Raw genomic sequence first — 104,590 nt, 5'->3', positions numbered from 1 at the left:
TGGGGCTAACGGAGCTCTTCTTTCCCACACCTGTCACAAATGCAGTTATAGCCTTTGATATACAAAAAAGACAACATTGGAGTGAGATTATATGGGTATGTTTTAAGAAGGGATGCAGATGGTTTTTGCTTTGGACAGGTTGTTGTGGATGTGGAGGTAGGGTGTGAAGATGATTGCGACGTGTCGTGGATCTGGCAAGTGACCACCCTCGGTAACGGGGACATCACCAGAATTTAACTGAAATACTACTACTAGTACTATAAATGCTTCCCAACATATACTGTGCAGAGGAGATTGAACAAAGTTACGATAGTTAATACAAAAATCTTTACAAAATGTATAAAGCAAAAGTGAAAAAAAACTAGTACATAGTTTATAATCATGAACAATGGCACAAGGTATTCAGGGTAATAGTATCACATCAAGATCGAGGAATAAACATACTGAATATACAAAAAAATATCCTTGTGACACATGCAACTTGTGCATGCAAAAATCCTAATAAAATGGTGCTGTGCGCTACAAATCAATTAAAGCTTTGGTAGAGAGTTTGCTTTGTTGGAGCCTACCATATAGGTACAGTAGGCTACCAAGTTGAATAACTTTTAAAAACAAATTTCAGAAAAAAATATGTATTCCTAAACAAGACGTTACATAAATACATACCACATTGTCTTCTCTTCTAATTGCTATAACAGGTTTTATTGTTGAGCTTGCTCTTCTCGACAACAACCATAAACTTACATTTTTAAGTTTATGACTTACATGGGGTTTGGATAGTAACATCATTGACAAGTTTTTTTCAAGTTATAACAAAAACTGCAAATATGAAATCATTGTACTACAAAATCATTTTTAATGGAATAACACAGAGAAACATATTGGATTGGTTTTTTTTAAGTAAACTGAACAGCTATTGTACAGTAACATTGCAGAATCATTATTCCAAGACAAGTGGAAATAGCATTGTTGCTTCAAAAGTTAGTTTTTTTGGCTAAAATTTACAAAAGAGTCAGCAGAAAAGCTATCTAATCAGTGTAGCAAGAAAACTTGGAGCTGGTATACAAGTCCCCCCTTGGTAACTCATGACAAAGACAGGACTCAGCCAAACATATAGGGTGAAACTACTTTACCTTTGCTTTACTGTTCACACACTTCAATCCACATGTTTTGGTCAATTCCTCTTTGTCATGAGTTGTTGCCAAGGGGGGGGGGGAATTGTATACCAGCTTCGAAAACTTATAACAAAGGGTTATTTCACAATCAACCATGCAAAGATGATGATAAAAAAGAGTTACTCTGAGAGTAACATGTTGTGTATATGTAAGCCGGAGCATTTTTCTAAAAAAGTTGAAAAAAGTTTTTTCTCATTTAATGTCATGAACTCTTAAATATTTATTAAATGTATCACGTTATATTCTGTAGTGCAAATCCATTTGTAGTAAGTGCGTTTGCCCTAATGTAACTCAATTTGTTTGCCGTCTTGTTGTGTTTTTTTCATTGTTCATTCAGCTAGCTAGTTGGTTAGTATGGTTACGTTTAAGAAGTTGAAACTCATTGCATTTTATAAATATTTTTAGATTCCAGATGGGACTAAGTTAAGCTGAAAACGTTTGATTGTTAAAGGGGCAGACAACCCCATTTTCAAATGCAAATTGAGAGTTGAAATACATAAAGGGGATATTCAAAAACACGTTGCACTTGTTTTTATGAAAAAATACTCATTTGTTCTCACGCAATCTTAAAACAAAGTTTTGGTTTTGTAATTCGAACACACACTGCACGAACTGTTGTCGAAATAAAAAAATTTCTCGGGTGACGTCGTGAGAGTACTGCTGGACAAATATTTTGCTTGTTTTAGGTGTGGCATGCGTTTGCAGCAGTGGATAAGATTATTCCAAGTTACAATTGAAGTTCAGATTTAGTTTATTGTAGCCTTGGTGCTAGCTTACATCATTTTAAAGACTACACTAAACTTTTTATTGGACGTTTAACCTAAACATTTTGGGCTAGACCTTGCAGTGTTTGCATAGTTTTGATGGTATTTAACAGCAGGAGATTTAGACAGTCAAGGGTTACAGAGATTTGCATTTATTTTTTACTTCATGATTAGTCAGTGCTGTTTCCTGTGCTGTGTGCACGATAGGCGTACCTACCAGTCTCAGTATTTACTCATGTATTTCAATTTGTGATTGTATATTGGCTAGACAAGTAGACCTATATCTCAATATGCATTCTTCCCCAGTGCTGTGTGAGTAAACTAAGCTAAACCTGTTACAATTTGGTACTCATCATGCCAAATCGGTGTGTTGTGCCGTTTATAACTGTTCATCTGGCAGTTCTTCTAGGCTACTGATAAAATTTCTCTGTTCCATTTTCCAAAAAATCGTACCATAAAAAAGAAATGGAACAAGTCTGTAAACACCACAAGAGTGTGGCCAGGATCAACAGAGTCCAGCACCATATCCCTGGTCCAGCACAATATGGCGACTCGATTTCAAGGAAACAGATTTTCAAAATCTTTTTCAATTTGACATGGGTCAATTGGGTCATGTCACACGTCTCAATTTAAACCTTAATGCATGCCCTTCAATTTTTCCCAACAAAAACATTTCAACAACTTTGCAACCGTTGGATTCAAAGTCCAGTGGAGAGACAACTCCACAACAAAGTTTCACTTTATCCATGCGACCGGCTGCTAGGAAGCGGCAAGTTCTTGAGGTAATTTTAAGCTAACAATTATATTGCTACATGTTTGTTGTAAAGTACCGTACATAAGTAGCGAAGTAACATCCTTGAGAAATTGTTTTCCATAAGTTTACAATATGTATGCTGCCTGCTGGTATAGTGATTCCCAGCTACATGCGCTTTTAGAATGTCCCATGTATAATTCACCAAGTGCATTAAGAAAAAATGTTCCTTCATATATACATTGTTGTTTTCTTTTTCAGTTACTGGCTAGGGATGCACCCAAATTCGTACCCTGAACAATTCCTACCCTCAATTCGTACCCTGAAAAGATCGAGAGAAATTTTTTAAAAAAAGCCGAAGTCATGCCAAACAGAAATGGTTACTTGTGATGCTGTAACACAATATAACGTGTTAGATTTCCGTGCTTGTTCATCAAAAGAATGCCAAGCTGCCTTGAAGCCAATGCGTGCGGCGAAAGGTAAGAAACTTTGACTCTATAATATGACATATTATGAAATAACAGTAGTGTACATTTTAATAGCTTTGGAAAGAGAAGTGATGCCAAATAATACTGTAAAAGTTGCTTTGCTTGATTTGGAATATGTTTATTGCAGCAACTCAGGCTAATGCCCTGGTATTAACACAATCTGTAGGTGTGACCTGCAACTTGCAAGAAAGAAAATGAATTCCACCAGATTACCTTACTTCCACTCCCAAAAAAGCAAGAATGGCTTTGCAAGACATATCTTTTGAAGATAATGAAATGCACTATCCAAATTTCTCTATAAATACATTTTCGGAGGTGTCTACCAATGAACGTAGTGAAAAGCCGGGGTAAGTTTGTAAAATTCCATAACAAAACTTCGTTCCTAAACTTTTCATCAAATTTTCCTATAATCTAACTGATGATCCACTGGGATGCACGGTTTGACAAAACATTTTAAATAAAGTAAACAATATCACACCAAATCAGAAGAATCGGTTTATTTAAATACAGAGCTTTCGCCACACAAGTGTGGCTTCATCAGTATAAACTTATTCAAATAGAAGTTTTTAAACAATGATATATCTGTTATAGATATTTTATGAATGCTTCCTGATGTATGGAAACACACACATACTGTAAACGGAAGTGCTCAATCTTTTCTTTAAAATAGTGTCATTGATAAGAATTTTTAATATGTCATTGAGCAGAACACTGTACTTCAACAATTGGAAGGTGATGGTATTGACCTCATGTTAGCAGGAGATGGAAGGGTAGATTCTCCTGGACATTGTGGGAAGCACAGCACATACACGATCATGGACACAAGATTGAATAAAATAGTGGATTTGCAACTTCTTCAGGTATGGACTTCAGCCAGTACATTTTATACTTTAGCTAGCAAATCCAGCTTCTTTTACATGACTCATTGAAAAGCCAGTGTGTCTTATAACAAATTTACGTTCATTTTACGTATGTTTGTATTATACATTATAGTTTCTCTGCTCGGCGCGCTTTTCATTGATTGTTTTCTCTGCAAGCCCATTTTCATAAGAGCTTTTCTTGCTGTGTTCAGTAAAAGGGACTTTTGTTACTTTAAGTTCTGATCGTGTGAGACTGATTTAATTGGTTCGTTTTATATTGTTGGCTTGTGTTTTGCAGATGTACTTCGTTTCTTACTTCATTTAAACCTAATAAATGGTCGTTTCAGTGTGAACATACCCAGATAACAAATCAGTCGCTTTTTACATTGATTCAACGTCTGCAGACGTTGAATCAATGTAAAAAAGCGACTGATTTGCTATTATGTGTACTTTTCTCAAAACTGCTCGTAAACAGGCCAACCTCGCCCAGAAAGCAACAACGTAATGATGATTTATTGATGCTAAGCTATTTCACTGAAAACAATTTCACTGAAACAATACAAGTTGTATTTGGCTGTACAGTGTACAATGTACATGCTTCCCATTGCCAAGTCAAGAAAAATTTGCGGCCATGGTCGTCTCCCATCGAATCGGCACATACAACACTCGCGGCCATTTAAAAAGTTGTTTTGAATTTGAAGGAGTTACCGTAACAAGAGTAAATGTAACCAAAAGTTGTTTTTACAGACGTTATAGGCACATTGCCTATAGACAGTTTGTTCGCTGGATCTGGGGTTACCTTGGACGTTCAATCCGTGTGCCTCTGCCGTCATGCGTCGTTTCGGCAATTAGGTCGAAATTTTCAAATCAAGATAGCGGCGAATATGTTGGATTTAAATATCCTGATTTGAAATAAAAAGTCAGAATTCAAAGTCTGCTTTGAAAAAAGCTTTTCCGTGTGCACAGAGAGAGTGAATTTTGTACATGTACAGACAGTACAGTAAGCTATACTAGAGGTCTTAAGAATCTTCTTGACCTAGTTCTTTACAAACTAATATGGTACTTGTCGAAAGGTAGTTACTTTCAGTGTTCATTTTATCAACTACTAAGCCGCTTACAATTGACATAAATACATGTAGTTCATTGTATTTGTTGGAAACGACACTACGAACACTTGCTTACAATGCATCTTGCGAGAACATAAGATCGGCTAGTACTCTTATGACGTCACACGTAATTATCGCACGGTTCAGTGAGCACGCGTCGCTCTGAAACTAAGGGCTAACTAAAACGGCCCTACAAAGGAAACGCAATGAAATTAAGGGAAAATTTCAACGACAACTACTTATTATACATGTCTAGAGCACTTACAAACAAAAAAATCGAAAAGTATGGTTTGGGGTTTACTGCCCCTTTAAAACTGTAACGGACATGGCGTACAGCATGATGAGACGCATGCTCATACCCAGCCGTGGTTAGGACAACACCTCTGAGCAAGATGGTGGCGTGAGCTGATCAGGACACCATAGTCTTCAGTGGTACATTTATTCTAAATCTAGGTATGGAAACAGAGGTGTAAGAAAGCATAACGAAATTCAAAAACTAGGCAGCAGTGGCCGAGTGGTTAGCGCGTTGGGCTTGCAGTCGAGAGCCTGCATGTTCGACTCCAGCCACACGCACTTGCTGTTGTTTCTCTGGGCAAGAAACTTTACGATAATTGCCTCTACCCAGTGATCGATTTCGAGTACTGGGTAGTACCAAATTTAAGTCATAAGTAGAGTAGACAACCGGAAACAGACATTGCAGTCGCTGCAGCGTGGGTCAGGTGTACGTCAGAAGGCGTACATCGATGCATAGCGCTCAAGTCCGCTTTCCCGCAATGCAGGATAAAGATAATAAAACAAACAAAACATTGAGCAGAAAACACCAGAAATAAAGGTTAACAGCCCCGAAACCATAAACTAATAACGACGCTATGCAGCTGCACTACTTTACTGAGGGTGGCGACGATGTCGTCCCCTGCCGATGTCGTACCCCCGATGTCGTACCCTCATACATCGGGACGCGCAACAATTTAAGCCGCCAAAAAAAGCTTCACATGCGGCACGCTGTTGGATTTCAGCTCGAGCGTCAATGCCCATGTCGTCCCCGGTGAGTGATCATGAATCACGCTGCCGAACAGACTTCATAATGCGGCGGGCTGTTGCATTTCAGCTCGAGCGTCAATGCCCATGTCGTTTCCGGTGAGTGATCATGAATCACGCTGCCGAACAGACTTCATAATGCGGCGGGCTTTCTTTCAGTTTGGTACAACTTGTGGGATTAGTTGATGACCAAACAATTTTTTGTTTGTTTGTTCAGATTAAAAAGGAACCCCAGTTTTGATTGGAAATGTACCGTACCGGTACTGCTGGGGGCAATGCAATCACTGTTCATGAACACACAATGTAGGCATATAAACTGCAACACTTTGTATGTGTGACGCAACTGCCAGGGTGCAATTAAGCATTCTTAAAAATATAGTGCTTTGAATTTTACTGCAAGATGCGAAAGTGCACTCTACGCCAACAGTGTTGCACAGATTACATAGATTCCAGAATTCTGAAGCGAAACAAGAGTGGGTGTTGTCAGAGAAAGCTTGCGGGAGCTACAAAACTATTTGTAAATAAGTAATAAATATTTTTATACAAAGTGGCTATTTTTACACACTTTTTGGCATGGTTACAATCAGGTGTTGTCAGAGTTAGGATTAAAATTAGGAAGGGTTTAGGTAAGGGTTAGAGTTAGGAATAAGGTTAAGGTTTTGATCTTTGCCCAGGACTAAAACAAATTTCCAAAATACGAGTTTTTGTTTTTAACAGCTTTAAACTTTTCTCAAATTAAGGCAGAATTCCTTATCTGGCAACACTATTGAAGCTATATTTACACTATGTAACCCTGTTGTATTGTTGTGCCTTGCCTGTCTTCCGATACAAAGAAGTAAACTCTCTCCCAAAACTTTATAAAAAATGATGACCCACAGTCCGCCCCGTTAGCTTCAGTGGTTGCGTGCCTGGCTCAAAATCAAACAGTGCTGGTTCGGTAACATACTCAAGGCTTTGTCGGCTACGTAGCGAGTAGTGAGAATGTCTGCGCGACGTTCGAAAGGACGTAGGTTCGACACCGCTTAAGAGCACGCGGCTGTGTCTCGGCAAAAACACTTAATAGCATGCCAAAATAAAGGGAGCAGCTGACTCGAAGACTATATGTCACTTTGCTGCTTCCTGTAGTTTGTTGTATCGCATCTGTGATAGCAGTGTACTGTATGTTATCACAATGGGCGCAAATAAAAACACCATTATTTGATTATTATTATTTTGTCAGTCCGAGAATAAAGATTCAAAACCAACCAACCAAATGTCAAGTGAAAGTGAACAAGCAAAACAAAAGCAAAGCAACTGTTGCAAACGTGGTTGGGTATTCCCCAGCAACAAAACCACAAATATATAAATGTAATGCTTAAATTAAGGGTCTGTCACATCTCCAAAAAAAAAAGAAACCATCGGATTATAAATTAGACCATGTGCCAGCTTGCTGAAAAATAGCAAAAAAATCATGTTCCGTTCCTTTGTTTCTGGCACCAAAACTAACCCTATCAGCCTTTCTTTGCCAAAACAGGTGTGGATGAGTCGCAAACAAACAAACAAACAAACCCTCTTTCAAAGAAGTTATTCCTTACGAATAAATTCTACAAGTTCAACAAAAAGCTCACTCTGGCACATAATAAGTAAAGTAACGACAATCCAATCAAAATAAGTAACAAGGATTTTTCTCATTTTTCTCTTGGGAGAGAAAAGTCTTTTATTTCGTCTGTTGCGAGAATAGTATACGCCAGTACAAATATAACATAAGGAGCAATCTTCCTGGCGGCAGCAGTCAGCACTGCTTGTTCACGACTTCTATCAGAAAAAAATTGTGGCCCATCTGCACGGTTGTTGTCACCGGTAGCAGTGGAATAGGTTGGGAAGCAATCAGTGGCGCACCCAAGGGGGAGTTTTAGGGGTTACAACCCCCCCTTTGGCACGCGTGTGACGTCACGATATTGAGAATGACGCTTTCAGTCTAAAAAAAATTGCCTAACTTTAAACAAAATTGCAATAAAAGAGCGAGTTTTGCGAATACCAAACATTCAAACATCTCAGCCAGGAATTAGCAACAAGAAAACACAGAGACTTAGCTTTATTTCCGAAAAATGCCCAAGAAAACATGATCTTATCCTTTTGCTATGCTACCGGGCAGCACCACTTTACAGGAATATTCGTACCCACATTTTTGTTGAAAATGCTCTCAGAATGCACCAAATTCAAAGTAATTTTTCAAAATTTTCTGGGGGAGGCCCCCAGATCCCCGCCGCTGGGTGGTCAAAACCCCTCCCTTTCAAAATTACTGGCTACGCTACTGAAAGCAATAGGAGTGAGAACGGAAGCAATTGAGAAATTAGCTGCGCCGTGGTTCGTTTGCATGCAATGGCAGCTCTTAGTTTCTCTCCGCCAATCGCGAGCCGCACATTTTTGCTGTGTCAAACTGTCAATACATCAAGATTTGCATGCGAATTGTCACGTAGGCTAAGCTGAACTTCTCTGTGTAAAACTTTTACAGAGCGAAACGTTTGTGCTGAAGTAAAAATAGAAGTTGGAATGAAATTAAACAAACCTTAAATGATGCAGCTGCCAACATGTTACCATCAAAGAGGAAAAACATTAAACAGCCTTGGATTACTGAGAAGATACTTGAATTAATGCAACAGAGAAAGAAAAACAAATTCAATAATCACAAGAAATATAAAGCTTTAAATAAGGAAATATCTCAATTATGCAATGATGCTAAACAAAGGTGGTGGGAAAATCAATGCAGTGAAATAGAACATCTAGAAGCATCTCATAAGTCACTTGAATTACACAATAAAGTTAAACAGCTAACATGTTTGAAGAAAGTTGAACAAGCAAACAGCTGCATCATGGATAGTGGAGGAAAAATGTTATTTCAGGAAAAGGATATAAAGAGTAGATGGGAAGAGTATGTAACAGAATTATATGATGATGATAGAACATGTATGCCTAAAATTACCAACAATGAAGGAGAAGAAATATTGATATCTGAAGTTGAGAAGGCCATTCAAGATCTGAAATGTAATAAAGCTGCAGGAAAGGATAACATTTATCCAGAAATGCTAAAAGCACTCAATGGCATAAGTTTAAAACGCATACACAAATTATGTAATGAAATATATATGACTGGATTTATACCTAAAGAAATGAATGAAACTGTTTTTGTCAGACTACCAAAGAAATCCAAAGCAAAGAACTGCAGTGACTTTAGAACATTAAGTTTGATCAGTCATGTACTGAAAATTTTGTTGAGAATAATTTTATTAAGAAATCGAAAATCTATTGAGAATGAGGTTAGCATGACTCAAAGTGGATTTATAACTGGTAAAGGAACACGAGAGGGTATACTTAACTTCAGAACATATTGTGAGAGTTACAATGCAGTAAATAAAGATGTGTATATGCATGTTTTATTGATTATGAGAAAGCATTTGATAGAGTTAACCATGAGAAACTGATTCATTGTTGTCCAATATTGGTATGAATGGCAAAGACTTACGTTTTATTATCAATTTGTACTGGAATCAAAAAGCATTTATTCGCACGGAAAAAGATTTGTCTAAAGGAATTGATATCAAGCGTGGAGTACGCCAAGGATGTGTACTTTCTCCATGTCTTTTTAATTTATGTACAGAAATGATTTTTCGACCCATTGATGATATGAAAGGAGTAAAAGTTGGCGGCTTGAATTTAACAAATTTACGCTATGCTGATGATACTGTTCTGTTGGCTGAATCACAAGAAGATCTTCAAGAAATATTGGACAATGTTAACTCAATTGGTAAAGAATTTAATATGAAAATTAACGCTAAAAAGACCAAATCAATGATAATCTCAAAATCACCAGACACTCCAGTACTCCAAATTATAATTGACAATGAAATTATACAAAAAGTAAAATATTTTTCCTATCTTGGTCATTTAATAACTGAAGATGGGAGGTGTGACCATGAAATTCTTAGACGGATAGAAATTGCAAGAACTATATTTGGAAAAATGAAAAATATTTTAACCAATCAACGTTTAAATTTATCAATTCGTCTCAGGATCTTAAAATGCTGTATCTGGTCGACTCTATTATACGATTCTGAAACTTGGACAATGTCACAAAAAATGGAGAAACGGATTGATGCCTTCGAGCTCTGGACATACAGGCAAATGTTAAAAATTTCATGGAAACAAAAGATCACTAACGATGAAGTACTCTCCAAATTCAATTCAAGCCCAATGCTCTCACAAACTGTCAAAAGAAGAAAATTGAAGTATTTCGGACACACAATAAGGCAAAATTCATTACAAAGATCATTAATAGAAGGGAAGATAAACGGTAAAAGAAATAAAGGCAGACCAAGAATGATTTGGACAACAAACATCACAAAATGGACAAAATTAACTTATGAATGTGCAGTACGTACAGCTCATGGTCGAGAACAATGGCGCATTGTATCCAACCCTCCATACGAGGAAGGAACAAAATGATGATGATGATGAAAAATTCAGTACAGTCTAATAAAATCAGTACTTGGCGTCTGTCTTGTATTGAAGGCATTTTGCAGCAATCACTTGTATGTAGCCTATACCAGGTATAATAGCCTATTCAAGGTAATGGCTTGATAACAGATATGTTTGCTAAAATGGTAACTTTGCACAATGTTAGGTAGAAAAAAGACTATCTTGGTGGTTTACCACCAACATAACTGTTTGTATTTATTTATTATTTTTTGCACTTAAGCAAAATCGAATTTTTTCCCCCTTGGTGAATTTATATATCACAGGCTTCTTTCTCAACCTTGTTGCATCTCAAAAAATACAGCAAACAAAACTATCTCCTGGGCCTGATAAGGAACCTTGTTTGATGCAATCTGTGGCAATGGATTTTAGTGCTTAAAAATGTAGTTTGCATGAAGATTGAAGAGCAGTGGTGTTCAGGTGAATCTAGTTAAAGATGCCACAGATATGCATGATAAGTAAAAGCACTGTTCCTTTATCTTTTGATGTAAACCTAATTATTAATCTTTTAGATGTGAACTGAATACAAACCATCCTGTAAAATAAGCCTACAAAAGTTGTATGTGGCATGATGTATTGGTAACAGATAGTCATCTAAGCTATGTCATGTAGATATAATTAGATTTGATAACCTAATGGATATTTCCAAACAAATTCAATCAGAACCGTTTTCTCGTGTCTTGTGACAGTTTGTCTTAAACTACTAGGAATATTCCAGATGTCACCACACTAGTATATGAGCAGCAGTGGATTGAGGTGGTGGAATGGGAGCGATCGTCCCTCCCAAAACATAAAAATCCTTTATTCATGGTGTATTTGCAAGGTCGGATAAATGTAGACTTGTATTTCATTGTGTTTTGTTGGAATTCTCCCCCTAAAGCTAATTGCTGGATCCACCCCTGCATATGATACACAATTATTGTATGTGGCGTGTTTATAAGTATGGTATCAATGCTTTAATGTTAAAATTGTAAAATTGGAAAAGTGTTATAAATTCAATGGCGTGCAAGTTTTTTAAGATATTAGTTTTAAGGCTTTACTTGTTTTTAAAATTAGTTACCATAAAATTTTTGTTTGAAATCATGTATATACTTGTCTATTTGGTTAGACACATTTCAGGATAGCCTTGGCAGACTCATGTATCCAAATTAATAATATGTATGTATTACATTGGCTCAATTTCAGCTCAATGTATCTGAGGTATTAGAATTTGGCTTGGTAAATCAGTTGTAATTAAGTAGGTTTCAAGATGTTTGTCGAAGAAAGCAGCTTGTACAGAAGGTAAGTGAGAATTTTATAGCTTTAGTGTGACAGTCATGTGTAGAGACAAATTGTGTGAGCTTGATGCGACAACATTGGTGGTCAACTTAATAAGAGAGTTATTTTTGATAAAGAAAAGATTTATTTACACAATAACAATTTTTTACTTTTTTTTATAAATTACAATTTGTGTTATTATGAATGTTTGTTATTTTTGTGAATCATAATTTCTAGTAAAGAGTAGTTGAGTTATATTTTTGCTCCTGTGGAAACTTAGTATAATGTGAACTTTGTTTGCCGTGATTATATTAACTTGACATTCCCAGTCAAGCTTATTGTGATACCGGTACCTTATAAATTATGTAAAGTTGTATTGTTTACCGATTTTCACTGAGCTTATGAGTAATGAGTATGTTTCTCAGGCAACCTAGCTTGATCTAACATTTACTTGATTTTTGCAGGTTGACAAGAGTTTGGCATGTACTTGCCGGTGGTGCTGCTCTTGCCATAGCATATAACATATCCTCACGCAGCACCACTGATGGATCTCCTGTTTTCAAGTCTTGTTTTTATGGCAATATGGCATTCCTAGCTTCTTGGGGCATCAACTTGGGAATGACAATTTGGGTAACTTTTGTTGCAGGTAAATTAATAAAATACCGGTAACAAAATTAACAGAAATGGTGTGGAGTGGATGCAATTTTATTTGCTGTTTATTTTGTTTGTTGCTTTTCAGCCTCTAAAAAAATGGTTGGTAACTTGTATTATACTGTATTAGATAGTAGTAGCATTCATTACCATAAATGCATCTTAATTGCTAGCCTACTATTTCAAATACTCTCAACATACTTGTGCTAACGCAATTTTTTGTGATTAGAAGTAAAATTAAAAAATATATTCAATCCAGACAATCAATATTTTATGCTTTTTTTCTAGCATTAATTTACTAAAATGGACAAAAGTTTGAACCAGCAGAAAAGTCACTGAGTTTTTGTAAAATTGTAAACTGCAGACGTTGGCAATCATGGCCCTTCAAACCTTTTTGTCACATCACATTGATATTAAATTATTGATTTTGACTGTTGTGCTTGAACGTTTGTTTATACAGTAGAACTCGGTTAATCCGGATCTTCGCCTAATCCGGATGAAACTGGAAGTACAAATGAGTCAGGTTTGATAGAACCGTCATCGGTTAATCCGGATCTTTGCCTAATCCGGATGGAATCGCCGGTCAAATCGAATCCGGATTAACCGAGTTCTACTGATACTATTATTTCAACACTTTTTTGTTCTATTGGATGATATCACCCTCACCTTTAAGATTTTTTAGTCAACATATTTATTTCATCTCTGCAAATTGTTCAAAAAGTCGGTTAGTTGTTACATCAATCACAAGGATGCATAGAATAAGAGCACCAGTGTTGAAGGATGCATGAGTAAACAAAAGATTGAAGAATACTGCACTCAGGGATGATTTTTCACTGGGGGGGGGGGAGGCAGGATTATGAAAAAAGGGCATTTTTATTTCTGAAAGGCCTTTTTTCAGTTTTTAAGATATAGCGATAATCGATAATGCTCATTATCGAGTAATGATACAAGTGTCCGCCTGTCCGGCATACAAAGAACAATGGCACGGAAGGGCATCATACTATGTTATGATGATGTAGGCCTAACCTACTGTGATGCAGAATTTTGTGTCGTGAATATTATTGTGAGTCAAAAAACAAAGATTATAGTTAAGCTGAAAGCGAATAGCAGAAATTGTTATATTGCGAAATATGCAGTAGCTTACATGACCTTAAAAGGGCATCATTGCCCCCCAATCCACACAAAAATTGAAGGCAGGGGGGCGTTTGCCCCCCGCTTCCGGCGCCCCTGACTGCACTGCAAAAGAAAAGAATATTAGAATTTGTAGCTCACTGCGCTAGAATTTCGCTAAAACCCTGATGGCTTCTAGTTCGATACAGGCATCATTCTACTTTAGCTATGGCACCTACTGTAAGAAATGGAGCCCAACTTTTTTTCATCATATGTTTTATCCCGGTGCTTTATACAAAAAAGGATATATCGTACAATAGGATAATAGGATAGGATATATCGTACTGATAACTTCAACAACAAATGATGAACAAAATAGAATAAAGAAACAACTTTACGCATGTTTTTCTGTCCCGTCGGTTTTGTCGTCCACTATGCAGATTTTTTCATTTGCACCAGCTTTAAAACCACTAATCTAGATGTCTTTACTTTTTTATACATTTTTTATTTAAAAGGTTGTTTGTCTGTTGTGTGGTAGACCTAGTTGAAATCATTTTTTTATTGTGAAAGTGTTTTTGCCACAGTCCGAAGGTTAATCCAGAATACGGATACTCAGAACTACAAATGTAAATAGTGACTCAATCACACCTTGAACGCAAACTTTGTTGCAAACACGCAAAGTTCATTGTAAAACTCTTCAAAGAGCGATTGAAACTTTCCGCATCTGCTAACAGTTAAACGGACAGGAATTAACGCCCAATTGAAACAAAGTCATCGAATCGCTGTTGATTAGAGTGGTCTGTTAAAAACAATTTCTTTAAAAAAAATTATTTCAGAAGTTTGTTCAGCAGGGTTTTAATAAATAGACCTAGTAAATATATATATAAGCAATTCAATACCTACTCTATAAGTGTGGGGTGTTATGGTGATTGTTTGAGATGTAAATAAAGGAAAGGCTTTAAACCTTGACCAACTAATATGTGTCCTTAAATTTGCGTCATGTTCATGGGAAGACAAAGAGATCCAATCCATGCTTGCTTTCCAACATCTTGTGTAAATACGTCAAGTTTGAATGACGCCTTTTCTTTTGTTTATAATGTTCATTTTTATTTCAGGTCTCGTTATGCTGAAGAACTTGGACAGGCATACATTCTTTGGAATACAAAGCAAATTGTTTCCGATCTACTTCACTGTGCAGGGTCTCACTTCATTTGTTGGCATTATATTCCTCTTGACTGCAAAGGATCATATCATGGACCTTTCACTACGAGACGCCTTATTGGTTAGTCAACGGTTGTGGCGTGTGGCCAATATATGTTATTGTGTTTTTTTTTTTATTGACTGATCACCCAACTATACTACATTCTCAGACTGAGAAAGCCTTAAACAAAAAGCTTGATCTTGGCAGTTTTGCATACTTGCAGAGGCTTTAAACCTCTCACACAGACCCAGTCACCGAGATTGACAGAGGAAAGTTTCCGCTTGTTGTTGAAGTGTTGTTTGTAAATCTATTTATCTACTAGGTGCCGCTGAATAGAGAGATGTCCTCAGCATGTGTCAAATCGAGAGCTTCACTAACTGGGCTAATACGGCTTGTTACTTATCGGCAATAGTACTGTCACTTAAGTACTGGTATAGCAGCGTTTCTTATACTGTAGTAATCAGCACATTGAAAATTTTATCGATTTTCCAGTTAAATTGCAGTAGCAAAGCTTAGATGTTCATTGAAAGCAGCTGCATTCTATGATTTTGAAACAAGGTAAACTTTTTGCTTCTGTTCAGCTCTTGTCCGTTTTTGCCGGGTTTATGTGTGGCGTCTTGAATGGTCTTTGGCTTGGTCCGGCAATGACGCATGTAGGATGCAAGAAGATTGCCATGGAGAAAGAAGAGGGGGTTATTGCACCAAATATTGGATCAAAACTTGGTGAAGACAAAACATATCGGGGACTTTCAAAGAAGTTTGGAATGTACCACGGCATCACCGCTTTGTTGAATTTGTTGTCTCTGGCTGGAAGCATGTATGTCTTGTACTATGTTTCCTTGGAACTTTTGCAAACTGCGAGAATGACAGGAAATCCTTGAAGCGATTTCAGTTGAACGGGTTTGCTTGTCACAGAGTTGTTTTACTGTTTTATTTTCGTTGCCGTGAAGAGCTGTCGTGTTTCGGTATGTTTTTTTTTTATCTTGCTTACAAACCTTTAAAAAATTCATAAACATAACGTCAAGAGTTACACTTAACATAGCGTCACCGTACCTGCTACTAGCGTTACCGCACTTTCCACTTGCAATAAAATCCTGATTATGTTTGTGTATAAAATTGACTCTAATCCAATTAGCAGTCAGGTATTGTTTTCTTCTAAAATGTTAAAAAACTGCGACATCAGTGGACATGAACATCTGAAGTCCACTGTGGTAGGCGGATGGCATTTGTTTCTGCATTTATGTTATCACTATCAACCTTGTGACGTTGCTTAAATAAGCCCACTGGCTACGTGTTGATGCGTATGCTATGCTGTGTTTTTGACCGAAGATATCAACAAAGAAAGTTTCTGTTTATGTGTTGAGCAGGCTGTGTTGTTGTTTTTTGCTCCTGCCGGTTAGGCTATATCTACTTGCGTCGACGAACGGTAACCGCAAGTTATAATTGCAGTGATCGGGATGCTTTTATTTGCGTAGGCTAAACCACGAGTATTGGCTGCAGCCAAGATAGCAATGCAGAGAAGGCTTGTCGTTCTTTTCTCAACTTGGGGTGTTAAACATGTAGCCAAACTTTGCAGGTCTTTTTCGTTTTTTTTTGTTTTTTTTTCTGGAACTGGTTATAAATACAGGTAGGCTATATATATTTTAATGTACAGTGCCTTGTTGCTTTTGTGTGCAGTAGGCCCTAGACTTACCACTGGTTCGTAAAACAGCAGGCCTATCTGTTCTTGTACAGTGCGTCATTATCTCTTTGGAGGTGGAATTGGCCAAAATTGTGCAAATATATATCTTGTGTTCAATGAGCATTGTTCAAGTACGGTACAGCAGGAGCAACCTAGTCCAGTTTCAATTAAGTGTTATCCAAAGTGGCCAGATTTACACCAACGCCTTTATCGATTTACATCAAAACCCAATCGTCCTTGCAGCCCCGTCTACCAGAGATGTACGATTGTACGTATACGCCGCAAATTCTACGCCGTAAACTTGCGTCGTATACTTTTTGTTTACGCTAACGCTTACGGCCACATTTTTTTGGATAGTTGTCACTTGAGGCTACGCCGTAAAGTTTTCGCGTTTTTTTAGCGCATAGCGTCAACGCATACTTTTTAATGTCTTTTTTTCGCTACAACACGCCAATACCTTCCAGCGCTGCAGTTGAAAGAATGTTTTCAATGGGCAAAGACATATTGAAACCAAAACGCAGCAAAATGTTAGATGAGCACTTTTAGATGCTTGTGTCTCTTCGTGGAAATTTAAAATAAAACTTGTTTGTTTCGAGTGGTTTATATCGTGTGAATGTTTGGCACCTAGCAAACAAAATGAGTTTATGCTAGTGTATGCGCTTACGCAGCCAACTTTTTTTACAAGTTGCGTTGACACATACGGCGTATGGTTTTTCGAACGTTTACGCTGACGGCGTCAATATTTTTTGTATGCGCGTAGGCTACATCACTGCCGTTTACACATCGGCCTGTCTGGAGCGTCCTCTCTTGTCAAGCCAACTTTGTTGCTTTCCTCCTCAAGTTGCCTTTTTATGGGTTTTTTGTCTTGGCTGTTTTTTACTTGCAACGACAGCGCTTTTTTCAAAACAAACTAAAAACATGCCCATACGACCTTACTCCATTTGCTTTCATATCGTTGTGGACAAGTTAGCCTACCCTTCTCTCGTATCGCCATCATCCCCCGTACTTTATTCTTCTGGCATATTTTGTAGAAGTCGACAGCCACCGATTTGTGTTGAAGCTCGGATGATAACACATCACCTTCACATCGTTTTATTTTTACAGCACACCAATACAAAGTCATAGCCTACATATCAGTTTCATTCCCACTTGAGCTAGGAATCACTTTATTTCTTTTTTTTAAACCACGTGCGTGACGTACCGTATTCAGGCTTCCAACACACAGGTTTTTGTATTGCAAAACTAATGTAGTCATGTTCCGTCAAGATTTGTGATTGCTATGGGCATTGGGCATCTTTAAACCCATCGATTTGATTAGGCCTACCAACATGAACACTGAAGCCTACGAGACCTAGCAGGCTTACGATTTCCTCATAACTTTATGCACTTCATTTGGGGGCTATTTCGTATTTAAAATCTTATTTGTATTAGATCTGGTGCTCACGCATGCTAGCAACCTCAACTTTTTCAGGAAAGGTGACACATCCAGAGGGGGCTCTGAGTGGCCTCATCCAGGCCAGAAAAACCTTAAAATTGCGTACCTTATTCTGAAAATACTTTCGGCTTGAATTAACACTGAAATTCTGTCAAATGTTGTTGTTCCGGAAGATAAAAAGTTTATTTAAAATTAGGCTGCATACCTAAAACCAGAACAGCTGCTGTAACAGTAAGTAGAGTAGGCTAGGCCAATAACTTCATGGTTGGTGCGAAGATGAACTTGATCAAAGAAGTCGCCCACATCTTCTTTCAATAAAATTTTGAATAACTTACAATTTGTTTGCATGGGCCTAAAAGATATATTTTGCCTTCCCCCCTGAGCGTAAGCATAGCCTATGTGTGGCAGAGGTGTAGGCTACGGTGTCAAGCTTTCGCGACTCCTACACCAAAGTCTGTATCTCCATTCATACTCATTCAAACGCAAACCACAATCAAGATTTTTTTTATAGCATTACTGACTACTACCTTCCTCTGCCATTGAAAAGAAAAGTATATTTTTAAATGATAAAATAAGTGTTGGGAAAACATAACCACAGAAATTCACAAAAATAACAACTGCACCAAGTAGGCTACAGCCAGTGCTTCCACTTTGAAGGATTTTATCCCGAAGTCGGGATTTTTCAACGCTTTGAAGGATAAAAAAAGGAAATGAAGATTGGAAGGATTTTTATCAATTTTACAAGGAATTTTTGTCTTAAAAAGGGAATTGTTATTTTTAGCAATTTTAAAGAAAATTTTAATAATATTTCCTTTCAAAAGTTCTAAAAACGACTGGAATGAGGGTGATCAGCTGGTTTCCGTCGCCAATCATCATCCGGAACCCCCTCTCACTCACTTTCCCATTCTCGCCTTTCCGTAGCTTGACTTCTGCCATTTTGGGCATTGGACATGAGTGCAGGGAAGCAGTTAGTTCTCAATTCTTTTAGTTGAAATTAGGTAATTCGTTGATTTACAGTTGAACTTGAGTACAGTAGCAATGACAAAGTTCACTGAGCTTCGACGTTCAGTTGGTAATTGTAAGCTTACGCTAGTGGCATCCTTCCGGTTTAGAAAAGTTAATTATAGCAATATAGCCTATGCTAACCTATTATGGTCATAATAATAGAGCTAGCCAAGCTGTGTATACGACATGTATAGTGTACTGTACACAGTCAGACTGATCGAGTGAGTATCATGAATAGACCTGGTATCCTGAAGTTTTTCATCAGTCTCAGATGATTGTGAAGACGTTACTAACAAGGAGAAAAAAGAGATAGCCTAGCTTAGTTGAACAAATTAGCGCATCAAGGAAAACCAAACTAATCACAAAAATAAATTTGTTAATGAATGGATAATTCGTCACCTACTGGACATTTACCCCCTGTATATTTTCTGTATTGGGATAGGTTAGGAGTCCGGGTGGGAAAGATGAGAGTGGTAATTGGTAAATGATGTCCAGGACTCCAGATGGTAAATGTCCGAACCGACTAATTGACAAGCAGTTTTTTGACTGGACAGGGAACAGAGGAAGTAAATCATGTTATTGTAAAAGGATGCAACCTAGTTCGTACCCTGAACAGTTCGTACCCTCAGTTCGTACCCTGAACAATTCGTACCCTCAGTTCGTACCCTGAACAGTTCGTACCCTCAGTTCGTACCCTGAACAGTTTGTACCCTCAGTTCGCACCCTGAACAGTTCGTACCCTCAGTTCGTACCCTGAAAAGATCGAGAGAAAACATTAAAAAAAGCGGAAGTCGCTGATCGCACTTTCCCCAAACATTTTAAAATTTTCCCCCTGAAAAGATTGAGGGAAAGATAGCACAAAGCCGAAGTCGCTGATCGCAATTTCCGCTAACCCTAACCGTAACCCTATCCTAACGCTAACCCTCGCTCATCACAGTTTCCGCAAACATTTTTCTGCAGTTTCCGCTAACCCTAACCATAGACTAATCTTGCTCTAACCCTAACCTTCGCTGATCGCAGTTTCCGCAAACATTTTTCCGTAGTTTCCGCTAGCCCTTACTCTAAGTCTCTAACCATAGAGTAATCTAACCCTAATCCTCGCTGATCGCAGTTTCCACAAACATTGTTTCGCAATTTCCGCTAACTGCAGTTTCCGCTAACCTTTACCTTAACCATAAAGTAATCTATGCTCTAACCCTAACCCTCGCTGATCGCAGTTTCCGCAAACATTTTTTCGTAGTTTCGCAGTTTCCGCAAACATTTTTTCGTGGTTTCGCAGTTTCCATTAACTGCAGTTCCCGGTAACCTTTACCCTAACCATAGAGTAATCTATGCTCTAACCCTCGCTGATCGCAGTTTCCGCAAATATTATTCCGCGGTTTCATTTTTCCGCAGTTTCCGCTAACCCTCGAGTTTGTTTGCGGAAGCTCCGATCAGCGAGTTCGGCTTTGTGCTATTAAACTGCGATCAGCGACTTCGACTTTTTTAAATTTTTTCTCTCGATCTTTTCAGGGTACGAACTGAGGGTACAAACTGTTCAGGGTACGAACTAGGTTGCACCATAGATATCTTACATATAGATATGCAACTCAACAATCGTGGAATTATCGTCACGCTCGACTGACTTTATGGACACAATCAACAATCAAGGTTGCCAGCTTGGCTAGCGTATCTATGGTAGGCTATTATTGTACGGTTTGGGCTTGGCGAGTGGTGGCTTTTGAGCTCCTTTGGAATATTTTTGATGGCGTATATTTCAAGTTTTCACAGAATAGCCTACTATGAAAAATCAAGACAATAATCTTTCTTCACGTAGGTTATGCAACTTCTGTTTCATGATCGTTGGAACTATCATTTAAGCTTTGTTTGTTTGTTTGTTTATCTTTATCCTGCATTGCGGGAAAGCGGACTTGAGCGCTATGCATCGGTGTACGCCTTCCGACATACACCTGACCCACGCTGCAGCCGACGGCAATGTCTGTTTCCGGTTGTCTACTTTACTTATGACTTAAATTTGGTACTACCCATTACTCGAAATCGATCACTAGGTAGAGGCAATTATCGTTAAGTTTCTTGCCCAGAGAAACAACAGCAAGTGCGGGTGGCTGGAATTATTTCCAGTGACTCATTAAAGCTTGTTGTAGGCAGTTTACAAACCTGAGATAGAGGGGCGCCGGAACGATTTTAGGGTGAGATATACGGTAACGATAATTGTCAAATATTTTCAGGGGTTGTCGAGGATTTTCAGGGGTTGTCAGGCATTGTAGAGTAGCTACTTTCAGGTATTGTTGGGAATTTCCAGGCATTGTCGATCAATATCAGTGGTTGACAGGTTTGGTAGTCATTATGGAACATTTTCAGGCATTGTCGAACATTTTCAGGAATTGTCGAACATTTTCAGGGGTTGTCGAGCATTTTCAGGGGTTGTCAGGCATTGTAGAGTAGCTACTTTCAGGCATTGTCGGTAATTTCGAGGCATTGTCTAAGATTTCCAGGCATTGTCGATCAATATCAATGGTTGACAGGCTTGTCAACCATTATCAGTCATTGTCGGAAATTTTCAAGAATAATTGTCCAATATTTTTAGGTGTCAGGGGCTCTCAGGCATTATAAAGTACTTTAGATTCTTTCTGGCAGGCATTGTCGGCAGTGGCGTAGCTAGGGAATGTGCCGCCCGGGGTGGATTCAGATTTTGCCGCCCCTTCAAGAAAAAGCATGTGAAAACAGGCCCGGATTTAGGGGGGGCAGAGGGTGCAGGTACCCCGGACCCCCAACTTTTAAAGGGCCCCCTACGTGAAAAAAATGTGTTTTTTTTACTATTAGCTTTTGTGGTTTCTGCAAAATGCTGTGCAGTGCTGGATTGATGCTACTGTAGACGTCGAGGGGGTGTTTCGCGCCGTAGGCGAATTTTTTTGCACGGGGGCCCCTGATCTAAAAGTGCCCGGGCCCCCCATTAGCTAAATCCGGCCCTGTGTGAAAATGAAATGCGTTTTTTATCAGATTATAATCAAAATCAAAAATCGTAGTCTGAAAGTGCCGCCCCCAGACGTGCCGCCCGGGGCGGTCCTCCCCTCCTTCCCCCCCCTAGCTACGCCACTGATTGTCGGACATCTTCAGGCATTGTCTAGGATTTCCAGGCATTGTCGAACATATTCAGTGGTTGATAGGTTTGTTAGGCGTTGTCGAACGTTTTCTTGGGTTGTCGATCATTACCAGGTTTTGACAGGTTTGTCAGGCATTGTCGATACTTATGATAGCCAGGTCATTTAAACGCTGCTGTGTTTGTGTATACCGTAAATACGTTTACAACCTACGCAAAATAGAAAGGGATCATTCTGCTGCGCATGCAAAGCTGGGAATAAAAATGCATGAAAATGTTCGACAATGCCTGACAAACGTGTCAAAAACCAATAATGATCGACAATGCCTGGAAATCTTAGACAATGCTAGGAAATGCCCAACAATGCCTGAAAGTAGCTTAATCTAGTATGCCTGACTACCCCTGAAAATGCTAGACAACCCCTGAAAATGTTCGACAATGCCTGACAAACCCGTCAACCACTAATAATGATCAACAATGCCTGGAAATCCTAGACAATGCCTGGAAATTCCCAACAATGCTTGAAAGTAGCTACTCTACAATGCCTGACAACCCCTGAAAATGCTCGACAATCCCTGAAAATGTTCGACAATGCCTGAAAATGTTCCATAATGACTACCAAACCTGTCAAACACTGATATTGATCGACAATGCCTGCAAATCCTAGATAATGCCTAGAAATTCCCAACAATGCCTGAAAGTAGCTACTCTACAATGCCTGACAACCCCTGAAAATGCTCGACAATTCCTGAACATGTTCGACAATGCCTGAAAATGTTCCATAATGACTACCAAACCTGTCAAACACTGATATTGATCGACAATGCCTGGAAATCCTAGACAATGCCTGGAAATTCCCAACAATGCCTGAAAGTAGCTACTCTACAATGCCTGACAACCCCTGAAAATGCTCGACAACCCCTGAGTATGTTCGATAATGCCTGAAAATGTTCGACAATGCCTCACAAGCCTGTCAACCACTGATAATGATCGACAATGCCTGGAAATCCTACACAATGCCTAGAAATTCCCAACAATGCCTGAAAGTAGTTAGCCTACTCTACAATACCTGAAACCCCTGAAAATGTTCGACAACTCCTGAAAATGCTCCACAACCCCCCAAAAAGCCGACAATGCCCGACAATGCCTGACAATGCCCGACAATGCCTACAATGCCTGACAAAGGGTATTTAGAGGTACCCTCTGTGACTGTGATTTGTTTTCAATCGCCAGAATCTCCATAAAGCAGTCCATGCGGAACGAGAATGTGACGTCATCACAAGCAATCCATACGTCAACTTGAAAACGAAGAAAGTTTTATTTAAACAAAAACCAAAAAAAATATATTAAAAATAAAGTTGTTTTGCTGCACATGCCAAGTTTGAAGTCAATGCATACAGCCATAGCTACGCTGTTAGCCTTCAAACATCGTTACGCACCACTGAGTTGCCTATCTATATATATAAGATATCTATGGTTGCACCCATTGTAAAATATGTGCTGCTTTTCTGTAGCCTACTGTTCTATTAGATTGCGTTTGTCAATTAAATCAGCCATGATACTGCCGGCAAGGTGTTGTTTTTTGTAGCGATTTGAATACCGCACCACTTCTTCAATGCACTTATTTTCTGTTCTTTCAGGTTAAACGTAACTTAGGTGAGATTAAAATAACTTTAAAGTTGTATTGGCACCTCTTTTAACTTAAATAACATCAAAAATAACCTTGTCTATGAAGGAAATTTTGAAGGATTTCCGACTGAGAAAAAAAGGATTTTTCAGAACAAAATAGGATACTGAAAAGGATTTATTAATTGTCAGAAGTGGAAGCACTGGCTACAGCATAAATACTTGTAGTTGTAAGTATCAACAGTCAAAAAAACAGACTCTGGCTCAAAGTTTCAGACTTCCGCTTATAAATACACCAACGCTCCAGCCCTATACACCTCTGATGAGTGGTTGACAGAACACTCAAAACTCATTTATTAACCTTGCACAGCCACGCGCTGTTTTTTTGTTGTTGTTTTTTTTAATTATTGCTGCCGCAGATTTTTTTAATGGAACCTCTAAATACCTATTGTCAGTGTTGCCAACAAAAATAGTATTTATTCTACTGTAAAGCACATTGGAATTAAAGGAAATCAAAGGATTGAACGATACAAAACTCCGTAACTGTTAAAAATTTTCCGCAAAGGGGAAGCAAAAGTAGCCCAGGTTTTACAGGCAAAATTTGCGGATTTGCCGACTCTTAAAAGTTGTCAGGCATTGTGGAGAAGTGCCAGAGATTGGCAGACATTTCTGGTCAGGTCTCAAGTTCGTACGCTGTTAAGGTCTAAAAAGCTAAAACCTCAATTGCTAAGGCAACAATGTAACAGAAAATATATTTTGCACTTGCTAGTGCGTCATCATCACCAAGACTAGGTCAGAAAGCGAGGCAGACTCCGACTCAGCTCAGCAGCAGCCTAGAGCAGTTAGCTACAGCTGTTAAAGTCTATGTATATAGATCGCTATGGCATCAGATGAGGTACCATAAATTAGGGTTGGGAAAATTGGGCTCAAGGCCCCAAAAGTAAATGGTACCGTACTAAAGGCCTATATTTCATTGCTTTGTTGCATATTAATTTGTAGCCAGGGCAGCATTTATAGTTAACCAGCTCAGTGGCCCAGTGGTTTTGGCTCTTGTAGATCTGAAATTGATTCCAGGTCGTGTCAAACCAAAGACTTTACAAACGTTAGGCTATCGATTGTGTTTTTTCTTCCATAATGCAATGAGAATATGTCGGGTGATACTGTGATGATATTTTAAACCTGAATATAAAATTAAAAATGATTTCTGTTGCTAAAAGACCTTAGCTTATCTGGCCACCTCCTCTACTCATGAATGTCGGAATGGCCCGTTTCGGTGAGTCCGATTCGGTGAGTCCGATTCGGTGAGTCTGATTCGGTGAGTCCGATCCCTTAACAGGGGATTTTTTCAAATTTTTTTTTAAATCATCGGGTACCGTGGCCTAATTATCATTGCCGTTTTAGGGTTAGGGGCTTGGAGTTAGGGTTAGGGGTTAGAGGTTAGGAACTCACCGAATCAGACTCACCGAATCGGACTCATCGAATAGTAGCAGACCCCATGAATGTGGTGTTGGAACAGGGATGCAACTTATTAATGATTAGGGTTAGAATGCTAACTCTGACCCTAAACCAATAGGTTGAATCCTTAATAAGGGTTAGGGTTATTCCTAACCCTAGGTTACCTAACCCTCAATAAGGATGCAACCTAATGCATCCCCTGACAAGATCGAGAGAAATTTTGAAATGTCTGTGACAACTCCGATCAGTGACTTCAACTCTGTTGTATTTTTTTCTGGATCTTTTTAGGGAATGAAATAGGTTGCACCCCTGGAACAGACAGCAGACCAGATCCTCAATAATTGCACCATCTTCAAGCCATCTAATAAGAAAAGTCTGTGTGTCTTGGAATAATGAAACCAAAGACTGGCTGCTCTCTAGTAGCCTTCCAGCTTAGTCTGGGAACATCGTGAATCTGGTGTGGTAAAAGAATAGGCCCTCGGCTCTAGAAGCTCACACAACAACGCATTATCATTTAAAGCTATCAGTATAAATCAATACATTCAGTCTCTCCATAGTATTACAAATTCCAACCATGACTGCATTTTACAGTCATCTTTGTAAGTCGACTTATGTCATCGCTCTATTGCGTATGGACCTCAAGCCAAGGCAGCATTTAGACCTACCAATTTAAATCAGCATATACTATCACTCCATTGCAATGGGCCTAAAGCTTTAAAGTGGAACTGCGTTTTAAGTTAACCAGACTGTTATTCCCTTAGTTTTTGAGCCCTGAAAGACATTGACGACAGTACATACTCTCATGAAAAGTATTGGATTGCAAATAGGAAAACATCATGATTAAAATTTAAAAAGTTTTTTATGAAGTCGGCAAGGGTCGAAACATCTTAGTTGTTATCAAAACTGCTGCGATGATAATTGCAAATGTATTCGTGGTTAGGAACAAACAAACCATTAGGCTACAATCCTAAAATTGTTTATAATTGTGGTTATGCTTGGGAGAGTTTGTGAGTATAGTGTTAACAACAACACAAGGTGTTGTCTTAAAATTGTCTGCAATCGTCTCAGAGCATGTTGAACAATTACAGCATTTTTGCAAACTGCGGCAATCAGAGTTTTTAGTTTTAATTTTTATTGTTATGAATGACACAACGCAAACTCTGATTGAGTGCCTTTGTTTCAAATCTCTATAGCTGCTTCATGGCTATGTATGTTGGTGAGTGTGAGGATTCTTTTGCCTCAAACACTGTCCAGCTGTGCGAAGACTGGATCTTTGTGGTACGATGTCTTGCGCATGAGATTTCAGCATGGCAGAAGCCAGAAAGTTTATTTTGGTGTGCAAAAAAACATCAATGCAGGCAGATGTACAGCATTTATAGACATGCAAAACAAACACACAAACAAGTGTTTAAGGAGGCCTAAAATATGCAAGGTTATCGAGTTGAGGCTCCCTTTGGCATTCTTTAGTCAGGGGTTCCCAACCTTTTTTACACCGTGGCCCCCTTTAAAAATTTTGAAAAATCAAGCCCCCTTATTTTTTTCAACCTTTGGAAAAAATTAAGAAACGTCATTTTAATTTAAAAACTTGTTTATACAGTAACCAGTAGTTAGAATAATATTATTATTTTTGAAACAACCGGGAATTAAAGACCATTTCATGAAGATTTGGGCAAAATGTAGCCTACCGTAGGCTACTAGTATTTTTATTAAATTTTAATTTATTTCTTTTGTTATATATGATAGTGTTGGAGTGGACTTAGAGATGATAAATTAAAAAGATTACTATTTTTCAAATTTTTCCATGGCCCCCTTGAAAAAGGCTCATGGCCCCCAGGTTGGGAATCCCTGCTTTAGACTAAAGGAACAATATCAGTCATTGCAACCGGCACATAAAATGTGACAAATATAGGCTATGTATATACAGTAGGCCTGTATAGAAAAAAAACACACATGGGGCTACAATCGCTTGTTTTTCTTTTAGTTTTACTGATCTGTCTTGCAACCTTTTTTCTACACTTCCCTTTGAATGTCGCAGATAATTATGTGAAAGAAAAATAGGGCTTTCACATACTAGCGAATATCACGCATTGTAAGTATGTAAGCAAAATGCTAATTCTGATACTTGATTATCTGATTTAACGAGCGTTACTACAATTATGATAAATAAAGTAAATCAATAAGCTTGCAAACGAAAAACAAATGCTGATACAATTATTCAGTTTATTCATTTAAGCGGTATATAATAATAATAAACCAATGTTTTTACTTAACATCATGTAATATTTGGTATCAGATTTCGATTAGCAGTATGATAAGCAATTACTAGAAAATGAAGAAATCGTCCTCTTCGTTTGCTTAATGTTTACTTGCCTGACTCAAGATCAAGTGGAGCTGGTTTGCATTTCAGGACTGCTTTCCATTCACCTTAGTGGATGAAGTTATTCCCCAGCAATTACACTTCAACAACTATCAAAAGCTACACTCTGCCAATCTCGGTGACCGGGCCTGTGTCAGTGATTCCAAGCCTCTACAAGTATGCGAAACTCTCAGAGATTAAGCTCTCAGAGAAGCTTTCCCAGTCCGAGGGTATAGATCAAATTAATTAATCAATCACACGGTAACTTATTGAAATGGTTTTGTGAATTTATTTTGAATCATGGCCCATACTTTAAAAACTTCTGTGTGATATTTACAGCATTATACGCATTAATATATTTTTGTAGGTTTTATTGTACGCAATTACTATAAATAATTTTGATGTAAGTTTTTTCAAAGATATCTTCCAAAGCCATGTCTCAAATGTTGCCAACTTTAGCCCAAAATCCTCAACCACCAAAACAACATTCCCTGAGTGATGACAAAGTCAGATTTCAAGTTGAGCTTGAGTTTGTCCAGTGCTTGGGAAACCCTAATTATCTGAACTTTTTAGCACAACGAGGATATTTCAAGGTGGGTGTGTTGGTCAGGTTTTCAGTCTTTGCTAAACCAGCAACCCAGATGAATTGCTAATTTATGTTTTCTACCTCTGGCACATTTTTTGTATCATATGGTTGCAGTTTTTCTTTTGTTTTTGCGTTCTTATTTTGAAAAGGTAATTAGAAAATCTAAAATGGTTTTTAACTTAAAATTTATAACATCTCGATTTTGCATTTTAGGATTCAAATTTTGTGAATTATCTCAAGTATCTTTTGTATTGGAAGCAGCCCAACTATGTGAAGTATCTTCGTTATCCTCAATGCCTGCACATGTTGGAGCTGTTGCAATATCAGAAGTTTCGAACAGAACTTGTTAACACACCCTGTGCAAAGTTTATTGAGGATCAGATGCTGTTACATTGGCAATATTACACAAGGAAGAGGATACGAATACAACAATCTGTATTAGATTCCATTCGTCAAAGAGAAGAGCCCACTTCGATCCCATCAGGAGAAGCAGCAACATCTAATTCCCATTCGCTTACATCCATCCCTGCCCAAAAAACATGAATACACAACTGATCACAGATTGTTGCATGAACAATGAGATGAAAGATGGCCTTTGCAATTTGCATTATCTGAAAACTGAATGTGCTTAAGGAGCTCCAGTTTTTTGTAAAATAATAGCGAAGATCATTCAGTGAAGAACTCATGAAGGATTACTGCACTTACAAGCCCATTGCCGTTGCAGGCTTCTAAGCTCCCGGCGATCAGGGCCGCCGAGTAGTCGTTCAATGGTTTCCGAAATTACCGCGCCGGTAGGCCATGTTTAGTTGCTGGCTTCCACGAGCCATCATTTCTCCGATCCGTTCGAATTTCAAACTTTCATCTCCGCTCGCGTTTGTACGTGAAACTTCTTTCTGTTACTCGAATTTGCAACTTTTTTTACAAACCAGTCAAAGTCTCCCGTACGCCGACGTGAAATATTGCTGATAAAAGTTTCGCAAAAAGTCTGAGCGTCGACCTATAAAAATTTGTGGACTAGCTGTGCTGTACACTTACTTGGGAAGCAGTGCATTAAATACAACTGCAAAAATATGTTTCGGGGTCTTGTTTGCGTTGTTCATGCTTTAATAAACCCAAAAACACGATAGGCCTACTAATTAACGGATTTTTGAAAACTCGAATTTTTAACAAATTTTTCATTTCACCATGAAAAAGCTCTGGTCGGCCATGCTTGGTCGCCGGAAAAATAAAGGAGCTCAGAGCTGGTTTTTTTTCGCTGAGACTTTTTGGTCATTTGTCCGAAATGACTTGAAAAAATTCGGCCAATTTTATTTTTTTTGGTCATACAGTATATACTCAATAAACTATATATTTTTTCGGACATTTTGCTAAAAATCAGACAATGACCGAAAAAAAAAAAACTCAGGCTCAGAGGCTTGCGTTGGAATCTGCAGCTAGGCTATTGTGTATGAGTCGTACCTTGATGAGCTGCAAAACGTCTTGATCGACATGAACACAAAATTGTACTGTATATAATTATAGTGTTTGTTATATATATTGAGCTATCCGCCCCGATAGCTCAATTGGTTAGCGCGTCACTTCTGGAACGATGAAGCTTCAAGATCAAGCGGCGCTGGTTCGACTCTCGGGTGTGCGCTTGAGCAACGCACGTTAAGGACTGCTCTCCATTCAGCGGCATCCAATGGATGGAATAGTTCCCCGGCAACAAGACTTCAACAATCGGAAACTTCACTCTGTCAATCTCGGTGACGGGGCCTGCGTCAGTGATTCAAAGCCTCTGCAAGTATGCGAAACTGCCAGGATTAAGCTCTGCAAGAAGCTTTCCCAGTCCGAGGATAAAGATTCAATCAATCAATGTTTACCTGCAAAACTACTGTTAAATTTGTTAATTACAAAACATTCGTATTTCTTCCATTTGTTGCATTCGTTTAAATTCCTAATATTGGAAGAGTTGCGTAACGAAACCGTTTCACATTTCTAAAAATGATGGATTGTGTGAGAATTGTTGTCGGAGTGAGAAAGCTGCTTTGAGAGCTTATAAATCCCGATGTTTCGCATACCTGTAGCCTGTAGATTTTGAACCACTCACGCAAGCACGGTCACAAAGTTTAGCAGAGTGAAGTTTCTCCTTGTTGAAGTGTTATTGTATGTGAATTAGTCCGCCCCGTTAGCTCAGTGGTTACGCGCCCGTCTCAAGATCACGCGGCGCTGGTTCGGCTCTCGAGGTGTGCGCTTGAGCAACGCATTTCAGGACTGCTCTCCATTCAGCGGCACCTAAGTTAGTGAAAGGAATAATTTCCTGGCAACAACACTTTAACAATCGGTAACTTCACTCTGTCAATCTCGGTAACCGGCCCTGCGTCAAGAGCCTCGTACAAGTGTGCGAAACTACCAGGAATAACCTATCAAGGCTTTGTCAGTCCGAGGATAAAGATTCAAAAATCAAACCAACATTAAAATCAAGCGGCGCTGGCTCGGCTCTCAGGGTATGCACTTGAACAGCGCATGTCAAGGACAGCTCTCCATTTATCAAAAAGGATTTTTTGATTTTGCATTTATTGCTTGCTGTGAATATGACACATTTATGTCTCTGTTCTGGCTTCTCGATATTAAAAGAATAGCAAGTCACAAATTTTGTTACGATTCCTGTAGGCCAAATTATAAGGATGCAACCAAACGAATAACATCAGTAGCCTAAATAAAACAATCAGGTTTGGTAACTAAACATAGGCTACGTAATTTATTTGCAGATATTTTGCCGCGTAAAGGCTGCTTCATCATTAGGCCACTTTTATTTTAATGGATTCTATTTTCACATTAGCCTACTACTTTCTGTAGTAGCCTAAGCCATGGACGCAGAGCATGCTCAAATGGGATTTGCTGATGCAATCAATGCGTAGCCTAGTTGCCAACCACTGCAACCAAGATTTGGTGCCAGATGGAACACTTTGTCTCCATTTGTTAAAACTTCGGAAATTTTATCCCCAGTGGGGAAATTTCAAAACTCTTGGACACAAAGAGCGCTTGACGCAAGATTATGCTGCGCTGGTTCGGCTCTCGGGGTGTGCTACAAAGCATTTCAAGACTGCTCTCCATTTAGCGGCACTTAGTAGATGAAATAATTCCCCGCCAACAACATTTCTACAATCGGAAACTTCAGTTTGCCAATCGCGGTAACCTGCCCTGCGTCAAAATCCTCCATAAACAGCCCGCATTTAAGGGGGGCAGAGGGTGCAGCTGAGCCGGGTCCCCTTTTGAAAGGCACCCCGACGTGGAAAAATGTGATTTTGTGTTGTTATTATTATTTTCTCTCAGTCTTTGAGGCTTCTGCAAAATGCCTCCTTTTTCTTTCAAGGTTAACGGTAATGAGCTGTTATATTTTGATCAACAGCCCACGAGTAGCCTAGCCTACGAATGAATTGAATCGGCGAGAAGAACACAATAAACATAGCTAGGCCAGAGACTTTAAAGAACCGGCCTGCCACGCCCCGCGGCAACTGATGGGAGCGGCGTGATTATGGGGTAGCGATGCACCCGGAAGGAAAGTCCACCGACCACCAGCTTAGGTCGCGGGGGCCAGGCTGGGGAGTCTAGGTAGGCTACCTGTGGAAGGAAAGTGTGAATCGAAAATTTTGTGCAACTTGTCGGCAAAATTTAGAAAAGAACAGAGAGCAAAAAAATTTGAAATTTAGCCAAGAAACCACAACAGCTTTATCTTGACGAAATTTGTAAACATGCTGACATTTTTTGACTAATTTTTTATCAATTTTTTTTATATCTTTAGTCAATTGAAAATTTTGAGACCCTGTTTTGAGAGTGCGGTCACATCTCTTGCACTCACTGGATTGTGTAAGGTGTGACCTTGTATTGGAGAAATTCATTCGTCGGCATCTAGCTGCTCTGGCAACATTGGTTTGCAGAATGCTTTTTTTTTGCAGAATGCAACAAAACACCACCGTCATTCTGGCAGAATAATTCTGCGCGATCCGCCTAAAAAAATGATCCGTAAAAATTTGCGCGATAAACAATGCGATGAAAGTAGCAACACTCGGAAGCTGATAAAATCACTTCTCGTTACCACATCAAAGCAAATCTTATATTTTTTCCATAGCCAAATGAACAGTGAACACAGAAATTTAAATAAAAAACTCGACTTGTCAAAGATAAAGCAACTGCAATTGCGAAAAGTTAGACAAAAAATCGTATCTATTAAGACTGCTATATGTGATATGGCAAGAAAAGTAAGCATCACAAAAACGACTATAAAAATACTTTCCCGAAATATTTTTCGGAATTTTATTTTTGAATCGTGTTCAGAATTAAATTTCCTTTCCAGGGGTGGCAAGCTCGTGGTGGGGCAGATGAAGGAAACGCGAGCAGAATGGTTTAAAAATGGGGTAAATGTCTTACGTATTTAAAAATAAATAGAGATTTTAACGTTTATAGACGCCTTCAATCAAGCGCCTATAAAAATATTTTCCCGAAATATTTTTCGGAATTTTATTTTTGAATCGTGTTCAGAATTAAATTTCCTTTCCAGGGGTGGCAAGCTCGTGGTGGGGCAGACGAAGGAAACGCGAGCAGAATGGTTTAAATATGGAAGAAATGTCTTACGTATTTAAAAACAAATAGAGATTTTAACGTTTATAGACGCCTTCAATTGACCGTCTATAAAAATATTTTCCCGAAATATTTTTCGGAATTTTATTTTTGAATCGTGTTCAGAATTAAATTTGCTTTCCAGGGATGGCAAGCTCGTGGTGGGGCAGACGAAGGAAACGCGAGCAGAATGGTTTAAAAATGGGGAAATGTCTTACGTATTTAAAAATAAATAGAGTTTTTAACGTATATGCACGCCTTCAATTAAGCGTCTATAAAAATATTTTCCCGATATATTTTTCGGAATTTTATTTTTGAATCGTGTTCAGAATTAAATTTCCTTTCCAGGGGTGGCAAGCTCGTGGTGGGGCAGACGAAGGAAACGCGAGCAGAATGGTTTAAAAATGGAAAAAATGTCTTACGTATTTAAAAATAAATAGAGATTTTAACGTTTATAGACGCCTTCAATCAAGCGCCTATAAAAATATTTTCCCGATATATTTTTCGGAATTTTATTTTTGAATCGTGTTCAGAATTAAATTTGCTTTCCAGGGATGGCAAGCTCGTGGTGGGGCAGACGAAGGAAACGCGAGCAGAATGGTTTAAAAATGGGGGAAATGTCTTACGTATTTAAAAATAAATAGAGTTTTTAACGTATATGCACGCCTTCAATTGATCGTCTATAAAAATATTTTCCCGATATATTTTTCGGAATTTTATTTTTGAATCGTGTTCAGAATTAAATTTCCTTTCCAGGGGTGGCAAGCTCGTGGTGGGGCAGACGAAGGAAACACGAGCAGAATGGTTTAAAAATGGAAGAAATGTCTTACGTATTTAAAAATAAATAGAGATTTTAACGTTTATAGACGCCTTCAATTGACCGTCTATAAAAATATTTTCCCGAAATATTTTTCGGAATTTTATTTTTGAATCGTGTTCAGAATTAAATTTGCTTTCCAGGGATGGCAAGCTCATGGTGGGGCAGACGAAGGAAACGCGAGCAGAATGGTTTAAAAATGGGGAAATGTCTTACGTATTTAAAAATAAATAGAGATTTTAACGTTGATAAACGCCTTCAATTAGGCGCCTATAAAAATATTTTCCCGAAATATTTTTCGGAATTTTATTTTTGAATCGTGTTCAGAATTAAATTTGCTTTCCAGGGGTGGCAAGCTCGTGGTGGGGCAGACGAAGGAAACGCGAGCAGAATGGTTTAAAAATGGAAGAAATGTCTTACGTATTTAAAAATAAATAGAGATTTTAACGTTTATAGACGCCTTCAATCAAGCGCCTATAAAAATATTTTCCCGATATATTTTTCGGAATTTTATTTTTGAATCGTGTTCAGAATTAAATTTCCTTTCCAGGGATGGCAAGCTCGTGGTGGGGCAGACGAAGGAAACGCGAGCAGAATGGTTTAAAAATGGGGGAAATGTCTTACGTATTTAAAAATAAATAGAGTTTTTAACGTATATGCACGCCTTCAATTAAGCGTCTATAAAAGTATTTTCCCGATATATTTTTCGGAATTTTATTTTTGAATCGTGTTCAGAATTAAATTTCCTTTCCAGGGGTGGCAAGCTCGTGGTGGGGCAGACGAAGGAAACGCGAGCAGAATGGTTTAAATATGGAAGAAATGTCTTACGTATTTAAAAACAAATAGAGATTTTAACGTTTATAGACGCCTTCAATTGATCGTCTATAAAAATATTTTCCCGAAATATTTTTCGGAATTTTATTTTTGAATCGTGTTTAGAATTAAATTTCCTTTCCAGGGATGGCAAGCTCGTGGTGGGGCAGACGAAGGAAACGCGAGCAGAATGGTTTAAAAATGGGGAAAATGTCTTACGTATTTAAAAATAAATAGAGATTTTAACGTTTATAGACGCCTTCAATCAAGCGCCTATAAAAATATTTTCCCGAAATATTTTTCGGAATTTTATTTTTGAATCGTGTTCAGAATTATATTTGCTTTCCAGGGATGGCAAGCTCGTGGTGGGGCAGACGAAGGAAACGCGAGCAGAATGGTTTAAAAATGGGGGAAATGTCTTACGTATTTAAAAATAAATAGAGTTTTTAACGTATATGCACGCCTTCAATTAAGCGTCTATAAAAATATTTTCCCGATATATTTTTCGGAATTTTATTTTTGAATCGTGTTCAGAATTAAATTTCCTTTCCAGGGGTGGCAAGCTCGTGGTGGGGCAGACGAAGGAAACGCGAGCAGAATGGTTTAAAAATGGAAGAAATGTCTTACGTATTTAAAAATAAATAGAGATTTTAACGTTTATAGACGCCTTCAATTGACCGTCGATAAAAATATTTTCCCGAAATATTTTTCGGAATTTTATTTTTGAATCGTGTTCAGAATTAAATTTCCTTTCCAGGGATGGCAAGCTCGTGGTGGGGCAGACGAAGGAAACGCGAGCAGAATGGTTTAAAAATGGGGGAAATATCTTACGTATTTAAAAATAAATAGAGATTTTAACGTTGATAAACGCCTTCAACTAGGCGCCTATAAAAATATTTTCCCGATATATTTTTCGGAATTTTATTTTTGAATCGTGTTCAGAATTAAATTTCCTTTCCAGGGGTGGCAAGCTCGTGGTGGGGCAGACGAAGGAAACGCGAGCAGAATGGTTTAAATATGGAAGAAATGTCTTACGTATTTAAAAACAAATAGAGATTTTAACGTTTATAGACGCCTTCAATTGACCGTCTATAAAAATATTTTCCCGAAATATTTTTCGGAATTTTATTTTTGAATCGTGTTCAGAATTAAATTTGCTTTCCAGGGATGGCAAGCTCGTGGTGGGGCAGACGAAGGAAACGCGAGCAGAATGGTTTAAAAATGGGGAAATGTCTTACGTATTTAAAAATAAATAGAGTTTTTAACGTATATGCACGCCTTCAATTAAGCGTCTATAAAAATATTTTCCCGATATATTTTTCGGAATTTTATTTTTGAATCGTGTTCAGAATTAAATTTCCTTTCCAGGGGTGGCAAGCTCGTGGTGGGGCAGACGAAGGAAACGCGAGCAGAATGGTTTAAAAATGGGGTAAATGTCTTACGTATTTAAAAATAAATAGAGTTTTTAACGTTTATAGACGCCTTCAATCAAGCGCCTATAAAAATATTTTCCCGAAATATTTTTCGGAATTTTATTTTTGAATCGTGTTCAGAATTAAATTTGCTTTCCAGGGATGGCAAGCTCGTGGTGGGGCAGACGAAGGAAACGCGAGCAGAATGGTTTAAAAATGGGGGAAATGTCTTACGTATTTAAAAATAAATAGAGTTTTTAACGTATATGCACGCCTTCAATTAAGCGTCTATAAAAATATTTTCCCGATATATTTTTCGGAATTTTATTTTTGAATCGTGTTCAGAATTAAATTTCCTTTCCAGGGGTGGCAAGCTCGTGGTGGGGCAGACGAAGGAAACGCGAGCAGAATGGTTTAAAAATGGAAGAAATGTCTTACGTATTTAAAAATAAATAGAGATTTTAACGTTTATAGACGCCTTCAATTGACCGTCTATAAAAATATTTTCCCGAAATATTTTTCGGAATTTTATTTTTGAATCGTGTTCAGAATTAAATTTCCTTTCCAGGGATGGCAAGCTCGTGGTGGGGCAGACGAAGGAAACGCGAGCAGAATGGTTTAAAAATGGGGGAAATGTCTTACGTATTTAAAAATAAATAGAGTTTTTAACGTATATGCACGCCTTCAATTAAGCGTCTATAAAAATATTTTCCCGATATATTTTTCGGAATTTTATTTTTGAATCGTGTTCAGAATTAAATTTCCTTTCCAGGGGTGGCAAGCTCGTGCATGGCCATTGTAAAATTTTGTATCGCCGCTACTTAGAGATTCAACTGCTGCTGGTTCTACCAAATAATGATTTCTGAAACAAAAAACACATCTGTCATAAATTTTTCTAACTTTTTTGCATATAATATCGCGATATAAACCAGATGAAAATCTATGCGCAGTGCGACTGGGAGTCATTTCTTTCCATTCATCTAACGTGAGGAATAACGACTTACTATCTATGTTAACCAATTCACAACGTCGTTCACGCTTTTGCGATACTGGCTCTTTAAAATCCCCTAACTCCTTCAATGTTTCATCAGAAATCCAAGGTTTCTGATTTTGGGAGTATCCAAAAATGCTACCTTCATTATCATTTACTCCGTTTGGGTCATTATTTTTGTTTTTTACATCAGTAAATATTTTTTGGCGATCAACTTTTAGGCCTACATCATCTTCAGCTTTGCCATCAGGTTTTAGATTATCTATTTCATTTAAGGTTTCATCAACTTTGACTTTTACATCAATAAATTTTTTTTTATTATTATTAACTTTTGCTTTTAGATCATCAATTTCGATTATTTTGTCAGTTTCGGTTTTTAGGTGATTAGTTTCGGTCTTTACGAAATTGTTGTCGCAGTTAGATAGAAGTAAGTTTGATCTATTATCAGACAATTGTAAATCATCGTTAAAATCTCTATTTATTTTTAAATACGTAAGACATTTCCCCCATTTTTAAACCATTCTGCTCGCGTTTCCTTCGTCTGCCCCACCACGAGCTTGCCACCCCTGGAAAGGAAATTTAATTCTGAACACGATTCAAAAATAAAATTCCGAAAAATATATCGGGAAAATATTTTTATAGACGCTTAATTGAAGGCGTGCATATACGTTAAAAACTCTATTTATTTTTAAATACGTAAGACATTTCTTCCATTTTTAAACCATTCTGCTCGCGTTTCCTTCGTCTGCCCCACCACGAGCTTGCCATCCCTGGAAAGGAAATTTAATTCTGAACACGATTCAAAAATAAAATTCCGAAAAATATATCGGGAAAATATTTTTATAGGCGCTTGATTGAAGGCGTCTATAAACGTTAAAATCTCTATTTACTTTTAAATACGTAAGACATTTCTTCCATTTTTAAACCATTCTGCTCGCGTTTCCTTCGTCTGCCCCACCACGAGCTTGCCACCCCTGGAAAGGAAATTTAATTCTGAACACGATTCAAAAATAAAATTCCGAAAAATATATCGGGAAAATATTTTTATAGACGGTCAATTGAAGGCGTCTATAAACGTTAAAATCTCTATTTATTTTTAAATACGTAAGACATTTCCCCCATTTTTAAACCATTCTGCTCGCGTTTCCTTCGTCTGCCCCACCACGAGCTTGCCACCCCTGGAAAGGAAATTTAATTCTGAACACGATTCAAAAATAAAATTCCGAAAAATATATCGGGAAAATATTTTTATAGACGCTTAATTGAAGGCGTGCATATACGTTAAAAACTCTATTTATTTTTAAATACGTAAGACATTTCCCCCATTTTTAAACCATTCTGCTCGCGTTTCCTTCGTCTGCCCCACCACGAGCTTGCCATCCCTGGAAAGCAAATTTAATTCTGAACACGATTCAAAAATAAAATTCCGAAAAATATATCGGGAAAATATTTTTATAGGCGCCTAATTGAAGGCGTTTATCAACGTTAAAATCTCTATTTATTTTTAAATACGTAAGACATTTCCCCCATTTTTAAACCATTCTGCTCGCGTTTCCTTCGTCTGCCCCACCACGAGCTTGCCATCCCTGGAAAGGAAATTTAATTCTGAACACGATTCAAAAATAAAATTCCGAAAAATATTTCGGGAAAATATTTTTATAGACGATCAATTGAAGGCGTCTATAAACGTTAAAATCTCTATTTGTTTTTAAATACGTAAGACATTTCTTCCATATTTAAACCATTCTGCTCGCGTTTCCTTCGTCTGCCCCACCACGAGCTTGCCACCCCTGGAAAGGAAATTTAATTCTGAACACGATTCAAAAATAAAATTCCGAAAAATATATCGGGAAAATATTTTTATAGACGCTTAATTGAAGGCGTGCATATACGTTAAAAACTCTATTTATTTTTAAATACGTAAGACATTTCCCCCATTTTTAAACCATTCTGCTTGCGTTTCCTTCGTCTGCCCCACCACGAGCTTGCCATCCCTGGAAAGCAAATTTAATTCTGAACACGATTCAAAAATAAAATTCCGAAAAATATTTCGGGAAAATATTTTTATAGGCGCTTGATTGAAGGCGTCTATAAACGTTAAAATCTCTATTTATTTTTAAATACGTAAGACATTTACCCCATTTTTAAACCATTCTGCTCGCGTTTCCTTCGTCTGCCCCACCACGAGCTTGCCACCCCTGGAAAGCAAATTTAATTCTGAACACGATTCAAAAATAAAATTCCGAAAAATATATCGGGAAAATATTTTTATAGGCGCCTAATTGAAGGCGTCTATAAACGTTAAAATCTCTATTTGTTTTTAAATACGCAAGACATTTCCCCCATTTTTAAACCATTCTGCTCGCGTTTCCTTCGTCTGCCCCACCACGAGCTTGCCATCCCTGGAAAGGAAATTTAATTCTGAACACGATTCAAAAATAAAATTCCGAAAAATATTTCGGGAAAGTATTTTTATAGTCGTTTTTGTGATGCTTACTTTTCTTGCCATATCACATATAGCAGTCTTAATAGATACGATTTTTTGTCTAACTTTTCGCAATTGCAGTTGCTTTATCTTTGACAAGTCGAGTTTTTTATTTAAATTTCTGTGTTCACTGTTCATTTGGCTATGGAAAAAATATAAGATTTGCTTTGATGTGGTAACGAGAAGTGATTTTATCAGCTTCCGAGTGTTGCTACTTTCATCGCATTGTTTATCGCGCAAATTTTTACGGATCATTTTTTTAGGCGGATCGCGCAGAATTATTCTGCCAGAATGACGGTGGTAAACAGTAGCATGAAAGAAGGCACTCAAGTCTTGAGTAAGTCCTGCAAGAAAGCTGTTCCTGTTGGTGAAGTACCATACGGCGTACCTTCAGTGAGTTAGATCGTAGTGCAGAATTAGCGGGAACTCAGGTCTTAGCCCATTTGATATCATGTACTACTGAGCAGAGATGTACGTATGTGCCGCAAATTCTACGCCGTAGACTTTTTGCTAACGCTTACGGCCACATTTTTTTGGATAGTTGTCGCTTAAGGCTAAGCCGTAAATTTTTCACGGTTTTTTAGCGCATAGCGTCAATGCATACTTTTTAATGTATTTTTTTTTGAGCAACACGCCAATACCTTCCAGCGCTGCAGTTGAAAGAATGTTTTCAATGGGCAAAGACATATTGAAACCAAAATGCAGCAAAATGTCAGATGAACACTTTCAGATGCTTGTGTTTCTTCATGGAAATTTAAAATAAAGCTTGTTTGTTTCGAGTTATTTATATCGTGTGAATGTTTGGCACCTAGCAAACAAAATGAGTTCACGCTATTGTATGCGCTAACACTGACGCCGCCAACTTTTTTTACAAGTTGGTACGTTGACGCATACGTTTACGCTGATGGCGTCAATATTTTTGTATGCGTGTACATCACTGCTACTGAGAGATAGACTGTTACAAGTATGTTCACACTTACATAGTTACCTACGGTACGGTACTGATGCAGGTGTCAGACTTGCATCAATTTGTCTGTAAAGTGGGTCGTGAGGATTTTTATTTCTTGTTTATAAATTTCTTCTTCACACTTTTACCAAAGTGTAGGCGAATGAACAATATAATGTTTAGTTGTAATTTTTATAAGCGAAAAAGATGAATCTGTGATGCTTACATGTAGCCTAAAGTAACAACTTTTTGCTAGCCCAGATTAAACAATATTAGATGACATACAACCTCTGCCTTGTTGCTTGTAGACAGACATGCTGTTTTAGCTACGGTATGTGGCACTTAGAATTTGTGTTGTTGTGTTTGATATATTTAACTGCTGCCAGTAATTCAACTGTTCCAACAGTTTCTTTGACTACTGAAGCACCTCCAACTCATAATGAATGTGTTGACGAATGCCTACCTGCGGTTTGTACTCCATTTTGAACTCTTAGGCTATACCGCTATTTTATAATATTTTATTTTAAATACAAGAAAAGCTTAAGTGATTGTATTTGCTATTTCAGTTTATTTGGTTCTGTTGGTGAAATACTGTACAATCATCATAAACACAATAGAAATGTAGTTTGCACAACCAGAATAGCAGCACAAAACCAAAAGTTTACCAAAGTGTCAACAATACAGTTGGAACACTGCAGTTGGTAGTCAACTGTTGAGAGTGCATAGCGAAACACACACATTGCTTTTGTTTTGTGGTAACTATCTCAAATTCATTACGCTGGCAATGTGTGATATGTATAGTTTCTAATTTTCTAGACAAGGCTATAAACATAGTTCTGCCTCATAATCAACGTGATTTGTTGTTATAGTTGCTTCGTTTAAACCAGCAAGAAGACTACCATCAATGCATGCACAATTGCTTGGGTGAATGGCTACTTTCTTATGAAGGTGAGGTGTGTGAAGTATATTGCTGATATGTCGGCTTGGGTAATGCTTGTGTATTTGCATTAAAATGAAACTGTACTTTCACGGAAAGAGGACTGTTCCTCATTTTCATTGGGGAAGAGGGTTGTGTATCTTACATAATATTTATATGAGAGTGGTGCTCAAGGTTTTAGTTGAAATTCTATAATGCTAAGTTAATTGCACTGTTTATCTACATATTGCTCAAACTATTTTTATAGAAATTATCTGACTAGCACTTGAGTGCTATAATTGTCTCAGATGGGCTACCCATTGAACCATTGCACTCTGTTGCCGTTTTGTTTGCAAGAAAGTCTCAACAACTAACAGCAACTAACATGTTAGTCTCAACAACAACAACTCAACAACCAACATTAAGATAAATTTAATATAATACTCAATGTATTCACATTGTATGACTGGAGTACTTCTTTACAGGTGACTGTATGTTAGGTATGTCGGATACGGATACTAATGGCCTTACTTGTGATCCCAAAAATATTGGAGTGGCGGAGCTAAGCCAAATTGACCCAGCAACAAATGAAACGTTTGGATACCTGGCTATTTCTTGGAATCCTTGCCCTGCTGGTATTGAAGATGCAACAGGATTTCAGGTGAGTTTTGTTTACTACATGTCCAATGTCCATGTGGTGAGCAACAGGTTAGGATCCAAATGCTGGGAGGTGCATAACAGAAGTGAAATACCGGTACTTATGTTATAGCAGTCTTCATCCCCATTACTGCTTGAAACCATGATTATTATGGCTGTTAAAAAACTGTAATATAAACAAAAGTAAGCCATTTCACTCTGACTTTGAAAAACTACTTTTACTTTACTTTGACCACTGACAACTTTACTTTCACCTAAATGATTTGAGGGTTCACAAATTTAGGTTAAAGGTGGCAGAAAAGGCTAGTTACTCAAATTTCAATATGTTCTCATTAACCCTTTGCCCTTAAAAGTTTGATAAATATTTTAATTTAATTGCGCAACAATGCATCACCAGAGGCATCATTTAAATGTGAAAAACATGCACCAACTGAAGTATTTCTAGCTCAATAATAAAGTTTTATTGTGATAATGTATCACTTGTTTAAACTTTCAGATGGGAAGAATTTTAAAGGTAAAAATTATGTGTTATGAAATATTCACCACACACCGGTTGTAAGAAAATAATTCTTTTGTATTTTCAGTAAGATAAGATGTTTGAATATTTTGACTTGTGTCTTGTTTAAAAGAGTCCAAAGCAAACAAAACTAATTTTACTATAAAATTTATGATGTAACAAATCTCTACAAATTAATTTTATTGGTATCAAAAAGCCCTTGCAACTTCCCTCTTTCTAAAGTTAACTTTTTTGCTGTATTATTTGGACAGGTATATTTACAAGCAGTTGCAGCTGGTGCTTTTCCTGAATGCCAGCGTCTTCGTCTCACTCGAAAGCTCACTATAAAAGATATGAACGTGAGTTACTGTTCAAACACGAAACGCCTAGCTGTTATCATATGTATACAGTCTTTGGTATTTGTACTTGAAAATTTTAGAGACATCTCTACTACAGAATTAACGCAAAACTAACTTTAATTCTAATAATGCTGAGTTCATATAATTTCAACCAGAGTCTTAAAATAAATTCATGAGTTCGCATGCTTTGCTGCCCATCATCCGTCATCCAATTGTTCCTTCTTCAGTAGATGAGACCTGGTATTTGTTTTAAAATTTAGAAATTGATTTTAAAATTGAATTTATGCTGTTGTAGACTTGCAACAAGTGCCTGTAGTCAGTGACATTTTTCCAATTGCATTTCATTGTCAAATGCACATTGTCAGAAAAGCAGGAGTTTTGATAACACCTTACCTTTTTACTTTCACAAAAACTCGAATCATCAAGTTATAACAGGTCGTTTGCATCAGTGGTCCCATCCACAAATTTGAAAAAAAACCTAGATTTTATTTAAAAAAAACCCAGATTGTCTAAAAAAAACCCAGATGTTCATAATAGCTAATAGAAAAGCTTTGAGATGTCTACTACACTTTCTGCTATCTTTAAATTTTGTACCACCCATCGACTATTCAAATACATTTCATTCTAAACTTACAAGAGTTATTTTCTGCAAGTCTTTTTGTCCTTGGAGTCGTTTTTCATAACATTGATGGCAAACACCCTCCATTACTTCGCTCACCAATTTTCTTTTAGGTTCCCAGGTATGACAATTTTGCCCCGCTCTTTTTATGACCTGTTTTGCTATCAACAAATCTTTCACAAAACTAGCAATTGAACCAAAACTAGTGATACTCACTCAGCAGAGCAGCCTGGTAAAACTGCAATTGAACTTGACTGAAAGTCATTACCGGTACTCAAACTGGAAACTGAATGCATTACTTGTGATCAAGAGGGGGAACTAGCTTATAGCTTTCAAATCAGACAGAATTTATTTTAGATAGGCTATATTTTGTAGCGAAATAATTACTTAGAATGGTTAATTCAGCTCGCGATTCCTATAATTTGATGCAAAATCAATAGATATTTAAGAAAAGTTAAAAATGCAGAAAAAAACCCAGATATCACGTTTTATATAAAAAAAACTTAAAAACCCAGACGGGTAGCAAAAAACCCAGGAATGGGAGCCCTGGTTTGCATCTATATATGTAAAATAAACAACGATCATGCCGCTAAAAAAAGCGAAAGTCAATCTGCAGCATTATATTACCGTACTTGCCTTTTTAAATTACAATTTTGTTTTTTCTATTAGACCCGATTCACTATCATTGCACTGCCAAAGGCAGTCAATTCTGCTGAGTACGACTTGCAGGTTCGTTCTCTGCCAATGGCTTCGTTAGATGCAAACTTTCTTACTGTGTTCGCTTTATGTAAGTTGACATGATTAAAATAAATTGCTTATGCTGAGGTTTTAGCTTAGTGTTGTTGTTGCTACCGGCTACCAGCCTACCACCCTTATCTTTCTACCAGCCTACCACCGTACCTACCACCGTACCACCCTTATGTGTTGATAGTTTCAATTTTGTTTTTGTGTTCAAAATCCGTTTCTTTACAACATTATTTTATTTGCAATCGTCTACTGAAAATGCGCTCTCAGCTTGTGTTAAACGTGTCCTTTGCACAGCTCTAATGACATTTTAACAAGTAAAGCATTATGAGCGTATGAATAGTTATGCACTTAGCATAAAATGGCCCACGAACTTTGCCGCGGTTTAGAACTTGTATATTATTTACAGCTTTTTCTTTGTGTACCATGCCTGTTCCAGGCTGAGGCGTTCATGCATAATTCTTTCCATTTATCTCGGAATTTGTGATTCTTGAGGTTATTGAGAAAAATGAGGCACTGTTTTTCACGAGCTCGTTTTCCCTTGACCTTTTCGCAAAAAAAAACAGTGTTTTTCTAGTTGTTCCTTCCCCATGACATGGCAAAACAACTTGTTTGTCGTTTAATGATGGTTTTCAAGGGGGTTCCGGTTCTTTATTTACTGCTTACTACACATGCAAGCATTACTATTTCTTTTATTACATTCGAATTTATCAGATGAACGTTGCAGCTACATTAGAAATGTTGCACTGGAAAGGTACCGTAGTCCGTTATTGGTAGTCATAATAAGATGATAAAAGTTTTGCTTACAGTCATATCACATCTACACTTAATCCCAGACTGCAAATCAACTGCTTTTTACATTGATTCAACCTAGCTGTAAAAAACGGTTTATTTGCTGTTTTGGAATATTATCAAGCCTTGAGGCCTGATATGAGGTCCACTCCCGACGTTGTTTCCTCTTGACTTCTTGGAAGCCCAGTTAACTCATAACTGTGAGTACAACGTGGGTAACTTCCCACCATTGCTTCAGTCCATCAGCAGGCGTTAATCTCTGTACAAATGGTCTGATTTTCCGCCCGGTTGTTATATGGCTTTGAAATCAAAAGTCACCCAATCTTGTTTTTGGTTCTCACCACTATGTTGTTGCAGCTTGCAAAGACTTGAATGATGATCACTACTGCTACTGCCGTAAGTCGTTATTACAAATAGTCTTACATTGTAGCAATACGTTTTCCGTAAGGTATATATAGCTGTAGCATTGTCTTCGACCTTTTTACTCCAGTTGAGCCCTTTTTGACTATCTGTATATTAATCAATACTTTTTTGAGAAGATGCCTTCATTTTTTTGTATACTTATTTAGACGTATTGAATTCATCCGTATCTTTTCAGCTTCATAAAAAAGTCATGTTTTTTAAGCTGTAGGTACCCAGGGTTTGGTGAATTAACACGGGTCCGTTGACCATCCATGTTTAATTTTCTGTTGTTACATTTTCAACGGCCTGCTTGAAGTTTCAATTTGTGTATTTTGTACTTGGTAGTCTGTTTGGACAAGGTAAAGAGTCTTGTGTATTTACATTTTTATTGATTCACCTACCCATACCACAAAATTCATCATTTTTACATTGATCTAACGTCTGCACACGTTAGATCAATGTAAAAATGACGGATTTTGCTGTCTGGGTAGTTAGTCACCTGAGAAGCGAATTTGCTGAGTCACTGGCACGTGTGAAGGCTGACGATGACGATGCAACATATGACGCCGAAGCACAAGGGGAATAATGTTTTGTATTTACAATGGAAGTCGTCGATATCCGAAAAGACCTTCGACAAAGTGTCACAATAGCCGAGTTCTACTGTGGTTTTAAAAACGAGACTCTGCAACAGATGCCACTATCGCCGAATTCTATTGTGTACAAGGCAACTAACAATGCTCACCGTGTTGTTTACAATGCTTGCTTCCATGTATCTTTAATATGTCCACGAATTCCCACGTCCACTAATCACATAACTAACACGCAACCTCTTCATCTTAACAATGTTATTTAAAAATTAAAGCCAGCAAAATCCTCGAATCAACAAAACCTGTTTTCCTAACTCCTAACCGGGACACTAGAAACGCTTATGGAAAAGAACGCATTTTCTGTTTGTAAATATCTTATGCTACAATTCACCCATTTAATTTTGTATTTTAGAACCTCCCATCACAGCACCGAAAGTTGTAGTCAGTGGGTACAAGGTGGTGGCAACAACGTATCCTAGGATCGAGTGCCACCCGATAAAGACTTACGAGTTTATGATCTTTTCCACTCAAGCCTCAGAGAGTGTGGATTTCAAATTTGTTAACGCGAACGTAAGTTTAAAATAATAACCTAACGTTCTCAAACTGTATTATCATACAATATTAAACAGTGAGTACTATCTATTCAATACTACTACAAAAAAGTGCTCAATGCCAAGCAAAAAAGCCAGGCAGAGCGAATTATACCAAATGTAGTTGTTATACTATATCTGAATAAGAATATTCTGATTAGCTCAATAAGTTTGAAACAGGCTGTTAAGGTTTTTTAGGTGAATGGTATCTAAGCTTCATATTATACGACATCATGGCTATGTCCAATATAGCCTATGCAATATGCATTTTATGTTATTCTGGGTTTCGGAAATACCAGCGTTGTTATCCAACGCACAATCAGCATACCAGTTTGACATTGATTCAACGTCTTTTGGTTTTGAATCGATGTAAAAGAGAAAGTTATTTGCTGAAGATCACAATTAGGTGTTGACTGTTGGTGTTTTTTTTTTAGTGCCAGTTTGGTAGAGAGGTTGCTTTGTTGTGCTATAAGGAAGCGCAATTGAGCAGCCTCACTAGATTTGTCATGATCATCATCAAGAAAAACTAAATCGAAAATGAAATTTAAAAACTCAGTACACAAGAAAAACTAAAAACACGAACGCTTTCTGTCATACGCATCTCATCATTGTCAGCCATTGTTGTTCCACTGCAGGAAGAAGGCCTTCCCCATATCTTTATAATAATTGTCTGTCTTTGCACGTTTGTGTTCAGTGTTTTTCGAATTGTCAAGCTTTCAAATTGTCAAACTTTTAAAAGAATTTACTTTGTACTACACTAGCTAGAACAAGGGTTTCAAACGCGCGGCCGGCCGCGTGCGTTCTGCGATACATTTTGGACTCCAAATTAGTTAATAACAATTAAAATTTACTTTTATTCACTATTGACTTAATATAAAAAAAAATTCACTCTAAAATTGTCCAAAAGTTTTAAAATGCTCGTCAAATTTTTAAGCACTCGCTTGTTGTCGCGCCATTTTATTGCCTACCATAAATCTGTATTGTTGCATCACAACCACATTACCTATTCACTGGTTGTGCAGTCATCACAATAGCAACCGGACCTTGGTAGCTTTTTCAGCGTCGGTTTCAAGATCTTTGCTCTCCAAGTTCTAAGTCGTTCCGTTTACTTTTTATCTCTTTGTTCTTGCTACTACAGTATTTTTGCGATCTTACGTTCTTACTAGTACCGGTACCTCTTTTATAACGTCCTTGCTGTGTTATTTTGTTTATTGAACGCTGATGAACTGTTTTATCAACATCGACAACGCACGGGTACAAAATAATTGACACTGCAAGAAGAACACATACACAATATAGGCCACATAGCAATGTCAGAGACTTCAAAAAACCGGCCTGTCACACCACGTCGGCGGGGAGTGGCGATAGTTTTGGGGTGGCATTGCACCCGAGGGTAGCTCTACCAGCTTAGGTTGCGGGGGCCAAGCTGTGGAGTCGAGGTGTATGTAGAAGGAGAATGTTAATGGAAATTCGTGGACATGTCGCAAAATTTAGAACGGCAAAACCGGCTAGGGTAATAGGCTTAACTTTCCGCAATGCAACAAGGTATTGCGGCCTTCGGGTTAATTCACTAGTTTTCATTTGGCCCTCAGAGCAGTTTAAGTTTAAGACTCTTTTGGGCTAGAATAAGAAATGCTAGAGAATAAATAACTTAACAAAATGGAATAAATTGTAACTAATTGTGGCTAAATTGTGAAAAATAGAATAAAGACACAGCATGCGGTTTTGCTCAACATGTTCAACAAACAAAAGACACCATTTCTAATAAACATATTGTAAATCAGTATTTCAGTTACTTGACAGGGCGAAATGTTTACAGCTCAAAACGTACGTAGTTTTTCGTTTATATCCTGATAAGCGCCGCGTTATTGCTTTGTTGCGTTTGTTTACGTTTTGTTTTCGCTTTGCAAAAAGCAATCAATCGTTGTAGACGAGGTAACGCAATACAAAAGGAAGTTGTACGTTTTTACCACCGGACTCTGTGCTCGTTCGGTGTATTCGACAACCAACAATTAAGTCTTTTTCACACTGATTCAAACGTCTGCAGACGTTGAATAAATGTAGAAAGAGACTGATTTTTTGACTGGGTAGCAATGCAGACATAGCTAGTATAGAACAGCATGCCCCTGCACTGGTAGTTTCGTTTGGTGTTTTCACACATAAAGCTCGTCGTCTTTCAACCAATTTTAAAATATATTTACGTATTGGTAAACTGAGTTAAAACTATTGGGGTAGTGCAGTCCATGGATAGTTTAACATCAAATGATTAAAAGTTTGCTTGCTTTTTTCGCAATTTGGACAGATTGGTGAGTTTTGATGGCCCCATCGAAGTAGAGCTGTAGCAGTTCGGCCATGACGGGATAAAATTCTATTACAACTGATCCATTTTTTTCTGCTGCATGCCGAGAAACCTGGGAGGAGTAGCGTTGGATCGTTGATCATTTCTTCACCATGTAGTCGATTTTTTGTCCAATATTCTTTCCAGTCATGATTTAGATCATAGTTCTTGGTTGTTTGGTTGTAAAAGTAAGAACCTGATTTTAGTCGGTGGGTGTTTGGTTTTTGTTGAATTGTATTTTGTAATGGTGAGCTACTTCAAGTATTACCAGCTTCTTGAAGTCTTTGATTTAGTTTGGCTGTGATTTCTTTTCTCAGATGTGGTGGGGAACTCCGCTCATCGTGAATAGCCATTGTATCGGAGTCGATTTGAGCGCTCTAGTGATTGCGCGCATTGACTCTCGTAGTTGAACGCCAACTTTTTCAATGCCGCACAACTGTACGCTCAAGTCTGTACTGGTTGCCATGTAGACCTCTAGGCATTTATATTTAAAATATAACTGTTGGCAAAAGATATGCAAAGCATTACCTTTTCAAGAGTATTCTGTAATCAGCGTTTTGTTTTGTGCGTTACCTATTACATCATACTGAAGAATCTTTTTAATTAATTTCTAACCAAATAATCGTTATCGACAACACTTGTTGATGTTTTTATTTTGCTTCGTTTAGGCCGACGAGAAAGAAGTGTCGGCAACTTTCGACAATGTGTACGACAGCCCAGAACCACTGATCGCCTCCGTAAGTATCGTAGCACATGTCGTAACGCTCGCTCCTACTTTGTGCAAAACGCTGCCGTCGCATTGAAACGCTTGTAGCAATGGCACTTGTCATTGTCAATTGTGTCCAGACGATTGAAAATTAAAACACTTCGTAAGTATATGTCCAGTGCAACCAAATTGGCCGATACAATGAAATAATTACCACTCGTGTCTTGTATGTTAAACGTTGAACGACTGACCTTGTTGTGCACTCAGTGGTTTGTAATATATTTAGATTTTGTGCTTTCCAAAGCATTTGCAAATTGCAACTTGCGAAGTTATGTTTAAAACGAGCAATCTGACAAATTTCATGTTTTAACTGATATTACATGAATATGTTGATTACTATCAACATTCCTTTACGTTGAAACAACTGAAAATGAATCGAACGAAGCAGCAGATAGTTTGTACCGTTCAATTTATTTCATGTGTGTGTTGACCTGTCGTCCTTTGCGGTTCCAACCTTTTCATTGCCCAGACAGCGAATCAATCGCTTTTTACATTGATTCAACGTCTGTAAACGTTGAATCAATGTAAAAAACGACTGATTTTCTGTCTGGGTCTGAGCCGATTGTAAAGCTTGTCTTGTTTCTTCAATTTTTTTTTCTGTTAAAACAACAAACCTATCTTTTTGTAGATGACCTTATCGTATAACGACGATGTGTACGAGACCAAATCCACCACCGTTGTTGTAAAAGGTTTGTCATTGATTAGACTGGACTGCAAAAAAGAAAAAAAAAATTCTTCTGCGATTTGGACTTTAAGAACTGGTTTAGGGTAATTATGGGTATGGTGTAAAGGCTTACAGTATATTGCTATTAAAGCTTTAAAAAGTGATTTTGTTGTTAAAAACAAAGTATCCAATAGAATTGAAACTTATTATATAACCAACCCCACAGCCTGGGAACCTCCCCTTTCGAACGTGACAGTCCACAGCCGCAACCACATCGAGGTATCTTTTCCCCTCGCTCCTGGGAACTTCACAGTGCCAATGTACATCCTCCGCTTGTCGCAGCACTTTTCCAACGCATCCAACAGAGGTGGTGGGGTCAATGAAACGCTTGCCATCGAAGTTGTCTCGGATACCCAGCTGTATTCAAAATGGGTGAGTGTGACAATTGACATATTTATCATTTACTTGTTCATCCACACTCTGTTGTGTTTTCCTCTCCCCAGCCAGCAATTTTGTCCTTTTTACACTGATGTAAAAAATGTAGAAAAGACGAGTTGGGGCTGAGGCAGTGACGGATCTAGGGGAATATTCACGGTGTATTTGCAAGGTCGGACTAATGCAGACTTCCACTTCATTGTGTTTTGTTGGGATCGCCTCTCTAAGGCAGCTCGGTTGATTCACCCCTAACCTGGGATGATAAAATGGTCCAAGTAAATGATTCAGACGTTACAATGGGAGACTTTAAAATTTTGCAAGGGTTTCTAGTCTTACAGTTACTAACACAATATGTTTGGGATGCTCAGGCCAAAAGCGGAGTTCTAACAAAAAAGTATCTTCAGCTACAGCCGGGAAAATATAGCGTTCAGGTAATTATCTTTTGCATATGTATCATAACAGCTTTTCTACTTCAATTTTTTTCCAAGCTTGGCTAGGTTTCTCAGCCGTTTGCAAAAACGAATGTCCCGTTTGAGAGTTGAAAATAGGTTTGAGCATTGGCTTCAAAATGAATTTTAGAGCACATTTGTAGCATCAAACAAGGATTCAAGAAGTTTGTTGTTAGGAAGGTTTTGTTGCTCATTTTGGCAGCAGGTATAGAATTACCGCGTTAGTTGGAAAACCACGGCTCATGGGCAATGTTTGTGTATTTACAATTTAGCTCCGGTTATAATAAAAGATAGTAACTTAATGTGATGGGTTGTCTCTAGCGCGTAAAAGGAAATCTCGAGCCCTGGTCTGCCTACTCGTTGTGTTTCACCATTGAGTGCGTAATGAATAGAGTATTTTATGTAAATGCAGATATTTCTATCCGCCTATCAGATGCGTGATTATTCTATGTTGTCCACTCTGCAGAGTTGCTGGACGCGTTTTCTGGTGGAGTTTGGCGCTTGTTGCAAAGTTGCAACACAATTAAGACGTAAATGAATTTATCTTTATTTCAGATTCGCGAATCCAGGCCCAAGTCGCAATATTTCAATTCGCCAAAATGGGGAAAACGACGATATTTTGTGGTCGAGTCTCCACCAAGTGAGTACCATGTGACGTCATATTATTATGACTTTCAAATACACTCGGCTGCGATCTGGTCCATCTATACTGAAGCGACCAAGGCCAGTATGCTCGTTATCATGCTATCTTAGTCGTGCGCTTGGGAGTTGCTACCCTGTGACAACATTTTGAATTTTTATCTCTAGATGATTTCTACAAGTGCGGCACTTCACGGATGTTCAATAAGACAATAACAACTTATAAGTGTGGTTGTGGTGTGATATAAAAATATGCCGAATATGTAACTGAACAATTATTTTACTGTTCTTCCCAGTCAGCAAATCAGTTTTTTTACATTGATTTAACGTCTGCAGACGTTGAATGAATTTGGTGCCTGGGTTTCTTTTGTCAAAACACACCCTCGTCTGTCGCGTTGAACCTGCAAAGTGTTCTTGAAAAAAAAACTGGTAGTTTTACTTCCGTGTTTGAGTATTCATTTAGACGCAGTTAGCGTTACCCCTTTTTTAGCGGCGCTGCACAGGTCTTGCTTTAGCATTGCCGAGCGTCTGCATAAAAACACCGAGAAGCCTGGTTGGTGTGTCAACGCCAATCTACAGTGTTGAGCTTGGCCTACGTTAATTTTATACTTGTTTGAGGTCGTGTGAATCGATGAAACATTTACTTCGCAAGGAAAGTTTGGAATATAGATTTGATGTCGATTATGTGTTGTAGCAAAGCTGTCGGTTTTGCATCTGTTTAACATTTGACAACTTTGAAACGACGTAAAAAGGATAATTCTTGCTACCTGTCGCAGCTCAAAAGACAGGTCAGCACTCAGCTGGCTTTGTGTGTGGTCGTTTCAAAGCAAACTACACTGTCTTCATGTATGGGGTCGTAACGCTTTGTCATGGGTTAACTTCACTCGTTTTGATAGCAGTCCGGCGTTCTGATCAGCATATCTCGTCCCATGAAACAACAAACAGAGGGCTACATGGAATTCAAATATTGGTTTGTCGGTTTATTGACACTGGTCGAAGTTTTACGTCAACCTTTTTGTTTGATGAAAGATAACACATTGAAAAATCAATAGTTTAAAATGGAAGGTCATCACCAGACATCTCTGTGTCTTCATCCATCATGTTCCATCAACGATTTAACGCGTGCTGGTAAATGCGTGTAATGATGAAAGGAAAAATGTAATACAAGCCAGTAAAAATGTTTTAAAAGTGGCTTCAACAAACACTGATTTTCAAAAATAATAATAAGTATGGCATTGCCACTGCGTGGTTCATTGCTCACGTAAGAATTTCATTGAATTGTACTTCGGTTTTGATAAGGAAACAAAATTGTCATTTGATCGCTGGCTTCAAAAGCTAATGTGACTAGCTTCTGTTTGGAAGTTTAGCCTGTCCTCGGCGCAGTCATCTAACCGGTTATTTTTTTACCTTGATCAAACGTCCCTGAGCGTTGAATCAACGTTAAAGGGGCTGATGTATTGCGTGGCTGGGCAAATTTGTTGTTTTGATATTTTTATGATTGCTAGCGAATTTTCAGAGATACGCATTGCAAACGTGTTTGTGGGCGGAAGCGAAGTTGATAATGTTGTGTTAGTTTTTAGTTTATTGCTTTTGTTTGCTTGTTAAAGTCTTCTTGATCAGGGATCTCGTTTTCACTAAAAAGATAAGTTGGGCATGATCTTATTTCACGAAGTTCTAATTTTTATTGACTTGATTGTTTTTACCGCCGCTTCTTGGAAATCATCCATCAAAGCTTCAGCATGCGGATACGTGAAATCGACCAGCAATTGCGTGTTTTGTGTTGAATGTTGTCTTGCGTTACTTTGACATTAAGCCGATGCCGTAAATCCGCCGTTTTTGCAATGATACAACGTCCACTAACGTTCAATCAACAAAAACGGAACATATTTTCTGACTGGAGCGTTGGTGTTGCCTGGAAGTTCCTGGCTGACAACAACCGGCTATTCTTAGAGGAAGTCACTTCACGATGTTACCTCAAGCAACAACGACTTTACATTTTTACATCGTTTCAACGATGTTTTGTGTTAGAACGCTAGCCGGAAAAGGGGGTGTTTTTGAGTCCTGTTAATCTGATTTCAAAGCGATTTCAAGTCAGCAAAACAACAACTTAAACAGAAATTTTTGCATCAATTCAACGTCAGTGAACGTTGATTTCAATGCAAAATGCTGACATTGTGACACTTACCTTGACCAGTTCACTGAAATATTTATTTATTTTATTCAGTCACACTCGCCTTCATCATAGTCCCAGTCATCCTTTGCTTGGTCATCACGGCTGTTGTTGCCCTACTGGTCATGTGGAAGAGAAGTACGTGGCATAATGGATGATGAAATGTTACTACTGTTGATAAAAATTTAAAAAAAGCGACATGTCTATACTGTAACCATATGGGTTGGTGTACTTCCACCGCTGGCAACTCTTTCTCATATTTTTCAACACGTTTCATGTCACAATGGTCAAGTCCGTTATTATTCTTTGGTCGGTTATAACCTTTCTGGTGAAAGTACAAAAGTTTATATTATTTTAATGTATCGTTAAAATTTAATGCAGTTACATATTATTATTTATATTTGTTAAAAATTAATCTAAAACTAATTAATGTATCGTTTAAAACTCATCTCTGTCATCACAGCATAAATGTTCGGTGTTTATATGGATAGGTATCCCTGTTTGTTTAAAAAAAGTTCATTGTTACACTAGTTTTGCTCATTTTTATTTTCCGGTCATCAACGGCACGAAAAAGAATCTGTCTCTTACAACAAACAATACGCCAGTATGCTTACAAATCAGGGAAATAGTGGTAAAACGTTGTAAGCGCATGCCTTGAAACGCGCATGGCCTCCATCATGAGCACAAAATTGTCTGAAAGCAAGTTACATTGAAGCAGTTTGCAAATGCTGCTCATGTTCCGTACAATACGACCTGTCGTCGTTGTTAAAGTTTAACTTCAATGTCATATGACTGCGGCACATCTGAAAAGGAATTCTTTTTTTCAACTTTAGTCTTTTCAAAGTTTTTCAAAGTGTCCTTTCAAAAAATAATTCGGTTACAAACAACTTTGTAAGGTTATAGTCAAGTTATAGTTGAATGTAGTGGGTTTTTCATGTTTTCTCAGTATCACCACAGGTTGTTTTTAATATTATTTTATGTATTAAACTATTGTAGTGTACTTTCTGTAACGATGAAGGATATGTCAGGTCAGCGCTAATTTTGAAAATCACTTCCCCCTCACCAGATAATTGCCAAAGGATCCGCTACTTGATCCCCTCTGGCATTGTGTCGTTGCTAGACACCCAGACGGTTTCCATGACAACCAAGTCCATCTTCCTCGTTTGGCAAGCCGACCTAAGGTCGAGGAAGTTATTCGCCTTGCAAGCCGACGTTGTCAGGTAAAAGCTTTGTCCTTCAATATTTAATGTTTCTTTCCGCTATTTTGATGCGCATGTTGATTGTTCAATTCGGGATCAAAACTTAATTTAGTTGTGATAAGAACGGCATAATTTTTAAATTTAAGTCTCTTATTTTGTTGAGTATAAAACGTAAACTAAAACGTTTTTCATAAAGTTGCTGAACGTTGTCACGAGTTAAAAATCGTTATGGTCTAATCGTATTTTAATGCTTTTATTAAATTTCAACAGTTTTTCGGTTCTAAAATTATTTTGGAAAGTAGTACAACCCTTTGCTTTCAACAAAAACATCATTTGCTCCGAGTATTGAATAAATAGCCTGCTCATACAATTACAAACTAATTGTTCAATTTACTCAACGATTTGTTCAGGCACTTGGCTACTTACTTGGGAAAGGTGTGTAGCCTAGATGTCACAGTGGATATCTTCAGCGAAACTGAGGCCAGTCGTTCTATGTCGGCCTGGACGCGAAACGCTGTCAAAAAATGCGATTTCGTGCTCTTTCTGTGTCCACATTTTGATAACAAGTCAAATCCGAAAGTTGTTCCATCTAAGCTTGGTGACTTCCATGCAATCTTCAGGTAAGCGTATGACAAACAGGTTGTGTGATTTACAATCAAATGTCAGGCAATTCTTTCGAATGGCGTGCAATTCTATCGAATGGCAATTCTTTCGAATGGAGTGCATTGGCTGGTTTAATGTACAACAGCCTAGCTGTGAACTGATCCGTGAAAGCAGAAATACAATCCCAGGTCCCCAGCCACCGATATTTGCTTTTTACATCTGGCCACATTGCAACGATGACAACTTTTGCTGCTCGGAATGCGATCCAAGTCTTCTAGGTTTTTCTAACTTTTTTGATCTACCGGTAACTCTGCATCGTAATGTTTATTGAGGATCATCGGACATGGATATTAAAATCATTGAAATCATCACCTACCCATCGGACATGGATATTCGGTCAATATCTATTTCTTTTCTTTCACACCCGCTGTTGAGCGTATCAGTGACAAAACTGGTAGCAAATAATTAGATTTGAAACACCTGTCTAGTGTCTACTCTATCGGCTTCAACGATTTTGAATAATAAGACGTAGTTTGTGCACAGCTTTTACATGTTCGTTTACTATTGTGCTTTTCTTCGAGGAGAGATTTAAATACAGTAGAAGTTTTTTTTTATTTGTTAATTTATCATTTTTATCTGTGGCCTTTGGTTATTTGAGACTAAGATTTTTTTCCAGTTTGTCTTCATGAAGAAGTCGTGGTACTTTGTTTGCATATTCTCTTGATATTACGGTATCTTGATAGGAAAATCACTTGTAGGCCCTACAATTTGTTGATGAGAAATTTGTGAGAATAGTTGAATAAACTGTCTTTCTTTCCCAGCTATCTTGAAAGTGACTTGACCAACAAGGAAAAATTTATAACCGCTTTTCTTCCATACTCCGACCAGACTTTATCATCATCCGAGATCCTTATCAGGATGAGCACAGTATTTTCTCTCATGGATGACATCAGTGGACTGTTTTTCCACATTCAAGGTGGATTCGATTGTTATATAACATTGATAAATTGAGTTGTTGTAATGCGACCACACTCGAAGCATAGTTTTTATTGGCAAATAAGTTTGATCTAAATTGTTTTAAGTGCCACATTTGAGAAAGAAAATTGTTTACCTAATTGTTAGTAAATTATATTTATCACTCAATAAATTAACTATTTTTAATTGTCAGGTATATCCCGTGCGATGGCGAGCGGGGTCAACAATGCTCAGTTTGTTAATGCAGAGGATTATAAGGAGACAAAAGAAGGTGCTGCGCTCGCAAGAGGAATCAAGATCTTTCAGGAAGCATTATCTTCTTGGACGGAAAATCCTTCATCATTGGATTCTTTGGAAATGAGTGAAGGATCAAAAGATGGATGTAGTGTCTTTTTTTCTACAGATGGAAGTGAAAAATCTCTTGTTAGAAGTGAAAGTCCGAAGACAACCAAGACAAAAGCTCTTCCTTTTGCTCCACTTGTCAATGATGATGATGATAGTGATGATGCACCGCTTATGGTGCGAAGTCTTCAAGGGGTTGTGAGACCCCCATCTCCAAATTCGGTAATTAACCAACGCACCGATCATGTTTACCCCCCATCCGCTTTTGTAGCGGACCCTGATTTTGCAATTCAACAAATTAACAACCACAGTGCGGAGATGAAACTTGGTAAGAAGAATACGAATTCATCGTCGTTTATTCTTCCTGGATCAGATTCCAACTCCTCCCAGCCACGAAGCAGTGCTGAACTCCACTGCTCCTCACAAAGTCAAGAAGTAGTCATGAATCCTCTTGAAAAGAGTGACACCCAGTCACCCGAGTTTATGGGAAGTCTCTCTGCAGATCTGCAGCCAAACAAACCACGATCTGACAACTTGGTCGCCGATAGTGGCTTCGATTCCATTACCGCATGAACTTTTTCTTTTTTACAATTGTTTTGCCTCTGTTATAAAAACCTTCCAATTTTGTGTCGATTTTTTTTATTTTCTCACATCGAATTACCATCCGAGCTTGTACAATCCGTTTATTTTACCTTGATTTAACTTTTTCAGACGTTGAATCAATGTAAAATGAATGGATTTTGCCAGCTATGATTGCTGTAACCCAGATCTTGTGTACTGCATATGCAATATACTATATACCTCATGTAATTTCTCAGCATGTTATCCTAACGTTTGTTGATTGTATTTCACGTGATTGGACAAGCCTTACCTTCGGATCATAGTCAACCCTTGGGTTCTCTCGTCAACCAAATTTGGAAGTTTGGTGTATTTTGCGTTGATTGAACATCATCGTACGTTGCGTTACAGCAACGCAATCTAATTAACGTGTTCTTCGAACGGAGTAGAATGGTTTGACTGCGAGCACGGATTCTGTTTTTGTTTAATTATGAGTCAAAACATTAACCCAAGTGATGCATATAAAGACCATTCCCAAACCCGCAGCCACAGTAACCACCATAGCTTTAGTGTCGTTACAACGTTGTTTGGACGTTTTTCAACGTTTCCAAATCATTTTATCGTATTTCGGTTAACACCCGGTGATTGAAGATTTAAATTTCTAAAAGGGAAATCTTTTCCCAATTGTTAATGCAGCTAAACCAAAATTACATTCGCTAGCGATGGCCATTATCCAAATTCGTTTTTTTTTATATTGTTTTGACGTCTTCGTACGTTGAATCAATGTAAAAGGAAACTGAGTTTGATAGCCGGAATGTTGTGGTAACGATGTTGGCAAACATGTTTTTTGTAGAACACTGTTGCTCCAGTACTGGTTTCTCTGCATGGGAGGGCGTTTCGGATAAGCCTTTAACGGCGCGATTGTGCTATTTGTGGCGTTAGTTTTGCTTTTTCACGACATCGTAATCGTACAGAAGCTGCGTTGCGTATCAAATTTTATCTTTATTCGTTAAAACTATCTTATGTTACGTTAAATCAATGCAATATTATTAAAATCGGTCGGTGATCACGAAAATAGTTTTCAAACACGCTAACATCATTATCTTAATCGCTCTCTTTCTCTATAAAAACACATTATTTCTGACATTATTCTGATGCCTGCTTACGTATATTAAGCGTCAACGATCCTTGTTTTTTTCTAAATGATTCGTCATTCCGCTGGAGGCGATAATGATCTTTACAATTCTGGGAAATTTTTGCGACACATCCGAGCAACACCCGTTTGGTGAAAATGTTTCGGGATTGACTCACTCTCGTATGGACTGGCTTGACCTCTACTACGATGACGTACTTTTCATTTGCTTTGTTTGTTTCACTCAGCTAGAAAAACCACTTTTTCTTTCATCTCAACATCTGCAGAGACGTTAAATAATTGTGAAAAAAGAGTAGCGATTTTTTTCCGGGGCAAAAAGATTGTACAAACCTTGAACTTCACTCTTACGTTGAATCAATTTAAAAGACTGATTTACTGAAAATAACATTTACCGAGTGGGTGCACCGTATCTTTGACATAGATCTGACATATAGCGACCTGAAAATAATGCAGCGGTGATAATTTTCTCATTGCTTGTCATACACTTTATTTTGTTGTTGATTTTTTTCCATGGACAAGGTGCCCACATACTTGTTTAAAATCTTTTCAATGCATTTTATTCACTGAGTTTGGAAATTTAAAAAACAGTTGATGTAGATGTAATGTAAGATATACAGTTTTCACTGCCTTGAAGTTAGATTATATTTTATAGTAATTAACTGAAAACTCTTGTAATGTTACCTGAACTGAAAAACACCATTCATTTGCTGTATAAACGTGACTGTACGACTTGAGCGTTGTCTTTTTTGTAAGTAATATCGTGTACAAAGCTGAGTTGGACACAGTGAGCATTCTGCTTCTTCTGCGTCGTACATTGGCTGATGCATTACTTCGTATATGTCACTTTGCCAATCAAGACGTTTTTCAAATTGCTACTGCGTTTTCATGGCATTTCACATAACCTTGATTTTACCATGAGTTACATTTCAACGACTTTAAAACACCATCTTCGTTAAGTTGAAATCAAACGCTGAACAATTTACTTCCATTATTGTTAGATAATCAGCATTATTGTCGTGAACACAGTCAGGTATACTCTGCCCTGGGAATTCCCAACGTTAGCGCAACATGCAAACACCATAGTACTTCCATACGTTTGATGTAGATCTAACGTAAACGGAATGTTTAAAGACGTTATAATTACTGTAATGTCATTTTTACCTGAAAAATTTTTGTTGAAGACTATAGTGTTGGAAATTCTTTAACCTTCCTCGTATCACACTGCTAGTTTCGACCTCATAGGCTACATGCTTGTAGCATTGAAGCATCGTGCATGGAAGCAGCTTCATTACTTTGGAAGGCATTTGGCAAAGATCACCTTGGTCCACAACCGATGATTGAATGTCACATGTTGATTTATAATTTTTTTTTTGCGAAAATTATTTTGCCTACCAAAAATGTTTAAAAAAAGCTTTTGTTGTATGCATTGTCTTAATTCAACTCGTAGCGAAATTTCTGCAACCGTGATTTGCTTTGCACTAATTTTGGTAAAACTGTGCTGCCGTTTATAAAGCTCCTTCATTTCTACCGTTCTTCATCATTGCTGTTTGCTATATATCTGCAGCATAGCGATCTACGAAGGTTTCCATGATCTGCAGCAGTCTTGATACGCCTATATAGCAAGGCATGTGGATGGATAGATGAGCTGAACTTTTGCTCTCTGTATACTTTTATTCTAGCTTTGCGTTACTTGTGAAAATTCAGCTTTGTATTGCTTGTGAAATTTGTACACCCTGTAGCTGTTTAAAACTTTTGTTGGTATGCTTTAGTCTGCAGGCATTGAATCAATGTAAAATACGATTGATTTGTTGTCTGGATAGTTGCAACGCGTCACGTTTTACTATTTTGCAATTTATCACTTTTTGAAGTCCGATGTGTTTGTCCCTTGTAAATCAGCCTGAAAGAATGCGCTTTGCATCTCTTACAGTGGATTGCGTGAAGATGAAACAACTTAACTGGAATTTGTGTTTCTTGGCAAGTGTTGCATGTTCGAATAGAATGTCACTCATGGCTCGATGCTGCAGGTTTTCGTCCGACTCTCTTCAGGAACTATCGTCAGAATAAACCTAAATGTGGTGAAATATTTATAGAAGAAAAACGAAAATGTAAATTTGACTGATCAGAATAATTCGAATTAACGAGGGAGCTTTAAGGCATAAACGATCTCTTTTTGGATGCATAAAGACTGGATCGCAAAATTTTATAAAGTTGGCTTTCAGTGCTGTTGAAACCTTGCAGCTTCGAGCTATGAGCAACATTCTACTTGCAATTTTCAAGTTTTGTACCATCAATCAACTCTAGTATTTTCACACGTATCTGTAATGGAAAGATGTTTGCAATTAGTTAATGGATATACGATTACCTTTTTGCAACTTAAAACATGATATTTTTTGTGTTATTAGACATTCCATGTCGATGTAACATCAAGTGAAACCTGCTGTGGGGTGAATGTTTTGTCTTACTGGATGAAGTAATTGCTTTCAAAGGTTTCCATGTTTCTACACAGAAAGCTACTTTTAAATGGTGTTTTGTTAATTTTGTTTTGCCGCCAATAATAAAATGTTCCAATCCAGTTTTGTTTAAACCATTTATCTAATGAAATGGGAGCAAAAGTTTCGTACGAATTGTGCCTTACCAGTAACCAGCATATTGCATTATTTTAATCCAACGAGATTATGCATTTGGGTCTGTTAATCAACTCTTAATATTTTTTGAATGGAACAGAAATCCTGTGAATCGGCAAAATTGTAACCGCTCCTCATTATCATGCAATGTCAGTTTGATGCAGGTTTTCGTTGTTTCGACGTCTAAGTTGAAGTGAGCATCCTCTATGCCTAGGTACGCCTTTTGTCGGCTTTTTGTGTTAATTTTGTCTCCTGTATATCAGTTTTAGTTTCCTCGTAAATATACGTTCATTGGTCAATATTTATTTATCATTTGATCAAAGTGCGACAGAACGCTCGAACCATTCAAGATTCGTACATACACTACGATGACGTCATCTTCGTATCATCATCATCATCGCCATCATCATCTACCTATATACTGTACGATGACGTTATCTTCGTATCATCATCATCGCCATCATCATCTACCTACATACAGTACGATGACGTTATCTTCGTATCATCATCATCGCCATCATCATCTACCTATATACTGTACGATGACCGTCATCTTCGTATCATCATCATCATCGCCATCATCATCTACCTACATACAGTACGATGACGTTATCTTTGTATCATCATCATCGCCATCATCATCTACCTATATACTGTACGATGACCGTCATCTTCGTATCATCATCATCATCATCGCCATCATCATCTACCTACATACTGTACGATGACCGTCATCTTCGTATCATCATCATCATCGCCATCATCATCTACCTATATACGATGACCGTCATCTTCAATCACGCAGTTAACGAAGCAGTTTTTGTCTTGAGTTCGTTTTACAGTAGAATTCGCCTATAACGGCACCTCTAGGGGATTGCAAAAACTGACGTTATAGCCGAATTGACGTTATAGACGAACTACCGCAAACTATTCCAAAACTGTCTTTTGATTAAAGAAAGAGGTGTATAATCCAGTCAGGTTTACTGTGTACCACCAAACTGACAGAAGTCACGCAGAAAATACAGTAAACAAAGAAATTGTTAAAAAAAAAACTACAGCGAAAGGTAGGCTACAGAAAGTTAATTCAGTTAATTAGTTTATACAGTAGCCTACTGCACGTACAACTGTTGCTTTGAGTTGTTTAAAGGTCAGCTGCTGTAGAGCTGCTTTTTCCACGTGATAACTTTTCACGCGGGAAAAAAGTTAAATCAGTTAATTAAAGTCCCTGCTGCGAACGACGTAGCAAAATAAAGGGAAGACATTTTGCAAGCAGCAGCGCTAACTGGATTAAAAGACTGACCGTTCGTGGTGAAGGTGAATAGGTGATGGCTTAAAGTGACGTTATAAACGAACAAAAGACGTCTGGGGACCAATAAAGGGTGCTGTTACATGCGAATTGACGTTATAGGCGATGCTGTTGTAGCCGAACTACAATGTAGCCTACATAAAAGATAGGAATTCTGCCGGGACCGAGCGAAATGTGACGTAATAGGCGAATTGACGTTATAAACGAAGCCGTTATAGGCGAATTCTACTGTATTTGTTTTCAGACTTTGAATAGCTCTAGAATTCACTTGGGTAATGGGCAGACGACGAATATCTGGCTGTGTGATGACCTAGTTGGTTTTGAATCTTTATCTGCCAATTGACAAAGCCTCTGATAGGTTATTCCTGGCAGTTTTGCATAATCTACGAGGCTTTTGACGCTAGGCCGGTCACCGAGATTGGCAGAGTGAAGTTTCCTATTATAGTGTTATTGCTGGGGAATTATTTCATCCACTAGGTATCGCTGAATGAAGAGCGGTCCTCGAAATGCGTTGTTCAAGCGCACACCCCTAAGTTGAACCAGCGCCGCGTGATCTTCAGTCGGGCGCCTAGCCACCATAGGCTGATGTCTGGCTGTTACGAAACATCAGGCTGTCAACACTGCAAACAAAAACGCACACATCAAAAATACTTGTTCGCCTTTCGATAATGTAGACACGCGTGTGTTGAGCAACGCATTTAAAAACAGTTGTTGAAACCACGCCACCAACCTCAAACCACTTGTCCAGAGAAACCAGAAAGAAATCTCTGCATATGCCTTAGGCTACTTCAGAGTGCACGCCCCTCTCTATAGACATTAGACATTACCTTCGACTGAAATCAAGGCACTTATTTCTACCAAACCCTGAGCTTACAATTCACAAAGCAGGTGAGCACTGAGCAGTCTCCGAAGCAGGTTGAGCGGAACGTGAATGAAACGCCGGGACTTGGATGAAACGTATGATGCAAATTGAGCACAATTAGAATGAATGCTTTCTCTGACGTCTTCACCTGACCTCACCCTACTTACCAACTATGCCATAGGCGTAGCCAGGGGGGGGGCGAAAGGGGCCATGCCCCCCCCCAAATTTTCCAAGTTTGGATTCTGAACTTGAGACCTTTGTTGAAAATGTAATAAAATTTGTAGAAATTTGTAACGTTTTCCAAGACATCTGGCTATTAACACCTCCAAGGACTTGTTTTAGACACACAGAAAGACACCAATAAATTTTGCAAATCGTAAATCGCGCAAAATTTACGCGATTTACGTTTCTTTGTACTAATTTGTGAAAGCAATTTCAGAAAGGCTTACTCTGTTGGGTTTTTGTGTAGTTATTGAGTTTTTGTGTCGCTGAGTTTTTGGTGTTCTCTAATTTTAGCTGCAGTGTTTGCCCGTTGGTGTGTAAGAGCTACCTTTAATAAGTTAATAGCTGTTTATCTGCTAATAAATTTCATACAAATATTACCCTAAAAGTGTTTCTAGAAAGCGCTATAATCCATTATTTGAGTGTAATTTTTCAAAAAAATTCCGGGGGAGCATGCCCCCGGACCCCCTAGATTACGCGTGCCTTCGGCACGCTCTAACCCCCCACCACTTTCATTGCTTCCCTTGCTCAACCCACCAGGATACGCCACTGCACATCAAGTGGCGATGGCTTAAATCAAACACTTTGTTGTTCTCTTCAGATCATCAAATATTTGGCCCCCCCCAAATTTTTTTCCTGGCTACGCCACTGAACTATGCTATAGTAGCAGCTGCAACGGGCCCCGCGCTTGGTGAGCAAAACATTTTTTTGCAAAAAGCTGTTGAACATAGTTGGTAAGTAATTTTTGGCTTGCAAACTGGAATGGCATGGGAGAATATTATAGTTGTAGGATGAAATTACTTAGTCCTAACGTCTTATCCTTTGCTAATTATTATAAACTTTAAAAACCGGTAATTTCCACTAGAGGCAACTGCCTGATCGAGTGCCACAAGCCCACGATACTAGCTGTTTGAAAGATTATTCGACTGTGAGAAAAGTACACCAGTGAGAAGAGTATCAATCTTGCCGATTTCCTTGGACAGAGTTATTACAACGCGTCCAACATGAGCGGGAAATATAACGGAGTAGGCCTACAGGCACTAGTAAAAAAAAAATGGTGCTGTTGCAGAATATGTTCCATACTATGCTCATTTGTTGAATTTAGTTGGTGTATGCGCTGCACAATCGAGTCCAGAAACCCGCCAGAAACAGTTCAGTCTTTTGACTTCGTTGAAAATATCTATGTAGGCCTATTCTTTGCTGCTTCAACACACCGGTGGTCCTTTCTGGAGTGTTCAGGTGGTGCAGTGCTTAGGGACATTATTTATTTATTATTATTATTTATTTGCAATCAGACTCAAAGTCCATAGAATTCAAATTTTTAACAGTCATCACACAAAATATCAGTGTAGTGCAGTGTATTATGATTATGAAGTGCTAAAGAGGGTTTCTGCAACACGATGGTCCGCAAGAGCTGAAGCCATTAAGGTAATTAAAGAACGTTTTCTTTTCAAAAAGGAGGCACTGGAGAAACTAGCAAATGACCAAGTGCAAAAGGCAGAATGTCGACAGCAGGCAAATGGACTCCTCCAGAAAATGGAGTTGCTCGAAATTCGAATCTTAGTGGTTTTTTAAAATAGCTTACTCGATCGCTTCCAGGCAAGTCAAGCCTCTCTTCAAACAAAGCGGCAAAATCTCAACATTGTTGTGTGCCTCTTTGACAGGATCCCTACAGACTTTCAGAAAACAATTCGCTAAGTTTGAGTCAGAGGCGCAGAAACTAACTCAAGTGCCGGATTACCGACCAACAAGCACAAGAAGAATTTTCCAAAATCAAACGCACGATAAGATGTAGGCAGCGGCCGTTCAGTTTCAGATGCAATGGATATCAACTAAAGACAGATTCCCGGTGGAAGTTTTCCTTGCAGTATTGTACAGCCTACAATCTGCGCTGGAGCAATGTCGCAAGGCATACAGTCATACACCAATTCGTAAAGCACATTGCTATTGATTGCTCCTCTCCAGAACTCAACCATTTTACTTCAATTAAAGAAAACAAAATTGACACCACGTTTCCTAACATTGACAATTTGTTACGCATTTATCTGTATGATGGTAACTAATTGTAGGCTACTGGAGAGAGATCATTTTCAAAATTGAAGTTGATTAAAAACTATAGCCTATCTGCGAAACACGATGGGGCAAGAGCGGCTACACTAATAATAAAAAAATATCAAATCTATAAAATATTCAATTACTTTCCAGTCATTATCTGTAGGCTACGGTACATCAAAAGTTTGCAAACTGCTGCAGGCTCGGCACTTGGTTAATCCGGCACTGGCCCTATGCCAACACGGGTGAGTGTCCCTCCATTGTAGGCTATTTGCACACTGAAGCAGTAGGGGAGACTCGGGTAAGTTGGCCCGGCAAAATGAAAAATTGAATTTGTGAGCTAATAACAAAACATATGTTAAAGCGAATGCTATTGAAGAGTAGAGAATTCATCACTCTAGAAGTGGACATATTCTTGCATCAAACAGACATTCTTAGGTATATAATTTTTCAAGTTTTCCGAAAAAAATAAAATGGACCATCTTGCCTTCCTGTGCGGGTAATTTGGCCCACCATGAAAGGTAAGTTGGCCACGTGGGCAACATGTCCATTTACGGTATATTAAACAGTGGAAAAGTTCTCTTTCTCTCCAATTTTATTTTCTTTCTAATTATTTCTTGGTTTTATAGAGGCATACATACCGTACATAATTTATTTTATGTATGCATTCATGTATGGTTTATAATATAAACTACTATTAGGCTATAATGCTGTATTTTACCTCAGTAAACTTTTTTTACATCAGTATCTTACACCAAATAAGCTTTCGAAAATAACAAAGGTTGTATCAAACAGCATGTACTGTAGTTGGAACGGCATGCCTTTATTCCTAACGATCTGGTGACCTTAACGATACTGATAGGTAGGACCTTGTTTGCAATAGGCTACAAACCCCCTTTTTGCATGGGTACCAATATCGGAACATTTTTTAATGTATCTCCTAAACGAGGTACGTTTTAGACCGTCGCTTGAGAAGTGGTTGATACACATTTCCGCGATTGGTTTTCTTGATCACTTCCTATTTTCTATTATTACCATATGGGTTAGGAATACGTTGTCGCAATTTGTGGCATAAAAACGATGTTAGGAAGTGTATTATTGTTATTGATCGTTTAATGCCGATGTAGGCTAAAGCCGCGATTTACTTACTTTGGATACTTGATGATAGGCTACTTCAATCTTGCAAAAAAAATAAGTCATCGTATTAATTAGTCAATTATTATCATTCTATATAATACCTCATGAAGGCAAGTTGGCCATGGTGGCCAACGTACCCACCCACGAAATGGGCCAACTTCCCTGAATGGCAACCATATTGTAAAAACTTAAATTTATGTCAAACTATCGAGCTTCTGGCAACGGTTTCACCGTCAAAGTGAGTCTTGATAACCACACTAGCGCTGCACTCACTAAATAATAATCTTTCTAATACAGTAAGAAAAAACTCACTCGACATCTAAAAAATTCTAAAATCCAAAAATTTCAAAAATCATAATTTTTCATACAAAAATCGTGCTCACATGTTTATTCTGCTTACTAGAGCCTCCCAACCTGGTGATAAGGTAGTTTCAACAGCACTTTCTCAGTATGTGTACGATACATAACAATAACTATTGTAATTAAAAAATTATTTAGAGTGGGCCAACTTGCCTATTGGGCCAACTTACCTGAGTCTCCCCTAGTGTTATCTTTCTCTTCCTGTGAGTGTGGCGCCGTCGACCGACCATGGGCTATTTTCAAGGGGTGTAGGCTATCGAGGCTACCATTTTTTGACATTTAACTGAATTATTTAAATTAGGCTAGCTCATCCGTATCTTCAAAGACAAAAATGAATTGCCTTCTACTGCAGTATTTCTCTTCCAAGCAGTTCAGGCAAACATTTTCCACCCAGTTAGCTCAATGGTTACGCGCCGGCTCAAGATCACGCAGCGCTGGTTCGACTCTCGGGGTGTCCCTATCTCGGGGTGTAGGCTATGCTTGAGCAACGCACTTTTAGGACTGCTCTCCACTCAGCAGCACTCAGTGAATGGAATAATTCTCCCGGAAACAACACTTCAACAATCGAAAAACTTCACTCTGTCAATCTCGGTAACCGGCCCTGCGTCAAGAGCCTCCACATGTAGCCTACCGGTAGCCTATGCGAAACTACCGGGAATAACCTATCAAGGCTTTGTGAGTCCGAGGATAAAGATTCAAAACCAAACCAACCAACATCGACACCGCGCATTAGAATGATGAAAAAGACACCTTCGCTCTCCAAAATCTCAAGTGACGATGAAGAAGAAATCATTTTTACAGTCTTACATTTTATAATTCGATTTAAAGTAATTTAATATTTTCTTCTTGTAGTCTAGCCTAAGAATACAACGTCAGGAATGAACTAGAAAAAATTAGTTGGTTAGAGTTTTTCTCTGGTGCGACATCTCAAATTGCTTTTTTATGTTTTTAGGGTGGTAGTTTTTACTAGTTTAATGGTTTCGTTGGTGTAATAGCCTATAGTGTGGTGGTAGCTCTTTGTTTTAACGTTTGCGTTTTGTCGCTTCTACCTATATCTGGACTTTTGCTATGTTGACTTGTATTGTTTTTGCTGTGATGGTCAGAAATAAAAACAACTGTACCGCGACAGTAGGCATATGGAACAATATGGGATGTTTTAGATCAGTGGTTCCCAACTCATGGGTCGCGACCCAAAGTTGGGTCGTCTGATAATTTTTTTGGGTCGCTTGTTTTTCAGGCATATTGTATCTTGGGCGAAAAAATTAACAATAAAAAAATTTAAAACGTGATGAGATCGATCACAAAACTAGAAAATATAAACACAAGTCATGAAGCGTTTCATGTCGAGACATCGGAAAGCTTCGTAGCATGATCGTAGTGCAAGAAGTTTTAACAATTTTCGCTTTTATTATTGTTATTATTATTATTAAATGTAAACCCAACAAAAATTTCAGTCTCAAACATAAATTAACTTGACAAAGTTACGGGATATATATTGTAGGCTATCGTGCACTATATGTCACGAACGCTATGTCGGACAAACTATGACAAAGTTTTCCACACGTTGGACCACGCATAGTCTGGTGTGGTAAAACGCATCAAAGACAAAGCCCCAAGTGCTGTATGGACTTATTGCTTTCTCCACAGAGAGGCCTTGTTGCAAAAAAGCTGTCTCAAGAGCGGCACGAAGTGTTGAATGATGTGAAGTGTGTAAACTTCATCAAAACAAGTCCACTAAATCGGCATTTGTTTTCGTCTTTGTGGATTCTGATTATTATCAAGCATTGCTCTTGCACACAGAAGTGCGATAGTTGTCACGAGGTCGTGTCCTGAAGCGAGTTTGTAGTTTGCGAGAGGAGATTGCTACCTTCCTGAGGCGACAGAACTTGTGAGATTAGCAGAGAAGTTTTGCAAGAAGATTTCAACGCAAAAGTTGCTTACCTTGCCGATATATTTGACTCTCTGAATTCTTTAAATTTATCTATGCAAGGCAATGGTTTTACGGTGATTAATCGCGACGCAAAAGTTTCTGCTTACCACAAAAAACTCATATTCTGGAAAAGTTATGTCACCAGAGATGAGTACGATATATTTCCTCAGCTAACGCAATATATCTGTGGCAATGAAGTTGATATTAAGCAAACGATAATTAGACACCTCGAACAGTTTGCCAAAAAGTTTGTGCACTACTATGGAGAATTTCTAACACTTAATAACCAAAGTGATTGGATAATTGGTCCATTTGTTGGAAAAGATCTGCCTCAACTTTCCATCCATGTTGCAGAACAGTTTATGGACATAACGACAGAAGTAGCAAACCGTATTTCTTTTGCGTCTTTCAAAGACAAATACCCCAAAGATTCTGCAAACATCCACTTTTGGGCTTCCATGTACAAAGTGTATCCCACAGTTTCACAATTAGGGATTCAAAATCAGATTCCATTTTCAACAACTTGGCTTTGTAAGATTGGATTTAGCGCCATGTGTGTATTGAAAACTGAACAGCGAAACCGACTGGAAGTTAAGGCCGACATTTGGCTATGCCTAAGCAAAATAACGCCTCGATTTCAAAAACTCACTGACAGCAAGCCAGCACAGCTATCTCATTAGTGATTTGATAAACATATTATTTTCGGAAAAAGTTACTGCTTTTGTAGTGCTGTTTGTTTGCAACACAATCTTGTATGGCTTTTAAAATATTACGACAATTTGCTTGGGTCGCAAGATTTTAGCGAACTGAATTTTTTTTTTAAATGAGTCGCTTTAAAAACGAGTTGGGAACCACTGTTTTAGATGATGATTTTGTAGAAATTATCCAAACATTTAATTTGAGATCATAGAAATTAAATTAATTAATAGAACATTTGGCAACTCTGATCTTTGAAGGGGAGAAACAAACATTGTTGTTTGTTGACATTTGATTTAACCAGATTTAGTAGGCTAGGTTTCGCTTATATCCCTGCAGAGGTGTAACTGTAAGGAGTCAGGTTTTCTGAGCTCCTGCTCCACTCCGAAATCTGTGGTAACTCCAACTCAACACCGGCTCCAAATATTTTGGGGATATTGACTCCAAACGCAAACTATAAATCACAAGCATTGACAGGGGGTCTAGATGGTAGCCTACTTCTGGACCCGGGCTCGGAATATTTAGGGGGCCGCATTTAAAAGATTCCCAGCGACTTCAAACATTATCAAGATCTTAATGTAATGGATGGATAAACCAGTTCTTAGCACAAAGCAGCCTGGACGTCCCAGGAAGTAGGCTGAGATCACAAGGGATGGCAGAAAGTGTTGGTGTATGACCAACACTAGCCCCAGGATCATCATGAGTGGAGATTGAGGATGTGCCTTGCCAAAACCTCGTCCTACCTGGACATTCAGGAAATACCTTGACAGGGAACCATGGAATGAGTACAAAACTATGTTTTCAAGTCACTTGAGCATGAAATCAGTCCTTTTTTACGTCTTCCATCCTGCAATGATCACAGCTTCTGCATAAAATTTGATAGGACATCAGGCCTTAAAATTCACGGCGGTCATGTCCGCCGTCACAGCATGTGATGGCCGCGGGAAGTACCATCTAGATCGGTCATATTTGTCCGCCGAGAAATAACATAGGAACTAGCGATACAAATCGTCATTGCATAGCACGAACGTCGAACAATTGTTGCGACTTGCGAGAATATAATTTCTCGCGCATTCTAGCGCGCATCTAGAAAATTAAAATACTGTACGATATCCTCAGCTTCCATTCAAGCAGGAAAACTTTCGATTTTTACGTTGCTTCAACGATTGATGACATCGAATCAGCGTAACAAAGGTTAATTCTTCGCTAAGAATCGATAAGAGTACGGTACGATTTTTCGGTGCTCTTCCACAAGACGCCCTGTTGGTCAACCAGACAAAATGATGACGTCACACATTGGAATGGACTATTATGAAGGAGGAAGTGCGGGGTGGAAATTGAACGAAATACACCAGAAGGAAATTGTCTCCCATTCATTCATTTCTTGTTCAATTTCAACAAATTTGAAATTGTCTCCCATTCATTCATTTCTTGTTCAATTTCAACAAATTTGCTATTGTTGGAAAGCACAAGCATAGATCTAACCAACTAAATTAATACCAAGTCCTAAAATACTACTAGCTCCATCTGGTGGCCACCTAAACTTGACCAAATTCAAACCATCACCAAAACTTCATTTTAAATGATAAACAATCTAAATCAAATCTAATTAAAAGAACATGTTACTGTTTATTGAAGTGCTAACTTTCATTGTTATGTCTTATTGAACATGCGCGCAATCGTTGTTCGAAGACAGCCCCCCAACGAAGCTTTTGCCCTATGCATTTCAATGGCGAATCGATCGTCTTCCAGTTCACGCCCTGCATGTTCACGATAATTAATTGTCTCCCATTTATTCATTTCTTGCTCAATTTCAACAGATTTAGTATCGTTGAAAAGCACAAGCATAGATCTAACCAACTAAATTAATACCAAGTCCCAAAATACTACTAGCTCCATCTGGTGGCCACCTAAACTTGACCAAATTCAAACCATCACCAAAACTTCATTTTAAATGATAAACAATCTAAATCAAATCTAATTAAAAGAACATGTTACTGTTTATTAAAGTGGTAACTTTCATTGTTATATCTTATTCAATATGCGCGCAATCGTTGTTCGAAGACAGCCCCCTAACGAAGCTTTTGCCCAATGCATTTCAATGGCGAATCGATCGTCTTCCAATTCACGCCCTGCATGATCACGATAATTAATTGTCTCCCATTTATTCATTTCTTGCTCAATTTTAACAGATTTGCTATCGTTAAAAAGCACAAGCATAGATCTAACCAACTAAATTAATACCAAGTCCCAAAATACTACTAGCTCCATCTGGTGGCCACCTAAACTTGACCAAATTCAAACCATTATCAAAAGTTTATTTGCAATGATAAAAACATTAAACGACAACCAATTAAAAGAACTTGTTACTGTTTATTGAAGTGATAACTTTCATTTTTATACCTTATTTAATATATGAGCAATCGTTGTTCGAAGACAGCCCCCCAACGAAGCTTTTGCCCAATGCGTTTCAATGGCGAATCGATCCTCTTCCAGTTCACGCCCTGCGTGATCAATGGTGAATCGATCGTCTTCCAGTTCACGCCCTGCATGTTCACGATAATTAATTGTCTCCCATTTATTCATTTCTTGCTCAATTTCAACAGATTTGCTATCGTTGAAAAGCACAAGCAGGGATCTAACCAACTAAGTTATAACCAAGTCCCAAAATACTACTAGCTCCATCTGGTGGCCACCTAAACTTGACCAAAATCAAACCATTATCAAAAGTTTATTTGCAATGATAAAAACATTAAACGACAACCAATTAAAAGAACATGTTACTGTTTATTGAAGTGCTAACTTTCATTTTTATACCTTAATTAATATATGAGCAATCGTTGTTCGAAGACAGTCCCCCAACGAAGCTTTTGCCCAATGCATTTCAATGGCGAATCGTTCGTCTTCCAGTTCACGCCCTGCGTGATCAATAGCGAATCGATCGTCTTCCAGTTCAAGCCCTGCATGTTCACGATAATTAATTGTCTCCCATTCATTCATTTCTTGCTCAATTTCAACAGATTTGCTATCGTTGAAAAGCACAAGCATAGATCTAACCAACTAAGTTAATACCAAGTCCCAAAATGCTACTAGCTCCATCTAGTGGCCACCTAAACTTGACCACATGCAAACCATCACCAAAACTTCATTTTAAATGATAAACAATCTAAATTAAATCCAATTAAAAGAACATGTTACTGTTTATTGAAGTGATAACTTTCATTTTTGTATCTTATTCAATATGCGCGCAATCGTTGTTCGAAGACAGCCCCCCAACGAAGCTTTTGCCCAATGCATTTCAATGGCGAATCGATCGTCTTCCAGTTCACGCCCTGCATGTTCACGATAATTAATTGTCTCCCATTTATTCATTTTTTGCTCAATTTCAACAGATTTGCTATCGTTAAAAAGCACAAGCATAGATCTAACCAACTAAATTAATACCAAGTCCCAAAATACTACTAGCTCCATCTGGTGGCCACCTAAACTTGACCAAATTCAAACCATTATCAAAAGTTTATTTGGAAGGATAGGAACATTAAACGACAGCCATTTAAAAGAACATGTTACTGTTTATTGAAGTGCTAACTTTCATTTTTGTATCTTATTCAATATGCGCGCAATCGTTGTTCGAAGACAGCCCCCCAACGAAGCTTTTGCCCAATGCATTTCAATAGCGAATCGATCCTCTTCCAGTTCACGCCCTGCATGTTCACGATAATTAATTGTCTCCCATTTATTCATTTTTTGCTCAATTTCAACAGATTTGCTATCGTTAAAAAGCACAAGCATAGATCTAACCAACTAAATTAATACCAAGTCCCAAAATACTACTAGCTCCATCTGGTGGCCACCTAAACTTGACCAAATTCAAACCATCACCAAAACTGTATTTTAAATGATAAACAATCTAAATTAAATCCAATTAAAAGAACATGTTACTGTTGGTTGAAGTGCTAACTTTCATTGTTATATCTTATTTAATATGCGCGCAATCGTTGTTCGAAGACAGCCCCCCAACGAAGATTTTGCCCAATGCATTTCAATCGCGAATCGATCCTCTTCCAGTTCACGCCCTGCGTGTTCACGATAATTAATTGTCTCCCACTTATTCATTTCTTGCTCAATTTCAACAGATTTGCTATCGTTGAAAAGCACAAGCATAGATCTAACCAACTAAATTAATACTAAGTCCCAAAATACTACTAGCTCCATCTGGTGGCCACCTAAACTTGACCAAATTCAAACCATTATCAAAAGTTTATTTGCAATGATAAAAACATTAAACGACAAACAATTAAAAGAACATGTTACTGTTTATTGAAGTGATAACTTTCATTTTTATACCTTATTTAATATATGAGCAATCGTTGTTCGAAGACAGCCCCCCAACGAAGCTTTTGCCCAATGCATTTCAATGGCGAATCGATCCTCTTCCAGTTCACGCCCTGCGTGATCAATGGTGAATCGATCGTCTTCCAGTTCACGCCCTGCATGTTCACGATAATTAATTGTCTCCCATTTATTCATTTCTTGCTCAATTTCAACAGATTTGCTATCGTTGAAAAGCACAAGCAGGGATCTAACCAACTAAGTTATAACCAAGTCCCAAAATACTACTAGCTCCATCTAGTGGCCACCTAAACTTGACCACATGCAAACCATCACCAAAACTTCATTTTAAATGATAAACAATCTAAATTAAATCCAATTAAAAGAACATGTTACTGTTTATTGAAGTGCTAACTTTCATTTTTGTATCTTATTCAATATGCGCGCAATCGTTGTTCGAAGACAGCCCCCCAACAAAGCTTTTGCCCAATGCATTTCAATAGCGAATCGATCCTCTTCCAGTTCACGCCCTGCATGTTCACGATAATTAATTGTCTCCCATTTATTCATTTTTTGCTCAATTTCAACAGATTTGCTATCGTTGAAAAGCACAAGCATAGATCTAACCAACTAAATTAATACCAAGTCCCAAAATACTACTAGCTCCATCTGGTGGCCACCTAAACTTGACCAAATTCAAACCATTATCAAAAGTTTATTTGCAATGATAGAAACATTAAACGACAGCCAATTAAAAGAACATGTTACTGTTTATTGAAGGGCTAACTTTCATTTTTATACCTTATTTAATATGCGCGCAATCGTTGTTCGTAGACAGCCCCCCAACGAAGCTTTTGCCCAATGCATTTCAATGCTCGTTGTAGGACCAATTCTAGGTTTGCTTTTTTGTGTGGGGAAATTGAGAGAACATCTAATTTTAAAAACACATTTTGATGGTAAAGCAACTTGCAATAGATTGAGTTTCGCTTTTAGCAGCATGATCGTTGTTAAAGATCGAACAAGGTAAACAGCTTGATTAATCTTTCTGTTGATATCAACAGTTTTTCTTTTCATGTCACTTCAAAGACATCATGCAGCTCTCTTCCTAATATGACATCACAACCTACAAAAAATTTTTTGAAACTTTAACTACTAAACTACTAAATTCCAATAGATGTCGACTGAGGGCCGAGTGACAAGAATTCTTCCACGACCTCCCAAAGGATCAAAGTTCTACACCGCTCTAGAGCACACATCGCTTTCCTATTGATCAGTGTTTGTTACATTACTTGATTCGGACAAGCCATCACACCACCAACTAGGCTATTTGTGTGCCTGATCCTAATACTTTCTATGACTTTAGCATTTTTTCAATATAAATGGGACACAATTAATTATCGCGATCACGCAATGTGAATCCAGAAAGACGATCGATTCGTAATTGAAATGCATTGTGCAAAAGCTTCGTTGGGGGGCTGTCTTCGAACAACGATTGCGCGCATATTGAATAAGATACAAAAATGAAAGTTAGCACTTCAATAAACAGTAACATGTTCTTTTAATTGGATTTGATTTAGATTGTTTATCATTTAAAATGAAGTTTTAGGGAGGGTTTGCATGTGGTCAAGTTTAGGTGGCCACCAGATGGAGCTAGTAAAATTTTGGAACTTGGTATTAATTTAGTTGGTTAGATCTATGCTTGTGCTTTTCAATGATAGCAAATCTGTTGAAATTGAGCAAGAAATGAATAAATGGGAGACAATTAATCATCGTGATTACGCAGGGCGTGAACTGGAAGAGGATCGATTCGCGATTGAAATGCATTGGGCAAAAGCTTCGTTGGGGGGCTGTCTTCGAACAACGATTGCGCGCATATTGAATAAGATACAAAAATGAAAGTTATCACTTCAATAAACAGTAACATGTTCTTTTAAATGGCTGTCGTTTAATGTTCCTATCCTTCCAAATAAACTTTTGATTATGGTTTGAATTTGGTCAAGTTTAGGTGGCCACCAGATGGAGCTAGTAGTATTTTGGGACTTGGTATTAATTTAGTTGGTTAGATCTATGCTTGTGCTTTTTAACGATAGCAAATCTGTTGAAATTGAGCAAAAAATGAATAAATGGGAGACAATTAATTATCGTGAACATGCAGGGCGTGAACTGGAAGAGGATCGATTCGCTATTGAAATGCATTGGGCAAAAGCTTTGTTGGGGGGCTGTCTTCGAACAACGATTGCGCGCATATTGAATAAGATACAAAAATGAAAGTTAGCCCTTCAATAAACAGTAACATGTTCTTTTAATTGGATTTAATTTAGATTGTTTATCATTTAAAATGAAGTTTTGGTGATGGTTTGCATGTGGTCAAGTTTAGGTGGCCACTAGATGGAGCTATTAGCATTTTGGGACTTGGTATTAACTTAGTTGGTTAGATCTATGCTTGTGCTTTTCAACGATAGCAAATCTGTTGAAATTGAGCAAGAAATGAATGAATGGGAGACAATTAATTATCGTGAACATGCAGGGCTTGAACTGGAAGACGATCGATTCGCTATTGATCACGCAGGGCGTGAACTGGAAGACGAACGATTCGCCATTGAAATGCATTGGGCAAAAGCTTCGTTGGGGGACTGTCTTCGAACAACGATTGCTCATATATTAATTAAGGTATAAAAATGAAAGTTAGCACTTCAATAAACAGTAACATGTTCTTTTAATTGGTTGTCGTTTAATGTTTTTATCATTGCAAATAAACTTTTGATAATGGTTTGATTTTGGTCAAGTTTAGGTGGCCACCAGATGGAGCTAGTAGTATTTTGGGACTTGGTTATAACTTAGTTGGTTAGATCCCTGCTTGTGCTTTTCAACGATAGCAAATCTGTTGAAATTGAGCTAGAAATGAATAAATGGGAGACAATTAATTATCGTGAACATGCAGGGCGTGAACTGGAAGACGATCGATTCACCATTGATCACGCAGGGCGTGAACTGGAAGAGGATCGATTCGCCATTGAAATGCATTGGGCAAAAGCTTCGTTGGGGGGCTGTCTTCGAACAACGATTGCTCATATATTAAATAAGGTATAAAAATGAAAGTTAGCACTTCAATAAACAGTAACATGTTCTTTTAATTGTTTGTCGTTTAATGTTTTTATCATTGCAAATAAACTTTTGATAATGGTTTGAATTTGGTCAAGTTTAGGTGGCCACCAGATGGAGCTAGTAGTATTTTGGGACTTGGTTATAACTTAGTTGGTTAGATCCCTGCTTGTGCTTTTCAACGATAGCAAATCTGTTGAAATTGAGCTAGAAATGAATAAATGGGAGACAATTAATTATCGTGAACATGCAGGGCGTGAACTGGAAGACGATCGATTCACCATTGATCACGCAGGGCGTGAACTGGAAGAGGATCGATTCGCCATTGAAATGCATTGGGCAAAAGCTTCGTTGGGGGGCTGTCTTCGAACAACGATTGCTCATATATTAAATAAGGTATAAAAATGAAAGTTATCACTTCAATAAACAGTAACATGTTCTTTTAATTGGATTTGATTTAGATTGTTTATCATTTAAAATGAAGTTTTGGTGATGGTTTGAATTTGGTCAAGTTTAGGTGGCCACCAGATGGAGCTAGTAGTATTTTGGGACTTGGTATTAATTTAGTTGGTTAGATCTATGCTTGTGCTTTTCAACGATAGCAAATCTGTTGAAATTGAGCAAGAAATGAATAAATGGGAGACAATTAATTATCGTGAACATGCAGGGCGTGAACTGGAAGAGGATCGATTCGCCATTGAAATGCATTGGGCAAAAGCTTCGTTGGGGGGCTGTCTTCGAACAACGATTGCTCATATATTAAATAAGGTGTCAAAATGAAAGTTAGCCCTTCAATAAACAGTAACAAGTTCTTTTAATTGGCTGTCGTTTAATGTTCTTATCGTTCCAAATAAACTTTTGATAATGGTTTGAATTTGGTCAAGTTTAGGTGGCCACCAGATGGAGCTAGTAGTATTTTGGGACTTGGTATTAATTTAGTTGGTTAAATCTATGCTTGTGCTTTTTAACGATAGCAAATCTGTTAAAATTGAGCTAGAAATGAATAAATGGGAGACAATTAATTATCGTGATCACGCAGGGCGTGAACTGGAAGACGATCGATTCGCCATTGAAATGCATTGGGCAAAAGCTTCGTTAGGGGGCTGTCTTCGAACAACGATTGCGCGCATATTGAATAAGATATAACAATGAAAGTTAGCACTTCAATAAACAGTAACATGTTCTTTTAATTGGATTTGATTTAGATTGTTTATCATTTAAAATGAAGTTTTGGTGATGGTTTGAATTTGGTCAAGTTTAGGTGGCCACCAGATGGAGCTAGTAGTATTTTGGGACTTGGTATTAATTTAGTTGGTTAGATCTATGCTTGTGCTTTTCAACGATAGCAAATCTGTTGAAATTGAACAAGAAATGAATGAATGGGAGACAATTTCCTTCTGGTGTATTTCGTTCCATTTCCACCCCGCACTTCCTCCTTCATAATAGTCCATTCCAATGTGTGACGTCATCATTTTGTCTGGTTGACCAACAGGGCGTCTTGTGGAAGAGCACCGATTTTTCTACAGCAATCACGCGCAACTTAGTTCAAGTCTTACGTCACAATGTCTGGCTTTGATCTCCAAGTAATATTGATAAGCCAAGGTTGGTTACAAAATTAGAATATGCGAGTAGGCTATTACAGCAAGATGCAGCAAAATTTGTTAAGTTTTGGTATTACGTACAGTAAGTAAAAAAAAGGTCCAGGGAAAATTCACTTTCGCTCACATGACACGCAAAAATAAACTTAAAGAAAAAAATCCTAGTGAAGCTTTGCACAGCAGAAAATAGTAGCGTTAGTGTAGAAGTTTTCCGACTCGTGTCCAGAGCATTGTGACGCAAGAAGCTACACGACCTCGTTCGGTAGAAGTTAATCAGATATGCGGCATATTAAGCAGCTACACGGCGCTTTGACTCTTCAAACGCACGTCGTTGGTCTTTTCAAATGGCGAAGAATTATCAAGATAAACTGATTAAGCATGACGATCGACGCTAAAACTCGTGTGTCCGCCGTGAGACTTAATTTGTCCGCCGAGATAGCTGCTCAGACCGGACACGTTTGTCCGCCGTCAACAAAAACGAATTTCGAGGCCTGGGACATGGCTCGGAATTGTTTTTGTTATTGTCAGATCACTTGATGATTCAAAATGGAGCAGGTCACTCAACATATTTTCGTTGCTTCCAGCTGTTTGCTGCATTGCTTTTGTAATTACACACTGTGTTGTCACTACAAGCACCTTGCAAAATCATTAGCCTATTCTTTCATTCGGGATCAAGATAGTTTTTTGTGCTTTTTGAATTGCAAAATTTGAGAGTTTCTTTAGGTGTGCTTATGATTGCCAATGGAGAGTCTGTCTGGCCGTTAACAAGACAGGGCTATTTATTTTGTCTAATTGATGTTAACTTCATTGTAGATTGTGTGTAGTTTGTAAAAGATATAAAATGGCTGCATCTGTTGCAATTTCACCCTTAATTAAGGTAAGAAACTTGTATTAGCCGCTGGCACTAAGTCTATTTTTTTGATACTTATGACCAGATTAATTTCGATATACCTATATAATATAAACATACAATTTTGGTAACAAGGTAACTTCGTTCAGCCATAAGCAGATAAAATAAAGCAATAGAATGACAATCAACATTATGTGATATTCTTATCTACTTTGCTATGTTCAGTTTAGAGGTGGCAAACCTGCGGCCCACATGCTGCCCTTCAAAGAATTTTGTGCAGCCCGCAAAACAGTTTGACAATCGTTCATGCATTAAAGGCAAAAGACATCTCAAAGCTGTTATTATGCCTTCACTGGTAGCCTACACCTTTCCTTTGCTATTTTCTTGCCCTAAACACTAACGTTCAGGGTTTAAAGTTAGAAAATAGGAAAGCTATAAGCATAAGGTAAAGCTGTGAAAACACTATTCACTAACTTCACCTTGTATTTTTGGTCGATTCCAATCCATGACGTCACAATCAAAAAGTTGTGTGTGGCCCGATAACTCATGTGTAATTGACAAAGTGGCCCGCGACCGCAAAAAGGTTCGTCACCCCTGGTTTAGTTAATGGCAATATATTCAAAAGATATTGTGAATTTGAGGCTGTATACACACGTTCACTCGAGCATGACATTTGACCTCAATATGCACTCAGGTATGTTGTATATCAGCTTTGTATTTTTTTGCAAAACGTAAAGTCATGCATGCATAATAAACGTACATATAAGGCATCAGCACTATTGCACTAATACAAAAAAAATTGAAAAACCAAAACCCTCAAATTATATATACATTGATAGTTCACCATTTATTAAACCATTTGTTAATTTTACAGCCACCAAACTTACTTGTTAACAAAAATATAGTGCGTCGAAACAGTCATTTCCTGAACTAGGCTAGTAAGTTTGAAAAAAAATTGAGTCAGTTATATGAAACAAACAGTTCAATTTTATTTTTGCAGTTGACGATCACATGCAAGTTTGTTCGACAAACTTATATATATTGACAAATGAAAATTTACCTAGACCAGTTCTCAAATTCAGGCAAAATTAAAAATAAACTCCAAAGTCTAAACTGTATTACTCATCTTTGAAAAGGCATAAAAGATTGGGTTAAGCTCAAATTAAAAAAGTGTAACAATAAAGCATCAACATCGATTGAGTTGTCTCGAGTTTGAATAAAGTTTAAAAAAAAAATCTTTCTAGCTGAGTCAAACCCATGTCTTTTGGAATATCAGTCGCAGACACATCGTACGAGTTAATAATTCTCTTGACAAAAGTCTTGAACTTAGAAGTAATATACACACTTTTTCTTCATTGTTCTTTCGTTCTTCGTTGTTGAAGAGGTGAAAGAAAGGAATACGTCATGGTCGAGTGAGCGTGTGCAAACTATGCATATAGCTTCAGAAGTTATATTCACAATATATGATAAGAATAGCCACTGCATTAATTCTTTTGAATTTCAACAAGTTTAACATTTCTTTTTACACAAAAAATTACAACATAATTAAAATAAACTCAACGTTTTCGACATGTACTTCTGTCTTCATCAGGAATTACTTTAAATTTGCAATAGGCCTATGCATAAAAATGAGTTTTTTGTTGTTGTATAATACAATATGGTTTTTATCATAACATTATTTACAGTTAACATGTTATTGAAGTAACCATGTCCTGTCCATTGTCCATTATTATTTTTATTATTCATTGCTATTTTGGAGTAGGCTATTGATATTGAAATGGTTACTACTTTCCGTTATTGATTTTCAACTTCACAAGGAAGAAGAAAATGTAATATGATTGAAGCATTTTAGCTAGCTCATTATATTTTTAGAGCTTTTAACTAATTATTTCAACCTTTTTACTGCCCTAAAATTATGTCCATACACACACACGCACAATTGTACAATCTGCTTCAAAGGCAATGCAACCCTACTCACTGTATTTATAATTGTGCATTGCAGACTGCAAGATGGGGGTTACTTGGACTGGGCCTTTTGTATGGATACAAACACAATGGTATAAAGTTAAAGTCATTTGATTTTGTTTCAGTTTCATTTTGTTTTCAAACCCAATACTTTTAATTTTGAAATGAGCAAAACTTGGGTTAAATGTACTTGAGTTGCAAGTCAAATGAAATATTTGCGTTTCTATTTTACAACTTATATTTTATTTAATAGCTTGTACTATAATTGTATTATACAAAAACTCAATTTAACTGAGATTGTAATGGAAGAACTCTCAGCCTTAAGTATGATCAAAGCTCAAGGGATGTACAATTGTACATATATGAGTCAATAAACGTTTTCCAAAACGGCTGATTTGAGAAACTGTTGGTATAACTATTCGTTTTTAGAATGGTCTGTAATTGACTGTTTTTAAACCTAAACTTAACTGTTCACACCACATCACTGTCAAAAATTTGCAGAAACTTTAAAAGTGAAGCGGGCGAAAGAAAGAGTTAGCGAAGTTGCCATTCGTGACCAGTATATCAAAGATAAGATGGAAACGCAAGAGAGAGGTGAATAATGTTCTTTGTGATTATGGTTTTTGTCATTTCAGATTGCTCTGTGAATGGCTATGATGTTTAAGTTTATTGTTATATTAACCAAGCCTAAAAAACCTCAGTGTTACAATTTACTAATCAAAACATCAGTGGTGCACACAGGGATATCCCTGGGTGCACACTGCACATCTGATCCCAGTGTCACTGATCCCTATTATATCTATATCTCTAAAAGGTGTTTTTAAACAGAATGCAATTACAGTTTGTTTTCTGCAAACTATTGAGAAAATCTAACAAAAGTTTTGCGGTACTGCACAGGCAACCAACTGTGTGCACGTTGCAATGTATTTGCATTCAATTCATTTTTATAACTTAGGTAACATTGCAATGCGTGCTAAACCATTATTTTAACCAAAATGATCACATCGATTAAATTTATTGGGTAATTTCATAGCTATGAGCATAAGTGCAATTGTAGGCCCTCATTTTGTGGCCATTATTTTGTAAGTCTACTATAATACATTGTTTCTGTTGAAGAATAAAAACAGGTTAGGCTGCAACAATTTCATTGTTATATTTCTCATCTTTTTTCCTGCTTACGTCCCGGGGTGAAATAACTTATTTTTTTATATTTGGTTATCATGCAGTTCTTAGAAGCAGTTTAATAATAAATATTGAATGTGTTTTTATAATTTAGAGCAGTGGTTCTCAAACTTTTCAGTCTGCGGACCGGTAAAATTTCAAAACAAATTTTGCGGACCGGTGGACATACAAAATCAACCCAAAATGTAATTAAGACAAAAATATGCAATTTATAAGAAGTATGAAAAATTCAATTTAATGAGAAGTATGTTGCTGTCTGTTTGGTATCATACCTGTTAAACGCGGTTCTAATGAAGTTTCTGCAATGAAGTTTAAAATTGGATGTTTTATTTCTTTAATCAATGGACAAGCCTTCAACATCTTGCATTTTGCAATTGAGATATAAAATTGTAATATATTTGGCGGACCGGCAGGAAAGTTGACGCGTACCGGCACCGGTCCGCGGACCGGCGATTGAGAACCACTGATTTAGAGTATCTTTGGTTTCCTATCTTTAAATTCGCCTCAGATATTCATGACTGAAGCTTAACTTATAGCATTTTTTGTTTTGCAGAGCGCCTTGAATTCGAAAAAGACTCAATACTTTTCCAGAAATAAATCATGAAGCTTTGCTCATTTTTATCTTGATTGCTTTTAGATAATATTTTTTTCTTTTTACCTTTTCAATTTTTGACAAAGTATCAATAAACATCCAAAAATACAAGTTAACCTTCTGGTTTAGTTGTATCCGTGTGGCTCCTGTTTACCAGTCTGACTTCAGTGACTTGTCAATGGAGTGTTTGAGAAGTGTGATATTGCCAAAGTTTTTTTTTAATTTCCATTGCAATTGCGAATTAAAATTAGTCAAAAATTTTAAAAAAAATGCACGAAGTAAAATCATTAAAAAAATCAAATATGGTATGAAAGTCACTTCGAAATAAATCTAATCAGCAGCCCACAACTGCTAAAATTGTTCCCCTACCCGGAAGCAAAACCGCAGAACTGGCAAAAATGAAGCTGCGGTGGTGAAGAATTTGTTTCACTTACATACAAGCTAAAGAGCTATTCAAATACAAATTGTTCTCCTCGATAGCTCGCTTAGATAAGCTCTAGACTCTGTGAACGAAGCAACGCTCGTTCGACTCTCATTGTGTACGATTAATGCATTTCAAGGACATCTGTCCATTAGGCGGCACCTATTGGATGGAATTATTCAAACTAGAAGTGGACACTTTACCATGTGACCTCGTCAGTGGTTAAGAATGCGACATTGCCACGATTAAGTTTTCTTTGAGGCTTTCTCAGATTGAGATGTAAAGAAAGTTACATCAAGTGCAAGTTTAACACCTCCTATTTCAGTAGCTTGTAGTAAACTGTTGGGTCATGCATAACACTTGATTACTTTTGTAAGTCTTAGCTGCGCCATTTTAATTGCCACCACTCAGTTTGTGAAACTGCAATCGTGTTTTAATTCAATTTGTTTGCATCTTATTTGCGTAGGCTACCCCGCGAATTGTAGTGCAAAAAGAGTAGCTTATCATAAAAATCAAAGGTGAGCGGCACCGCTGCCTTTCTGATCGCAGGAACGCCGCTACATTTTTTAGAGTAGCTGCTGCAGTAGCGACACTACTTTTTATCTCAATGTAGCGGATAGTTACTATATTTACTTTAGTCCAACTCCCGTTACTTTCCAATTTACAGTAAAAAGAATGAATCGTTTTTAGAGTTTTTTTTCATGAAGGTTTTGATTTAAGATCCATGAAAATAACATTTTACCCAAAGCGTGTGTCTCATAACGACGTTATTATGACGTTATTATGATAGTGTAAGCGAATGTGGTCTTGAAACGTGATTTTCTTCGTTTTCAATATTATTCTGACTTCACAAGGTAAGTTTCCAGGCAACCACTTTATCTGGTCCAGATCGGGTACGCATCTGGACCAGAGAAACTGGCTGCCAGGCCTACTTGAATAGAGCTTGCTTGTGTCAGCTCAATACAAAAGCATGGCATAGAAGTAGCGCGATCGCGCGCTACTTTTGATCCGAGTAGCGGTAGCTCGTTACTTTTCACCGACTGATAGCGGAGCGCCGCTCTTTTATTGGCATCGTGGCGATATCGCGCTACTATCAAAATAGCGGTTGTCCACTTCTAGTCACAATTAATACTGGCTCCAGCAGATTATTAAACATTACAAGATGAGTAGCAAAAATCTTGAAGCAATGAGAAGAAATTAATCCAAGGTTAGAGGCTAAACTACAGATCTTTATGCTTTCGAATATACTCTTTTCGAAGAAACATCTCCCATAGTGCATATCTGTAATAGAAAAGTTGTGAATACTTTAGCAAAAGTATGCTAATAGGTTTAGATTAGGGGGCGAGGCAAAGTTTACAAGGGGTGCTCATTTAGAAAATCCATGATTAGGCCTACATATTAGCGTATCGTCAAAGTCTGTGTAAGCTGAAATAGTCACTTTATTCAACAAAGTATCCTAGTTCCAATGTAGGCTATTAAAGTAAGCGGATAAACCGACTGGGGGGGTTGAGGCAACAGATTTTTTTAGTTTGCTGAAAACTTAAGACCCTGATATGGCTTCGATTAAAAACAATGACAAATTGGAAAGTTTTTCCAGCTGAGAGTTATTTAACAAGCTCAATAAAAAGTCGTAACTTAGTAGCCTAACTATAATTCCATTCTTAGAGGCCCCTAATTGGTTTTACGCCCTGGGAGCGCTGTTTTACTAGGGGGCGCCCCCGAGAGACTGGGCCTGGGCGACTGCCTCGTTCGCCTATATCTAAATCCACCATTACTTAGCAAAAACAAATCACAGCCTAGCTTTACATTACTACTCTAATTACTAGTGTAAACACTTTGACAAAAGAATGAAATAGCTGCTATAGGCCTACTTGTTTAAACAAACTTCTCTTAGTATTCCATTCAGAGTGTTTTGGAATAATAATATTACATTCACATTAGGAGGGGATTAGGCCACCCGGAGCTCGGGAACTTTCCCGATGGACCGGTTGAATTTTTGCATAAGCTAGCAGGCATACAGTCAACACTGGGACGTGCTTAAGCCTATAAATTCATAAAGAATTTCACTATCTCGAGTGGGCTAATTCTAGATGTGGACAGTGAAGATTGGCTTCTCTATCTTTTAGCCACATAGGCTAGGTCTAATCTAATTCTTCAATCAGTTCAATTCAGTTTGTTTTTATTTCTGAACTGATTGAAGAATTAGATTATGTGGCTAAAAGGTAGAGTAAGGCGCGTAAGGCTGATGGATGGCCTCCTACAAACAAACAAAAAACAAAGTTTCTTCGACGAAAATGAATAAATTCAACGAGCAACTTACAATGACGAGATCTCCCTGTGCATCAACAGATCTCACTATCCTTGTCTCTTTACCGTCCCACTTTTGAATATGAACTAAGCTCTCGCCTTCCCAAAAAATTATCGACTGCATAAAATGAAACCTTTTATCAATTGCATCATTATTTCTAATTAGGATATTGTTGATGTCGGCACACATTTTTCAGCAACACTATTTATAATTGAAGCTGTTTTCAACTATTGCAGACTTACCTTTGTCTTGTGTTCACCATTAAAACACGAACCATCGAGCGTCATTCATGACGTCATAATTAGGAAATTTTGTACTTTCTGCTTTGTGAATTGTAGGCCTGCTCACTTCTTATCAGCTCGGCGTAGTTTTGGGGCTCAAACAATTCATCAAATTTGACATGATTGTAAATTTATTTTTGTGGTCAATAGCGAACAGCCGAACACTTTAAATTGACCAGGGGTGGGATTTGAGAGCGCGCTGGTTCGATTCTCGGGGTGTGCGCTTGAGCAACTCACTTCAGGATTGCTCTTCATTCAACGGCACCTAGTGGATGGAAGAATTCCCTGACAAGAACACTTCAACAACGATCGGAAACTTCACTTTGTCAATCTCGGTAACCGGCCCTGCGTCCGCGGTTCAAAGCCTCTACAAGTATGCGAATCTTCCGGGAATAACCTATCAAAGGCTTTGTCAGTACAAAGATAAAGATTCAAACCAACCACTTTAGTGCTTCCACAAGAGATCATAGGCTACAGTACTTTCACATTCATTTGCTTACTTTGCATTTTCTTCCATCTGGAGCCTCCTCATCCCATTCTTCATTGATTTTGCATTTAGTTTCAAGAGTGCGAAATATGCTGTGGCTTTTGTAATAAAACGTAGACTCATCGACCTTCATTGTCACGGTAGGTTTGGCAGAGTTTCCCATTTTTCGCAAGGGAAAGCTGACACCTTTAATTAAAAAGGAGGTTAAGGTGTAGCTGCAATGAGACTGCATTTTCATGACAGGGCAGTGCTTTTTTTTCAAACGAGGTAGCTTACAATTAGAGAAAGGTAGTGGTACAATTATGCACAATAAATATTCTACCTTTTTCTAAGCCTCTGATATGTTGTTATGCGTTGCTTTCGCTGTTATGGTAAGAAAAAGACATACCGTAACTGAATGTCTTCTTGTCATGCATAAGCTAAGCAAATGTCAACCTGTTTTCTATATATAACTTAGCCACTAGGTTCTGCAAAGCATAGTTTCTACCACAATCCACGAATTCTATTTTTAATCTTCCACGAATTCTATTTTTAATCTTACAATAGGACTTATCTTTGATAGGTAGAGTCGTAGAGGGCAGTAAATCACTATCAGCTGATGAAGTTTGAGCTAACCTGTGGCTCTTACGGAAGATGCTGATTTATTTTCTTAACACTTAAAATACCTGCCAATGAACTGAAGTGAACGTACCTAGTGCTTTCATGTATTCATCGAAATTGTCTGTGCTTTTGAATTTCCATTCTCCATCAAAACGAGACATAGCTTTTGTTTTTAATTTTACAATATCAAGAACTATTCAAAGAAGTAGCTTATTGACTTAAATTTCTGGTTAGTAAAAATAATCAAGGGCCCAGTTCATTAATGAATGAATCTTTGATCTTTATCCTCTGACTGGAAAAGTTTCTTTGAGAGTTATCTATTGCACTCTTGCACATTGTAGGCTAGAGTCTTTGAACCACTGACGCAGGCGGTCACCGAGTTTGACTGAATGAAGTTTCCGATTGTTGTTGAAGTGTTGTCTGAGAATTATTCCATCCATCAGGTACAGCTGAATAGAGAGCAGTCGTTATTAAATTGCGCTGCTCAAACGCACACCTCGAGAGTCGAACCAGCGCCGCTTGATCTTAAAGCTTCTTTGTCTGCGAAGTCAGATGCCTAACCAGAAACTGGGCCATCGGAAGGACTGACCTTCATTGATGATGATGTGAGGGAAGTTTCGCTTCGAAGGCTTGCAAACGAAGACAATGCAATGCCATAGTGAGCCACAAGAAAAGCAATGGACGCTCTCGGTTCATGGTGATTTAGCACATTTCTGGAGTTACCTTGTTGTTGCATTGCGCAAAGTTCACAGCTTGCAGTTGAACTTTGGCAAGGTTGACGAAATTATTATTTTATGGCTCTTTACGTTCCACAAATGGAAACTCGTCACAAGGAGAAATATACTTTAGTGGCCATATTCAGATATGTAGGCCTACTGCACTGACGAAGTCAAAAGACCAAATCAAAACGCTGTGCCACTCTCTACAGTTACTGTATATACTTTTTATAATGATACCAATACCAGATTTATTACTGGTTTGTATTGTTACATCATATAAATGGCTTTGTGAAGAATGTTTGTTATCCACAAAACTGCACAAACGTAAATTACAGTATAGGCTAATGTTAGGTAGGCTATTATTTTTAAAACAACCAAATGAACAAATGTAGCCTATTAACAATATCCAGTATACGGTAATTAACTTATCAAAAATCAATTTTTATTAAACTTATTCAAAATTAGTTATAATTAGGGCAACCAAAAGTCAATAAAGTCAAAATTTTTCTGCCTTGTTCAAAGTTCATAAAACGTCCACAAACTAAATTTCAGGCTGACACGAAGAGAAGTTTCAAAGTTATTAAGTAAAAAAAAAGTCAAAATTCAAGGTTAGGTCAAAATTTTCTTTTAATGTAGTTTTTCTTCTCTCTATTGATATTTTATTAAAAGCTACACAGATACTGATTTTTTGTTGCAATTTTTGTTGCTATTCTGACGTAATAATCGATTTGTTGCAATTTCTGAGGTAATAATCTTGTTTCGCCCACTACTGACGATTGAATATTAGCCAACTACCCTGCTGTTGATCAGTTGGTTGCCAGGGTTAAAGCAGTGACCATTAAAAACAGGTCAAGAATAGCTAGTTTTACTTCCATTGGCCAACCTCCACAGCCAAATGTAACTAGATGGGTTACTTGGTTGAAAGCCGCTTACTATTATTCAAGAAGTCTACCAGAAGTAAGGAATATTGTGGAAGACTTCCATGATGGTGGTGTCTTGCTGCGGCGTGCTTAAGATGCTGTAAAAGCTCCCAACTTAGCTACTCACCTTGTAGAAATAGAGGAGCAGTACAGCGCACTGTTCGATTCAATTCAGAAGATGGAAGACAGCCGATACACCATTCAAGAAGCTTACCAGAAAATGAGGTCCCTTAACTTTGGTGTTGATGACTGCCGAATTGGAAAATATATTTAAGCAAGAATCTCAAGGAATAACATCAAGTGCATTGTGAAAATGGGACGAGATGATATTTCACTACATTTTTATAGCCTACTGAGGAACTCCCAAGCAACTTCTGTAGCCTATTTCTCTATTTTAGGAAAAATTTTGGCGAGAGACAGGAACTTCAAAGGCGATAATGTGAAACATTAGTTGATGTTGAAGTATAATAGCGCAAAACCCTCTCAGTAATTTCGGGATATTTAAAGACACTCCATATTTATCTTTTGCAGTTTTTCGAGTGACTTTCTTTATACCTGTTCGCTGTTCGATAGATGTGGTGTCCTTGAGTCTTCCACATTTTTCTCATATTTCATTAGAAAAGAAAATATCCTTACCTAACGGTTTGATTTCTAATATGCTTTGTATTTCGCATTTGGGTTGCAAACGCAGAAAGCTATTGGTCAAAATTAGGTCAAAATTTGTAAATTATAAAGTCAAAATTTCAAGTTTTTAGGTCAAAAAATTGGTTGCCCTAGTTATAATTATTATCATCTAGGTTAAAAATGTATTGATTTATTAATTAATTAATTAAATAATTTGTAAAGTGGAATATTGTCAATGTAAAAGGACGATAACAAATAATGGAGAACTTTAGGCCTCAAATTCTCTCACCCTGACGCCATTGGGTAGCTGGCCTATAGGCAGTGCTGCATTCGAGGGTATACGGCGGTATAAGCAGTATATTCTCTGCTTTTGCATGCAACTATAGCATACGGTACCCTCTGGTTTTCCAAAGAGAGTGCTTATGCTATCCTTATTCCTTACTGATTCTTGACAACTAGCCTACTAACTAACTACTTAACCATTTCAGGACCTATAGTACACAGGTGTACCATGAACTTTCCGCACCGAGGTACAAAAACAAGTATGTTCCTCTTGCCCAATTTTGATTTTGATAATTCATGTTATGGTAGAATAAAAATTAGTATTTTGCAAGTTGTATATTATTTATCATTTTGGCAAATCTGACAGTATACCCTGTGCTTTTTTTTACGAATACAGCACTACCTATAGGCTATAAACTATCACTGTCGAACTATATCACACGTAGCCTACGCCTACTACTTGTAGCTACTAGCACTGACGTTGTGGCAAGGAGAAGACTTCATGAAAATGCAATTCACTGCTTTTCCGCAAAGCAATTAATAGGCCCAACTCACCTACAATAAAATTTAACGTCTTTCCAATAAAACTTTAACGAGTGTTGTTGAAAACACGTAACAAGAAGCCTTTGTTCGAGTTAATGTTATGTAAAACATTTGTTTTGTTTGCATCAGAAATGTACTTTGCATCTTTGCTTGTCAAATATCTTCCCGAGACATTACGAAAAAATCCAAAGTCTGAATATCTTCGTTTGGTTATTATAAGTAGGCTACACTACAGGCCAATCAAAAAAAAGTTATGCATTAGCTGTACTGTAGGTCAATATAGGCTATTATGAAGGAAAAACTTTCCTCAAAAGTTGCACAAACTTATTTTTACTAAATCTACGAATGATCCAGTTTGATCACTCAAAGTGCTCATTGTAGCTCAACGAAAGAAATGTGGCGTTGAACTGGCGCGAATGAAGCGAAGAGCATAAAGCAGTCATGGTGGGTAAAATGTAAAGATCTGCGGCTGGTTTAGGCCTACTTGGAAACAAATAAGGAACGATATTTGCACGAGAAACATAGCAGTTGAATTGTTCATTCGAGCTATGTAGAAGCAGATTCCACTTTGAAAAAGCTCGGTCAATGGGGTTAGCCTAAGTGTCATGAAAACTGTTTCGTAGTGTTGAGCGGAGTGTGATTTTTGAGACTCCGACTCCACTACTATTCCATAAAAGTAGACTTCCTTCCAAATTGAAAAACTCTTCATTTTAGATTCCGAATCCACCTCACAATCAAATTTTGAGATATCTTAACTTGATAGCCTACTACCCAATGCGTGTCACACGATTGATTGATTGAATCTTTATCCTCGGACTGGGAAAGCTTTTTGTAGAGCTTAATCCTGGCAGTTTCGCATACTTGTAAAGGCTTTGAATCAATGACGCAGGCCCCGTCACCAAGATTGGCAGAGTGAAGTTTCCGATTGTTGAAGTCTTGTTGCCGGGGAACTATTCCATCCATTAGATGCCGCGGAATGGAGAGCAGTCCTTAACGTGCGTTGCTCAAGCGCACACCCGAGAGTCGAACCAGCGCCGCTTGACCTTGAAGCTTCTTCGTTCCAGAAGTCACGCACGAAATAGCTTATGGGTGCAAAAACTTTTGCCAACTTTAGTAGCACGCAAAATATTTGAAGTGGCATACAATTGTAAGCATTAGGCTACAGCTCGGTCAAAAATTGTGGGGACAGTTTTTATTTTCTACAAACAGAACTAACATAGGCTATAGCCTACCGGACTTGTTTGATTTGACTAAAATGCAAAGTTGCTGAACCAAACTCCAAATCCACCCCATTCAGAAATTTTTGTGAAAAATGAAACTCCGAATTTACTCTATTTTCTGAAAATTGGTCAAGCTTCAGCACCACCCCATGTTTATATCTATTGTCTTCCCTATACCGTGTCATACTCATATGTAACTTTCCTATTGTGCCGTCACCATCCGTGTTCATCATTGTTCATGAGGCTTGCATTGCATTGTTGTTGTTCTGTTAGCTTATAGTCTACGTAGCCGACATAACGCAACAAAGTAGCCTACACTGAGAGATATTTGTGCTTAATCTGTAATGATGGAGTGAGGTCACAAGAAGGACCCAATTGGAGCCAGTATCAAACAGAAAACAAGCTTTAGTGTTTTCTTGATGAACTTCCTATAGCAATTCCTCACTCCCCTCTTGGAGTTAGGCTACCTCTGAAATCCAAAGCAGTAGGTGTTGCTCCTGCAAGGTTTCCATATGTTGTTTTTACGTTCTCTGACGTCGCTTCCCATGCTTATATTTGTTCTGGAGTCTTTGTATCCCTGCAGACTCTTTTTACGTCATTTTCAGCGTTTGTCTCACGGCATCTTTGCCTTTCTACCATGATTAAAACGTCGTAGAATGCTTGTTTGCATTCTTGCAATTGGGACATTGGTACACCTACACCGTACATGGTTTTACGTCCGTTTTACGTTGTTATTTTGTCACATGCCGCATTGTGTCGTGGCTACATCTTCTGAGCAAGTCTTTAATCAAAACGGGTTTCTTTTAATGTTGAAGCGACTGGCGTCTTTTTTTCAGAGAGTGTTCCTCAATGCATCATTATTCATTATTGCAGTATATCAGCATAACCTACCAAGTCTTGTTGTGGGTGTAACTTTTATTATTCTGTCACCGTGCTATTAGTCTTGAGTTGGGTCCTGGTGTGGACGTCATTGTTCTGCAGTTTGTTCTGTGTTCATAGTTTAATGTTTTGGTGTCAGACCGGTCAGCCTCTTTTTACGTTGTGTTGGAGACGATTCGTTCTTTTTTTAATAAACTGCTACAAAAAAATATAGACCTCGTTTTTTAGATCATCCTCACTACTAGGCTACTGTGCTCGGGATATCGCTGTCATTATCACAGTTACGCATGAGTGGGTTGGTTATCTAGTTTAGAAGCCTGAACCAAAATTTCCTTATCAATAGCCTACCACGCCATGATCACACATCAAACGCATTATTATTAGCCTTGTTATTTTTGTTACGCTCACAGGGCAAGTTTAAACGTCGACCCCACACGCCTGGTTTTGGTCTAAATATTTTATGCTGAAAATGTTTAGCGCCTCAATCGGTCGAAATGATGTTGAGGGCAATAATGAGCATTTGTTTTACAATTTCTACAGAAAAAGGTCAAATAACCCACAACACAATTTCTAGGCTGTAACTTTTTGGGTGCAGCTTTTGTTTGTTTGTTTTTCATATATTTATCCTGCATTGTGGGAAAGCGGACTTGAGCGCTATGCATCGGTGTACGCCTTCCAACATACACCTGACCCACGCTGCAGCCGACGGCAATACTTGCAGAGGGCCTGCGTTAACCCCTCTGCAAGTATGCGAAACAGCCAGGAATAATTTTTCCAAACGCTTTCTGAGTTTGAGGATAAAAGTTCCAACCAACCAACCTTAAAATTTCAGAAATTCGCGTCTAGAAAGTTGAAATTTTGCTGAAATCTTGAATAGTGATGTCACCTCTCGACTTCAGGCCTTCTTCTCCGACTATTTGGTGCGTGAAACTCAAGAAACGACAAAGAATTCTTGATCAAACCGAAAAACTGTAGTATTTTCACCAATCAGTCCTCTTGAAGTCAATTAGGCCTAACAATAGGTTAGTGAACTTTGACATAAGATTAAAAATTTCAACTATTGGATGCGTTTGTTGGTTAACTCGAAGTAGCATAAATTAGCGAAAGCGATTATTCACCTAGACTTATGAAAGTGCAGTAGCCTACATGGTGCAAATATTACTGACTTTCGTTGAAAGGTCGCAACAAAATCTTGATATGGCCTACAAGTAGCAAATTTAACGTTTTTACGTTGCTTCGGCTGAATGTTTGTCCAACGTAAAGAAGTGTGTTCACAGAGCTTGTGTCATTAAACTATGCGCCCATCAATTATGGGTTAGCATGTTTGCTATTCGATTTAAGCAAGCAATTGGTAACTATCACTCGCTTGGTCCAAGGTCGGTTGATTTTGACTTACTGGAAACTTTGTTTTATCACCTGCAATTAATCACGCAAACAACTTGACACATCCTCAACATCGGAATGACCACATCACATGGAACATCTACTGCTTGCAGTTTATGCCTTTATCGCCTAGGGGGTATCTAAACCTTTTTTCGCTGCGGCCCAAAACTTTTTGCTGAAATGACTATCGCGGCCGACTTATAATAATTCGCTTTGTGTAGCCTAATACCGTAGCTTTCTGGATTACCGTCCAACCGAAAGCTTTGAGGGCCAAGTGCAATCCCTCTGCACCCCATAGTTAGAGAACCAGTTTTAAAAACAACCTTGAACGCACGCTGCGGCGTAAATTTACTTGGACAATACGTTACGTCCCATTTTAAAAAGCTCTAAGCGATTTGCCTTGTTTTTGGATAGCAGCAGTTAACTCAATTTTCCAGACAACTTGCTACCCGCTTAAACTGATCCAATGCTTATCCTTTGCAGCTTTCCACAGTAATAGTGATAGAACAACCTCCAGCCACTTTTTCAACTCCAGTCAGAAGGTGATAGTGGCTCCGGCCGGAAACCGGAGGTGTATGTGCCAACTGTGTGTGTGGTCGTGGTCAAGTTCACGACCTTGGATAAATGTAACTTTATGTTTCATTGTAGTAATGCAAGAATGCACAATCATCCATGTTGGCCGTAACATTGATCTCAAATGGGTTCAAGGATGTCAATAAAGTTTTTCAATATTTTAAAAACAATCCTACATCAGGTGGATAGAAAATGCAGCCAAACTTGAAATCTACCCAAACGCTTACTTTCAAATGAACCTTCTAAACAAAGGACCTTAAGCATTGCCATAAAGCAATTTCATTACAAGTGCCTGCTTATCGCTTTACTGCTTGATAAGAGTGGTTAACCAACCAGGGCCTTGAGGATAATTTGGGCCCAGTATCAATTAGACTCTAAGCCCCAAGTTCAGATACAGTAGAATTCGCCTATAGTGACTTTGGCTATGGTGACACTTCGCCTATAGTGACACCTGTTGCAAAGTCCCGTTTGCATACGCAACAGTTGAGTAGAATTCGGCTATAGTGACACTTCGGTTATGGTGACACTTTTTCCGCGGCCCCTTCTGGTGTCACTATAGGCGAATTCTACTGGACTTCCAAGAAAACGCACCAACCGCACCATATCCAACGAATACGAGGTGACTTTTTCAAGTTCCCGGGGGCCTTAAAATGGTTAGGCCTACAGCTCTTAAAATTATCCCGCCCAAAAATACCCTCTGGAGTCTGGACCACCTTGTCAACGCTACTGCCAACAACCGCTTGTTTAAAACATTGATTATATGAGGTAGATATTAACTACGGCCGGAAGCTCCGGCCTCCGGACGGAGTTGACCTTCTTTGGCCAAAACCTTTCTTTCGGTGCATCACTAGTAAGAAAAAGGTAGAAGAGTTCAAAGAGGCTACTAACGATATGCAAAAACATTTTCGTCTCAACTCGGAACCATGGCGCCCTTGCTAGGAACATATCTTGGTTCGATATTGAAGAAAAGAGATCATGTAGATTCGTCATTAACCACTGCCTTTCAAATTGTACTCCGGAAAAATGTATTCGTAAAGAAATGTAACTCAGTGAAGCACTTCTCAGTGATCATTCAAGACACTGGACGTGCTCTATGCCGAATAAGCAACTCACAAGGAAAATACAGTCGAATAAATGGAACATACCAAATAATTTGGCATATGGGCAAAATAAGTGATCATCAGTGGATAAAGATAGCCAACAGCCAACTTAACTTGGTAACGCATATTTGTTTTGCAAAATGGTATTATTATACTATTTATAAGCACATCATCCACAAAAGTTCATTACTTCTTGGGCGAACTAAAAACATGTTGTAAAAACATATTCCATGGTACTATACTATTTGAGACTGGAAATCATATATCATTTTAAAAGCAAAGGTACGCTTAGATAGCATACAATCTAGTGATTACTACGTTTCAACCGAATAATGGCATGAAGTAAGAAATGAACATGAGAAATTAATTGCACATTGCACGACATGGAATTATTGTCTTGAAAATAAACAGCAATTAAACTGAAAAGGAGAGCAAAACTCTTGAAAAGCAATTTCTGAAGCATTTTTAAAACGTAAATTCTTGAAAGTTTAACAGCATCATGAGACACCTCTTTCAAACGCCTAAGTCTATGATTAAAATTTATATTATCTAATACAAAAGCTATTTTTCACTGTTGCAAGTGAAAACTGCTTGTTCACTTGGAAACGTGTAATAAGGAAGGAAGGTTCTCGTAGAAACCCAAATAGCTGAACATTACCCACGAATTGCTTTTGTTAAACAAATCTACATGTTTGTGGAACCACTACTTGTAAACTAGTAAAAATTTCATGCAGTTAGACAAAATTGTTAGAAACTTTTTCATGCCTTAACAGTCATTGTAAGCAAATTGTAAAATAAACCTTGCATAATTTCACCAAAACACACATTTGGATTTTAACATTTGTCAGATTTTTGAAATCAAGGAATCATTTTTTTTATAAAACATTATACTGTAATAGTATATTACAGTAACTTGCATTACCAGACCAAACAAAATGAAAATAATTTCAATTATCAACAAATAATGAACCATTCATCAGCTTATGAAATGTGGAATTGGTGTGGTACAATTCTTTTGCAGCAATTATAATCAAGATATTACGAAGGTAATTGGCAGAAAATCTCAAGACAGTTACGTGATTTTTTGAAAACTTTAACAATTTAAATCTTAAGATATTAAAGTATCCCGCACTTTTTGGGGTACAAGATCAATAATTTCTTTATGGTTTCGATACGTGGCTATCACTCCACCAGTGTTCGGAAACTTAACATCAGCATGGTATTGAATATTGTTTCCATGTACATCTGTAAGTTCGCCACCAATGGAACGAAGGACAGCTTCCGGAGCACAAGTATCCCACTTCTTGCAACCGGGAGAGGCAAAAACATAAGCATCTGCTTCACCCTCCAAAACCCGCAAAGCCTTATTCCCAGCTCCACCTTGACGCTCAATGGCAGTTGGGGCCATGCTTTCAAGACAGAGATTAACCAATTCATTTGAGTGAGATCTAGTTGTGATTAAAATTCTTCGACCTGCAGGTGGTTCCTGGCGGTCCCAACCAAATGCCCCCAAACCAACTAAACCCCAGATTGTTCGGCCAAGTTTAGCCTGTTGTCCCGCCTGGTAGTTGTAGAAGGGCTGATTGATAATACCTCCTATTGCTTTGCCATCTATTGCAATGCCTATTAATATGGTCACATGATCTAGCAATCCTTCGGTAAATTCAGCAGTCCCATCTAATGGATCGACCCACACAACCATTTTGTCTTCTGTAACATCTTGATATACATTTGGACATTCTTTACTGAGGACATCCTCATCGAAACCAGCTTTTGCATCAGCGGATTGCTCAAATGCTTCACCTTCCTCACCGATTATTTTCAATTTTGGAAATTCTGTAAGAAGGGAAGATCTAATAAGCTTTTCTGCTTCTCGGTCCGCTTTTGTTTGTAAGTTTTTTTGGCCACCTTTATCCATAATACCTAAGTCACCAGTGGACATGATCTGACGAACAACATCAGCAGCTTTTTCAGACACTTTTACTGATGATGCCAGAACTCGAAGAACAGTACATGAACTTGCCATTTTGTAACTAAATAAAGCTACAGAATTACAATAGCTAAAAAAAAATATTTATAAAATTGTATTAGACTTATATGAATGCCAGCCAACTCAAGCACTTAAACAAAAATTTGATACGACTATAGTATAATATACTCCTTTTGGCAATTATCGGACAGTAAACATTGCTTAATGTAAATCAGAATTTTCAAGCATATAAATACTTGGATTCGATACATAAAATGCAGTAAATTCACACCAGAAATTTTGTCATTCTTGTACACTGTAACTGCAATCACAAGTAAAAGGGCTGCAAATTTCTTCAAGTGCAGGATCACATCACCCACAGAGCAATGGTAAAACTAAGTTACTAAGACAGCTGCTCCTTTAGTGATGAAGATTTAGACTTTGGATTAAGTGGACAAAGGCAAAGAAGCTAATTTTCACCCTTACAGCATGTTAAGTAAATTTGTTTGTTTCGCTAATGCCCCGTAACAAACAAAGTGAGTACAAATTTAAAAATAGTATTGCTAAATTATGGCACAATCAAAACGATGAAGAACAACCATAAGTGGTCACCTAGTCAGCTACCCCCCAAAATAAATCAAGTACACATTCATACACAGAGATATGCAGAGACAGGCACACTACTTTAACAAAGGGAAAAAAAGAAATACCAATAAAATTGAGTATCAGTCATTATATGACAGTGGACTGAATAGTGAATACAGTGGTCGCCGAAATTTTACTAAATATATATATAACAGAAAAACAAAACAGCCACCACAATAATGCAACAATAACATAAAACAGACACAAACGTAAGAAGTGATTTGTTTCCTTGAAGCAGATTCATTTGGCCTGATCCATAAACTAGGTAGATGATGAAAACTTAATGCCATTTCAAGCTCCACAGTTTAAAATGCATTTACAAGTTGGATATCACCAACAATGCAAAAACTCACTACCGGGATAGTATATACTTTCTAAAATCACATCATGAGAAGCATGCCCAACAAAAGGGTACTTAACCACACAAAAATAGAAGATCTACTAACTATCACAAAGCTACACCCAATTGCAGCAACAATAAAATCAAAAGTTCTAAAACTGCTCAACCACACTAAAAGATCATTTCGGAATCAGCAAAGTTTGCACAGAAGATCAAGTCAAAGGAAAAAGAAAACATAGAAGATAATGTTCAGGCATGGACTAGATCAATTTGGCAACACTGGGCGAGTTAGCTCATAATTGCCACTCTTGAAAACTACTACCGTAATCCATTAGGGCGTGTCAATTTACTCAAAAATTTTTAATTCAAAATGACGGGTGTTAAAAACTTGTAGTTGGACTAGAAACTTTGCTAGATATATTTTTTTTCAAAAATAAATGACGTCTTGCTTGGTAAATCGTTCCCTAAAAATTCAAAGATTTGACAATTTTTCAAATTTTACCGACCTCCAGAAATTTTCATTTACAACTTGTAGGTTCTGTGATGTCATAGTTTGCTTCCTTTTGAAGCTTGCTAAGGAGGTGTGAGATATCAAATGAAGTACTATGATATCATAAAGTGCAGAAATGCTAGCAAAAAAACTCTCATTAACCAGCAACTTTTGCCTGCGATGACTGCAATTAAAGTAGGTTAATTCGATTTAATTCAATTACTGTAAGTCAACTAAACTTAGAATCAATTAAACTTAGTACCGGTAGTTGTTGATTAACTAACTTTTGGAACAGTAAATAGTATTGCTGTATGACAATTTTTATTTCAACGCATGCCAAACTATCAGTTAACAGTAGATGTTAATCAGAAAATATATTTCGCACTTGCTAGTGCATCTTCAGTTCTGATTTGAAGATGCACTAGCAAGTGCGAAATATATTTTTTGATTAACGTCTACTGTTAACTGGTACCTTAGCAATTGAGGTTTTAGCTTTGAGATATGGACCAGGGATTGTTGCAGAACAAGACTAGGTCAGAAAGTGAGGCAGACTCCGACTCAGCTCAGCAGCAGCCTAGAGCAGTTAACTACATGCCAAACTATATTTTATCATGTTACAGATTAACAATATTATAGAGCTAATTATGATATCAAAATCTTTTGTGTGATTTGATTTACTGTAATTTCAAACGGTGATTGAGATGGATTTAAAGCGAAAAACCAGGAGTAGTACATTTACACACATGAACAATCTGATTGGAACTGGAAGAGAGCTGCTGCCATCTGAATTGCCTACTCTACGTGATGTGTTGAGAAGTGGCATTCTGTTGAGAGAAGTGTGTAGTGAAGATGTTAGAAACTATCCATCAACAAGCCTTGCTAAAGACATCTACTCAAAAGTGATTGACAAATGGAAGCTTGCTAACTGTTGTTTCATATCCTCAGTAGTAAACTCTAGGGTAAACATTACACGGAAGATTCAAGAAAATTGGGAGCAAGCCAAAAAAATATCTTTAGGGAGAGGAAAACTACATCAGAAAGAAGCATTCATTAACAAATTGGACAAGCTGTTTGACATTCTTACTTGCAAATGCCGAATTGTGTTATGCTCTGATTATGGGTGCACTGTCAATTGTATTTGCGAAAAAAAAATTCACATACACTGCAAGTGTAACAAAGATGTGAAAATCCCTGTCAAAGAACTTGCATTTATCAAAAGTCAAAGAGAAAAGAATGGATCTTTGGGACTATATCAAATTGGCTTACCAGATTATCCGGAGCATAGCAGACTAATAAAAAAACTAAAACGACAAGAAGAGGATAAAAATAATCTATTTAAGTTTAGCAAACAGCAAGAAATGAAGATTGAAACCACAATCTCCAGTGATGAAAGTAGCACAGAAGACTTTCAAAGTGATGCATGCGTTGAAAACGATCCAAGCTACGATATTGAATATTGATATATTGAAAGCTACAAGATACGATATTAGTATGATCAAAGAAGAGCATTATACGGCATGCAGTGAGCCTGGTGGAAACTATGTCTGCCATTTTACCCCAGGAAAAAGTTCTACGAAAAAACATGCCGAAGTTATTGCTGATCATCTGGTTAATTTTTTGAAGGAGACTGGAAGTGACAAAACCCTGCAAGCAGTTGGTGGTGACTCTACAAATGTCAATACTGGTTGGGAGGGGGGTTCAATGCACTGGGTTGAAGTTAAGCTTGGTCGAAAACTAAACTGGTTAGTTTGTGCACTTCACACAAACGAATTGCCACTTCGGCATTTAATAACCTGCTTGGATGGAAAAACTTTATCTAACAACAAATGGGCTGGAAACCTTGGGAAAATGCTGGAGAACGCAACTGACTTAGAAATACATCAATCCTTTTCCAAGATATCTATTGGAGAAGCACTTATTCAACTTGAAGATAGTGTTGTAGATAATCTTTCGACTGACCAAGCATATGGTTACAGGATGACACAGGCAATCAAAACTGGAAATCTTCCCTCGGATTTGGCTCTCTTACACATTGGCCCTGTCAATCATGCTAGATGGTTGACCACAGCAAACAGATTTTGTCGAATATATATGGGTTTCGAAGCACAATCTAAAAGGAAAAAATCTCAAAAACTTGAAATTGATTGTTGAATATATTGTTGGTGTCTATTACCCTTGTTGGTTTCAAATTAAAGTCAAGCACAATTGGATTGAAGGACCACGGCATATTTTGTTTCAGCTTCGTCTACTTCAACAGCAAAACAAATCTGTCATACAAGCAGTTTTGCCGACAATCAAACGATCAGCGTGGTATGCATTTAGCGAGATGATAATTCAAACTATGTTGTGCTCAGAAGATATGTAAGAGAGGAAAAAAGATCTGGAAAAAATAACAGCAATAAGAAGCGGTGACAGAGTAGCCTATCCAGTTTAGGTGGTGACTCTGTTCGTCCTAGAAAGACTCTCACAATTAACATTAATGCAACTTCTTTGATTGAATTGATTGATTGGTCAACAGAAGTCTATGAGCCTCCTTTAACTGTTATGCTACCATTGGAAGAAATCAAAAAGTTTGTTGATACGCCAGTGAAAGTCCCTGAATGGCCCTGCCACGGCCAAGCTGTAGAAAGATGTGTAAAGATGGTGACAGAAGCTGCAAGCCGAGTTTACACCCACGAAAAGAGAGATAGCTTTGTTAGAGTTCAACAAGCGAGTCGACAAATTATGAGTAAAAATGAATCGAAACAGGATTTAGCTCAAATTACAATGCCTGCAACTTTTTAAAACTATTTTTGTATTTGTGAACAGCATTTTAGACAATTTTGCAAAGTTTGAAAAATATACACAATTTTTTGGCAAATATAGGTAGTTTAGGCATTTTTTCACTAAATTTTCAAGATTTCTTCTAAACAAACTTGTTTTTCTTACTTGAAAGAACAAAAATTGAACAAATAATTGCTGCTTATGTCAAAAAATATAATACGGAATAAAGTGACGAAGAATATTTTATACTGGGAAAGAATCAACTTAAAATAAATTGAAAAAAAAATGTTTTTTTTAGAATATTTTAATTTTTTGTTAATTTACCAAGCTAAACAACTAAAATTTATTGAAAAAATTGCATATTCTATTTTACTACAAGCATACACAAGTTTTTAGACCCCAGCATTTAAAAAAAAATACAATAAAAAATTTATTGGTATAATTGACACGCCCTAGTAATCCATGTTGATGCGCAATCTGCTGCAAGCGAAGATGCCATTTGAGGATGAAAAGTTATTAACTGAAATTTTAAGACATGCATCTTATCTTACACCTTGAAGTATATATCACATGTTTTCATGAGACACCTACCATCAGCACTTTAGTAAAGCATTAACTAAAGGTGCAAAAAGCATTATTGCAACAACATTAGTGGTCCATGCAAATGCAAAGTAGGGTAGTGTTGAAATAATAATGAACATAAGCATAATTATCAGAATAATAGTACGTAGTTAATCCAACTGCAAATACAAGTGACATTGATTTGTTTTTTTTTGATAAACTTTCATGTTCAGCCTAACTTTGGAAAAGAAGTGATTTTTTGATGCAAGTTACAGTTCAGTTGTTTATTTTGTTTCGTTGAGAAATAAATAAAAATAGGCTAAAAAAACAAATAATTTGCACAACCAATCAAGCAGTAATTGACCCAAGCAAATAATCAAAATAAATTTAAACCTTTTGGGAGTGGTTCTAACCAATGCTCAGATAGTGAAATAATAATTTACCCAACAAAATTTACATGAGAAAATAGAATCGGCAACCAAACAATAGGGCTATAAACAAAATAAGCTATAGAGTATATTACACTTATTCTACGAAGCAAAATCCTGCAAGTTTTTCCAAACAGTCGTCAGTCAGTCTGGCTGTGCAAACCTTCACTTACGATAGGCTACTGATATTAATGTTATGGTTTTATTTATTTGTTGTCGCCCTATAACAGCTAGTCCTTTAGTGATAGAGCTCATATTTACATAAGGCTTACGATGTTATCACATTAGTACCCGACTTATTCTCACTGCAATATGCAAGGAGGAACGCAATCGGTATATATATACCGTTTTTAAAGTCTTCGGTTTGACCTGACCTGGAATGGATCTCAGATCTAGCAGCACTGGAGTCGAAACCACTGAGTTGGTTCTAAACATGCTTGCTAAAAGCTAGTCATCCGAGGCGATAGAGATTTTCAGCACCACAGAGCACAGCACATACCGGTACCACAAATACCGAGTATGGACATTTCGCCCCAAACCCAAAAAATATACAAATTTCAAAACTAAAATTTCAGTTTTTATGAGCCGGCATTCAACAACTGTGTTGCCAGATGTCGGTGAAAGAATTTTTCCTATAGCCTTACTCGCAAACAGCAACTTTATTTAACAAATACTTTTTAACTAAAACTGCGTCTGTCCCGCTGGAACATCTTCATATGTTTTGGAGGTAGGTCTTGTTTTCGCACCAGTTTTCCGGAACCTGGATATTTTTATTCAATTTCAAATTTGTGTTTTCAAAGAGTTTGAAATTCTTCTAAACTTGGAAAAAAATTGTCCATCTGGCAACAGTGTTCAACAACATTGATCACGAGATCCATGACAACACAATAGAAACGTCAAATCGAAACACGCGGTTCTGCATATTTCAATCAATGGTGTAATTGGCAATTGCCAGAAACAGTAATACATGGTCGAAGTATGCAAGTTGTATAAATATGTTCAAATACGAATCTTGATCATAAACAGCTACTGATGCATACTCAAGTATGCTGGTTTGATGCTGTGAGAGAGTTTCTTGGAGAATAAAATCCAAGCTTGTTGCTCATTTCAATGATAGCTTTTGGGTTGCTGTTCTGGCTTGCTTGGCTGACATTTTTAAACAACTGAATAAACTTAATTCATCGCTGCAAGAAAAGCAGACAAATTTAATTACCCTCAGTGATAAAGTGTCTGCTTTTACGAAAAAACTTGATCTTTGGAAGACAAGATTATTGCAACTTCTACTTTGGTGATTTGAACGTTCAGAGTTTTTCGTAAGTTTCCAGTCCGTTTCTTGCACACATTGATTCATTAAAGTTACCAACATTGGAGTTGAACCAATTCATGGAACTGACCTGGTGACACTACTTTGAATATGTTGCATCCGAGAGTGAGCTTGATGAAATTATGGATACAAGCTTCACATGAGCATCCACAACTGTCTCAAAAAGCTATGAAAATAATTTTACCTTTTGCGACATCTTATCTTTGTGAATGTGGATTTTCTGCACTGGCTACAATAAAAACAAAGT

The 104,590-nt window shown here is 37.7% G+C and overlaps 6 protein-coding genes across 6 annotated transcripts; 4 read left to right on the top strand and 2 right to left on the bottom strand.

Moving 5' to 3' along the window:
- The first annotated feature begins 11,806 nt into the window (after positions 1-11,806).
- On the top strand, positions 11,807-16,711 carry LOC145782230 (transmembrane protein 205-like). Its single transcript, XM_082594007.1, has 4 exons — positions 11,807-11,975; positions 12,416-12,597; positions 14,828-14,994; positions 15,495-16,711. The coding sequence occupies exons 1-4, from the start codon at positions 11,944-11,946 to the stop codon at positions 15,792-15,794; spliced, it is 681 nt and encodes a 226-aa protein (XP_082450133.1). The 5' UTR covers positions 11,807-11,943; the 3' UTR covers positions 15,795-16,711.
- Positions 16,712-27,942: 11,231 nt separating this feature from the next.
- Positions 27,943-30,052, top strand: LOC145782112 (mediator of RNA polymerase II transcription subunit 31-like). Its single transcript, XM_082593860.1, has 2 exons — positions 27,943-28,164; positions 28,371-30,052. The coding sequence occupies exons 1-2, from the start codon at positions 28,006-28,008 to the stop codon at positions 28,698-28,700; spliced, it is 489 nt and encodes a 162-aa protein (XP_082449986.1). The 5' UTR covers positions 27,943-28,005; the 3' UTR covers positions 28,701-30,052.
- A 10,501-nt stretch (positions 30,053-40,553) lies between these two features.
- On the top strand, positions 40,554-61,598 carry LOC145782321 (uncharacterized). Its single transcript, XM_082594111.1, has 17 exons — positions 40,554-40,688; positions 41,090-41,168; positions 41,622-41,797; positions 42,562-42,648; positions 43,937-44,054; positions 45,161-45,199; positions 46,205-46,362; positions 49,389-49,457; positions 50,115-50,175; positions 50,377-50,582; positions 50,954-51,016; positions 51,590-51,674; positions 53,898-53,981; positions 54,910-55,063; positions 55,453-55,662; positions 56,467-56,621; positions 56,814-61,598. The coding sequence occupies exons 1-17, from the start codon at positions 40,554-40,556 to the stop codon at positions 57,533-57,535; spliced, it is 2,601 nt and encodes an 866-aa protein (XP_082450237.1). The 3' UTR covers positions 57,536-61,598.
- Positions 61,599-79,711: 18,113 nt separating this feature from the next.
- On the top strand, positions 79,712-83,702 carry LOC145782011 (ATP synthase F(0) complex subunit e, mitochondrial-like). Its single transcript, XM_082593740.1, has 4 exons — positions 79,712-79,771; positions 81,747-81,801; positions 82,211-82,303; positions 83,445-83,702. Exons 1-4 carry the CDS (start codon positions 79,736-79,738, stop codon positions 83,486-83,488), a joined length of 228 nt encoding a protein of 75 aa, XP_082449866.1. The 5' UTR covers positions 79,712-79,735; the 3' UTR covers positions 83,489-83,702.
- On the bottom strand, positions 83,684-87,993 carry LOC145782010 (fatty acid-binding protein, brain-like). Its single transcript, XM_082593739.1, has 4 exons — positions 87,672-87,993; positions 86,994-87,166; positions 86,225-86,329; positions 83,684-85,185 (listed from the first exon to the last, which is right to left on the bottom strand). The coding sequence occupies exons 1-4, from the start codon at positions 87,739-87,741 to the stop codon at positions 85,135-85,137; spliced, it is 399 nt and encodes a 132-aa protein (XP_082449865.1). The 5' UTR covers positions 87,742-87,993; the 3' UTR covers positions 83,684-85,134.
- A 7,738-nt stretch (positions 87,994-95,731) lies between these two features.
- LOC145782068 (3'(2'),5'-bisphosphate nucleotidase 1-like) lies at positions 95,732-97,873 on the bottom strand. Its single transcript, XM_082593802.1, has one exon. The coding sequence runs from the start codon at positions 97,847-97,849 to the stop codon at positions 96,932-96,934; it is 918 nt and encodes a 305-aa protein (XP_082449928.1). The 5' UTR covers positions 97,850-97,873; the 3' UTR covers positions 95,732-96,931.
- Between the last annotated feature and the right edge of the window lie 6,717 nt (positions 97,874-104,590).

This window comes from Aplidium turbinatum, chromosome 13, assembly GCF_918807975.1.
Source record: "Aplidium turbinatum chromosome 13, kaAplTurb1.1, whole genome shotgun sequence".
Taxonomy (NCBI): Eukaryota; Metazoa; Chordata; class Ascidiacea; order Aplousobranchia; family Polyclinidae; genus Aplidium; species Aplidium turbinatum.
This window is presented reverse-complemented; position numbering and strand designations above follow the sequence as displayed.

Coding starts and splice junctions, on each gene's coding strand:
- LOC145782230 (XM_082594007.1), top strand. CDS start 11,944: ATGTTTGTCGAAGAAAGCAGCTTGTACAGAAG. Junction 11,976..12,415: donor GAAAGCAGCTTGTACAGAAG/GTAAGTGAGAAT, acceptor TGATTTTTGCAG/GTTGACAAGAGTTTGGCATG. Junction 12,598..14,827: donor TTGGGTAACTTTTGTTGCAG/GTAAATTAATAA, acceptor TTTTTATTTCAG/GTCTCGTTATGCTGAAGAAC.
- LOC145782112 (XM_082593860.1), top strand. CDS start 28,006: ATGTCTCAAATGTTGCCAACTTTAGCCCAAAATCCTCAACCACCAAAA. Junction 28,165..28,370: donor CACAACGAGGATATTTCAAG/GTGGGTGTGTTG, acceptor TTTGCATTTTAG/GATTCAAATTTTGTGAATTA.
- LOC145782321 (XM_082594111.1), top strand. CDS start 40,554: ATGTGGCACTTAGAATTTGTGTTGTTGTGTTTGATATATTTAACTGCT. Junction 42,649..43,936: donor TCACTATAAAAGATATGAAC/GTGAGTTACTGT, acceptor TTTTTCTATTAG/ACCCGATTCACTATCATTGC. Junction 55,663..56,466: donor GACTTCCATGCAATCTTCAG/GTAAGCGTATGA, acceptor TTTCTTTCCCAG/CTATCTTGAAAGTGACTTGA.
- LOC145782011 (XM_082593740.1), top strand. CDS start 79,736: ATGGCTGCATCTGTTGCAATTTCACCCTTAATTAAG. Junction 81,802..82,210: donor GTATGGATACAAACACAATG/GTATAAAGTTAA, acceptor AAAAATTTGCAG/AAACTTTAAAAGTGAAGCGG. Junction 82,304..83,444: donor GATGGAAACGCAAGAGAGAG/GTGAATAATGTT, acceptor TTTGTTTTGCAG/AGCGCCTTGAATTCGAAAAA.
- LOC145782010 (XM_082593739.1), bottom strand. CDS start 87,741: ATGTCTCGTTTTGATGGAGAATGGAAATTCAAAAGCACAGACAATTTC. Junction 86,330..86,993: donor CAGATGGAAGAAAATGCAAA/GTAAGCAAATGA, acceptor CATTTTATGCAG/TCGATAATTTTTTGGGAAGG. Junction 85,186..86,224: donor CACAGGGAGATCTCGTCATT/GTAAGTTGCTCG, acceptor TTTCTATTACAG/ATATGCACTATGGGAGATGT.
- LOC145782068 (XM_082593802.1), bottom strand. CDS start 97,849: ATGGCAAGTTCATGTACTGTTCTTCGAGTTCTGGCATCATCAGTAAAA.